Source organism: Myodes glareolus, chromosome 13 (genome assembly GCF_982192425.1).
Source record: "Myodes glareolus chromosome 13, mMyoGla1.1, whole genome shotgun sequence".
In the NCBI taxonomy this organism is placed as follows: domain Eukaryota; kingdom Metazoa; phylum Chordata; class Mammalia; order Rodentia; family Cricetidae; genus Myodes; species Myodes glareolus.
In genome coordinates, this window is record NC_142038.1 from 62,956,896 (window position 1) to 63,088,303 (window position 131,408).

At 42.2% G+C, this 131,408-nt stretch overlaps 1 protein-coding gene across 1 annotated transcript; it reads right to left on the reverse strand.

The window, feature by feature from the left end:
* Window positions 1-29,348: 29,348 nt before the first annotated feature.
* On the reverse strand, window positions 29,349-68,066 carry Galnt1 (polypeptide N-acetylgalactosaminyltransferase 1). Its single transcript, XM_087896220.1, has 12 exons — window positions 68,012-68,066; window positions 62,811-63,056; window positions 61,480-61,654; window positions 51,947-52,113; window positions 49,111-49,318; window positions 45,693-45,863; window positions 43,927-44,044; window positions 41,446-41,626; window positions 40,058-40,197; window positions 36,075-36,173; window positions 35,244-35,378; window positions 29,349-31,480 (listed from the first exon to the last, which is right to left on the reverse strand). Exons 2-12 carry the CDS (start codon window positions 62,947-62,949, stop codon window positions 31,334-31,336), a joined length of 1,680 nt encoding a protein of 559 aa, XP_087752346.1. The 5' UTR covers window positions 62,950-63,056; window positions 68,012-68,066; the 3' UTR covers window positions 29,349-31,333.
* Window positions 68,067-131,408: the final 63,342 nt, after the last annotated feature.

Below are 131,408 nucleotides of genomic sequence, written 5' to 3' on the forward strand. Positions count from 1 at the left end.
GGGGCAGGAACAGCCCAAGAGAGAAAAGCGTTTTCCAGTCAGCAAAGCTGAAAGGACAGAGCCATATAAACCCTTTGCCATTTGACAACAGACAAAGAGATACAGGATTTGGAATTTGACATGTTAGGTTTTGTTCTTGCTTTGGTTCATTTCCCCATTAAGCCCTCTTCTTCTATCTTCTGGAATGATAATGTATATTTTGTGCCATTCTATGTTGTAAGTATGTAATTTGCTTTTTTATTTTTACAGGGGATGACAGTTAAGAGATTACATTGAATCTCAAAAGAGACTCTGGACTTTGAAACAGTGTTGAGACTGTGAAGAACTATGGAGATTTTCGAAGTTGGACTTTCTTGCTTCTAATAGGGCTACAAGTCTATAGGGGCCAGGAAGTGGAATGTGGTGTTGAATGAGAATGGCCCACATGGCTCACAGACTTGAATGCGTGGTCGGTAGTTGGTGAAATGGTTTGGACAGGATCAGGAGGTGTGGTTTTGTTGGAGGAGGCGTGTCACTGGGGTGGGCTTTGAGGTTTCAAAAGTCCATGCCAACACCTGTCTCTCTCATTCTTCCTCTAACTTGACAATAAGGTGGAAGCTCTCAGCTCCTGCTCCATCACCAGACCTGCCTATTGCCATGTTCCCCATCATGTTCCATGATGATAATGGACTCACCCTCAAACTGTAAGCAGCGTCCAGTTAAATGCTTTCTTTTATCAGTGGCCTTGGTCATAGTGTTTCTTCAGAGCATCAGAAAAGGAGCTACGACAGAAGTAAATTTATAGTTGATAGTTTGAGAGGAAGGCATGCACAAATTAATTATCTGCAAGAGGGGCCATGTGAGAGGAAAATTAGTTTTCCCAAAGTCCACTGAGACCAAGAGTTACACAGTGGCTTTATGTGGGAGAATGAGGCAGGATATAGGCGACACGGGAGTAGCTTGTGCAGGGGAAGGCTCATGGCTGCAGGAAGGACGGGGTAGTAGGGTTTGTGTAGATGTGGTTCAGACTACATCCACTACGCAGTTCATCTTTCCCGAGTGATGAGATTCCCAGCAGGAGACTGGTCGCAACTGTGTTCACCTCTGGAGGCTCTACCTTCAAGCATTTGAGGAAACAATGGAGGGAGCGCCTCTCTGCACTTAAGGGAGACATGTGGAAGAGGCATGAAGGTTGGGGTGTTGTGGGAACGCCTTCAGACAACAGCCTTTAAGATACCAGCCCACTTTGGGCACGATCTCACGTACTCTAAGTGCAGGTGAAAAGCGTGTGTGGCCCCTTTTTCTGTAGGATTCGGTTCTAGTTCCCAGCGCACGCAGAGAACTGCAGATCGCTACCCTTACTGTGAGTTTATCCCCAAATAAATAAACTTTTGCTATACTCCATTCCAGGCTACTGTGAAACTCTTTGGTACTACTACAGGGGGATGTCAGGATGAGCTTGCTTCTGACATGCAGTACTCACTGTGACAAAGAGTCAGATATTGGGGCGCTGGTTTCTTAGCTCCCCAATAGCGAGAAATAGGAATAGGTTTAACTAAAGAAATACAAGACTTAAGTACTAAAATTCCAAACCTTGTTGGAAGGAATTAAATACTGAAAAAGTGTGCATAGCCTGTGATCATGGGTTGAAAGATCATAACTTTTTCAGGAAGGGGAGAACCACTTTAGACGAGTATCAGATGGCTCTGTCCAGGCCAGCAGGAAAGGTGGCAGCGTCCTCTCCCAGGCTGGCAGATCCACAGCAGAGGGTTGTCAGAGCTAGGAGCTCGACTAATGCCCTTTGGAGAGCTGTCTTAGTGACCTATTTCTGTTAGCCTGGCCCCATCTCCTGCGGGTTCCACAGCTTCCTGAAACCACCACCTGCTGGGGAATAGTGCTGACAACATGAGCCCCTGAGTAATGTTTCAGATTCAAGCCACAGCATTCCCAGACACCAAAGGCTCGTGACAGTCTCATAAAGCACAATGATTTAGTTCAGCTTCAAGGCTCCTCAGACTCTCAACAGTTCCAACGCTGCTCAAAATTCCCACACTCCTCTGAGACCAAAGGCAAAGTCTTAACCGTGAGCCCTTGTCAACTACTAAAGTAAGTTCTCCACACTTTCAACACACAGCGGCACAACAGCAGGGCAGGAGTGGACCACAGCACAACCAAAACCAGGAAGAAGAGCATCGCACTACAGCCCCAGAGCTGGCATCCAGGGTGGAGCATGGCACCATTTGAGCTCCAGGGGGCTTGGGGAGGCCCCTTTGAATGTGGTGTCTTGGACTGGCTGTGCTCCATGCCTGCCGTTTTCCTGACTCACGCTGCAACATCCTGTGGTTTCCACTGCGATGAAGGCTTCACTTTAGCTTTGCAGACAGCCCGCTCAGCTGCAGGGAGACTCCGAAGTTTGTTGTGGCTTGGCTGTCTCATGCTTTTTTCTAGGTTTCCTCCTCCTCCTCCTCCTCCTCCTCCTCCTCCTCCTCCTCCTTCTCCTCCTTCTCCTCCTCCTTCTTAGATTTACTTATTTTATTTTATATGTACAAGTGTTTTGCCTGCCTGCTTGTATGTACACCAAATGTGTACCTGTGCCTTCAGAGGTCAGAAGAGAGTGTTTTATTTCTCAGAACTGGAGTTATATAGATGGTTGTATGCCACCATGTGGGTGCTTGGAATCGAACTCAGATCCTCTGTAAGAGCAGTCAGCACTCCTAACCACGGAGCCATCTCTCCAGCGCCCTCTGGACAGGCCTCTTTCATCCTCCAACCCCAAGATGTTGTCTATGATTCTTTCCCCTTTTCCAGAATCACAGAATATTAACTCGATAATATTTTAATATTAAAGATATTACCAGACCTTTAACATATGCAGTAGCCACACAACAAAAGTTGACAATAGAAAGGGACAAAGCACATCCTTATGCACATGGCAGTACAGAGGAACACCGAAAGTCCATGCTTAGAGGAGAAAGGTTACAAACTCTACACACACTGGGATTCCATTCATGTTGTGGTGGTTTGGAAGAAAATGGCCCCTGGAGGGAGTTGCACTATTAGGAAGTATGGCTTTGTTGGAGTAGGTATGACCTTGTTGGAGGAAGTGTGTTACTGTGGAGGTGGGCTTTGAGGTCTCATATATGGTCAAGATACTGCCCAGTGTCTTAGACCACTTCTTGTTGCCTACAAGATGTAGGACACCCGGCTGCTTCTCTGGCACCATGTCTGTGTGCACTCTACCATGTTCCCCACCATGATGAAAATGGACTAAATCTCTGAAGCTGTAAGTTGCCACCTCGATTAAATGTTTTCCTTTATAAGAGTTGCTGTGGTCATGGTCTCTTCACATCAATAGAAACTGTAACATGCAAAATGCCTAAAATAGTCCAGTTCATAGATAAAGAGTGTTCCGATCATGTAGGGTGGAAATTTGAAGGGAAATGGAGAATGAGCAATATTGAATACCAAGTATCTTTCTGGGAATAAGAAAACATTCTAAAATTCATCATAGAGACAATTGTATGACTCTTAGTGGTGTGGGACAATGGTCTGTATTCTGTCAATTATATTTTAAATAAACGCTGATTGGCCAGTAGCCAGGCAGGAAGAAGAGGCAGGACAACCAGACAGGAAGCAGAGGTGGGTCAAAGAAAACAGGAGAATTCTGGGAAGTAGGAAGTCCTATTTGGCAGTCCTGACCTAGCCACAAAAGAAGCAAGATGTGACTGCCTCACTGAGCCACATGGCTAGCATAGACAAGAATAATGGGCTAATATAAGTTATAAGAGTTAATAAGAAGTCTGAGCTAATGGGCCAATCAGTTTATAACTAATGTAGATCTCTGTGTGATTTCTTTGGGACCTAATGATTGCGGGAACTGGGCAGGACAGAAAACCTCGGTCAACATCTTAGTACATGAAAAGCTATGAAGTATGTTCACTGGCAATCTGGGAAGCACAAAGCGTGTGAGCTATCCCACAATAACACTATTAGACCAAAACATGGTGATTGTATTGGGGTTTGAGGATTTTAAAATACAGTTTTAGATCACAAATCCAAAGCTTAAAATAATCATAGGACTATCTGAGTGAGCTTTTTATATTATTATTATTATTATTATTATTATTATTATTATTATTATTATTATAGGTGATCTTTGATGATGAGCAGCTTTTGAGGATTTAGTCAAATTCATTTCCATGGGTGTTTTATTACTGTTCCACCATCTGTGTGGTCTGTTGTTGTTGAATTCCTTTTTCTGTCCCGGATTTGGCAATTTATCCCTTTAAAGTGTTTATCAGTCTACCCAGAGTTACATCAGTTTTATTAATTGGTTGTTCCACTAATTTTAAACATTTTTGTTTTTAATTTCATTGAAGTAACAGCTCTGCTCCTTTTAAGAATTCCTAACTTGTATATGTTTGTATGTGTGTGCACATGTATGTGCAAGTGTGGACAGAGGCCAGAGGTCGGCCCCAGCTCTTCCACAACTTCTCTCTACCTTATTTTTTGAGACAGGGCTTTTCGCTGAACCTGAAATGATCTGTCTGTCTCCACCTCTCCAGATTGCTGGTTTCTACCAGCATGATCAACTTCTACATAGGTTCTGGGGATCAAACCCAGATCCTCATGCGGTGCCTCAGGCATTTCCCCCTCCAAGTCATCCTCCCAGTAATCCCTCTTCCTCTCTCTCTCTCTCTCTCTCTCTCTCTCTCTCTCTCTCTCTCTCTCTCTCTCTCTCTTTCGTTTTGTTTTTGTTTTGTGTGGTTTGAGACAATTTCTCACTGTGTAGCCCTGGCTGACCTGGAACTCACTATGTAGACAAACTTGTGTAGATCCAGAGATCCGCCTGCCTCAGCCTTCGAGGGCTGGTGTGCGCCTCTTTCTTATGACTTACGCTAGACATTTTCCAGAATGTATTATCGCTTTTGCCTCTAACAGCTGCCCACGAAGAAGGGCCTGTCTACCTTCGCAGGCGCTTGCTATTTGGTGGCACTCCACATTTCCACACCTCTCCAAGCTCCCTGAACAACCCCAAAGGGTCTAGTAGAGACAATATGGAGCCACGGCGAAAGAAAGTAGATTCTAAAGCCCTAATGGCTGCTGCGCATCTCAGAGGCTATTTCCTTGGGTATGTGCGCCACCTGCTGGAAAAAGTTGCCAAATACTTTAAAATGCTTAATGTTAAGGATTCTATTACCATTTTCCCCCATTTCTGAGAAAATGTTATTATTGGCCTTTTAGATAAAATGAATTTGCCAGGAAGAACAATCTCTGCACACTTCAGGGCATGGCGTCCTCTTTGCTGATCCTGAGTATGGCACCAGGGGAGCCTGTCCTGTGCTTCTTGTCTGTGGTGCCGCAACCTCACCTACCCAGGATGTCACAGAAGTCCGGGCCATACGTGCTAATTTTCAGGTCATAGTCTCATGGCCCGATCAATGTGTTCTTGATTTCAAAACCAAAATTTCCCATATTCGAGAAGTTATTTTTCCATAGCTCACACTCCCGCACCTTCAGGCCTTCCTCCCGGATTCCTTCTGCTTTGGCTCCACTGACTGTGTGGCAAACAGCAATCTGTTCATTTTCCCTGATGCCAAAGGACATGACAATGTATCTAACTTTGGAAAACACAGGTGTCTGGCTTGTGAGCTGTTCCAGCACCTTGGCTGCCTGGGTCCGTCTAGCTCTACCCTCCGCCCCCACAGATATGGGGCGGGCAGAGCATGCCATGGTCCTAATGCCCTAGTGAGCTGGACTCGCCCGATGATCCTCCTGTTATAGTTAGTGTTCATTAACTCTTGTTTTTTTTTTTTTGAGATTTTACTTTTATTTTCTATGTGTGGGTATTTTGCCTACATACATGTCTGTGCACCACACGCATGCACTGCCTGAGGAAGCCAGAAAAGAGCCTTGGATTCCCTGGAACTGGAGTTACAGACAGTTGTGAGTTGCCACGGAGGTGCTGGAAACCAAATGTGTGTCTTCTGGGAGAGCAGTCAGTGATCTTGACCCGAGCCATCTCTCCAGCCGCAGTCCTCACTAACTCTTGGCTATCACCAGGCCTGGCCATCCGCTCACTGCTCAGGAGACTCAGGTCGGAAGGCCATGGGCAGTCCCCATGAGACTGACTGATGACGCGCTCACTGCTTCGAAGAAGGCATTCGCCCTGCATCCCCATGCAAGTTTGCGGGTGCATTACGGTTTGCATTGTTCCCAAGAAGACAGCAGTTTGGTCCCCAGTTGGTAGCACTGTTCAGAGAAGTTGTGGAACTGTATCGGTCACTTTGGTATTGTTGTGATAAGACACCGTGACCAAAGCAACTTATGGGGCGTGGGACGGGGGCGTGATCTGGGCCCACGGTTCCAGAGGACTAGAATCCACAGTGGCAGGGACAGCATGGCAGGGAGCAGCAAGCAGCTGGAGCAGGAAGCGGAAAGTTAAGAGCTCACATCCTTTATGCTAACCATGAAGCAGAGAACAAACTTGAAGTAAGCAAGGCTTTACACTCCCAAGACCCTCCGCTGGTGACATCCTTTCTCCTGAACCTCTCCAAATCGCACCTCTGCCTGGGGACCAACTCTGGGGGACATTTCTCATTCAAATTACTACAGGAGCCTTTTGGAAGAGGGGCCTGGACAGTGGTCGCCATCTCCGGGTTCCTGCTTTTGAGTTCCTGCCCCGACTTCCCTCCGATGAACTCTTTCCTCTCATGTTGCCTTAGTCACAGTGGTTTACATCAGAGCAACCAAAAAGAAACCATTAGTTACTAGGGGCCGGACTTTGTTCTCAGGCAGACACCCTGGGAAGAGTTCTGCTGCAATCTTCTGCCACCAGGGCGCCAGCACCATGCACTGGAGCTCCCTGGCACAGTCAGCCCAGGTAAACCTTCCCTTACGTCATAGTGGTTGGTGGGGAGAATGGGTAAACAGCAGAAGTCTCCGAACAGATCTCAACCAGCCTACAGCTGGAGAGAGTGGTGGCGCCCTTGTTGTATACTGGGGATCAGCAAATTCTACCCTGGGACCCTTTGAGGCTACAGTGAGCCAGGCTGCCCAGCAGCACCCTTTTGGCAATCCAGACACAGCTTTGGGTTGTGGGAGGAAGCGGACTGAACTCCCCACGGAGCCCGGCCAGAACAGGATGGAACATCGCTGTTTCCAGTGCTCTTAACAGAAGCCAGGACTTAGCTGGCTCTGGCGTTTTGGGCTTGGAGGAACGTGACGACTGTACGTTCTGTGGTCTGCTAACCTCCTGCCATGCCTGGGCCTGCACTGTAGAGGGAGTCAATGGGACCCTGGCTCCCCCTAGTGGCTCCTCTTGAGAAAGGTCCCCAGTGAGGTCTTTGCCGGAGAGACCCACAGGCTGGGCAGGCGGGCATGCCTTTGTGTGTGTCTCCCAGGACCACAGTTCTTAAAGCTCAGAGCAGCCCAAACAAGTCTCAGAATCTCCCTGGGAAACCGGTCCTTGCTCTGGACCGGGGCTACTGAAGCTTTTCCACTGTGACTCCTTTCCACTCAGGAAAAAACTTAAATTCTACTGGAGCACTTTTTTTTTTTAAATTTTATTTTATCTTTTTTGGTTTTGTTGTTCTGGTTTTTTGTTTGCTTGTTTTGTTTTGTTTTGCCCTGCTGTCCTGGAGCTTGCTATGTAGACCAGCCTAGCCTTGAACTCACAGAGTTCCTCCTGCCCCTACCTCCTGAGAGCTGGGGCAGAGCACCATTTTTTAATTTTACTTATTTTTTTTTTCATTTTACATACCAACCCTAGTTCCCCCCCTTCCCCTTCTCTTGTCCTCCCCTAATCTCCCCCACTTCTTACTGCCTATTGACTCCTCAGAGGGGTAAGGCCTCCATAGGGAGTCAACAAAATTCCAGCATACCAAGTTGAGGCAGGACCAAGCTCCTCTCCCCTGTATCAAGGCTAAGCAAGATATCCACCATGGGGAATGGGCTCCAAAGAGCCAGTTCACACACCCAGGATAAGTCCTGGTCCCATTGCCAGGGTGTTCCCCCCAACCAACGTATTAAGCCTCATAACCATTGCCCACATTCAGAGGGCCTAATTCGGTCCCATGCAAGCTGTCAGTCCAGAGTCTGTGAGCTCCCACTAGTTCGGGACAGCTGTCTCTGTGGTTTTTCCCCATCATGATCTTGAAACCCCCCAGTTGCTCATATGATCCCTCCTCTCTCTATTTACCTGAACTCCAGGAGCTCAGTCCAGTGCTTGACTGTGGGTATCTGCTTCCATCAGTTACTGAATGTAGGTTCTGTAATGGTCTGTCCTGTCCCTTTAAGAGACAAGCCCCGCCCACAGGTGGATCTTCCTTCTGCTTCCAGTCAGAGTCCCTTTCCTTTCCTTTCCTCTCCTCTCCTCTCCTCTCCTTTCCTTTCCTTCTCTCTTCCAAAGAGGTAGCTGCTGCCATAGCTCCTCTTCTACCCCCTTCTCTCTCTCTCTCTCTCTCTCTCTCTCTCTCTCTCTCTCTCTCTCCATCTGCTCGTCCCCCTTTTCCCCTTACCCCCCCCCCCCCCCCGGTTCCCTTCCATAACCCACTAAATAAACATCCAACCTCACTCTGCATAGCGTACCTATCTATGTCTCTGTCTCTCACCTGCCAAGTGGCTCCTTGGCTGGGACCAGCTGCCTTCAGAGACTTGCAGCGTGGTCTTAAGTCAGGCCTATCCATCTCAGTCTCTCACCCGCCATGTGGCTCTCTGCCTGGGACTTACTCCCTGCCTGGAACTGGATGCCTTCATGGCCCGCCATGGTCTTAGGGCCCACTGTCCGCCACTCTGGACCTACAGCGTTTCTGTCACTGCGCCCCTCGGAGATCCGCAGCATTTTATTTAAACCATTACAGGTTCTAGGATGACAATTAGGGTAGTCGCTAATCTGATTACAGGAGAAGGCTAGTTCAGGCACCCTCTCTACTATTACTAGGAGTCTCAGCTGGGGTCGTCCTTGCAGAGTGCGTATTCTTAGTTTAACTTGCTTTATGTGTATGTCTGTGTACCATGTGCATGCCTTGTGCCCCCAGTCCCCTGAGACTGCAGCTACAAATGATTCTGAGCCACCATGTGCATGCATGTTGGGAACCGAACCTGGGTCCTCTGCATGAGTAGCAAGTGCTCTTAACCACTGAGTCACCCCATCCCTAATGATTTTTTTAAAATACTTATTTTATTTAGGCACGTGTGTGTGTGTGTGTGTGTGTGTGTGTGTGTGTGTGTTGTCTGTTCGTCTGTCTGTGAACCATGTGTGTGTGTGTGTGTCTGCAGAGGTCAGAAAGGGGTTTTGGATTCCCTGGGACTGGAGTTACAGATGCTTGTGAGCCATCATGTGGGTGCTGGAAACAGAACCCAGTTCCCTTGCAGAGCACAAAGTGCAATTAACCACTGAGAACTCTCTCCAGCCCCTTGAACTGACTTTAGGTCGTTGCCTATTCAGAAACCATTTAGTGTTGCCAAATTTCCTGACATCCCTGCCTCCCTCCGACACATTCAGTTACAGGATATGGAATTGCAACCCATTATAAGGAGGCTGTGGTCTAAAGGCAGCTGGGGTGCATCCATAGGTAATTCCTCCAGAGGGCGCTCTGCTCACAGAAGTCTGGCTCCCTCAGCTTGCATTGTTGCTCCCAATTTCCCAACTTCGTGTTCTCCTTTTATAACTATTTATTATCTATTTTTAACTCACTAAGACCAGTTAGTGCAGCTGATGTATACATGATTCTAAGGTCATTCACTGTGGCATTTTGAACCAAATTTCCACTCTGGTCCAGGTTGGCCTGGAACTTTCTGTAGCCCAGGCTGATCTGAAAGTCATAGCGATCCTTCTTCCTCAGACTCCTGTGTGCCTAGAATACAGGCATGATGCAGAAGACATGATGCAGAAGACATGATGCAGAAGAAGCGTGTGCTTAAATAGAAACTGTAACTCAATGGAGCCTTTGGCAAACACTGGTTCACCCTCAGAGTGCAGAGTTGATATGAATGAACAAGATGTGAGCAAGGAAGAAAGGAAGATGGGTTCTCCTTGCAGCACCTGAGGACCTTGGAGATAATTTGTTGTGGGAATTCATTCAGCCAATTAGCTTTTAGAATACTGGCCCTTTGGGCGTGGTCTGAGGGACTACATACGCAAGGTAAGATGTAAGAAGAAAGGTACTTGCTGTCTTGCTCAGCGTGAGAGAAGACCCAGGAGAGACAGCGTGGGATCCGCGGGTTCAGCGGAGGCTTCAGCCCTTTCTCTGTACTTGTGAGTTTGCCCCTTTCCATTGCAACCTTTTAATAAATTGGTTATTATTTACCTTTGTGTAATTACTCAATAATAATCCTCCAGACATCTCCGAGAACAGGAAAAGCCTGGTTGTCTCCCCCCTTTTAAAATCGGGGAAACACTCACACAGGCAAACATCAGCATCCCACGCGAAAGTGGGCACACTTCTGAACATGCTCAGCTTAGCAATGTCTATTACTTGTCTGGGAATACAACAGGGTGGGGAATTTAGTACCATCATTTAGATGACAGCTGACAGCTCCGTGCTGTCACCTTCGGCAGCCTGAGGCTGTTCCCTTAATCTTTTAGGGACCGCAACTCAAATGATGTATTCATAGCCTAGTCCTTTGGAAACAGAGTTGGAAATTTTATTAAAGACGGTCTAATATAGAGAAAGAGTGGTGCTCAGAAAGAAAGTAAAACACACCCGAGCTTCAATCATTGATAGTATTATACACCTTCAGAGAAAAATCAACCCAACGAGTAGGTTTCCCTCTACAACTTTAAGGTGTGACTTTTTAATTAGTATTTTGAGTATAGAGGTGGATCCACCCCACCTGGACCAAAGGTCGGAGACTTCAACTCTATTCCTTATATCATGTTAATCAAGTCTGTTGGCTCCCCGCCCCTCTTTTGGAGTGAAGTATATAAGTGTGTGGAAAATAACCGCAGCGGCTCAGTATTCACTGAATGTCCTTCCCGGTGCTGCTCTGTGTTTCTGTCTTATTTCTCTCACATCTCTGTTCCTTTTGCTGAACAATTCTAATCCTCATGCTCCTACCCTGGACTGTGCAAATTTCGCTGAGGCTGGACCCTGGCACATCCAATTCCCCTTTCCGCTGACCTGACGCATCTTTTGGACTCGTCTTCAATGAAATGCACAAGAAATGTTGAGCTTGTTCCCTTCCCATCCTCACATGTCACAGTAGAACTTCTTCTGACACCCCAACTCTGGGGCGGGGCCCTGAGAGTGAGGTATCTAGGAAGCCTGTGGTTCACACTCTGAGAAGTCGGAACAGCCTGAGTCTCTCTGAGCGCTCAGGGCTCTGTCGTGCGGGAAAATTCTCCTGAACTAATGGAAGGTCACATCCCCAGGACCCACAGGGCACCTCCCAGACACCATCTCCCAGATTCCCACAGATTCTATTCTTAGCAACTCCAAGAGGCCCAGCTGGGGAAGCAGACTAGCAGGGCTGTTGAGGCTGGGCGCACACACAGCCTCAAAATACAACCCTAGGAGGCCAGAATGTGCCACCTCAATATAGTGCTGTGGTGTATTCTGAGTGGGTTATTCTGAGAACTGCAGAGACACAGTCGCTCTGAAAAGCTGTTCTTTCCTCAAAAGGCTTTTCTGTGTGTGGAGGGCAGCTAGTTCAGGAAAGCAGGTGTGTCAGAAGAGGGCCAAAACCTGTCTACACAATGAACCAACCCTTCTTCCCCAACCCCCTCCACTTTCTCCCTTTTCCCACAATTCAGCTGGTGCCCTCTGCAGGATCCCATATCCAGTCCTGTTCTCAGGAAACCTCGATCACCTGGACCCTCTTTGACTCTGCTTTTTGGGGACTTCCTCTGCTTAAGTATGTAATAACACACCAGGAATTTTTGTTTGTATGTTTTATGCCAGTTTAATTTGTAGCAGACAAAGAACCCGAAGGTAGAGTTGAAGTCACTTCCCCACCACCAAGACAACACTCCTTCCTCAACACCCACAACGTGCAAGCTGACCTGGGCTGTGTGCTTTCAACTCAAACAACTACCGCTTGAAACCTTAAAACTGGCACTTCCCCTTGGTGATTGAACGTTTAACAATGTAAAAACCTCAGGTGGGCTGAGGAACTCTGGTCAGGAGAGTGGCCTTCACTAACAACACCTGTGGGCTCTTAGGATCCAGGAGCTTCATAATAAGCATGAACGAGCCTCCCTAGGTGTACACGTTGAGATTTCCGTCGAGGAGATCTGCAGATGGGATCTTCCGTACCAAAAGTTCCATCCTGCAGCATCCTGCAGCCGTCTCCGCTCCCTGCAATCGCTCTGATTAAAGACTAGCTTTGCTTCTGAAAGAGGCCAGTTCTTCATAACATGTTGCCTGGATCAATTCTGATCTCACAGTGGTAACCAACACTTGTCTAGTTGAACTAAAGACAGATGTGGTGGTGCACGCCTTTAATCTCAGCACTAGGGAGACAGAATCAGGCAGATCTCTGTGAGGTAGAAGTCAGTCTGGTCTACAGAGTTCCAAGACAGCCAGAGTTACACAGTGAGACCCTGCTTCAAAAAACAAAACAAATAACAAACACCCACTCAACCAGAAAAAAAACTCATGCCTGGCACTGGAAACCTAGCTCACTACCCAGGGTTAGTAAAGTCATCGGACTTGAAGGAGAACCTAAAAACAGCACTAAACCAGCATAGCATCCCTAGTTACATTGAAATATTTGTTCTCACACCCACAGATAAGTGTAGCTTCACCCCCATCCCCGGAAACTTCTCTTTGCAACAGAGACTGCTACAGGAAACCACAAATGATCAAAATGCAGACTTTTGGAGCCCAGTTGCCATTGATACATCTATAACAATGACCGCACTTAAGGCTCAGGGATCATTGTGAAAGGGGGAAGCAGAAAGATCGTAAGAGCCAGAGGAGCAGAGGCTTTGCTCTGAGATTGTGTCTCCTAGAAATGTCAGAAGCGACATCCATGAAGTTCCACCAACATGGTTGCCTAAGCATGACCTGAACAAGGATGACACCAACAAACATGCTAACATGGAAAAGTCATGAGGCCTCAACCCTACACAAAGAGCTACAGGTAACTAAGGAACACAGAGTGGAAGAAATAGTCTTCCCCAGGGAAGAGCACACCAATTGGTTATCCAATACCAAATGGCCAGCCCTGAAAACACATATACAAGTAACATACAGACTGAGCAGATTATATTTAACACACACACACACACACAGTGGTGATTTAAAAGAAAATGGCCTCCATAGTGGTACTAATAGGAGGTATGGCCTTGTTGGAGGAAGTATGTCACTGGGGGATGGATGGGCTTTGAGGTCTCCTATGCTCAAGATACACCCAGTGACACAGTTCACTTCCTGTTGCCTGTGGATCAAGATGGAGAACTCTCAGCTGCTTCTCCAACATGTCTGCCTGCATGCAGCAGCCTTGTCTCATCATGATAATGGACTAAACCTTTGAAACTAGAAGCTACCCCAATTAAATGCTTTCCTTTCTATGTATTCCACGGTGATGGTGACCCTGCAGAGCAATAAAACCCTACCTGAGACACAGGGGACAAAGGGAGTCCACGGAAAGGCCTGGAAGTAGGAAAGAGAAGCGGAAATGATGTCATTTTACTATAACCCCCCAAATTTAAAATTTATCTAAAAGCACTGGGGCTTCTAAGGCAGACGCGCTTCAGGAGAATAAATTGAGGAAGTGCCTTTGCCACCTCCCCAGGATGCCCTCCTGGGAGGGGACACATCATGCCATGGACTGGTCATCAAAATTCTCCAGGACTTGGGCCTCAGGAGAGGCAGGATGTATCACGGCAGAACCCAGCTCCTCACGTTAACCTACTTGACCCTCAGCTTCCTGCCCCAGCCTGAGACTCAGAGGACAGGAAGACCCAAAGCCATCACCTTTACAGGGACTACCTTAGGCTATGAGAGGGAACTCCACAAACTGTCAAATGGCTGAGGTCTTGTTGAGTTTACCTGGCTAGGGAGCCATCTTGGGCGCCTCTCTAGGGAAATTCTTAGGTCCTTTTCGCCTGGCGAATTGTGTTTGGGCTCGAGGGTCCCCATCCTCTGGAGTTGAGACAGTGCACTTCAGGCATCCTGTTTGCCTTTATTTCTTCTGAGATCCAAGTGAACCTTAGTGGCCCTCGTGAGACAGGAAAGGGGACCGACCTCGTCCTGGGGTGTAGGGTGGCATGCTGCATTCCCAAAAGCACTCAAATGTGTTAAAATAACCATTAGTGTTAATGGTAGGCTATTTTAAGGTCACCTTTCAATGTATATTTTCTTGTAAATAAGCAAAAAGGGCAATTTGACTTTCTAAATGACAGCTGTTGCTCTCTGCTGCGGTTCTGCTGCCTTAAGAGAAAGAGTCGCTGCTAAAAGAGCCACTGGGAGCCTTCAGTCAGCTCGAGGGCCTTTCTGAACACTCTACAGACACCGTGGGGAATCTCCACAAGGACAAGAGTGTGTACTCTGGCTCCAGTTGGGCCGATCTTAAGCGTCTGTGATGGATGGACTTCCCTGCGGTCATTTCCACCCAGACCAGAAAAAGGAGCACTTCACCTGGTGGCCCAGCAAAAGGACTGTTGTGACTTGTGGGTACAAAAGAGACAATGTCACGCTTGGTGAAAGCACAGTCCTTCATCTGCATGAAGGTCTACTGGGATTGCCGCAAGACCTCGCTGCCTAAGCAGGCTGCTTACAGCTCTTGGTGACTCAGCTGGGCGACACTTTGGGGGGGGGTGTGCTGCCGCTGCTGCTGCTGCTGCTGCTGCTGCTGCTGCTGCTGCTGTGTGTGCGTGCACCCAAGTAGAACCCAGAAGCCTGTCTACCTCCATCCCTCTTCACCTTACTCTTTGAGACTTGGTCTGTCATTGGACCTGGGCTTTACCATTTTGCCTGGGTTGGCTGGCCATTGAGATCCAGGAGTCCGCCCTCCTCCTGTGCTGGGGTTATACACTTGTGCTACAGCACCTGGCTTTTATGTTAATGCTGGAGGTCTGAACTCAGCTAGCAATCTCTCTAGACATGAAAACAGTGGTTCTCGACCTGGGGGCTGAATGAGATCATCAAAAACCGCAGGTGTTTACATTGCAATTCACAACAGTAGCAAAATTATAGTTATAAAGTAGCTATGAAAATAATTTTATGGTTGGGGGTCACCACAACATGAGGAACTGTATTAAAAGGTCGCAGCACTAAGGAAGGTTGAGAACCATGGCCTTAAAGGCATCTTTTTTCTTTCTTTCTTTTTATTAAATATTTTTTCATTTATTTTATATACCAACCACAGTTTCCCCTCCCTCTTCTCTTCCTGTTCTCTCCCCACACCTCCCATTCTCTCCTCCTCTGTTCAGACAGGGGCAGGCCTCCCATGGGAGTCAACAAAGCATGTCATACCACGTTGATGCAGGACCAAGCTCCTCCCTCTGCATCAAGGCTGGGCGAGGCATCCCTGCATGGGGAATAGGTTCCCAAAAGCCAGATCATGCACCACGGACAAGCCCTGATCCCACTGCTAGGGACCCCACAGAAAGGCATCTTGAGTGCTGCTTTCTTGCCTGGCTTTGGCATTAGTCCAGCAGGCTGAGCTGGTGACAGCAGAGCCACTGCTGGCCCAGTCACGGAAGAGGTAGATCCAAGATGTACAGCTGTACAACCTGCTAGGCTCCGGAGCTGGGCACATCCTCCTTCTCGAGGGCTGATGTGTGATCTGAAAGCTAAGGAGCCACACACAAGATGCAAATGTGAGATGTGGGATCTCCATCCCCTCTTTATCCAAGGAGCCCATTCTAACCACCAGATGGGACCTCAAGGTGGACAAAGGAGGTTGAGGAGGAGGAAAACAGGTCAGATGATGAAACGTGAGCCCGTGATACCAGCCACTGCTAGCTCTGCGCCAGAGGAACAGACAACGGTACAGGCAACCGCTAGACGGAGGAAACGCCCAGGGATGATGCCCCGCCCCCCAGAACCCTGAGTGGCTAACACTGTACTCTCAGTCCGTGCCAGACTTCTGGCCCACAGAACTGTGTATAATATGTTTGTGCTGGGTTAACCTGGTTCATTGGCCACAGACAAAGAAGAGATAACAAGGTGAAAGCCCTAAGCACAAAGATATGATGCCAGGGTTCATGAAGGAGGCTCTTCAGAACATCTAACAGCCATTCTTGGATGGGTTCCAACCTCGGGAACATTAACCACATTTACAAACATTCAATGCCAGGGAGATAGGGCTTCAGGCAAGATGGAACAGGTACACCCCTCCCCTACCTGTCCTGCTAACCCTCAGACCTTCTAATAAAACAAGAGGGAAGGCATCAAAAGGTGGTGAGGGACTGGAAAGGTAAGGAACAATGCGGTGGTAAATCCTCTGGGCTTTTCTGTCCTGCTGCTTCTGCTTTGTGTATGTGCACTGGGTGCTTAAGAAGTCTGCAAGCCTGAGACACCAATGAGGATAACAGCATCTCCAAGATGAGTTTAGTGAAGGGACCGAGGAACAGGCAGCCCAGCAAGCTAGGCAACAGAGAACGATAAACAAACACAAGGCAGCTGAACACCACAGTATGGGGTGGGATCCATGACCCCATTTTACCCGTTGGTAAAGGTCAGAAGGGGGGCCTAGACTTTTCTCCCTCACCTGAGTATGATGGGCCACACTCCCATCCTCACCCAGGAAGGTGAGAGATAGCCACAGAGCGTCTCAATTTTGATTTGGACCCAGTAGAAATACAGTTCTCCTTGGGGTTTCAGTGGAAGCTGAACAAGGAGACTTCTATGTCCACTGGCAAGGTGAGAGACTCATGCTAGCCAGCAAGCTTACCACGATGCTGTCTCTGTGCACGCCTGTATTAGTCAGCTCTCCTGCTGCTATGATAAAGACGCCCTGGCAAGGCAACTTAAGGTCATTTTGGTTGACAGTTCAAGAATGCACTCACTCCATCATGGAGAGGAAGGCATGGCAGCAAGGGCCTGAGGAGGCTGGTGTCGCATCGCATCCACAGGGGTGACACGGGGTGGGCTCAGCAGCGCAGTGCAGAAGACAGAGGAAGATGACCAGTGAGGAGACCACGGAACAGAAAATACCCAACAAGGCAGAGGACAGCAAAGCTGATGGAGCACAGACGGAGCTTTAACTGTGATGGGAGCAACACTGTGCTCGTGGACGTGTGGGCTGGAAACTGTTAAAGAAAATGGCTGAAATACCTCAAATTTGGCAAAAGAGAACATCCTACAGAGTTTAGGAGCTGAGTGAATCTCACTCTAGATAATCTTAACGAACAAAACAAACAGAAACACCAAAAATGAAAACAACAACAACCAAAAACTAAACCAAAAAAACTTCATAAATTCACACCAAAATAAAACATTTGAAAAACACACAAAGAAAAATTTTCTTATTGGCAAAAGAATAATGACATCTTGTCTACAAAGGAAAATAATTCAAAGGACAACAAATTTCCCATCTGAAGCCAGAGGTCAGAGGAAATGTCCGACATTTTTCAAGTGCTAAAAGAAAGAACTGTCAACTCAGAATTGTGTGTCCAGTGAAGATATATATGCCTCAGGAATGCAGGGTGGGTAAAAGTTCGCTCAGGCTGAAGGTAAACAAACTAAGGGAAGTTGTTGCTCATAACTACCTAAAAGAATGGCTGTAAGAAGTTACTGGCACACAATGGAGACAAAGAAAGAAGGAACCTTGACACTCCCTCTACTCCCACACACCTGACTTCACACAGGGCACCTGCCTGTGGTCCCAGCTGGAGGCAGGGGTGAGTGGAGGCTGCTTGAGCCCAGGAGTTTAAAGCCAACCAAGGTGACATAGTAAAATTTCATTATAAAAGGCAAACTATAAATGGTCAAAGATCTGAACTTACAAATCAAATCCACAAAACCCTCCCAAGAAAGTGCAGGATTAAATCACTGTGATTTTGGTTTTGTCAATCGTTTCTGAACTATGACCAAACAACAACCAAAACAACCCCTACTATGTTAAAAGTTAAGACTCATGGTTATCATGACATCATGAAAACAAGGTGGCTCAGCAGTTGAGGAGACCAGCTGCTCTTCCAGAGAGCCCAGGCTTAAGTCCCAGCGCACACATGGTGGCTCACAACTGTATGTAACTCCAGTTCTAGGGGTGCAAGGCACTCTTCTGGCCTTTGTGGGGCATTCAAATGATGCGCAGAAACACACCCATACACATAAAATTGTGTGTGTGTATGTGTTTGTATGTGTGTGTGTATGTGTTTGTGTGTGTGTGTGTATGTGTTTGTGTGTGTGTGTGCATTTTTAAGAAGCCCATCATAGGAAGTGGTACCTGCAACACCACATTGAAATGAACTATCCAGAGCAGGCAACCCTACGGAGGGAGAAATAAGATTAATGGTTTCTTAGGACAGAAGAAGAAAGTGCAGATTAGGGTGAGCTAAAGGAATGGAATTTCTTTTTTGCAGTAATGTCATAAAATTGAAAGAACAATTCATCGTATATGAGTATGTGAATATACGAAGAATGAAGCTGAAAACATTGTAAGAAAATGAAAACTCCAGGGCTGGAGAGACTGTTCAGTGGGTAAGAACATGTGTTGCTCCTGCAGAGGACCCAAATCCAGGTACCAGCACCCACACCGGGTGGCTCACAACCATCTGTAATTCCCACTTCAGGAATCTGATGTCCTCTTCTGGTCTTTGTGTACACTTACACTCACATGTACCTATGCGTACGTGTGCACATGCATGCACAGGAACATGCGCATACTCACGCGTGCGCGCGCACACACACACACAAATAAATCTTTTTAAAAAGAAAGATGAACATCCAATGTTATTACAAATGGAAGTCAAGAACTAGAAGATAAGAGAGAGCAAAGGAAACCACAAAAGAAAACTACAATGTCAGGTTTAAACCTGATTAATCAAATTCATTGTAAGTGACCTAAATACAACAATAAAAAGAAAGACTGGCTTGTTGAATTTCAAATTATCCTAACTATATGATAGAAGAAATTCGATTCTCTATATGCTGAAGGTTGAGAGTAAAAGGATGAGAAATGATAAACCACGCAGACATTAACTGAACCAAACGTAGGACTGTATTAACAATCAGACTTCGGGAACAGCTGTGTGTGGCTAGGGAGCTAAGTATGTTGACACATGACTGTAAACCCAGTACTTTGGAGCCTGACACAGTAGGATTTTCCCAAGTTCAAGGTCAGTTGGAACTGCACAATGAATTCCCAACCGGCCTGGGCTACACACTGTGAGAATCTGTGTAAATACAAAGACTCCAGCGCAAAGAAAATTCCCACAGACATACTGGACCATGAAGAAAGGAAAGAGTCACTGGAGCCGATGTGGTACACAAAGCACATGTTCACAGAACAGCATATGTTCACAGATGGCTGCATTATATATTAATGCACCAAACAACAGAACTGCAGAATTTATGAAGCAAAATGGACAGACCTGGACATAGAAACAGACACTCACATGTATGCCCAGAGACTTGACATCCTTCCTGTGGCAAGTCAAAGAACAACAAGCCTGAAAATGAACAAAGATTGAAGCATCATCCAACAGATTCTACTGGCATCTCTGTAATACAGCACAATGCATATTCTTTCCGAATGCCTGTGGAACAGTAGCCAATATAGATCACACAAACCTCAACAAATTTAAAGGAATTAAAACCATACAGATTTGCTCTGTAACCATATGGGTTCAAAATAGAAATCAATATGGGAGAAAAGTGGGAAAATATTCAACTGCTTGAAACTATGTGACACATTTCTAAATAATTCATGGACCAGAGAAAATATCAAGAGCAACTGAAGAGCAAGAGTAAGACAATGAACAGAGTGGCAATGAAAACAACACAGTAAAACAAGAGAGAAAAGCAAGGCCCAGAAGGGAATCCACAGCAACAAGAGCTTTGCAAGAATGAAGCTCCCACCTTGGGGAACCAGAGCACAGTAAGCCCAGCAGAAATCAAACAAATGAAATAATAACAACAATAGAAAATAGAAACCAATAGAACTGAAAAGTAGAAGAAAATTTGTACAACTAAAACAGATTCAATGAAGAGATCAATAATACTGACACACTTCTAGCAAGCTAACAAAGCCAGCAATATCAGGAGTGAAGCAGAAACCATTACATGCTCTGCAGAAATGAAAATGATTGCAAGGGGCTTCTATCCAACCCCAGAGACAACACTTCAGCAACTTAGGTGAAGTGGACCGATTCTTCAGAAAGTACAACTATCAAACACATTGAGCGTGAAATAGAAAATTTTAATTTCCCTGTAATTATGTAGGGAAACTGAATCTGTTGTTTAAAAATACCATAGAGAAAGTTCCAGAGGAAGACCCTGTGGAGGCAGAGAGAGGCAGAGAGACAGAGAGCTCCAGGTTCAGAATTCTATTAAATGTCTGAAGACTTCTAAATTATTTCTGTTCAATCTGAAAATAGAAAAGGAGGAAACAGTTCTTATTTTATGAAGTCAACATTAACCACAAAATCATAAAACAATAAACCACAGACCAAGATCCCGTGTGAGCCCCAGAAAAAAATGTCAAGGGAAATCTAAAATAGAAATACTGATTTGAGTGACAATAAAATCAAACCACAAGCATATCAGAGAAAACCAAGGCGGTCTGAGATACTTAACAAAATGTTGGTAATCCCAGTCCACATCCATAGACTCCTACACCAGGTTTTCACAGGGCTATTCCAGGGACACAGGCTGATTCAGAACCTGAAAGCCAGGCAGTGCAGCCCCTAACTGTATTAGCTTCACATTGCTGCTCTAACAAAACAGCAGCTTGAAGAAGAGAGAGCTGGCTCAGCAGTTGAGAGCCCTTCCTGCTCTTTTGTTCCCAGCACTCGTAACAGGTGGTTCCAGGGGACCCAATGGTGTCTTCCGCCTGTCCATAAGAACCTGAATGCATGCTGCACACACAAACACACACAAATAAGTAAATAAGAAAATAATTTTTTAAAAGACAAGTTGATTAGTGGGAAGTACACTTGAATGCATTGGCACAGGGAACCACTTCATAAATACAACTCCGGCAGCACAGACACTGAGAGAAACAATTAATAAATGGGACCTCCTGAAACTGAGAAGCTTCTGTAAAGCAAAGGACAAGACAAAATGACAGCCTACAGAGTGGGAAAAGAGCTTCACTAACACCACATCAGACAGAGGTCTGATCTCCAAAATATACAAAAAACTCAAGAAATTGGACACAAAAAGATCACATAATCCAATTTAAAAAAATGGAGTACAGACCTAAACAGAGAACTCTCAGCAGAGGAATCTAAAATGGATGAAAGACATTTAAGGAAATGTTCAACATCCTTAGTCATCAGAGAAATGCAAATCAAAACCACTCTGAGATTCCATCTTACACCTGTAAGAATGGCCAAGATCAAAACCACTGATGACAACTTATGCTGGAGAGGTTGTAGGGAAAAGGGAACACTTCTGCATTGCTGGTGGGAATGCAAGCTGGTACAACCCATTTGGATGTCAGTGTGGTGATTTCTCAGAAAATTAGGAAACAACCTTCCTCAAGACCCAATAATACCACTTTTGGGTATATATCCAAAGGATGCTCGAGGACATGTGTTCAATTAAGTTCATAGCAGATTTGTTTGTCATAGCCAGAACCTGGAAACAACCTAAATACCCCTCGACATTTAGAATGGATAAGGAAAATGTGGTCCATTTACTGAATGGAGTACTATACAGCAGAAAAAATAACGACATCTTGAATTTTGCAGGAAAATGGATGGAGCTAGAAAACATTATTTTGAGTGAGGTAACCCAGACACAGAAAAACAATTATCTCACTCATGTGTGGTTTTTAAACATAAAGCAAAGAAAGCCAGCCCACAAAACACAACCCCAGAGAACTTAGACAACAATGAGGACACTAAGAGAGACTTAAATAGATCTAATCTACATGGGAAGTAGAAAGTAGAAAAAGACAAGATCTCCTGAGTAAATTGGGAGCTTGGGGACCTTGGGGGATGATTGAAGGGGTGAGGGGAGAGGCAGGGAGGGGAGCAGACAAAAATGTAGAGCTCAATAAATATCAATAAAAAAGAGACAAGTTGATTGTCTTCCAGTTGTGGAGATCATTAATCTACAAAGACCTTCACTGAGACGAATCAAGGGATCCACAGGGCTGTGTTCCCTCCTAGAGGTTTTAGAGCACAATCTGTCTTCTCACCTTCTCCTGGCTCCTAGGGCTGCTTGTGTTCTTTGGCTGCTGGCCTCCTTCCATCTTCAAGGCCACTTGAATCATGTCTGTCTGACAGATGATACTGCCTCCTTCTTCCACAGTGAAGGCCATGATTATACCGGAGCTACCCAATCTGAGATAACGTCTCCATCCTAAAGTGGTGTACTAGACTCAGCTCCACTCCACTGGCTCCAGGGACTAGAGCACAGCCATAGGAATGTCATTATTCCACCTGTCATGCCACACCCTAGGACTGACTCTCTGTAACTCTCTCATGCAAGGTCCCTGGTCCAAGATCCCCCTTAAGTCTCAGATCACCTGGCCCCAAGCCCCAGATCCAATCTGCATCTTGTCAGCTCGAAATCCTCAAATGTCATTGCTCAAATCAAATGTGGGTGGTGCTTCATGTCTAAAATATTCTGGGGCAAGATTACCTATGCACTGATTATTATTTTGGGTTTCTCTTGAGCTCGAGGCTGAAACACAGGTGAAGTCATTTTATGTTTTAAGCACAGCCCTCTTGTACCCATCAGTCCAGGACTCTAGTTATCTGAAGTCATTGGTACCCATCCCCGAGGTCAAAAGCTATAGCACTGTCCTGGGCTTATCTGTTTCTCACATCTGCATTCAACGGGAACTAAGTGCGGTGCCTGTGTGCTCTACCATGAAGCAACATTCTTAGTCTCACAAATGCCGGTTTATCTTCAAAATCTACAACTCCACGTTCCCCTGCTGTCCCAAGCCCTCTCATTCACGGGTATGGAATGAGTCCCCTTGACTCAAGCTGCCACTGCCCATCCTAATAGGAGGTCCTCCACACAGCGGCCAGAACAGCAGCACTGCGGTGTCAGTTCACCTACTTCCTACCCCACAAGCCAACTTCCCAGTATACTCAGATGAAAGTCAGAATTCTCACCACTGCTGCTAAACATGCAGTCTGGCTCCTGACTGACTCTCAGACCTCAGATCTCCCTGACTCCTTACCATGCTCGCCCAAACAACCTTGCTGGGTTTCCAGCATGCTCACAGCATCTGAGAGCCAGGGCCTTCCCCCAACTGCTCACCCATAGATTGTCCTTTGGGCTTTGACCAAATCTCCCCCTTCAGGTAGGTTATTCCCTGCTCAAGAGCAGCCGCTCTGCTTGCTTAGTATCTTTATAGCTCAGTCTGTTGCTAACTTAGACAATTTAAAATGTTTTTCTTTTATTTATATGTATAGGGGTTTTACCTGGATGCAAGTCTGAATACCACATGCATGCTGTGCCCACAGAGGCCAGAAGAGGGCACTGGATCCTTAGAACTGGAGTTAACATTTGTGAGCCCTTATGTAGGTGCTGGGAACTCTTCTGGAAGAGCATCAAGTCTCCAGCTCTGTTTCTTACCTGGTCTTTTTCCATCTCAACCTCCAGCAGCTCTATGGGGACAAGGAGTTCAGCATTCTAGGAGACAGTATGCATTCAGTTAATAAACGACAGCCACCTGCAAACAGCAGGAACAAATAGTTGGTTTGGTATTTTTGCCTCTCCTTTCTGTTTCGTGTCCTGCAGGGTGCACTTCCTGAACAGTCATGCCATAATGGAGATCACAGGCATCCTTGCTTTGTTCTTGATTCAAACAGTGAGGTCTCTAGCGGCTGTGGTTAAATATAATGCTGGCTGTGATCTCAAGGAAAATTAAGATGGAATAGTTCTGAAAAGGCATGTTAAGACACATACTTTACCCATGTCTTGTTGGGGGATGTTTTATCAAATAGCCACTGCACCCATAGCTACTTGACTTCAAGTCCTGTGCTGTCTCTGCAAGTTACACTGACTTCTCTCACATGGCAGTTCCAGTATCAGTTATGAAGCGACTGTTCCTTTCCGTCCCTGCAACCCCCCAGAAAACACAGTACAATGCTGAGACTCAAGGCTGAGGACAGAATGGTAAACTTCACTCCCCCCTCCCCACCAATTTTTCATGTGGAGGCCATAGGGCCACCTAAGTTCTCATCCTTTAGGTCCCATCACCTTGATTTTTGATACGGTCTCTCTAGTCGGCCCGGTGCTCACTAGCTATCGGCCATGAGCTCAAGGGGTATGTCTCCAGCTCCTGAGCCCTGGGGTTACAAATGCATGTCACCACATTGGTGTTTTCTGGGGACCAAATTCAGGCCCCTATGTTTGCATGGCAAGCACTTTCTCCGTCAAGCTGACTTCTCAGCTCAAAAGTGACAGGCTCATTGATGCCAGTGAGGCAAAGGTCACCTCCACTTAAAGCTGATCCCAGCATCGGAACAGGGTGGGGGTGGGGAAGGGCCCTCTGTTCGCAGTCAGCCTTTCCCTTTACCTCCTTGACATCAAGGATAGTGGAACTTGTCACCTGCTGGAGAGGAAGGCTACTGTGCAACCTAGCTGTGGCCTTACTGAGGCTTTAATACACCCTTGTTAATAAAGGTTTGAAAGTTTCATTTTTTTTAAGTTAAGCCAATTTCAGAGGACCTTTTCTGCCACACCACTTTGTATATAAACTATTTATGACTACTGATATAAATGGAAGCAGCTAGCTAATAAACCACGTTAAAATGTGAGCATTTGAGAAATGGCTCAGTGGTTAACGAACCTAACTTTGGATCCCAGTACCCACACCAGGCAGCTCACAGCCATCTGTAACCCCAGCTCCACGTGATTTGACGCCTTAGTCCTCTGTATTCACGTGCACATACCCACTTGCAGACATGCATCTCCACATATAATTAAAGATAAATCTTGAGAATGCCGGCTCTTTAAAGAAATCACTGTGTAAACCGACTGGTTTCGAACTCACAGGAACCTGAGTCTGCCTCTAGACTGCTGGCATCAGTGCCTGTGCCAACAGGTCACCTCCCACTCTTTCCATGCAGGTTTACAGCTGAAGAAACCTCTTGTATCTAGCTTGCTATCCACATTGTTGCTGTCCTGTCCTATAAATCATCACCAATTCCCAAGTCTACCATCGTGTTCCCTATGCATTCCTGAAGGCCGTTTACAATTTTACATCTTATATTTAGAACTTTTACGTACGCATATGTTCTAGGATAAAGATTCTTGAAGACACCATCCTTTCCCCCTCCTAGTGTATGGCGAATCTTAAAATGAGGTAGCGCTCCCATACTTTATTAATGTCTTGGTTGCATGTATGTCTATGCATCATATGCATACCTGGTGCCTACAGTGGCTACAAAAGGGTGTCAAGATTCCCTGGAACTGGAGTTTCAGACATTTGTAAGATACCATGTGAGTGAGTGCTGGGAATTGAACCCGGGTCCCCTTGAAGAGCAGCGAGTGATTGTAACAGCTGAGCCAACTCTCTAGCTTCCACCCCATTTTATTAAAAACGAAAAACAAACAAAATTCTTAGCTATTCTTTCTTTTCCTTTCCACATAAACTGCAGAATATTTGTGTAAAAAATAGTTTTAAAAGATCTTTTACGTCTATGTGTGGAGATGTCCCATCCGTGCAGGTGCCCAGAAAGGTCAGAAGAGGGGATCAGATCCCTTGGAACTGGAGTTTCTGTAGTTGTGAGCTGCCTGACACGGGTGCTGGGAACTAAAGCTGGGTCCTCTGGATGCACAGCAGGTCTTTGGCTAAGCCAGTCCCTGCATCTATAGGAACTTTTTGAGGCCTAACTTTTTTAGATTTTACTGTTGTATTTTCCAGTTTGTGCACACTTCTCCATTTATTAACATCTTTTCCACTAGCAGTGTGGATTATGTAGTAAAACTCCTGCGTCTGTAGTTGGGATAGCATGCAATACTCACAGAGGCCAGAAGAGGGCATTGGACCCAGAATGACAGTTGTGTGCTGTCCTGCAGTCCTCTCAAAGAGTAGCAGGTGCTCTTAGACACTGACCCATCTCTCCAGCTACTTTTTTAAACCTATGATACCGTATTTTTAATATTGGCTACTAAAGATGCAAAGTATCTTTAAAAGTATTTTTTAAAAGTTATTTATGTTAGTTATTTATGTTTGTCCACATGTATGTATGTCTGTGTACCATGTGTGCATGTGGTGTTCAGGGAGGCCAGAAAAGGGCATCGAATTCCCTGGAACTGGAGTTATGTACAACTGGTGGTTATAAGTCACTATGTGGGTGCTGGGAATCAAACCTGTGTCCTCTGAGAGTATCTAGTGTTCTCACCAGCCTAGAGTATCTTTTTATATATCACATCATATCTTCTTTGGGGAAAGCATATTTAAATTTCTTACCCACCCCCCAAAAATGGCATTATCTCCTTACATTATAGATTATACTTCAGACACAAGCTTACCAGATACACATTAACCCAAGTTTTGTCCCATTCTGCGGAATACGGTGTCCTTCGCCCCCTCCCCCTGTGGTGCTAGGCATTGACTCCAGGGTCTCACCTATACTAGGACTCTACCCCCAGCTACATAGACTTCTGATGGTGTCCTCAGAAGAACTTTTAAGTTTTTAGAGTTCAGTTTATCTTTTCATAAACACGAGACCGAAAACCCCACTACTTTTGCTGGAGCTTCAGTTTTTTTGTTTTTGGAGACAGGGTTTCTCTGTAGCTTTGGAGCTTGTGTGCTGCCCTGAAGTTAGGCCTCAAAAAGTCCCTATAGATGCAGGCTTAGCAAAGGACCTGCTGTTCATCCAGAGGACCCAGCTTTAGTTCCCAGCACCTGTGTCAGGCAGCTCACAACTACAGAAACTCCAGTTCCAAGGGATCTTGGAACTTGCTCTATAGACCAGGCTGGCCTTGAACTCACAGAGATCCGCCTGTTTCTGCCTCCCGAGTGCTGGGATTAAGGGCGTGCACCACCACCACCTGGCTCATGTTTTTTTTAATCATTCTAATTTTTTTTCTGTGAGAAGCATTTTATTATTATTGAAAAATTTCCGCCTCCTCCCTACCTCCCATCCCCCCCTACTCCAATCCAAAGAGCAGTCAGGGTTCCCCGCCCTATGGGAAGTTCAAGGTCCTCCCACTTCCATTCAGGTCCAGGAAGGTGCACAACCAGACAAACTAGGCTCCCAAAAAGCCAGTACATGCAGTAGGATCAAAACCCAGTGCCATTGCCCTTGGCTTCTCAGTCAGCCCTCATTGTCCACCACGGTTTTGTTGTTTTTAATGGTATAAGATTACTTCTTGCTTAGTTGTCTACAAACCAGAAATCATAGGAACAGAATTCCATTAAATTATCTTGGTACTCTTGAAAATCAACTGATTACACTATAGGTTTTCAGGACTGTCTATTCTGTTCAGTTAATCTTTTAGTACTCTAGTTCTGATGATTTTACCTAACAATTTTAGGATTCACTTGTCTTTTTCTAAAACATATTTTAAAAAATGCCACTTGGGATACATTAATAGGGTCTGCACTAAATCTGTAGGTCAGTTTGGAATTTCTGTGGTTAAGACTTCTGATTTGATCTTATAGTCTGCTAACAGTGGCCAAAAGTCCAGTCACTAAATCACTGCTGAGAATCCTGAACAGTGGAAAGTCAGATTCAGGTGTGTGTCAAGCAAGACACAATGAAAAAACGAACATTTCTCAACAAAGAAACTAACTACAGATCCCAGGGAGTTTAGAGGCAACAAGAGAGTCAGCTAGAAGGAACAAGGGACTGAAGAGGTCAGAGCCCGTGAGATCACGCCCTCATTAAGGACAGAGCACTACCATTCCCTCAGGGAATGAATTAACTGCATCTTTTGCTAAAAAAAAAAAAAAAAAAAAAAAAAAATCCATCCAATCATGTGGGATCTGCCACTATCATTTGTTTATCCTATTCTACTACTACACTTACTGACAAAAACTTCAGTGCAATTGGGATGAGTAACGGTAAGCCTCCAACTCTATATTTTTCCTTTTGAACATTATCTTTGTTATTCTGTATTTACTGTATTTACACACACACACACATACACACTCCTACAAAAAGCCTTACGAACTTTTATTCTATGACTCTACAGACCAGTTGTGGGAAACTGATGTCTTAGCATACGAAACCCTTAAACGAGTATAGTCTTCACTGGGCTGCTGCTCTCTGGTTCTCTCCCCATGTTGCTGTAGTTTTCAGAGTAGAGGTATAGAACTTTCTTAGACATCTGACTTCATGTATAATTTTATTTTTATTTTATGTGCATCGGTGCTTTGTCTGCATGCCTATCTGTGAGGGTGTCAGATCTGGAGTTACAGACAATTGTGAGCTGCCATGTGGGTTCTGGGGAATTGAACATGGGTCCTCCGGGAGAGCAGTCAGTGCTCTTAACGGCTGAGTCATCTCTCCAGCCTTCGGCATCTGACCTCTTTAATGGTACTGAAAGTATATATCTGAAACTCAGAACTACCTTAATGTATACACATACACAAAGCCTTGAATATCAGCCTCACACTCTGAATGAACAATTCTTAGAAATTTACTAAGCAAAATGCTCTTTAATACTAAAGAAAAAAAAAACAAACCAAAAAACAGAGGACGGGAGCCTTGCAAACGGATTTAATGTCCAAAAGGAGTAGAGCACTCTCTACACACCTGCTCTAGCCAGCACTCCAGAAAACCTGCCTAGACGCCTTTCTTGTCGGTCCTGGAATTCAACTCCCTTTGGTGTGCTTCTTGGAGGATGAGGGGAGCACCAAGTCCTCCCAGAAAACAAAGACAGAGAAGACATGACCTACATGACCGGCCGGACAGTAAGTAAAACAGCACTTACCAAGGTACCAGTTAGAACTAAGACACGTTCAAACAGACTGTGACCGATGTGGGCTGGAAAGATTTGTGAGATTCAAATTATCCTGGCCAGGTTTGGTGGTTCATGCTTTTAATCCCAGTACCCAGATAGAGGCTGAGGCAGGAGAACTGCTTGTGAGTTTAAGACTAGTCTGGGCTATAGGGTGTGGCCTTGTCTTAAAGAAACAAAAGAGATCTTTATTTGTCACACTTCTAAATATGTCACTGGCCAAAATAAGCCCATCCCCATCCTTTAATTTCTTTTTCATTCCTTTTCTTCTCAGTTTGATTCCACAGAGATGAACATCTGCCTAATCCACAAACAGCCGTGATGAAAGAGTCCATTTTACCTTCAAGTAAAATCAACGGAAGGCACAACTACTCAGAAATACTTTATATTTTCAAAGTATTTAGGAATATTTTAATTAGAAAAATAAAGGCAATGAGATTATCTATCAGGTTCTAAAAGTACCCATGAATTAAGTCACTCACACCCCCACTTAAAAAGTAAGACAAAATTTAAAATCACAATGCTGTTAAACTTTTACAATAAGGAGTAAGGCCATGCTATGCTAGGGTACAAAAATCTGTAATTCTGAGCATGAAAATAATTTATTAGACATCTGACTTTTCAAACATTGGGCCCACTGGAAATAGAATCAACATAGCTCACAGAGGAGAAAAACTATTCCAGCCAACACTTGCTTCATTTCAGATTTCCTGGGGAGTCTCTGCATCCTGGCGGACAGCTTTACCCCAAGCATCTGTATGTTCGATGCTGATCAAATGAATGATGAGAAACTGGGCAAATGTCACTGGTAATGTGACTTCCAGGACCATTCTTAAGCATAAGAAACCGTACTTCCTGCAGTGAGTCTTTGATAATCAAAGCACAGAACCCCATTAACTATACCCTGACAAATAGGAAGTAGAGTGTATGCATATTCTGGCCAGTGGGATGCCATAGAAAAATGTCACAAGGAGATTTCTGTGAGACCAAATGTAAACTTTAATTAACATCAACTTTTAATAGGTGATTCTGTCACTAAAAACCAGAGGAAAGAAAATCAGTTAATGAAATGGAGTTAGGGAGAAATGCAGGACTGTAATATGGACTCAGCTGCACTTCCTTGGCTAACTCATTAAAAAATGCCAATTAAATATTTTCAGTCAATTTTTATTTTTTTTTTAAAGCAGCAAATCAACATCACAACTCAAGCCTAATCTAAATGTGCACCTGACAGGGAAGCACACGTTTGTGTGGAGTGAAAAAGGTTTTCAAAAAAGCCCATCAGATCCACGATCTCCACACACCCAAACAAACAGCCACTCTTTGTAAGTTGTGCGAAGTGACTCACAGGAACTGAGGAGGTGCTGCTGTGGAGACAAATCTGGAGTCAGTAGCAGGAGTCTTGGGGTCAAGTTAAAAAGTGGAAAATGTGGTAAGAAACTGTGTGGAGGTTGGGGGACAGGGTAAGAGAGAGTCTGTAAGCCAGTTGACTCTAAGAGCAACTGATATCTCTAACTTTTCAATCGAGACCAGGCATGTTAAATCTCCAATTTTTTTTTTTAAAGAAGGCAATTAAAACTTACAATTCCAACAGCCCACAAAACAAATAAAAATATTGTAAAAAGGAATCAAAACTGTATTCAGAGCTCCACCCCCATCTCATTTTCAGCACCCCAAGGAAAATAAAAGCATCCATATGACTATCACAGATGAAAACAAAATAAATGTCACTGGAATCAATTTTTCCCCACTGAGGTATAAAATCTATATAGAAATCTGATACTATAACAAATTGTACTTCTCATAATTCTGTTTTAATTTCCTTTAAACCCTGTTTGATATAATTTTTATTGTTGTAAAAATGTTTTCATGATTCTGAACCTGGTTCCAGTTCTTTTCCACTTACTTTTCTATCAATATTTAATATTTCAGCTACTGGTTCTAATCAGGAGATCTCTTCTTCAGGAGGCACATTCAGCAGACACGGCTGACGCGCACGACAGCTGTGGAAGGTGCATCTATCCAGAGAGCACATTCTGCGCCTGTCTGGGATCGGAAGGCCACTCGCCACTGTTCTTGATGAAGACTCTTCCAGTCTTGTAAACATCAGTGTGCGCAGTCTCACTACTTTGCAGTCTCGTGTCCTGGGACAGGAAGGCTGGTTCACAGCAAGTGAAAAGCTAGAGGAGTCTGAGTTTTAATGGCTGATAAACCTTACATCCCACAGAAGAGGAAAACACTTCTCCTTTTTTGCTACTTAAGAATGTGGCAGAAACGTGTGCTGAGGTAGCCCAGTCAATCCTTATTTTTTTTCTTTCATTTTTCTTTTTGTTGTTGTTGCTGTAAATTTGGTCTCAGAATATTTCTGGAAGGGTGACGTTTCGAAGAAGCCACTGCTGGGACCGGCTTCCAGTGCAGTCTCTAATGCTGGGCACCTGGCTGTCCTCTTCCGTGGCTTTATCCAGGCACTGGTTACTGTTCACATGCTGCAGGGTTAATTTCTGAAAGCAGCAGGGGAAACACACATCTTAACTAGAAAGTGGAGGAAAAAAATAACACTCCAGTCCCCTTTGGAGACCTGCACCATATCAACCAGGCTGGCCTAGAACTCCAAGAGATCCACCTGCCTCTGCCTCCCAAGTGCTGAGATTAAAGTTGTGCACCACTGCCGCTGCCATACACACTGACAGACAGACAGATAGATACACACACACACACACACACACACACACACACACATTTAGCTTCCTTAAAGCAAAAAGAAAAATCCAGGCCAAGTTAAGTGACTACTAACATTCCCTTGAACATATTTCCAAACAACTACTTCAATTTTTCCTTTATTTCTCTGTGATAAGACTGCAGTGATTCTAAACTCTAAGATTTTAGAAACTTGGGTCCTTCTAAAGATTCAAAATATAAGAATGCTAGTGTGGCTGAGATACACTACAATTAATCATAAGCCTAGAAATCAACTTCAGAAATCATCCTTGTGATAGAGAAAGGTGTTGTGGCATACAAGAGCATAGAAACCTAGAGAAGACTGGTTCATAGTCTAGACAACCTGGGTTTTCTCACTTGAAGATAAATATCACAATACAATATACATTTTGAGAAGATTCTGGAAGGCAGTAACAACAGGTAACAATGTAGAGCCTCACATGCAAAGGACAGCCAGAGAGGGACACGGCTATCCACCTCGGTTGCTTATGTTTTAGGTCTGATACTTTCATGCTGATTTTTAGGGTCATTTCTAAAAGGCAAGACAAATAAGAGTAAATTCATTGTCAAAACGGTCCACAATGAATGTGTTCCAGAACAATGAATCACTGGTGTGGGGTGCAGGCTGAGTGATACCCTAGTGAGTCAGATAGCTACAATGCTAATGAACACATAGTTATTGGATTCTTTACTCCTGTCTTGACTTTAACGTGAATCTTTTCTCTGCAAGACCTCACTTAAAATTTTTATATTTTGCCAGGTGGTGGTGGCGTACACCTTTAATCCCAGCACTTGGGAGGCAAAGACTGATCTCTGCGAGTACGAGGCCAGTCTGGTCTACAGTGTTAGTTCCAGGACAGCATGGGCTACACAGAGAAACCCTGTCTCAAAAAACAAAACAAATTTTTAATTTTACTTTATGTGTATGAGTGTTTTTTGCCTGTGTGCATGTCTGTATACCATGTGTGTGCCTGATGCTTTCAGAGGTCAGAAGAGGGAGTCAGATCCCCTAGAAATGGACAGTTGTGAACCAGTATGTGGGTGTTGGGAATTGAACCTGGGTCTTCTGTTAGAGCAGCCAGTGCTCTTAACCACTGAGCCAACATTCCAGCATCTGAAACATCTCATTTTCATGATGCCTCTTTTAATACTTCTGTTAATTTGAAATATAACAGAAACTAATAACTGCATCCATCTACTCTTCTAGTTCTCTATTACTCTGTGCTGTGTCCAACTGAGAACTGGTAAATAGCTGTATACTGTAGATGTTACCGTCACACTGACCGAGGTTCAGTATTATCTACTTAATTCTCACAGATGCACGAGAACTGAGCCTCGAGGAAAGTGTGCAGCTGCGGGCTGTGATGGCACGAGCTGTTCTCCTGCGGGTGCTGTGTGGCTCTCTGGCTGAGGAGAAGCTTTGTAGGGTGGCACAGTCCAGCAGCCAGCGCTCAGGCTCTACATGCATGCCACTTCATTTCAGCCTGCAGCTCCAGTTGAGACAAAACCAGTGCAGAATTAAGGACATGTTCAACATTCCACAACTCCCTACGAAGCGTGCTCATGGTCAAGATTACTAAAAGCGGGAAAAACCAAATACAGCAAAAACTGTGACTGGGCAATTAGTTTTTCCAAGACAGGGTTTCTCTGCGTAGCCAGGGCTGTTCTGGAACTCACTCTGTAGACCAGGCCGACTGCCTTTACCTCCTTCGTGAGTGCTGGGATTAAAGGCGTGAGCCACCACCACTCAGTTCCTTCCCAATTTCTAAAACCACCTCTCTTCACCACCTTTTCTGAGACAAAGCCTTGCTATGCAGCCCAGGCTGGCCTCAAATAACTCAGTCTACCTCCATGTCCTCTGAGTGCTGTGATCCTAGGCACGCACCACCACATCCAGTTTTCTAGAGTTTGTAAATGCTCCATGCTGGGTACTCAAGTGCTCAACATCCAGACTGAACTGGTATTATCAGGAGGTAAGCCCCGCAGGAGACCTAAACACGGGGAAGAACCTTGCTCTAGACAAGGCTCAGGCTGATAGAGATGCAGAGCTCCAAGGCTCCAATACTGCACTTTGTCATCACAGAACTCAGCAGACACCTAGGTAACACTGGCAAGTCTCCAGAGAGAACATGATTCAGGCACTGGGCAGGCAAGTGACACATTTTTAACTGCAACTCTTGAAGCAGAAGATAAAAGCTTCATTACTTATTACAAAGGCTACCTACATAATAGAAAAAATATTCATCTACTTCCTGCATCCAATCTCTAAATGTAAATGGGTCTCGATCTCCATGGTATTTCAGAGGAGACAGGACAAGCAGTAAAAGGGAAGAAGCTTATTGTCAGAGTATACATTTTATAAAGTACATAATATAAACAAGATTTAAACATGCATGAACGTGCAAATTTAATCAAATATAGTAGGGTACTAAACAAAGTGTCTTGGATCAAGAATTAAGAATCCTGGGTCTGAGATCTAACTTAGACCATCTACCCACTGTGATACCAGGAACAATTAATTTTTACCCATGGAAGAGTGTCCTAGATTTTAGTTCTAGGGTTTGTTATGGGCTGCTTTCCCCCTCCAGAGCTCCCTCTGGAGTTCACTGAGGCTACTGTGCTAGCCAGGCAGCTTGCCTTTCCCTTTCCTTTTCACAGTTACTAATTCAGAAATACTCCCCAGTAAACACCTCAATAATTAGTTTTATCCTGAAATCTGAGAGAAACCAGCCTAAGACATAATTAATTTTATCTCTGGGAAACAAGCTTTGCACAGTGATGTGAAGTTTAAACTCACACGTGCAGTCGGTTGGTTCTTTGTAAATACTAGAAGCCCTCTCTATTCTCCTGCACCTCTAATCGACACTCACTTTGCAAATGTTCACTGAGGTAGGACTAGCCAACAACTATTCCCAACCTTTGGGTCTTGGTCATCTCACACTGCAAACACAAGAAAACCAAGCACTTACTTTCCCTGCCTTCCTTATGGTTCACTATAGGACAAATCTACAAGTCCCAAGAAATAAGCACAGCTTGTCAAGAGCGTTCCAGGAAAAACTTATTTTCCTGAAAAAAAGAGTAACATATCTGAGAGTAAAGCAGCCCATGGTCCTTTCTTTCAGAGCTGAGATTACAGTTAGCTTAAACATCAGAGTACGCCTAATCTACAACAACAACTATATACCTGGAGACTTGTGTTAAAAAAAAGAATCATCTACTCAATGGAGCTACTTAGTAGTTTAGTACTGCATAGGTGATATACTGTTATATTCCAACAAACTGAAAATAAGGAGCCTTTTCATTTTAAAAGCTGTTGTCACACTGGTTATGTCCCTGACACCTGCTATAAGGAAATAGATATTGTATATCCTTTAAGGCAAGAGACAGTCATACTCACAATGGCAGTAGCACACATCCAGAAACAAATAGAGAATGTTTGAAATATCTAATGGCTGTAATGACTGTACCAGTTACTATGAACCACACTAGCTATAAATCTGCCCATACGCTGTAGCTTCTATATCTATAGGCAACTGGGGAACTCACCACTGGGTCGTACTCCCAGAGCTGGTTGCCTTTTAGATGGTGGCATTTGAGCATGGTAACTGGGCCATTAAGTTTGGAAACGTCCAAACACAGGTCATCGGTTCTAATTTCTTTGTTGGCAGTATAAGAGAAAACCTAAAAAGTAAACATAAACTTACATAAGTAAGCTTTAACAGTAAAAAGAAATTAGTCCGCACTTCAGATACCCACATTTCTACGTTTGCAGTGATGAGACAATGCAGACATCGGGAATCAGTTTCAACAGAGGGATAATGAGCACATAGATACAAACCGTTAACTCCAAGGTTAAACTTTGCCTGGACTACTCTGAAAAGAATCAGCAACTACTTCAAGACACAGGATTCTTGTACATTGTCACAGTAATGGAGAATGAAAGACTGAGAAAAGCTACACCCATTTTACACAGAGGAAAGTAAAATTCCACATTGTTCTCTGGAGGCTGAGTGTATTATTAAGGGCAGTCATTTTTTTTTTCCCTAAAAAGGACAAAATAAATTTTGTGTTCAGTAATGTTAATTCAGTGGTTTAAGAGACCCTACAAAAATCTTTTATTAAAAAATCATTAGAGGTAGGTAGATTTTTGAGTTCAAGGTCATCCCAGTCTACATTGAAAGCTAACCAAGGTTACACACAGTGAGTGCTATCTAAAAAATAATATAGTATCAATCATTAGATGGAAAGCACCGTTCACCTAATACTTTCATTATTTTTTAAATATTTAAAAATGTTTCCTGAATAATGTTACAGGAGTAAAAGAACAAAGTAAACCAAAATCAAAAGCTGTTTTAAAAGTTTAGTAAGGATACTCACCTGATTGCCTCCCATACCATGACAATTGAAAATTCCAACCTTTTCATTCTCTTTTCTAGCCATGTTATCTAGACACTGATTTGTTTCCACATTTCGTATCTGTGGGACATGAAGACATCAGGAGTTAGGATGTAGGAGCCTAACTAAAGAAAGAGGTCCATACAGATAACACAGAAGCCAACCCTTTATTATTTCTTTTCATTGTTGTTGGTTTTTTGAGACAGGGTTTCTCTGTGTAATTGCCCTAGCTGTCCCGGAATTCACTCTGCAGACCAGGTGCCTCCATCTCAGAGATCTGCCTGCCTCTGCTTCCAGAGTGCTGGGATTAAAGGTGTGCACGCCTTTAGATGGTGGCATATGTCTTTAAACACAGCACTTGAGAGGTAGAAGCAGGTCTCTGTGAGACCTGCTCCTCAAGGACACAAGGTATCCCTTTTGACAATCCCCCTGATGACTCCTCAGGAAAATGAAGACAGACATTTTCTGGCCAAAAGAGCTTTGGAAGCTGGCTTGTGTGGAAGCAGCCACGCGGTGGTGCGGATTTCACTCTCCATTAAACATTAATCCACTCCACAAAAGCAGTTTAACCGTGTCATCAGAAGAGGGATAGCTGAATGTTTGTACGGCACTTAGACTTCTGCTTTACATGAAGTGGATGCCAAAGCAATGTGAGAACCATTAGAACTGCCTGAATCAGTGTCTGCTCTGCCTTAACACCAGCTATCCCAGGAAGGTCAGGGTTCGAATCTGTGGTTGCTTACAATAGTCAATGGGTTAACAACTATTAGCTATTATGACGAAACATAACATAACATTATTTTGGTTTCAAATCCTACAGTACAAGTTCAGGAAGGCAGACTTGGTTAAGACAGACATCTTAATAATCATGCCCCAGAAATGAGACTTTTCACCTGTAGGTGCCTGGTCTGTAAAGACCTGGCAAAAAGAACTATAGGCTATGTTTCTGAGGCAAGAATACCAGATGGTAAAGTCTATGCCACTTGGGAAGCCAGCAGATAAGAAAGAGGTCAACTTGCCTTGGCAACCACGTACCACGGCTTGGACATGTATCACCCTTTAATTTGTTGGAACTCAAGCCCAGCTAACAATGCTTAGGCATTGTCTAAAATTGGGTCAGTTCAAAAACAGAAAAGAAAAAGAAAGGAAGAAACAAAAAAAAAAAAAAGAAAAAAGAAAGAAACCACTTTTCATTCCTTAAAGGAGTGACTGCTTTACGTCCTTCAGAGGCATGTTACTCAACCTAGATTTTACTCACTCAAGGGGAGAATGTGCAGGAAGGGAGGGGGTGATGGGTTTACTCACTCACCAGCATCAGCTCCCTTCGGGGACCTCTGTACTCAAACACAGTCTAGGTTTCTGTTTGCCCTCTTTCCCAAGCTTCTATCACTAGCAGTCCCTGCCTTACTCTCAATCAATAATCTGTATTCACCTGAAGTCATTATTTAAGAGGACTTCTCAAGCATCCACACAAACTACCACTCTCATCTGACTTGTACTTGACTCTACCTCTCCTTTCTATTCTGTCCCAAGGGACGAACTGCTTGTGTCCCATCCTTTACTTCCCTCCGTGCTGGATCCCATCTCCTAACCATTTAAATGCACGATGCCTACCCTGGGTCTTTCTCTTTTTTATATAACATAAAATTTACCACCATAGCCAATTTCAAAGAGTCAGTTCAGAACTGCTAAGTCCATTCACACTGCTATGAAAAAGATCTCTAGAACCTTCCCAATTTACAAACCTGAACCACTTCAGCCACTAAACAACCATTTTTCCTACCTCTATCAGTCTGTGGTAACTACTGCTTTCTGTCTCCATGCACACAGCCACTACAGGTTCTTCCCAGAAGTGAAACTACATTATTTTTGCCATCATTCTATTTTACTTAAGGAAAATGTCTTCAAAGTTTATTTATGAGGTAATGCATATATGTCAGGATGTCTGTTCTTTTGAAGGACTGAATGTACATGCAACTTTCTGCTTATCATTCCATTCATCTGTCTGGGACATCTGAGCTGCCTCTGCCACTTAGGTTGGGGCAACAGTGCTGCCATGAGCATGAATCTCAGAAGAGGGAACCATATCCCTTGGGACTGGAGTTATAGATGGTTGTAAGGCATCATGGGTGCTAGGGATCAAACCTAGTCCCCCTGAAAGGGCTTAAAACCATTGAACCAAACTCTGTTCAAAACTTTACACCTTTTAGCATCACTCCTGATTTTATAAATGATTAAGGTCCTCAACCCCATTCTTACACAAATTTCCTTATAAGTGGGTATAACATGATTCCAAGGGAACCGAAACATTCTTAATAAAGCCTTGAAGAATCCTGGCATGACCATGGCCCCAGGCTGCATCAAAAACTGACTGTGAAAAACTCAGCACACACTTTATTTTCATAAAAGAAAAATAATCTCCCCGTCCCCATATTATCCTCTAGCCATCATCTACTTCTCTGCATTACTTTACAGCAAAATGCCTCGCCTTGCAAGACTGGCACACATTCAGGCTCTACACTTCTATTCTCCTGAAGTCACCAGAGTCCCTAATATTCTCCATGGGCACTCTCGAATACTGAGTACTAACAGAATCCCCCTAATCCTCCATACTCAGGTTAAGTTTTCTCCATAGTAGTCAACATAGTTAAGCACCTACATTTTGAGGCAAACCTTTCACTTAAGTCTCCAAAACATCATTCTCCTGGTTGTTCTTCTATTTTAAAGTTTTCAGACAGGGCCTCATTATGCAGCTCTGGAACTCACTACATAGACTAGACTGGCCTCAAACATTCAATCCTGCCTCTGTGCTCCCAAGTATTAGAATTAATGTCCACAATTTCCAAACTGTACCAGCTGCTTATGGCTGGGTTCTCTTCTCATTTGATCCTCTAAATGGTTTGTGTGCATGTACAATGGACAAAAGTGAAAGTTCACACCTACCACGGTGACAATCTCAGCTGTCCATTTTCACTCTGAAATGGAATCTTTCTTTCTTCCTTGCTATTTGTCACTGCATAAACCAGGCCAACTGACCCAGGATTCTCCTGTCTCTGCCTCTCATCTCACCACACTCATGCTCAGCTTTACATGGGTTCTGAGGATCTGAACTCAGTTCATGTCTGTGAGGCAAGCACTTTACTCACTAAGCCATCTTCCCAGCTTACCCTCATGGTTTTGTCCTGACCTTTTATTACCTACCTACTTGTTTTTTCTAGACAAGTGACCTCCTACTATTTCTGGAACATGCCAAGTCCATATTCGTCTTAGCAACCTTTGTACTCATTCTCCGTTGCTCTGAAACATTAGTCTAAGCAATGTTACAGCTTAGTTATTCTTTCTTTAGGATTTTGCTCACAAATTACCTTAAGGGTGCCTTCCTCAACCACCTATGTAAAACAGAACCATTTCCATGCTCACCAGGCATCCCTGATCTCACCTGTTCTTGCCACTGCTATCTGACACACTGTATATTTGTAATTTTTTTCAAATAGACTATAAGATCAACAAAAACAAAATTTTATGCCATGTTGCATTGTGGGCACTCAAATAGTTGTTGAATGAATAAAAAAGTCCAACCTCCTACAGAGCTGGTGTTATGTACCCTGAGTGTCAGGGAAGATATGGCTGTGGTCTTCATGACAAATATACTCATGTCAGCTAATGCTTACAAAAGGAAATCTGTCACAAGTCAACTTCTATTATAAAAGTTACGTTTGTAAGGTGCTCTAACTTCTGAGACTGTCTACCAGACTCCATTGGAGGAGTTTTAGCGGGACGAGGAAGATTTCACATTATGAGGCAGACTCCATTAATTAACAAGAACTTACCCATACTTGAGGTTAAATACTTTATAATATCAAAGATAATTTAAGAACCTTAGACATTAGAAGTTTTAACTTTTAAATAACTATACAGAATAAATATCTCTCTCACACACACACACACACAAAATTTGTTTTTACCTCTCCCAATGAGAAATAGTGACGTGGAATTTGAGAATCAGGGTAAATATTTTCTAGGTACCAAGAGAAAGGTTTGCATTGTAGTTTATGTCTCAGACCAAGTCTTGATGATATATCTCCATAATCTACCTTTGTAACACCTGTTGAAAGAAATAATTGACTGATTTATAGAGTTCTATTTGGTAACACATGTCTACCTCTATGCTCATTCTCACAAAGCAGTTGAATGGGAAGCAAGATTATTAGGTGATGTATGACACTACAGGCCATACGATACGGACCCACCTCCCAAAGGAGAAAACAGGACAAGGCATTAACGGTGTTTTGATTTTATTCAAAGGAAACAAATTCATGTGAAAATGTAACAAATAAAAATATTAAACAACAGTTAGTTACACAGAGATCAGGAAACTTCAATGTATATTAAGGTAAAAATAAAAAAATGCCGGACAGTGGTGTGCATGCCTTTAATCCCAGCACTCGGGAGGCAGAGGCCTCACAGTTCTCTGTGAGTTCAAGGTCAGCCTGGTCTACAAGAACTAGTTCCAGGACAGGCTCCAAAGCTACAGAGAAACCCTGTCTCAAGAAATAAAAAAAACAAACAAAAAAAACTATTTGGTACAAGTATTAAATAGAGCAACTACACCAAGTCAGCTTTCTCTCACATAATTTGCTGAACTGTGCTCATACCCACTTGAGCCTTGAAGTATTGTAACTGAACAACCAAGGCAGAGTAGTAATAATTTCAGAGAGGCATATCTCTGGGAAGAAAGACATACAAAAGCCCAACTAACAGAGCGAAATTCTTGGAGAGTCTCTTGAGGAATGCTGTAGCCTCTGCACTGGCTATGTGATGAGAGATGGCTTCATTAAAGTCTTACACAGCAGCACCAAAGGTCTGCTTATGGAGACTGCTCATAACCTGCTTCTGAGGTGGTGCTGTTTTATGGACAGGGGATGTGGCTCAGTCATGAGTACTTATCTAGCATACATAACAGTTTGGGTTTAGTTCTCCAGCATCACATAAAACATGTATGGTGATGCAGGCAGGCACACTTGCGAGATGGAGGCAGAAAGATCAGAAGTTCAAGGATATCCTCGGCTACACAGTGAGTTTGAGGCTAGCTTGGGATACATGAGCTTCTGTCTCTACACACACACATATATAAATCCATAAGTAAGTACTAGCATTTTTATGTTGGATAAAAATGCCAAATGTCCAGAGAATGCTTTGTCAGCTAGGAAATGGCTGAAATTTAATAAGATGAAATCTCAGAAAGATCAAATGCTATAGTTAGGTAAAAAGAAAATTCTTTCTCTGTCTCTCTCTCATGTATGCACACACGGGGGGGGGTACATTTTGTATATATTATGCAAAGTATACCAACCTGGAGAAATTATATAGAAGAAATTCTTGAATTCATCCATCCATACTTCTGCAAGTCGTCTATTATTTTTATTGATAATCTGCCCTGTCCCTCCTGGAAACGTGTAAGGTGTAGCTTTCCGAAACACATGACCAACATGAGAACAAGTCACAATTTCCAAAGTTCCTCCACATTGCCAAATCTGAAAACAGCAGGATGAAGCTTAGTACCTACTTACCAAAGGTTGCTGTAGCATTCATGTGGTATTTTTTTTTCAATTGAACAGGGGGGTTGACTTTTATTTATAGTCTTGAATGGAAAATCTGTAGTTACTGATAAATTCTTTCCAATATGTCTACAAACTACCAAATTTGAACAAAAGAGTAAAGTGGATTGCATTGGACATACAGTTTAAAATTCAGAACACAAGACTGGCTGTGATGACCTACACCTTTAATCCCAGAATTCAGGAGGCAGAGGCAATGGACCTCCATGAGTTAAGGCCAGCCCAATCTACATAGTGAGTTCCAGGCTAGCCAGTGCTTCATAGTGAGAAGTTTAGGACTCAGAGATTCTGCTCTAGTGTACAGCCAATACTTCCCCAGGACCAAACATTTTTCAAAATTTTGGTCAAAATCAGATAAAATACAAACTAGACAGGCTATGATGAACTACGAAAGAAGAGTGAGAGACTCAAGAACAACTCTCCAAATGCATATGACTCACAGCATCGTTAACTCACACTGCTCAATCAACCCTTGTCAACAAGGACACACCACTTCAGGAAATGTTCAGTATCACTTTGTTTGTTTTGTGTATTTAACATGTTTGATGTGGCTCATGATTTTACACTTACCACACATACCCATGATCAGGGAGTATTCAGCCAAATTTGTTTCTATTTCTGTCTCTCCAACCTTGAGCCACTACTGACACATCACATAGAACAGACACCAACCATGATTTTTCAAGACAGAGATAGCATGTTCTGATCTATTTGTTCAATCAATAAAACACACGGACCACAAGAAAAATTAAGTGTAGGTTTATATTCTTAATTCAATGCAATTGTTTCAAAATATAGTTTTGTACCATAAAGGAAAATCTCGCATTTGTAATTGAAACTCACATTTTCAAACACTCTGGCTTTGTTAAACAGTGTATCTACCTTCAGGTGTGTTAGACTTAGAGCTCAGTGAGATTTCCTGGAAGCTCAGGTCTCGTCTTTTACACTTTAGGCAAAGAGAGTCTCTAGAAGCAAAGGAGCTTCCTGCTTCCACTTGGAGCACACTGTGTGTCTCTACTGACTGCTATGTGTCAAAAGCTATCCGGCAGCTTGTGTTATCTAACATGATGATTTAGTGGACACACAATGAAAGGTCAACTAGGCTGATAAAGAGGCATTTCAGAACTGCTCTGTCTTTTTCTTCCTTTTTGTGATGTATTATGCGTGGTTGTGTGTATGGTGGCCAGAGGGTAACATCAGGTATCTATCTAAATCACTTTCCTTATTTTGAGACAGGGCCTCTCACTGAAACCAGAGCTCACTGATGTAGCTATGGATTCTACAGTCTCTCTGTCCCCAGTACTAGGATTACAGTATGCATTGTCATGTCCAGCCTTAAAAAATAAAAACATTGGCGCACACCTTTAATCCCAGCACTTGGGAGGCAGAGGCAGGCGGATCTCTGTGAATTCGAGGCCAGCCTGGTCTACAAGAACTAGCTCCAGGACAGGCTCCAAAGCTACAGAGAAACCCTCTCTCAAGGCCCCCCACCAAAACAAAACAAAACAAAACAAAACAAAACAAAAAACCCAAACAAACAAACATAAAAATTAAGCATTTAATTGATGTGGTACATATGTCAGAGGACAACTCGTAGGAGTCAGTTCTCTCCTTCTACCACGTTGGTCCTGGAGATCGACTCAGACTGAAGGAAGCGTCTTTACTCACTGAGTCATCTCAGCAGATCCATGCCTAGCTTTTTTTCCGGTAGTAGCTAGGAATCAAACTCAGACCTCCATGCATATGTGGCAAACACCTTACTGACTGAGCCATCTCCCTAACTGCTGTCACATTTTACTGAAAAACATGAAACTGATAAGGTAACCAGATTTAATAAGAGAACAATTTCAATTAGGTAAGAAGTAAATAACATAGTGTGAAATTATGTTTTACAGTTAGGTACCAAAGCAGCCCATTTAAATTACAAATTGTTTCTATTTAGTTGTTGAAGTATGAATTACTTCCTTAAAAGAACAGAAATTGAGAACTGAAGAATTACACATAGGTTTAACAGTTAGACTTGTAAAGCTAACTGGGTTATTTGTTGAAATAGGTTTTAATAAATCATCCATAGTGCCATCAAACTCTTTATAGGCTGAAGGTTCTAGAGTCAGATTAGACTCACTAAATTTTATTTCTTATATAGACAACATGAATAATGAACACATATTTGTGGTTAAGTAAAAGATTTTATATTTTTGTCAAAGGGAACTTACCCTAAAGGAAATTTCTAGGTTTTCTCCTCCCCAAATATCCATTCCAGCATCATATGTTCCAATTTCCTGAAAGTAATCTCTGTCTATTGAAAAAAGGCCTCCGGCCATTGTAGGTGTTCTGAAATTCAATCATAATACTATGCCATTAATTTTAATAATTTAAAATTGATAATCAGTGTTTGTTTTTAGAAGTACTACAGTTCTACAGCTGTTTATAACTATAGAATAATGCTTATCTCACCTTCTTCAAAATGTCTACACCTTCGGGGACTGCTGTGGCAGCCATGATCTGCACCTTGCTTAAGCTCTGTTTAATCCTAAATATGTTTCCTGTCCTTAGCACTCTTCCTGATCCTTGGTACCAACTGACTTTCTATCTCAGACTCCTTAAATTCAATGTGTTTCTCATAACCTTCTCCAGGTATTTGATTCCAAAGTCCTAGAAACTATAAAGGTAGTTGATAATTTTATTCAACTAGACTCAGGTTAGGGTTAAAATGCCAAGTTCTAAAGGGTGGCAAATACTGCAAAAATGGCAGGCTGAAAGATTAAAGACAGGATGAAAACAAAGAAAGCCTTTCTTAGGTCTAGAGAAAGCGTAAAGGAGGTGAACATCACACTTCTTCTAAAGGGATCCTAACCACCTGTGGTTGGTTTTCTGCAGAAGCCAAGTCCAGGAACACACAGGGCGGGACGGAAGAAGAAGCATGTAAAAAAGCGGAGGATTGATCGGGAGGGAGGATTGAAAGGGATGGGTAGTAGAGCTTCCAGTTAATCACTGATTTCCATAAAGGGTCAGTATGAAGGGGTAAAAAGAAAGAAAAGAAAAAAAAAACTCTCAATCCACCAAGAGAAAATAATTAAGTTCTTGGATCCAAGGATTCCATAAGGTTCCTAAGTTCAGAAGTCACTGACATGTGCTCTTCCAGGATTCTGTAAGACAGCAGCGTTGTCTGTCCAGTTGAAAGTTTTCAAATACCTAAGAGTTCTTGATTTAACACTGAACTGAACTAAGGGCCTCTTTGAATGGGTAAAGATCTCAGGCTGGCTCTGGAAATAAAAATCTCTTCAACTTCTCCAGAATTGGATTTGAATTCATGGGAAAATAGACCAGAGATGCTTAAAATAGGAGAAAATGGAGTTCAAGTTCACAGAAGTGGCAGGTGGAGGCAACTGGGATAAATACTAGGATGGTTTAGAAGCTCAAAGTCTGTTTCATGCCCTTACCAGATGATTCTTATGCCTTCCTGTCACCCGTGACCAAGTATAGTAAAAAGAAAAACAAATACACATGAATGGAAATCCCATTATACACTGCTAATTCTAGTTATTTTAAAAAATTGTGTGAAACAGGCTTTTCTAATCTTCCTGTCAGTAACTACCATCCAGATGTACATATTAGTAACAACGGTACAGTGCAAGCCACAATTTTGAGATGGCACTTTAACAAAATGGCATGATAAATGAAGAGCAGTTTGACTTAAGCAGACTGAACTTAGAAATTTGTAATGTTTTCATACAGGAAAGAAGGAACATAGGTATGACATCATTTCTCTTGTAGACTAGAGTTCACAGAATGAAAGAAAATCTAACTTTATTAACTGGAGGAGAAAATCCCCTTTAAAAATAGATATATGTAAAACACAGTTCTTGACTACATACAAGGTATACGATTGCTAGGTGTTTCTCAAAGTACATTTTAACCCAACTGATGAAATGTTACAACTCTCTGCAACCCACTATAAAGGAAACATCTGACAAATCACCTGACAGGGAGAGTCCGGTCACCTTTCCTTCTGTCCATTTCTCTTTGGGGGACAGGATACCAACGAAAATTGAGCTTCCAGTTGAATCCACCATAAGTCATGTCAGAGCCTGCCATGTACTCGAAAGTATCATCGCTGATCACATCAATGATAGGACATACCACTGTTCTCCTGATGTCATAAAAGGAGATTTAAAATCTTTCAAATGTTCCTAACTATAACGACCATACAACAAAACAATTAAAAAAATTTTTTCCTGCTACAATCCATACCAAACCAGTATCATAATCATTTGCTGGCTGAGAACGTCGTTCTTTTGCTTTTCTTCTTTTACACAAATTTTTTTTCTATTTGCCACATGGAAAATATTATATTAATGGCTATACATTTAATCATTTTTAGACAAAATTTTCCTTTATAAACAACTCCGTCATTTCTGTTCTTCAGTTTTTGCTAGTGAAAAATTGAGTATATTCACATATGTAATCTACAGCATTCAGGGAAAATGTCCAGCACGGATGTTACTTAAGTCAACACTCATTACTGTTTTCTAGTCCTGTTATATACATATTCCTCACTGTAATGCTATCAACTTTGAAGCTGATTTCTTACACTTTTATCAATTAAATTATACTAAAATAAATAATAGCTCAGGACTTTTTGAATTTACACACACACACACACACACACACACACACACACACACAAATTTTGCTTGCTTGTTTGGGTTTTGGTTTTTGAGTCAAGTCCTATCTTTGAAGTCCCGGCTGTCCAGGAACTCACTATGTAGACTAGGCTGGCCTCAAACTCCGATCCTTCTGCCTCTGCTCCCAAGTGCTAGGACTAAAAATGTATATCGCCACAACCAGATGAAATTTCAATTTTTTAGTTACTAGAAGGGAATTCTTTTCTTTTGGGTTTGTATTTCTTATATAGACTGACCACATATTCAGGTATTTTCCAGTTGGCTTAAAGGAAAAACACACATATGCACACACATGCACCCACACACACACAAAAAAAAAACCCAAAAAACTAAAAATACCCAAACGACAACAGCTCTTTTGAAGAAAGTAGTCCCAAATATGGTCGCTCACAGATATAGTTTATAGGATGTGATATATCCATTCTATTACCAGGCAGTGGTGGCGCACGCCTTTAATCCCAGCACTCGGGAGGCAGAGGCAGGCAGATCTCTGTGAGTTTGAGACCAGCCTGGTCTACAAGAGCTAGTTCCAGCACAGGCTCCAAAGCTACAGAAAAATCCTGTCTCAAAAAACCAAAAACAAAGGTTCTATGGTGATATGCAAAATATTCATCAGTGAATATTTTGAGACAAGGCCAGTTCAGGCACCCTCTCCTCTGCTGCCCAAGGAACAAGTTGGGGACATCTCCTTGGACCTGGGAACCCCTCTAGAGTCAAGTCTCTTGCCAACCCTAAAATGGCTCCCTTAATTAAGATATTTACTTCCCTGCTCCCATATCCACCCTTCCTCCATCCCACCCATCCCATTCCCCCAAGCTCTCCTGAATCCTCTCCTTCTCTCTTCTCCCTACCCATCTCCCCTTATACAACCCCCACGCCGTGCATCCAACTTTTGCCTGGCAATCTTGTCTACTTCCAATATCCAGGAGGATAACTATATGATTTTCTTTGGGTTCATCTTCTTATTTAGCTTCTCTAGGATCACGAATTATAGGCTCAATGTCCTTTATTTATGGCTAGAATCCACTTATGAGTGAGTACATACCATATTCATCTTTTTGGGTCTGGGTTATCTCACTCAGTAAAGTGGAGATAGAGACAGAGACCCACATTGGAGCACTGGACTGAGCTCCCAAGGTCCAAATGAGGAACAAAAGGAGGGAGAACATGAGCAAGGAAGTCAGGACCATGAGGGGTGTGTCCACCCACTGAGACGGTGGGACTGATCTAATGGGAGCTCACCAAGGCCAGCTGGACTGGGACTGATAGAGCATGTGATCAAACCAGACTCTCTGAATGTGGCTGTCAATGAAGGCTGACTGAGAAGCCAAGGACAATGGCACTGGGATTTGATTCTACTGCATGGACTGGCTTCGTGGGAGCCTGGTTTGTTGGGATGCTCACCTTCATAGACCTGGATGGAGGGGGGAGGACCTTGGACTTCCCACGGGGCAGGGAACCCCGACTGCTCTTAGGACTGGAGAGGGAGGGGGAGGGGGGAGGAGGGAGGAAAAAGGGAGGTGGGGAGGAGGTGGAAATTTTTAATAAATAAATTAAAAAAAAAACAAAAATAAAAAAATAATAAAATAAATTAATTTTAAAAATCTGCTTTTGTATTTATCCAGCACTTTATCTATTGGACATTACTCAAGATATATAATCCACCAGACAGCCCAAACTAAGGTATTTGGTTGTTGTTTTAGTCAATTCTCTCCTATACATCACATAAACACACATACACACACACACACACACACACTCACACACACACACACACTCACAATCTTCTCTGTATGGGTTCAGGATCGTGTTTCTAAAGTTTGTGGGTTTTTCTTTATGCAAGCAAGTATCTCCTAAACCAGTCACCTTTTACTTATAGAAAAATATTTAGAGAGATATTCTATTGTTTTGATTCTTCAGGGCAATGATCTCTTCCTTAAACTGCTGGGTGTCCTTTGGTTCAATGCTGGTTTGTTTTGTCTCTGAGAACAGATAGCTGTAGTGACACCATTTTCTAACAAAGAGAATAAGTGACCTTAACCCTTCCATTCTCCACTGGACTAGTGAAAGTCTACCGGATACGATCTAAGCCTTAAAATTGATGTTGAGAGCTTTAAGATCAAATTGTCAGAGCAAGCAGAAATTCAACTAAAAAGGTCAAACATACTAAAGTTACTTCTTTCCTGACACTTTAGAACCAAGAGAAAGTCAGACAATTCTCTGTAAAGTGTATGACATGAAAGACAAAACCATAGACACACCGCAGCAATGCTTGTTCTGTATCAATAGGATAACAAGACAATTCCAGGATACAAAATGAGAGCTGTAGTGCCCATGAAGGCGTCAACAAAGATGAGATAATCTGCCTGTCCTGTGGCAGCCTTTGAAAGCAGGGACAAGTAAACTTCCCATGAATTCATTACTGTCTGCCTATTCTGGTCCTATTTGGTCAACCTAGAGCACAGAGTAATTAATGATTCTACAATATGCTGTCTAATTCATCTCCATTAAGACAGTTTGCAAACTGGTTAACTGCCAGAGTTTAAGATTGTAGTCTGGTTTGTATTTTGTTTGGAGCACTCTTGAAGTCATTTTAAAGGCAACTTGACGGAATGGTACTTTTGTATTTATTTAAAAACAGAATTCTGCAATGTTCCACACAATTTAAGATAAAAATAACTAAGAACAAATTCACAAATTCCAAAAACTTACCTGTCATGTTTGATCCTGGCTAAGAGAGGCTCCAGCCACCCTGCCGTACACTCACAGTGTGCATCTAAGAAGGTGATCACTTGGCCTTTGGACACAGCAGCTCCTTTGAGTCTAGCTCTGATCAATCCAGAACGCTGTTCCATTCGAATTACGTGAACTGGCACTTTGAGTTTTTTCACATAACTCTCTAGAGGTCTTTTCAAAAAGTCTGAAAATATAACAAAAGAATGAAATGAAAAAGGCATCAATTGGCATCACCCAAATTTTTTTTTAAATATTTATTTATTTATTTATTATGCATACAATATTCTGTCTATGTGTATGTCTGCAGGCCAGAAGAGGGCACCAGACCTCATTACAGATGGTTGTGAGCCACCATGTGGTTGCCGGGAATTGAACTCAGGACCTTTGGAAGAGCAAGCAATGCTCTTAACCACTGAGCCATCTCTCCAGCCCCGGGATTACCCAAATTTAAAGCAATTTTGATTTTGTAGCATTCCTTCAACATACACATACTGACAGAGTCCTCCTAGTGGGGTTCCTTGCCCCATCAATGCCATTCCCTGAAGGAAGCATTCTAATTTCATGGCGGTATGACTCGCTGCCTGTATCTTGCCATAAGAACACAAAGACAGTATTTATGGCTCAAGTATCGCCTAGGGCAGGCATGCCACCATGCATCTTTATTAGGCTTCCAATTCTCTTCTTAATCATGCTCAAGAATCAGTAACAGAAGCAAAGTAGCCCGGCCAGGTGTGACAGTGCTCACTTGTAATCCTAACTCTGGAAGGCAGAAGCAGAAGGATTCTGAGTCTGAAGTCAGTGTTGGCTACACAGGAGTTTTGAGATCCTGTCTCAAAAAACAAAACAATAACACACCCAACATACACAAAACAGAAAAAACATTTTAAGAATGTTTTTCTTAAATTTAGGCCAGGGAGTTGTTGCACACGCCTTTAATTCTGGAACTAGCGAAACAGAGGTAAGCAGATGTGAGGGTCAAGACTATCCTGGTCTACAGATAGTACAAGGACTGCCAAGAGAAACCCTGTCTCAAAAAACAAAACAAACAAAAGAATATTAAATCTAGATCACAACAGAGAAGAAACAGTTTGTAACCGCTATTATAGTTTTATAAACTATGAGATTTCTTCCAAGGCAGAAGCCAAGTATCTTATTGATCACACAGTCTCTGACTACACACTTGGCAGGAATAAGAAAGTGAAAAACTCCTAAGAGATAGGAACTGAGAGATCCATGTGGGACAAGTGTGAATCTCAAACTATTGACGGTGATGGGACCGTGTCTTTCTAACCAGTAGGAGTGAAAGATGTGTATAATCTATCTAGGGAAGGGAATATTGATTTACAGAATCTTAGAATTTCTTCTCAGACTTCGGTAATTGATGGCAAAAGATTAAGGGGTTACTTAAATACTGAAAGCAAGACTCCAAGAGCCTCCTGTAAGATGGGGCGGGAGGACGAATGGGAAGAAAGTGATTCTATTTGGTAGAATCAGAATGAGGCATCATCATGTCATCAGAAACCCCAAACCCTTCAAAAGCAGGGCTATCAGATTACTAATCCCTTTTTCTGTTAACTCATTTCCTAATATTTGTGCTAAAAATAGTATTTCAAAATAGTACTATGATTTTATGAACTAAATCAAAAGGTGAGAAGAATATAACCAGATTCTGAGGAAAAAGGTTTGGACAATGCAATCAGAGAAAAACATTTTTATACTAGCAGTGAGTAGGTTTGTGAAAACTCCGCACCTTAAATGTGTTTATCTTCACAGTGGCCTGCAAGGTTGTGCTGTCACACAGATTTGAGCAATGAATATCTACACTCTCAGAATATTACATGAATTTGATCAATGTGACAGTTTGTTACCCTGTGCTAGTGCTGTGGCATAGACGGACTGTACTGAAAAACAAAGCACCTGGAAACACTGGATTTCTGATTTAACTTAGTGCCGTCTTTTCTATAGCATTCTGCAATATGAAATCTCCAAGAAGGGCTCAGAATAAACAGTGTACCTTTTCCTGAGTGCTTCATGAGACAGATGAGGATATTCTCTATCTGCGGAAAAACCCTGACATTCTCAGAAGGGTATCTGAGCAGGAGATGTGACAAAGATTTGTGAGAAAAGAGTCAGACTACATATCACACTTTAATTGTGCTTAATCACATTCTGCTCCTAACTACAGATCATTCCTAAAACTTAGAAAGGAAGGAAACAGGAAGAATTCAGAGAACTCCAGTCTGGACCTCATTTTCTGCAAAGGTTCTTCTTGCCACTGAGAACTAAATTTCTCCATTTGCGATCTGCAGTTTTCCACAGAGGAAAATTCTAACAAGGTGTGGGTTTCTTCCTATTCTACGACAACTTTACATCTTAAAGCATTATTTTTTTTTCCTAATAAGATTAAGATGCAGCACAATTTTTCTTAAAGATTTATTTATTTATTGCGTATACAACATTCCTTCCATGTATGCTTGCATGCCAGAAGAGGGCACCAGATCTCATTACAGATGGCTGTGAGCCACCATGTGGTTGCTGGGAATTGAACTCAGGACCTCTGGAAGAGCAATCAGTGCTCTTAACCTCTGAGCCATCTCTCCAGTCCCAAGATGCAGCACAATTAAATACTAAAGTAACACTCTTTAAGTTTTACAATGGAATATCTTTCACTATATGAATGAGTTTAAATGCCAAGAATTTTTAGGTAAATTGGAAGTTTACATATAACTACCAGGTTAAAATGAAAGCAAAGGTTTGCAGACTGTTAGTAATCAAAGGCCCAAATATCACTGGATTAAAATGCAAAATTTACCTCTTTCACTGGCATCGTCTACAAGAACAATCTCTTCTATCATGTGTCTTGGTGAGCGATTAATGACACTATGGACTGTTCGAAGAAGTGTGCTCCATGCCTCATTGTGGAAAACAATCACCACGCTTGTTGTAGGAAGGTTATCTGGATACACCTTGGTTTTACACCTAGAGACAAAGCAAATGCCTTTATAAAAGTGATTTTAAGACACTATAGTAAATGAATCTATACTAGGTAAGTTGACAGAACGATAAAAAGTTTGTGCTAATGGTGAGGTTCTTAGTTGGTTTCCCATTTAAGTTTTGACTAATGTTGCATGTGTAATAATACTGATATAAAGTAATAGAGTTAAAAAAATATTTTAAAGATATTGCCTATGTTCTTAAAATAAGCTCTCCCGATTAGATTTGGGAGTTGATCTACTTTATTATTGTTGTTGTTATTGCTGTTGTTGTTGTTATGAGACTGGGACTCACGACGTAGCTATGACCTGCCTGGAATTCACAAAGATCTGCCTGCCTCTGCCTCCCAAGTAAAGGGATTTAAAAGCATGCACTACACCTGGCTGGGTTAATTACTTTTAACGGAGAATGAACTATGGCTATATTAATCTCAAACTGTACTTCAAGAACCAACTGGCTTTAGTTTTATTTTATGTGTATGAGTGTTTTGCCTGTGTGTGTATTTGTGCGCCACGTGTACACCTAGTACCCACAGAGGCCACTGGATCACCTGAAACTGATGTTGCCAGTGGTTTGTGAGCAGTCATGTAGGTGCTAGGAATGAAAGCCAGGTCCTCTGGAAGAGCAGCCAGAGCTCTCAACTGCTGAGCCAGCTTTCAAGTTTATTTTATTGCTGCATACGACCTATCCTATGAACATATATTTCTAATCAATAGCAATCGACATCAGTACTTCTGAATCTGCACTATTAGGTGCAGTGGTAGGAAGCACAGAGAGGAAAGCAGTGGTGACTCTACCCAGGTTCTGGGGACCAGAGGGTCTCTGGTCAAAGAAAGGTTTTTCTCTTGTCTACTCACTGCGGCACTACTGTGTTGCTTACACAGAACTGCTGGAATGCTGTGGTAACAAAGAGGAACAGTGAAAATAAGAGAACAATCGTTCCCCTCCAGTCCTGTGTTGTTTCTTAGACAAGCAAGAAATCAAGTTTCTTCAGGTTCTTTTCTGTTCAAAGCTAAAACAATGTTAAAGTGGAATGTCAGCCTAACTCTCAGGGCACTGGTCTGCAAAGGTCCTGCTAATTAACTTTGAATTAGGATCCTGAAATTAGAGGAGTTTTACAGATGAGAAAACTATGATTAGAGAATTGAAAAAGCTTGGTCAAACTAACAGCTAGTAAATGGTATAACCACACATATCAAATCAGACATTTATGACAAAATCTTGCCCCTCATTATCCACATATGCCAAACAGTGTAGTAGTACATGAAAAAAGCCAGAAAAGAGGATTTCTGAGTTCAAAGTAAAAATATATATCACATATACTCCAACACTCTTCTCCATGTCTCTCTAAATGAAATGTACTTTTCATGCATTGTTTATAACCTACTAAATTTAGTCAATTACTAGCTTTTACCACTAACAAAGAATACACTTAAGAAGCCTGGCTATGTAGCAAGCAGTGCTTGGTACTGTTACAAGACTCTTACGTATGTACTCAGAGTAGGATCATCTGAGATTAACCTTACAAGCAGCAGCAACACAGCCATGGAGACCAGGAATCCATCAATGTTTGGTCACTTCCTAAGTATACCTGAGACAGGTCATTTAGTCAAGGTCTGATTTTGACAACTATTTAAGTATGATGTTTACACAAACTGCTACACAATTAGCAAGCACTCAACAAAGGGTGTCATTATTACTTCTTAAGCATTAAGAGTGAACTACATAGGATGGATTTGGCCTCTGACTAACCTGGGATTTCTTTTAGGGCTCCTTTCCTAATATCACATATTATAAAAATCACTGATTCTACTTCTACTTAACTATTTTTAACACTGGGCCAATGCCATCCTTTCTTCCAGTGTCTTTCCGGAAAAATGATCCTGGCAGCTCATAAGACAGTGAAATTTGCAAGTTGATACAGGATGAGCCAAACCAGTTAAGCTATACTCTAGAAACAAGGGGTCTGGATTTAAAAGTGTGGTGAACCAGTCACATGCTAGGGACACTATCTTTCCATTTAGGGAGCTGCTCAGCTCTAGTGTGAGGACGAATCAATGACAGTCTGTATTTGTGACTTGGCATTTCACTGTAAATCCTCTTTGGAAGTCTCAAGAATCCCCAGTGGACATAGAGCTCACTTTTGGATCTGAAGGGCCCTCTGGATCCTAAGTGCTGGGAAATATCACAGCACTGGATAAATCCTCACAATCACCCTTGTTAACCTCCTTGTTTTACAGATAAGGATTCTGGGATACAGAGAGTCTGGGAATCACAAGGTAGCAAATGGCAGAGCCAGACTGGGACTATGTCACTTTCAAGGTTATAAACAAGTTGGTCCAGAAGATCAAACTGGAGTTAATGGTGAAGCAGCTCTGAGAAATAAAGTAAAATATGAATGCTTAGATCAAAACTATATTACATGTATGAACAAACATTCAAATCAGTAAAAATAAATCCACACCTTGACCATTACAACTTGCCCAGAGGCTACACTGAACACATAAAAACAAAATGTACAGCTCCAACGCAATAGCTGGAAACTGATTATATCAGCTCAAAGTGTGCCCATTAGCAAAACAGGAAAGGAAGAAACAATCCAAATGTGCCTTCATTGTACATCTGTGCTTGGGTTGCTCTATGTGGCTCATAAAAACCCAACCAGGTTGGATAGTCTCATTTTAAATGACCTACAATCCTCATGTGGGCTCTCCCCACACTCTAGCAACATTACACCTTCCCAGACAACTCCTCCAAACTCTCTCACATCTCAGATTTAAAACTACTCTTGCCCTCCTCACTTACACCTTTGTTTCCAATTTCACAGAAGAAATAAAAGCTACCCGAAGTGAATTTCCATAATGGTACCAATATATACACATCATCCTGTTAAGTATCAGGGCTACAAAATCATGCTTTTCTCTCTAGAGGGCTTGAATGATCTTGTCTATCAACTTTCTCACCTACAGTTGCTCAAAGCCTTTGCTTTTAACATCCTTTCAAAAATTCCCCTTAACTGGGTCATTTCCATTAATACACAAATACTCCTCTCACCTCATCACATCGCCTTACTGTAGATTACTGTTGTAAAGTGCTGCACATCCCACTCATTCCCAAATTGATTGTATTATAAAATATAGCAAATAAGAGCATACAAAACAAATTTGTTGGGCTCAATTCCCAGAACAACAGCAACAAAAAGAAACAAAATACACCCAAAAAATGTGAGCTGAATGAGTTAGTATAGAGTAAACAACTGTGTAACTATCACTAAATGAGAACAAAACATTGCCGTATCCTTACTGCTGCTATTATCATCTCATTTGTCCCTAGAGCAAAAACTAGTGTTGTTCTGAAGGACTTTTACTTGGTCTGTTTTGATTTTCACACACACATACACACACATAATTTTTCCATTTACTATGTTGACAAGATTCATCCTTAGAATGATATGCAGTTTTCGTTTGTTTCTACTACTACAAAGTCTCCTATTTTAATTATTATTGTTGTTGTTTGAGACAAGGTCCTGACTGACCTGGAACTCACTATGTAGATGACACTGGCCTTAACTTAACAGAAATTCTCTGCCTCTGCTTTCCAAGTGCTGTGGTTAAAAGAAAGCACCACCAGGTCAGACCTTCTACTTTAATAATAGAAGTTTAGACATTTTAACGTTTGGAACCAATACAGACTTACTGCTATAAACATTTTGTCTTTGCTTCCTGCCGCATGCATATGTACATTTCTAACATACCTCGGCATGAAACTGCTGGGTCATGAAGGATGTTAATGCTGATTTCTAGCATGTACCTGTTATGGAATATTCCTTTACATTGTGTGAAGATGTGTCATTGTGACTGGTTTCATTAAAAAGCTAAACAGCCAATAGCTAGGCAGGAGGTAGGTATAGGAGGGACTTCTGGACAGAGAGAGCTCTGGGAAGAAGAAAGGCAGAGTGGCCAACCAGGATGGACATAGTGGAGATGTGACGAGCATGTAGAAGAACACAGATTAAAAAGGTATGGGTTAATTTAAGTTCTAAGAGCTACTTAGAAACAAGCCTAAGCTAAAGCTGAGCTTTCATAATTAACAGTAAGTCTTCACGTCATTTTTTATGAGCTGACAGCTCAAAAAGAAAAGTCTGTCTACAAATGAGCCAACATGGGGGCTCAAATATACAAACACAGGAAACAGGGCCTGAGAAAGCGGAAAAAAAAAAAACCTGGATAAGGAGCTGGATGGAGCTTCCTAGTCCTGGAATCTCTGAGGCAGGTCAGGGCTCTGTGGCATATGGAGGCATGGTGACCGAATGCTGCTTGTGGGCTAGAGTCTTCCACCAGTGGCAGCTGATATAACAGTTTAAGATTTGTCTCCCACAATCAGAGAAGGCTAGAGATGATTCAGATGAAAAAATACCTCTAAACAGGTTATAGTGTGCTTAAAATACGTGTGTAGGCTTAAGAGAAGAAAATGGGTATAGACAGTCATAAAAAAGTTTATAAATAATAAAATAAAGTCTGTTAATTTTGAACAGACAACAACAGCTGCTAAGAGACATTGGATTATGGAAGGGACTGCTGAATAAAACCAGTCGTTTATTTCATTTAGGATAGTCTTAACTTTAAAATGGAAATCAGAAAATATACTGCTTTGGGGAAGAGGTTATGCTTTTGTTTCCACAGAAAATGAAAAGCTGTGGATTCCTTCAAAGTTGATAGAGATCATATTTGATTGGGGGGAACCCCCTCAAAATCCAGGCTACAGACATAAAGGAATAAAACTAAAAAAAAAAAAAATACAGACAAATGATGTATGCTTTACCTGCTCAAAAATAAACAAAAAATCATCTTTAGCTGACTTGTGCACACATTCCATACTTGTGTTAATACAGATATGTATGTTACTTTCGACAGTTTATATGTTTTCAGAGCAAGGAGACCAGACTCCAATGAAAATGCGTGGCCCAGGTGATTCAGTCTCTCAGAGTGCCTCAGTTGCAGTTTCCTGAGAGTTCTACATTCAGAATAGCTTTAAGGCTGGGGACTGAGATGGTCCAGCTTTACAGACTATTCTAGTCAGTACTACAGAAAAGTCTTATATTTTCCCACTGCACAGAAACTGGCCAACAAATGTTAAGGATAGTTTTCCCAGGACTTGACCATTATCTCAATTTTCTCAAGGTACCCTAAAGATGCTGTTGCCCCCAGACAACAGGAATCAGTCTAGAGAATATGAGGCTCACATTCGCAAGAGGTGGAGTAGGTAGGTTTTTGTTGTTTGGTGGGTTATGAATGTTTTTCATCATTTGGCAGGTTGGTTGCAAGTTGTTATTGGTAATGGTCAGGAAAAAACTAAAAAAGAAGATTAGAGTCATGGATCTCATTCTGAAAAGAAAAAGAGGGGATATAAAAATGATCAGATAAAAGGGAAGCTATTGAATCTCGCATTTTTCTTTTTCATACTCTTTTATTTTCTCTTACACAGGGTTCTCTGTGTAGCCTTGGTTGTCTTGGAGCTCATAGAGATTCATTTGCCTCTGCCTCCCGAGTTTAATGTGCACCTCCTAGAGTTATATGTGTACCACCACTGCCAACCTCAAATCTCTAATTTTTCTACTGGGTTATTTTTCTTATCGATATAAAACTACATTCCTGGATTTGAGCACTTTACTAGTTATGAATGTCACAAATAATCTTTTTAGCAATAGCTTATTTTTATTCCACTCTCTTATTTAATGAATATAAAGTCTTTAAGAAAGTTGATTGTAGGTACTGAAGAGATGGCTTAGAGGTTAAGAGCACTAACCGCTCTTCCAGCAGTCCTGAGTTCAATTCCCAGCAACCACATGGTGGCTCACAACCATCTGTAATGAGATCTGGTGCCCTCTTCTGACCTCCAGCATATATTCAGGTAAAACACTGTATACATAATTAATAAATAAATCTTAAAAAAAAAAAAGAAAGTTGATTGTAGAGCACTTGACCTAGCATGAACAAGTCCTTGGCTTTGATCCCTATCTAATATATCAACTCCCCTTTCCTTTTTGGTATGCATCTTATGACCTGTTTAAGAAATCTTTCCCAAGTTTAATGATATATTCTATCTAATAATTTATGGCTCTGCCTTCGTATTTATATATGTAAAACACAGAATACAGATTGCTTTCTATGCTTTCTCTTTTGTCCTTAATTACACGAGATTCATGCAATGGCATTTGCTGCTTAAAGGATCATCCTTTCAGGGCTGCTCAGTGACCTCTTAGTCATCAGTTAAGTGCTCATGTAAGGATGAGATGTGAGATAAATTCCCTGTTTTGTTCCACTGATCTGTCCTATTTTTCTCTTTTTTAAAATTTATTTATTTATTTATTTATTATACAATATTCTGTCTGTGTGTATGCCTGCAGTCCAGAAGAGGGCGCCAGACCTCTTTACAGATGGTTGTGAACCACCATGTGGTTGCCGGGAATTGAACTCAGGACCATTGAAAGAGCAGGTAATGCTCTTAACCACTGAGCCATCTCTCCAGCCCCCCTGTCTTATTTTTTATAAGAACATAACAATATCTTGATTACTACAGCTTTTAAAGAAATTTTGATAAGTCAACAATGTCTAGTTCTTCCATCTCTTTGTATTTTCAGTGACACAATCAACCAAATTATAAACACATACACACACACAAGATTATGATTGTAACTAGAACTACACTAAATTAACAAACGAGAGAATCAAAATCTTCATAATACTGATTATGAACAGAGTATTTTCTTCATTTATTTAGGCATTTAATTTCTCTCAGTAGTACACTTGATATGTTCTAGTAATTCTAAAAAGATACTCTAGAAATATCTTCTAGCTTTAAAAGAACTAACATATGCTAAAAATCTTTTCCTTAGAAATATTGTGCTAGGCATGGTAGCACATGTGTTTAGTCCCAGCACTTGGAAGGCAGAGGCAGGCAGATCTCTGTGAGTTTGAGGCCAGCCTGGTCTACAAAGTGAGTTCCAAGACAGCCAGGGCTATACAGAGAAACCCTGTCTCACAAAACAAAACAAAACAAAACAAAACAAGACAAGACAAGACAAAACAAAAAATACTGACCTACAAACCATCAACCTTACTAAACACTTATGGATTATAATGTTCTATCTATAATCCATTGGGGATAGGAGGTTGAAAATAAGGTTGTGATAGGGCTTATATATCCCAAGATTTCCTCAACTCACAATCCTCCTGCCTCAGCCTCCAAGTTTTTACCACACCTAGCTTAAATAAAATCTTTTAGTACCTTTCAAATTCTTATTATCTTGCCTAGCCAAGAAAGACATCCAGTATAACACTGAGCAGAAGTAGTAAGAATGAGCACCATGCATGCTTCTGACCTTTCAGAATCTCTATTCAACATGGGTACTTGCATTAGGGGACTTTCGTGCTGTGCCATTTAGATAACCTACAGATCAGATTAAGGAAGTTCCTTAGGCATATCTTGACAGCAACAAATTTTATCAAATATTTTCTCTGTATTTCATAAAATAACCATATCAACATATTCTTTTTCTGTTACTATAGCAAATTTCAGCAACTTTAGCTTTCTGTATGGAATATACCAACTTGGTATAAAACTGAACATATACAATCCACATATTGCTAGATTCAATTCACTTTTCATTTGTAAGTTGATATCTATGCTATCAGTTAGATTATGTTAACACTCCTTGTTTATTACACCTTTATCTAATTTCCATCACTGATTTCATGATGCACACTGGTATGGTCCTTCTTTTCTAATAAGGACTGGCTTTGCTTTTCCTTAGATGTATATAAAGTGACAAGGCTGTGTGTGAATGGACGTTTGTTATTATTTATGTATGTCTGTGTATAAAGGCCTTAAATAATTTACTAATTTAATAATTATACTTTACAGTTTCTGCTTTTCTCTGGTATCAGTTATATTTTTGTAGGAACTAACAATGTGATTTAATTTTTTTGTGTTTTATTTTGTTTTGGGATTTTTGTACATATCCCCAGAATTCACTATGTAGACCAGACTGGCCTTGCACCCAAAGATATGCCTGCCTCTACCTCCCAAGTGCTGGGACTAAAGGTATTAAAGGTCTTGATCTAAATTTTTAAATGTGCTTATAATACCTACTTATAAGATGTACATGACATCTACATTCTTAAAGATTTTTATTTTGAGATTTTTGTAATTTTGAATTGTGTGTGTGTGTGTGTGTGTGTGTGTGTGTGTGTGTGTGCAGGAGCTCTCAAAGGCCAGAAAAAGGAATGAGATCCCCTGAAGTTGGAATTATAAGTGGTTGTGGGTGTTAAGTATTGGATCCCTGGTTGCTGGATTCCTCTACTGCTGATGCAATAAGCCAAATCAGACCAAATTAATAAATCAAGATTTAATAAACAAGGTAATGTAAAGCAGAGCACTCCCAGGTGGCCCTCAAGAAGGCAAAGAAAAGAACAGGAAGGAGGACACACACAGAAGATCTATGGGCCAGGTCTTAAATAGCCAGTAGGCATGGTCTTGAGAAGCCCTGGGGAGGGGCTGCTATTTGGCCAGCTTTCTTAGGGGGCAGGGTCTGGGGAGAGAGGGAGGGAGGGAGGGCTTCCACCTAATCATTTCAAACTCATTGGGTATATGGGTACCAGGATCTTAGGTGACGCTTCCACCAGAACAGTGAGATGCTCACTGTAGGTTCATGGAGTCAAATTTGGGTCCTCTGAAGAGCAGTACACTCTCTTAACTCCTGAGCCACATCTCTCCAGCTCCTTTTTAAAGAATTTTTATGCATGCAATTTGGTACTGCTGTCTACAGGCACAGTGTTGTGCAGCAGAGGTCTAGACTTTCTTCTCTTCAAAAATGGAGAAGATATATCTTCTATGGTAATAAGGGGTAAAACAATAGTTGTCTTTGGAGGTGGAAGAAGTAACTGGAAAGGAAAACAAAGAGAATTTTCAGGGGTTATATCTTGGTTTGGTTGATTTTACACAGCTTTGTACTTACATATGAAAATTCAGTAAGCTATACGTGTAGGATTTATGAACTTCACTGGTTCAAGTTTCATGCACCTAAAATCTTTTTATAAAAGGTTGAACATATGACTATTTTCATAAATGCTTAGACTCCCCTATTAATCTGTTGAGAGAAGTAATCATTCTCCTAGTTCCTGAGTCAGTAGAGCAGTAACATACTGAAATGTTACGTTATTAGCATTGAACTTAGAGTTCAAGTATAATTAAACAGTAACTGACAGAAAAGTAAGCGCCAAGCAAAGCATACCTTGGGAATGTAGACAAACCTTGCATTGAAATATGATCAGGACCACACTATGTACTTACCCCTCTAACCTCACATCTGGTAAAGATCGGTTGAGTGCAATCATCTCACTTGCCATTAAATTGAACTGATTGATTTTAAACATCTCTTTCATCTTTTCCTGATCCTCTTTAGGAATGACGACTGGTTTCCCCATTTCTCCGGGACCTTCATGAGGCTTCTGCACTGGCTCTAGAACTAGTAAGAAATATATTTAACTGATACCAATTTCATAACAATTACCTCATGTTTTTGTTAACAACATCCAAGTTAAAACTGTGCCCTCAACAAGCAGCCTCTTCTGGAGCCTCCCAGTCTGTTCATGCCTCCAAGGTGCTGTGCAGTTTTCCCATTTTGTGAAAACGACACAGACCACTCAGCTTTAGAATGCTAAATAGTTTTGCAGAGGGTCAACTTAAAATTTTCTTTCTTTGAAACCATCATGAACACCTCCAACTAGTCCTCACTATACCTGTCTCTCTTCTAGTCCATTCCCTTCTAGACACAACCACCTATTCATTCAAAAGTCCCAATCTTGTTAGATGACTTAACACTTGTCTGAAATCATTTGAGGGCATAGCACTGCTGCAGATGAGCCAAAATCCTCATCAAGACACAGGATCCTCTTTCAGCCTAACAAATGCCAAGACTTCAGGCAGTAGGCTCAGCCTGTGGGTCACAACCCTTTGAGGGGTGGGATCATCAAATGACCTTTTCACAGGGGTCATTTAAGATCATTGGAAAACAAAGCTATTATGATTCACAACAGCAGCAAAATTACGGTTATGAAGCAGCAACAAAAGTAGTTTTATAGTTGGGCGTCACCGCAACATGAGGAACTGTATTAAAGTGTCACAGCATTAGGAAGGTTGAGAACTACTGCCCTGGAGAATAAGACAGGCAAGCAGGAGACTTGACACCTGCTAACAAAGCATTAATGTTCCACCTTGCATCATAGCATTAGATCTTCAGTACAATTCTGATTTTGAGATTCCCTATGTTGTTTGGTAACATAATTTGTAGAAAATTAACATTTAATATTAAATGAAAAAACTAAACTGAACAACTCAATGACACTTTAACATTCAACTGTTAAAAGAACCAACCACAACATTGTTAGAAATATAATTAAAACATAGAAATTTAGGGATTACAATTCACCTTAAAATTTAAATCTACATATAAACTTATTTTTATATAAAATAAATTTTATATTTTATAAAAAAATTAAATTTTCACAGATATAAATATATAGCTACAAATTTTAAATATAAACATCAGTTATAGAACTCTATTATTCATCAGTAAAAATGAGCGCTATACTTAAGCAAACAGTTGTAAAAAGGCTACTCACCATCCCCAGCAGGAAGTCCTCTCTCCTTTTTCTGATCACACTTGTTACACTCACTGAAGTACAGCAGCAGAAACATATCCAAAAGTACCCAAACCAAGGAGGTGGCTAGAACCACCTTGCAATATGCAAATTTTCTCATGGCACTTTAAGTCAAATGTAAAATTTTAAAATATATATATATATATAAATATACAAATATCATGAAAATTATTCCAATCTGGTTTCATCAGAAATCATGGTCATACCCTATAAAGAAAAAAAAAAAGCTGTCTTAAATTCAAGGAAACAGATCATGATTAATTTAACATTTAAATATTATGAGATATAAATTAATTTCATTAACAAGAAATTCTGTTATTATATAAGTAACTCTTACAGAGCAGTATCCAATTGAAAAATGAGCAAAGGATATAAAATGCCTTTACAAAAGAGAACTCTAAATAGCTAATAACTATGTAAAAATGTGTTTATTTCCCTGTAAATTAAAAACAGTAGGCTACTATTTCAGTCTTCTCAAAACATGGGTCTTAACTCCCTTTCTGTTCAACCGCTCTACTGAATTCTAAGGCAAAAGCTAAACTATTAATTAACACCAGATCCTCAATAACCAGTGACCCTAGTCTGACTATACAGTTCTCCCTACAGTCTGTACTGCACAGTTTTTCAGTCTAATTCCTGTCCTCCTTTTTCTTTCAAATCCTATGTAGAAACTTCAGTCATACTCACCAGAAAACACTGTCAGAACAGGGAAGAGAAGGAATTCTAAGACCCAGTTTTTTAGTTCCATCTCCCACTCTTCTCCATTCCATGACACTCTTCTATCATGGAGAACGCATTCACAACTCGGAATAACCATCTGGAATCCTCTAACTAAAACTGTTCCCACCAAGTGGATGTTTACCTTGAAGAGCTCAGGAGCAGCCCGAGAAGACCGTCACTGAGTAGCTAACACAAAGGCTCAAAGGAAAGGCCCGTGTCCTGTCATTGCTGACAGGAGAGAAACACACCAAATGTGTTCCATCAAGTAAACAAAGGAAACACCTTGTACATGTGCTCCATGCTTGAAAGGGTATAAGCAGATGCCCTAAGAAGCAGGCAGATGGGCGATGTAGCAGTTTCACACAAGAGTGGCCAGCAGAGATGGATTATCTGAACAATTCAGAACAGGTGAGTTCATCTATGAACTACGTAGATAGTTCTTTACAAGGTTCTTAGACAAAAGCCAGAAAATTACCTGAGAAAGCACTAAATAATACTTGTAAGCAGAAAGAATTATTATTTATTTCTGTTCTTGCCACCAGGGACTTTGATCTCCTACATATGTTTTCATCAGAACAACATTCTCTTAGACTGCAAGGTGGGGGAGCAACAAGGGTACTACTGACTTTTTCTGCCTCAAAATCATGCTTATTCAGTGCGACACGTGATTGTGTTACATGCAGTGAGTAGTTACTAATAAGTACAGAAAACATGGAAGAATTACAGAACACAATATCACAGCACAATGGCTCTCACAAAAGCTACGCATGCTCATTTTTATTTGAGCGATTTCACAGGGAAGACTGACTATCTGGCAAAGAACCTGACTGCTAATACAGGGGATTTAAAATACAAAACAAAAACAAAAACAAAAACAAACAAACAAAAACCCCACAGGATCTCATGTAGATCAAGAGAACCTAAAACTCCTAGGTAGCCAAGGATGGCCTTAAATTTCTGTTCCTCCTACCGCTAACAGTGCTGGGATTATATGTATGCACCACAGTTAATAGGTTTATATGGAGCTAGGAATCAAACACAGGATCTCATGTATCCAAGGCAAGCCTTTTATCAAGTGAGCTACATCCTCAGACCCATTCTTTAAACTCTAATGAGCATTTCTCTAATATATATTACTGTCAGTTCATTTACATCTAAAAAGGATGTCTTTTCACATTTAGACATCTAAGGAAAAAGGAAAACATGTCTACAAAACAATCTGTGTGCCAATTTCTTTTTAGTATCTTGAAGCATCCTTTATATAAAATATTTGGGATAAGAACTGCTCCAGATTTAAGTTTTTCAGATTTTGCAATATTTGCATAGATTTAATTTGTTTAGCTCCACAATCCAAAATCTGAAATATTCCAAAATTTAAAATCTTTTAAGTGTTCATCTGCATCCAATGTTCCAGATTTGAGAACATTTTAGATTTCTAAATAAGGATGTGCATACAAGTTATACATTTATACAGTGAAACACTACTCAGAATTTAAAAATCACCACTGTGGTAACTGAAGTACTATTGTGATCACTCTGAGTTATTGTCTCAAATTTAGAGGTTAAGAGAACAAGCATAACTTAGAATACTGGCTGAAATTCTTAACAGAGCTTACTGGCTCATGTGTCTATCTGGGGCATGAAATGTTGAGTATTTTTGTTTCTAGCTCATAGCTTACTTTAGTAAAAGAATATCTTTTATTGTTCAATTTTCCTAAGTCTTAAGAAATACTTATACCTGGAAATCATTACTAATAATGAAGTTTTTATGTCAAAGATTTTACCTTTCCTATTTAAGTAAGGGGCTAATATCACTGTCTCCCAAAAGGATAAATTGTCTCCACTTACTTAAATAACAGGTCATCCTTTCCTAAAAGTATGCAATACTCACCGTATTGTAAATCAAGTTTGTGAGTCTCTATGTTTGGCTCCATTGACCAGTTTGTCTCTTCATATCTAAAAATCCTATCTAAATTATAATAATTAGCTTATTCTTGGCATATAGTAAAACAAGTCTTCTCAACTATAACTATTTTTACTGTGTGTGTGTGTGTGTGTGTGTGTGTGTGTGTGTGTGTGTGTGTGTGTGTGTATGTGGGAGGATGTATGGAGATCAAAGGACAGTCTAAGTTCAGAACATAAAGTAAGTTATCTTTGAGGACCTAGGCAAGAGGTAGGAATTAAACTCAGGCTGTCAGGCTTAGAAGCAAGTGCTTTAACCCACTAAGCCACCCTGACTGGTCACCTTTTTTACTATTCCTTTGGTTTTGGCTTGGTTTTTCAAGATAGGGTTTCTCTGTATTACAATTCTAGCTGTCCTGGAACTCGCTTTGTAGACTAGGCTGGCCTCAAACTCAGAGATTCGCCTGACTCTGCCTCCTGAGTGCTTGTCTTCCTGTTGTCTGCAGCACTATCTTTTGATGATAAATCTTAGCCAAGAGGTCATGCAAGTTTCCTAACAAATCAGTAGTAGACAAGCACCAGCACTCGGAGGCAGAGACAGGCATATTTCTGAGTGTGACGCCAGATAGGTCTACAGAGTGTGCACCAGGACAAGTCAGGGCTACACAGAAAAACCCTATCTAAAAATTAAGATTAAATTAAATTAAAAAAATGAAAACAAAAAGCAAAGCAGTAACAACTGGGACCTTCAAAACATACGACATTAAAAATTTGGTTTGCCACAGTTCCTACTTCTTCAAATGAATAAATCAATGTATAGGGATGAAGTTAATATAGCAGGCCTGAAATTGTTATCCTTAGAAAAGTGTAGCAAGGTTGGCTCTTACCTCAAATCAGGGAATTTGAATTATAAACAGTTCTCTACAGTGATATAAAACTCCCTCTAAATAATCCTCTACTGTGCCTTAACTGTACAATCTGGTTTATGTTAAACACCCCCCTTTTCCTTCTGTGACTTTGGAATTTTGGTATGTGCTAGATATAAGGTACCTTTACATGCCCAACCCAGTAAAAAATCTAGGGCATGAGCCATCTCTCCCTTCTCCCTTCTTTCTCTCCCCCCTCTCTCTGTCTCTCTCTGCCCTTCTCTCTGTTCTTCTCCTTCTTCCTCTTCCCTTCCATAACCCACTTAATAAATATCCAACCTCACTCTGCACAGCGTGCCTATCCGTCCATCTCGGGCCGCTCAGGACCTGCAGCAACCTGCAGCATTTCTGCCGTTGCAGCCACTCGGGGATCTGCAGCATATTTATTTAATCCATTACAAATATTCCATGTGTTGTCACAACTGTTGGAGAAACTAAGCACACCCTGCTGTCCCTCGGGGAAAGAATGCTTACAAGCTAACTCCTGGTTTCCTCCAGATTTTAATGTGTCCTTTTTCTGCAATGTATCTCTGCTGCTAGTACTCCTATACTGAAGCCATTTGAGCCCTCCAGGCCAATTAGAACATCTGGGAGTAGTCTTAGGAGTTCGAGTACAACTGACATATTAAAACAAAAGGAAATGATTACTAAGCCAAAAGTTTAAACTTAAATTTCAGTTCTAACACTTATTTATTATGTGGTCTTAGCAGGGTCAGTTTACTTTATCTGCGACAAACAAAACCTGTATGGCCCCTTCTTAAAAAACAAACAAACAAACAAACAAACAAACAAACCCATCTTATAGTTCCACTGCAGTAATACACACTCGGTAAATAAATGGTATTTTTAAAGGTGCTTTCTTAGAGGAAACCATCATAATTCTTTTATATATACATGGATGCAATGAAAATGACCATCTGAAATGCTGCAAAGAGAAGTTCACAGACAAACTTTACTCCAGTATCTTCACACTGGTACTGTAAATTAGTTCTCAGTCACAAGAGAAGATTATGGGTAAGTTTAGTTCTATCTAAAGACTTCTTTTCTGAACCTGGTCCTCATTTAGTCTTCAAACTGACTTGCTAATGAGAAATAACTATAAACGTACTAATAAAGCAGTGCTGGGACTATAAATTGTTATTTCTCAAATTTTATTAAAGTAAGAACTTAGTACAAAACCCTGCTATGGCTAAGCATGGTGGCACATGCCTTTAACACCAGCTAGAAGGTGAGGGAGAAAGAGATGCAAGTAGAGCTCTGTGAGTTTGAGGCTAGCCAGGGCTACAGAGGGAAATTCTGTCTAAAACAAAAACAAACAAACAAGCCAGGCGGTGGTGGCGCACACCTTTAATCCCAGCACTCAGGGAGGCAGAGGCAGGCAGATCTCTGTGAGTTTGAGGCCAGCCTGGTCTACAGAGTGGGTTCTAGGACAGCCAGGACTGTTTCAAAGAAACTGTGTCTTGAAAAACCAAGACAAGCAAACAAACAAAAATATAGCAACAACAACAAAAATCTTCCAATGCACGTATATAAGACATAAAATCCAATGCATATTTTAAAATCCATGGAGAAGTGCAACCTTGAAGTCACTGATTTCCAATTTTATCAACTTACCCCAAAGAGGTTTTTCAAATGAATTCATATCACAAATCCACATGCTTCACATCATCTGTTGAAAAATAAATTTCCTAAAATCAGTAAATTTCGAAGTAACTCTTTTCTGTTTCCTTTCATCCACTATCCTATATACCCAACTATAGGCCAGCCACCCCCTTGAATGCAAGGGTCATTAATTATTCAGCTACTTCTCTGAGTAAAGTACCTGGGGCAGAGGCACTCCAGTTAATGTCTATTATATATATATATATATATATATGTGTGTGTGTGTGTGTGTGTGTGTGTATAGTGTATGTATATACGTGTCTGTATATATATATATATATATATATATATATATATATATATATATAAAATATGTTACTGAGAACTAACAGAAAACTCAATGGGAATAGAACAAATTATTTTTTCTTCTCTTAGAAAACTATGATGGCACCAACTTTTCAAATGAGAAGGCCAAAGACAGGTAGACAGCATCTGCAGTGGATACTGTTTACTCCTTATTTCACACCCAAAATTTTCACCATATTAGACTCCAGTGTAATTCTAGTGATAATTTTCTACTAGGCCACCTATTCCTGATTGGACCATGCCAACCACAGCCATTCTATTTACCTTGCCAAAGCACAAAACTAAAGCATGACCAATGGGACCTGTAGGGAAATCTGTCAGAAAGTATTGGGGGAAAAGATGACAAAGGAGAAATATTTCTTTCTTCTACCTCTAGATGCTCTGAATCAAAACATACTTCAAGTCCTGAAGCTATCTTGAAGCCATAAGGAAAAAGACTTTATGGTGCTGAGAAAAGCAAACTGAATCTGTGGAAAGCATTTGGACCATGGTATCATGAAGCCAGACCAACCTCAAAATCTCCTTCCTTCATATGAACCTCCTTGTGAGATGATAAAACTCTCAGTGATGAGGCACTGTGCTCCTACATTAAAAATCCCCTAATAACACCTTTCAAGCTACAATCATTGATTCAGATCAGAATACATCCTGTGAAGAAAAAATGAAAGCGTAAATAAAGGATCTGTCTAGCAGCAGAATTTCAACATAAATTTAATGACTACAAACTAGAATCTGGTGTAACATTCCCATCTTAGAAACGATATTATAGTCATGTATCATTTAACAAGGGTGTGTTCTGAGAAACTTGTCATGAGGTAGTTTCATTACTGTATGAGCATAAAAGTGTTACTTATATAAACCCAGCAGCAAAGCCTACTACTAATCTAGGTTCTAAGGTGTATATATCATGGTATATTTGGTCCACCTTTGTGTGAAATCTTGTTATGTAGTGCATGGCTTCAGCCAATCAACTGAAAATCACATATTCCAGTATGTTAAACTATCAATTATATACAAGACACTGTTAACAGAAAAAAATAAAACATGAAAAAGTTCAGTCTCAGGTACAGTGTGATTGTGTTCCTCCTAAAGACTGTATGTTAGAAACAGGGATAAACAAGGCAATGGGAACGGGGACTCCCATGATGGTATTAGTGTCTTTAAAGAAAGGAGAGAGAGATTTCAACAGAAATACACATTTACTTTTTTGGTTTTGTTTTTTTTGAGATGGGGTCACACGATGTAGCCTTGGCTGGCCTGGAATTCACTATGCAGACTGGCCTAAACTCACAGAAATTCCCCTGCCTGCCTTGCATACTCATGCCCCTCCACCATGTTATAACACAGCAAGAAAGTCCACCAGATGCCGATTCCTTTGATACTGGACTTCCTAGTCTTCAAAACTAAGACAATACATTGCTTTTATTTATGATTCATTTCTTCAATAATTCTGTGGTAGGAACATGGGTTAACAGATTCTGCCCTAACAAATCTTATCTTTAGACATGGTAGGATGGTGGAGCATGTCACAATTTACAAATTGATTTTACATCTTTGCAAAATGTTTCAAAAGTATGAGAAGATGCTGGGTGGTGGCAGAGCATGCCTTTAATCCCAGCACTCTAAATTAGAGGCAGGTGGATCCCTTTGAGTTCGAGGCTAACCTGGTCTACAAAGGGAGTTCCAGGGCAGCCAGAGCTGTTACACAGAGAAACTCTGTCTTGAAAAACCAAAAAAAAAAAAAAAAAAAAAAAAAAAGAGAAGATACATAGTATATGGAAGAAAAAAAAAGGAAGAAAAAATTGGTGAGAAATATCAATTTGTTTTATGATATAGAAAAGGCAAGAGTATATGATAGGAAAAAGGTAAAAATATTTGCATAAACTGAGCTTAAAAAGAACAGGAAAATGCATAAATGTCTGTCAATAGCAAACAGAATGAGGAGCTCATATTTCAAAGATATATGGCAAACAGGAATTCTTGGCTATATTCTAAGGCATCTGAAAAGTAATACCCAGGGTAACATTTTCTATCACTTTTATCACTTCAACACAAATGCTTAAACATTAGGAAAGAGTGTATGTTAGGTTTCCCCTAGTCAAAAACCTAGACACTAAAAAACAGCATCGAATATTATCATTCTAGGGAGTAGTTTCTGGGATATAACAAATCCAACAGGAACTTCCCAGATCAGAAGCTAACACTATTTTCTAGTCATGGAATTCTCAAAATTTAGAAGGGTTTCTTCTGTATTTTTGCCAAACTACCAATCTTACTCCATAATTATGCCTTATTTTCCTCAAATTATCTAGTCTCCTCTGAGCAAGTGGTCTTTACATTCTGGTGTGGCTTCATATCAGTGAAACGGCTTCTTGAAGAAATCACTACTCTACTGGCCTACCAATAACACCAATCAATCTCTTTTTCAGCCACAGTGTACTTGATGTTTCAACTATCTTTAATTATGTTTAGAACAGTCAGGGTAAAAACTAAAAAAAAAAAAATTCTCTTGATTTCCAGTCTTTAGATTTCTTTACTACTCACCCCAACTCCTTTATCTGTGCTGAGGAGACATCCTCAGAGCACAATTAAAACAAATGTTATCAAGATTAAGATAATAAAAAGATAAAGCATGGCCATTAAAAGATAAGGTGTGACATTTAATGAAGTGGCATGTGCTTGGCATGTGGTCTTCATGAGACAAAAATCAAAAACATAAAGACCCCACAAGGTCCTTTCAGTAAAAGTATAGAAATGTATATGCACCGAAGTGCAAGCTATGCTACACTAATTTGTCCACAAACAGTTACAATCTTCAGATGAAACAAGAACAATGATCTGCAGTCAACAGAAAGAAATTGCAGAAATGACAATCTTTGAAAGAGGGAACTGTACTAGGCACAAAAAAGTAAATACTTCCTCCTATACAAAAAATACTTTTTAATTCAACCAAAGACATTATATGCTGTTAAAAGATTAGTCAAAGAATGAGAAAAATTTCACAACGCAGGACTTTCGTATTAGAATATATTAAAAACTTTTACAAATCAAAGCAAGCAACCAGAGTCGGAAACTTATCTCTGCGGGGAAGCAGTCTTCTAGGATGGGCAAGGCTCTGGGCTCAGTCCCCAGCACTAACAGCAAAAGAGGAAGAAAGAATAATGAAAATGGTGGAGGAAAATAATAATGGCAACTGAAGAAAGAAATAGCCATGATCTAGTGAAGCTAAAGAAAGCACCACATCATTTCATAATCGAACCTCCAGGTTCATACCCTGAAGAAATTTACACTTGTGTATAAGGACAGGATTGCAGTGTTGTCTGTAAAGGCCAAGGAAAGAGTGACAACCTGAAGGAACATCAAAAGGAAAATGGAGGGGTGGAGATGGCTTAGCAGTTAAGAATGCCTGTTGCTCTTCCATAAGACTTGAGTTTGGTTTTTGACTCACAACCACCTGCAACTCTAGCTCCAGTGGATCTGGACCCCCTTCTTCTGGTCTCCAAAGGTGTACACACACTTAAAACACCTATTTTGTTTAAAAAGGAATATGACTAAATGAAATATAACAAAATACTACACAGTAGATAAAATAAATAAACCAGAACTGGACGTATCAATATGAATACAATGAGTGAGAAATATAGCTTGCACCATTTAGTTAACTTTAACAAGTTAGGGCAATGCATATTGCTTATGGCCCAAAAAGTATATTATAAATATAGAATGATATACCAAATGCATATTAGTGGCTATTTCCAGGGAGGGAAAAAGGTTTCAAAAATATTGAAACATTTTTATATAAAGTATCCACTATGTGGATACTTTCCTATTCTTTCATTGGAATCAAACTGCTACATTAACTAAAATTGGCAATTTTATCCCCTGTCCTGCCTGGCAGGTACAACAAAGTCAGAAGTCATTAGCTGGGGCTATGAGAGTGTTTAGAAGAGACTGAATGCACTGGATGACAGGTCCCAGGACCCTGACCCCTGTAGTGACCTCTGCTACCTGAGAGGTGAACACAACGGATAGAACAGAGCAACAAGAACTTTCTTGAGAAGAGAGATACAAGCTGAAGAGAAAGAAAGAAGCAGGTTCCTGACAACACAATGCCATATATGGAGGAAAAGAAAAACTAAACAATGCTCTCTACTGCCCAGAGCACCTTTTTGGGGGAAGAAGGAAAGCTCTCTAAAACCTAGTACCAACTGCAACAAAACGAAGGCGTACCATCTGGGGAGATAGGTGAAATCATCTTTTGCTAACTGGATTGCTCTATAGGTTTTGGATATTTACTAAAAGCAAACACATTTATGTCTCAAATTCTGAACAGAGATTCTTAGATTTTATCACAGATCAAGCTAAATTTAGAGGTAACATACATATATAGATAGTTTCAGAACAGTCAGAGTTACACAGAGAGACTTTGTATCAAAAAAAAAAAAACCCAAAAACAGGGCTGGAGAGATGGCTCAGTGGTTAAGAGCTTTGCCTGCTCTTCCAGAGGTCCTGAGTTAAATTTCCAGCAACCACATGGTGGCTCATAACCATCTGCAGTGAGATTTGGTGCCCTCTTTTGGCCTGCAGGGATACATGCAGGCAGAATACTGTATACATAATAAATAATTTTTAAAAAAAAACTGTTCTTTTAACGACTGTACATTTGGTTCCTAAATAAGAAAGACTGGGATCAACCGAAGCTTGTGCCCTGCTTTCATATTTTCAGAAGGTGTTATGTAAGATGCCAAAGGGGGTAGCAATCAATTATCCTACACTAAGACACCTATGAACTACAATGACCAGCCCTGCAAGATACCCCTAAAGATGCCAAAAGTGGCTCTCACATCTAGGTTGTAACCAACAGCTGTCCAATAGGACTTAAGGCCTGTTCAATGGGAGAGAAATCATGCCTGGAAACATGGCTGAGGCTAGTGAGGTCTTAGAAGAGAACCTTAAACTGTTACTTTACTAAACCAACATAACTCCTAACTGCATTTTAAATACCCACCCTTATACCCACAGGTAGCTCTCACACACATCCCCAATCAAAGAAACTCCTCTTTGCAACAGACAGACCATTTCAGAAACTAGAACCTGTCAAAACAGAGAACAACTGATCATGGGTGTCCAATCCCAGCTGATACATTTACAACACAATTCCTGCACCAATGGCTTGGGGAACTTGGCAGAAGGGAGGGACAGAAATATTCTAAGAATCAGATGGTCACCATGTGAGACTCCTATAATGAAAGGGAGGCTACATTAACAATATTTCAACAACACAGCTACATAAACAGGACCTGAACAATAACAGCATCAAGAGACATATTAACACGGAAAGGGAAAATCTTATGAGGCTCCACTCCAAAGACAACACTGATTGCTAAGAGGGGAAATTAGTCACCCAGAAGGATGAGGCTGCTAATTGGTAATACAATATCAAGTGGTCAGCCCTGAAATCATACACATGCAAGCAACACTAAATAGACTCTGTAGGTTATATTTCTATATTTATGTGTGTTTGCACGTGTATATAATGCATATGTATGTATGCATATGTTGTGCGAATATATGTGCATGTATATGTATGTGTGCATATATATACACACACATGTGTACATGCGTGTATGTGTGTGTGTGTGTGTGAGTGAGTGTGTGTGTGTGTGTGTGTGTGTGTGTGTGTGAGAGAGAGAGAGAGAGAGAGAGAGAGAGAGAGAGATAACAGAAAAGCAGCTATGGGAGGCAGTAAGAGGGAAACAAGTGAGGCGTTGAAGGGAAGAAAGGGAAGAGGGATGTCCTAGTTGAATTTGGTTAATCTGACACAAGCAAGGATCATCTGAAAAAAGCCTCCAGGATCCAGACTGCCTGCAGGCAAGTCTCTGGAGGACACTGTTTTGATCAATGAGTGAAGTGGATGGCTCTTATGATGGCATCCTTAGGCAGGTGGTCCTAATGGTATAAGAACGCAGGCTGAGCAAGTCAGGAAGACCAAGCCAGAAAGCAGTGTTCTTCTATGGTTTTGCTTCCTTCAGTTCCTGCCTCTAGGTTCCTGCCCAAATTTCCCTCATAATGAAATATGGCTTGCAAGTTGTTAAACTGAAATAAGCCTTTTGCCCCCCAAAGTTGCTTTTGGTTATAGTATTTTATCACAGCAATAAAAACCCCAACTAAGACAGAAGGAGGTGATATAAATTTTAATTAAAATAAAAAACTGTTAAGAAAATTGAGGTAAAATCTCTAATATTTGAATCTGAAATCTTCAGTTTTGTCTTTCACAATAAAATCTTCAATGCAAGTAGAATTTTAATATGTACGCACACACACACACACACTGAAGACATGGTAGTGTTATTATGCCTGTGATGTAGGAGGGTCATCTGTCTATGTATTACTTTCACTGGTTAATAAAGAGACTGCCTTGGCCTTTTTGATAGGCCAGCCTTTAGGTGGGTGGAGTAGAGAGAACAGGATGCTGGGAAGAAGGCAACGACGCAGATGCCATGGCTCTCCTCTCCGAGATGGAGGTGGGTTAGAATCTTCCCGGTAAGCCACAACCTCATGGTGATATACAGATTATTAGAAATGGGTTAATTAATATGTGAGAGTTAGCTAATAAGGGGCTGAAGACAATGGGCCAGGCAGTGTTTAAAAGAATATAGTTTCCATGTAAATATTTCGGGTAGAGCTAGCTGGCCCGCCGTTCCTTTACATGCCTGTATTATCTGTCCAAGGTTGACCTAGACTAAAGAACCTGCCTCAACAAAAAAAAAAAAAAAAAAAAAAGGAAACCATTTTTTTCATGTAGATAAACAGTATAAACACTATTTAAAGATTATTTCATTTTTTCATTTTCATATATAACATATAAGACTAAATCTTTCATACATGAGGAGTTAAGTAAATTCTGTTTTATACTTTAATTTTCTTTTTTGCTTTCTGTTTACCTGTGCCAAATACTGTAGTACCCCAATTATAAAGGTTTTAAACCCTCCCCCACTTTTTTTTTTTCTGGCAATACTAGGGACCAGAACCAAACTCAGAGCTTCACATATATCAAAACAGTATTGATACTGAGCTATATATCCAGGTCTTACACTAAGTCTTAGAATCTCATACAATAAGCACTTAACTTCTAAAATATCTTGGCCAATCTTGACTTTTTGCTTCCAAACAGACTTTGAATTAACTTATTGGTTCTACAAGGATAAACAAATCATTTTCTAAAAAATTCGTTTTTCTAAAACTACAATAAATCTATACATTAATGATGGTTTAATTGGCACTTTGAAAGAAATTAGTCTTTTCCCCCCTCTATGATTATATTCCAAAAATATCTTTAGAATGACTATGTCGTCTTTTGGTTTACTTATATAACTTTTCTTAAAATTTTGCCCTGCCTGCCTGCTATCATTTGGATCTGAAATATTGTCATAATGGCCCACACTGCAAATCTTGATCACAAGAGTCAGTTTTGCTAATAGGAAGTGGTGGAACCTTTTAAGAAGGGGACTAGTTGGAGGCAGTAGGTCATAGAGGGAGGGTGCCTTTCAAGGAGTACTGGGACTAGGTCCCTTCCTATTTCTCTTTTGATTTCCCAGCTGTATCGCACATTTCCAGCTCTGCTTCCACATGCCCAATCAATAAAGACAATCAACTCTGGACTGAGAACTCTGAAATCATGAGTCAACTTAAGTCTCTGCTCTCTTAAAGCCAGCTTACCTTATTTATTACAGTATGAAAAGCTGACATAACGCAATCCAAAGACACATATTCCTTCCTAAATAATTAGGAAGATTTTTTTCACTATTCTGATATTAACTACATTTTTATTATATTTTCCTATTTAGAGTAACAAAACTGACTTTACTGTAGTAATTTTATATAAAACAAGTAACTAAACTATTACAAACCTGAAAAACTTCTGTGTAGACTCTTGAATTTTCCATGAAAGTATTCTTATTGACTCTAAAGGATGATGGCTTGGTTATTTCTTTCAGCCTGGTGACTTCTATTGCCCAGGGTCTTGAGGAGAGAAGTAATGCAAAACTGGAGATGAAGGACAGTTATGGCTGCTAGGCTGCTGACATCTAAGAGAATATGATGAATGTCTTGCTATCAAGTATGATACTTGCTGGAGGCTGTTCATAGAGGTCTGTGGTGGCTTGAGTGAAATGACTCCCATAGACTCATGTATTTAAAAATTGGTCCCCAGTCAGTGGGACTGTTTGGGAAGCATTAAGAGGTGTGGCCTTGCTGGAGGAGGTGTGTCACCAGGGGTGGGCTTTGAGGTTTCAAATGCCCATGCCCTCTGCCTCTGTCCAACTTGCAGATAAGGATGCAAATTCTCAGCTACTGCATCAGCACCATGTCTGCCAGCTGCCATGCTCCCAATAAACTTTCTTCTATAAGCTGCATTGGTCTTGGTGCTTTGTCACACAGTAGAAAAGTAACTAAGATAATTATCTTTCATCAGATCAAAAAATATCCTTTCTACTCTAAGTTGAATAGTTTTTTTTTTAACCATAAAAGTTAATAAATTAACTTTCTGTATCTTAAAGCTAAGTGGCAGAGCACTACCTAGTATAAGGTCCTGCGCTCAATCTAGGTACCAAAAGCAAGGGAAACAACATTTAAACTGCTTGTATGGATAATTACATTAGTAGTAGACTTTTAAAATGTAAAACCAAATTTGTCTACTAATTTTTTTTCCCTTACACCTTACTGAATGCAGGTAATCTAACTAATTTTGACAGCCTGGTGCTACGGAGGCATTTTCTCAACAGATGTTCCCTCATCTCTGATGACTATACCCTGCGTTAAGTTGACATAAAACTAGCCAGCACAAAGACCAAATGCTTCCTTATAACTGGGGCTCACTCCTAGTTTCAGAGGGCTAGTCTATAATCACCATGGTGGGGACAATAGCAGCAGTCAAGCAGGTATAGTGCTGGTGAAGTAGCTGAGAGACAGAAGAGCAGAGAGCTCCCCCAGTGACACACCTCCTCCAACAAGACCACACCTTTTAATCCTCCCCAACAATTCTACTAACTGGAAATCAAACACATGAGTCTATGGGGACTATTCTTATTCAAACCACCACACACATACACAGAAATACATCTTTTTAAATATATATATTTATGGACTGTGGCAACACACACTTTTAATCCCAGCACTCAATTCAGGGGCAGTATAATCTACAGAGAAACCCTGCCTTGAGAAAAAAAATACATATTTTTAAATTTTTATTTTATGTGTTATATCTGAACAGCATTATCTATAACTTTGGAGTATTTGATTATATTTTTCATTGCATCTAGCACAAGTGGGAATCTGGGACAGGTCCTGAAAGTTCTATCTGCTTCTAGTGCCAAGTACTCAGCTTTCTGGTCACTCATCATTAAAAAAAACTAAGTCACATGATCTCTCTCTATCATAGTTGCCATGCCTTCCCCACTGTAACAGACTGAATTGAGTCAAGTAATCCTCCCTCAAGTTCCTTCTGTCAGTAGTGTTGATACAGGAACAAGAAAAGTAACAAACACTCCTTTCCCCACCCTTCACTTCTAATCCCTGTGCCCTAGAACAGGTTTGCATCTCTTCCTAGTTTATTCACTGATCCTTAAAGGAATTCCAGCTATACACAAAGGCCCCTGTATCTTCTCACCTTGCTCAGTCCTTAGACTGTTCAGCCCTCCATGGGTACTCTGTAGAACATCAGTAGAGGAGCAAGGGAGACAGAAGGCTTACTTCTCTGAGGTCATGGTTTCCTCCCCAACACTCTTTGCATGTCAGCTCAACAATGAACTTTAAAAAAATATTTCAAATATCCTAAATTTTTAAAAATTTGGAGATATATATATATATATGTATATGAATATTTTTCCTGAATGTATGTCAGAACACCATCAGATTCCCTGGGATTAGAGTTACAAAAGTTGTAAGCTGCCATGTGAGTGCTGGCAATGAAGCTCAGGTCCTCTGGGAAGGCAACCAGTGCTATCAACCCCTGTGTCATATCTCTAGCCCAGCATTTTTAATGTTTTATAATATATGTCTTCATCCAAAATTTTTTTTAATTTCACATCTGCCAAAACCAAAAATATCTCAAAACTTTGAAGAGCTAGCTCACTAAGTACCCCCAAAAGAAATTATCAACACTACTTAAAGCCTAAGGAAACTGGTTCATTTAATAAGTGTGTGTCAAATACACTTCTAGGAACTTAACACACATCAGTAAACTAAAGAAATATTAATACGTTTGAAGCACTGACACTGGATAAAAGTAGAACATCACAATCAATAAGCACAGTGAAATTAGATTATACTATAGAGGTTAGTAAGAACAATAGGAAGAAATTAAAATCAAGTGGTCAAACAAGAAAAAGATCGCAAGTATTTGTGTTAAGGCTGTAGTCACAATGGTAGAAAGTCTGAATACTAAGTGTGAGCCTCTGGGTTTAATCCCTAGGAGTATGTGCATATGCATACATACATACACACACAACTGATATTGTGGGGACCTAAGATCCTAAACACAGCAGCTACTATTAAAACACTTCCCTCTAACATATTTCTAATTTTTTTTAATAAAACACAAGATTGTAAGAACTATAACTAATTTCCTCTTGGTGTGAGATGGGGGGGGTGTCTCACAGAGATGCTACTGCCTGACTCCATCCATTTCAAAGAAAACAGGGCACACCTAAATATGAATACTTGGAGATGCTGCTCAAAAAGTTAAGATGTTTCCTATTCAAAAATTTAAAGTAAATGAAATTTTAAAATAATAATAAAATATATAATAGGATCAAAGTTCTTAATATTTATTGAAATAATGGTTAAATGAACAGAGATACATTTCATACTTCTTAAACTAGTTAGATTTTAATTAGGCCACTATTAGTCAGTTGCTTTGAAGGGTAACCCTCATCTTGGAAGGCAACCTGTCCAATTTTCTCATTATATCTTTTATGAGGATGTGCTTATTAACTCTTTAAAAAGCAGGCTTCCTTTTTCTCTGTATAGCAATAAAATATAAAGCTATTAAATTAAACCTTAAAAGCAGGGAGGGGAACTCCAGGGACTTGCGAGAGCTCAGCAGTTAAGAGCACTGGCTGCTTTTCCTGAGAACTTAGGTTTGATTCCCAGTGCCCACATGGTGCTGCCATCTTCCCGTCTCCACACCATGAGAATTCCCTGTTCCAATAGTTTGGCTTCCCTTACTTCCTCACTTTTATAAACTCTCAGATGTGCACAGAGTAAGCTGCCTTCTAAGCATCTGCTAAGGGCTGGAGAGGGCTCTGAGGGTAAAGCTGGAGAGGACGGGGCTTCGGTCCCCAGCACTAACATCAGGCTGCTCACAGCTCCATGTAACTCCAGCTCCAGAGGGTCTGAGGCATCTGCTGGCCCCTCCACACATGTGTGCACATATCCCTGTCCTATAATTAAAAATAAGTCTTTTTTAAAGCTGGGCATGGTACCACACATCTTTAATTCCAGCACCCAGGAGAAAGAGGCAGGAAGATTTCTGAGTTCAAGGCCAGTATGGTCTATATAGCAAGTTCTGTATCAGCCAAGGTTACATAATTAAGACTCTATCACAAAAAAGAAAGGAAGGAAGGAAGGAAGGAAGGAAGGAAAAAGAAAAGAAAATTTTTTATATTTAATTTACAAATAATTCTATAAGCTTGTTGAAAATTACAGTAAAATTTCTTACTGATATACAAAACTGGAACATTAAACTTCAGAAACAAAATTAACATGTTTGGTAATAGGGTCAAATTTTTTTCCTGTGAAAACAAACCAATAATCACTTACTTAAAAGGAAATAACTGATAAAACATTAATACTAATATTCCAAAGTCATGGTATACTAAAAACCCATGAAATTAAACAGTGTAAATTAAAGCATGGTACAGGGGACAAAATTCCAAGAGTATGCTTAAATGTCTTCCTGACCCTCATATTCCTACCTGGAAGTTGTCAACTGTAACAAGGAGAGGCTGTTTGTTCATCCCGGCCACCTGGCTAATTTAGCCCCAAAATAACCACACAGAAACTGTACTAATTAAAACACTGTTTAGCCCATTAGCTCTAACTTCTTATTGGCTAACTCTTACATTAATTTAATCCATTTCTATTAATCTGTAATCTGTGGCAGTGGCTTACTGGAAAAGATTCATCATGTTTATCTCTGGTGGCCCCATGGTATCTCTCTCTACTCCGCCTCTCTTCCTCCCAGCATTCAGTTCTGTCTTCCCCGCCTACCTAAGTTCTGCCCTATCAACTAGGTTAATTTATTCATTAACCAATGAAAGCAACACACAAACAAAAGGAACTCCTACACCAGCCAACTACAATTTAGGCAAGGAATGAAGACAAAGGAATGACTCCTTCTCCTCCACTCCCCAGGACATTTGCAAAAATACAGGACGGACAGTTTCCTTATAGGACCAGTCTCATGAAACTGCAGTCCAAAATTGAGAAATAAAAAAAGTGACAGCTAAGAAAGAGCATTCCACAAATAATGTCCTAAGCTAGCATGTCAGCAAGTAAGTGTGTAGTTATTTCACTGTGTGTTCAGGAAAGGCTTCTCTGAAGCAGTGTACTGAGGAGATGGGGGAAAAGGAACCAAACACACGAAGGCATAGATGAAGGCCTTTGAAATTGCCCAGCTCTTGGCTCACATCTAACCACTCCTGGTACCCAAATAGCTCATACTTTCTTTTTTTTCCTCTGTCTTTGTTGTTGTGGAATATTTGTTTAACTATGCAAAGATGTGTTACATTTGTTTAATTGTGTAAAGATGTGCTGCTGTTTCATTTTGCCTGCCTAAGATACCTGTTTGGTCTATAAAAAGCTGAACTGCTAATAGCAAAGGAGGAGGTGTAGGTGGGAATTCTGAGCATGGCGAGTAAGTAGAAGAAGGAATTTAGGCTGGGGAGGGGAATACCAGGGCCCAGACAGACAGACATGGGAGGAAGCAGGAAAATAGGAAAGGAAGGAAGGAAGGAGGGAAGGAGGGAGGGAGGGAGGGAGAACAGAGAAATGCCTTGAGGCAAAGCACAGGTGAATAGAAACAAGTTAAATTAAATTAAAAGAGCTAGTGGGGCAAGCCTAAGCTAAGGCCAAGAACTCATAATTAATAGTAAGTCTCCATGTCTTTATTTGGGAGCTGGCTGACAGTCAAAAGAAAATGCCAACTACATATTTATTTATTATTTCCTCCATCTGAAAGAACCTCTGTGCCAGGCAGTGGTGACACACACCTTTAATCCTAGCACTCAGGAAGCGGAGGGCAGGCAGGAGAAACCCTGTTTTGAAGTGGAAAAAAAGTAGAAGTAGAAGAAAAAGACGACGACCACGACGACCTCCACGGACCTAATTTAGCTGTAGTACCACAGTGGCTGACATGCTGCTGGGACTCACCCTACTATCTGCCTCTCCACAGCAATTTCGTTTCATCAATGCTAACATGCAGTGGTTATTTCTATATGTCAAGTTTACCCATTTGACTGAATTCCTGGAAGGCATTTTTGAATTTGCAGTGCAGACCACAGTGCCCGGCTTAAAGCAATAAGAGTTTAATCACTATCAGACAAATGACTAAGGTAAAAGAATTAAACTTTTCTTACCTCTAATCTTTGACAGGTTAGCCAAGTCTTAGTCATCTATCATCTGTCTACCACCAGTGATCTAACCCTGAACTTACACATTACAGAGTCCATAAATGACTGTCAGATTACCTGTCATTTTCATCTGTAAAATACTGTGTACTTTTTCAAAGCCACCTAGTAAACAGAAGTATAACCAAGAATACTTCAGTACGGTGTCTATGTCAAGCAGTGGAAATAATAGGTATGCACATCAAGAGTCTGAGTTCCTCAGGTCGGTATTTAAAGGAAGGAGAATTTTACTAATGACAGCCAAAAACTAAAAGTTGTATTTAGCATTCCAGCTGGCAACAGCACACAGTAAGCACAATGGTAAAAGGAAACCATATTCCTTAACCACTGGCTCTTATTTCCAACAAAGTGTACTATCTCCGCACAGCAGTTCTGTAGACAGAAGCTGCTTTACCCCATTTTCAATCGCTAACAACAGTTTGTTTACTCATACCACTGCTACAAAGGCCATTTGCTGCTCTTCATTCTGTGAATCTCTAAACAGACAGTTCTCAAGTACGCATATAAATTCTGACCTCTCAGAACTTACAAGAAAATAAGAAACAAGCCAGCATATTTATCAGCAGGGCAGGCAGTAACTATGGAAAAACTGTTTATTTAGATGTTAGATAATGGACCCAAGTCTTTCTCTAATACTGAACTATACCCCTAACACCATGACAAAAACAAACAACAAAATTTTGTTATAGAGCTGGGAAATATCTTAGTATAAATTTCTCGAGAATTACTTATTTCATCCACTTGTCAATTTTTTACTCATACTTTTCTAGATATTTTGTTCAGTTGTTTATCCAATGTATCCACCTGAGCCTATAATGTTGAAAGACAGGGTCCAATTTGCAATACTGTCTACAAATTAGCACAACTAATAAAACAAAATTGAGTATGTCAAAGTAACTATTAAGAGGGTCACCATTCACATTTTACAGTGATAAAACTGAACCATACTTAATCATCTAGCTGCTCCAATGTATTTCTATCAGTAGCACAACTAGTGTTACCTAAGTTTAAAGTGATTTAGCAGAAGAAAAAAACTAATTACTGCTCAAATTAGCTTAACAAAAAAAAAATAGAAAAACCCTATTAACAGGAATGTATGCAGCAGGTGTTCAACAGCATACATGCTAGCTGTCTATTCTACCTACAGACAACAGGGTATGTGTCACACACACACACAGACACCGTCCTCTGATACCACGAGAGATACCATCACCACTGCTACAAGGGCCTTTTGCTGATCTTCATTCTGTGAATCTCGGTGAACTAAACAGACAGCTCTCACGTATGCATGGCCAAGAAATTCTGACCTTACAGAATTTGTAAGGAAATAAGACAGAAACCAGCACATTTATCAGCAGGGCAGGCAGTAATTATGGAAAAAATTGTTTGTTTATTTAGATGTTAGATACTGGTCCCAAAGTCTTTCTCTACTACTGAACTATATATATATACTCCTAACCCCATGACAAAAACAAACAACATCAAAAATTTGTTAGAGAACTAAGAAATATCTTAGTATAAATTTCTCTAGAATTACTTATTTCACCCACTTGTCATTTCTACGCTCACTATGGGAAACTAATAGCAATTACAGGGGACCCCAGAAAACTTGCTGGCTAGACTAGTCTTAACAGTGAGCTCTGGGTTCAACTGAGAGACTGAAGATGTAAAACTCCTTATTTTCAGGTGCACATATGAACTAACACACAGGCCAACACTCACACTCAGGTGCAAGCAAAACACACACATGCAGGTAATTATACTCTAAGGATGCCTACAGACTTAAAGGTGGCAAACCATCTAAAGGCATATTTTAATGTGTAAGTCTACTCTACAGTAATAATCATCAACATCTAGTTATGCATACTACTACACATCTCTTCTATAAAAGGAGGTTCCTGTACTAAATGAATTCTAAAATTTCCTTCTGGGACAAACTTTATAGACCCATAAAATATACAGCCACGTAGGTAGGGCTCCACCTTAGAAGAAATTTTGCATTTGGTTTAACAATCTGTTGTTATCGTCTTGAAACTTTAAACAGTTTTTTAAATAAAGGGACTCATTTTTAAAGTCATTCTAAACTGAGATTATACAGCTAGTCCTTTTCATTGACATTCAAACCCTGTGACTCCTTAAATGTATACTTACAAGGTTCTAGACACAATGGTAATTTTAAAAACCAGCAAAACAAAAAGGACCTGATTTCCATTAGTTTCAGAATAATGACTTTCAAGAATACAATTAAATCCCTTTACCTTCCTAGATCCACAAATTATTCTCCCTTTCACAATAACCAACTGACCACACCAAGTCTTTTCCTTGGAGCAACTTTCAGACTGTTAACCTAGGCAGAACTATACCTTCCCTCCCTCTCACCCCAAGATTTGAGATTAAATCATAAATATTTAAAACTTAGGGCATCACACTTGGAAAACAAAAACTGACTTCTGAGTCAAGTACAGCATTAGAAGCCTGCAATCCTGACCTTGTAGGCTGAGGCAGGAGGATCACAAATTCAAGGCCCTCCTTACTACAGAGCAACACCCTGACTCAGTTTTTTTCTTCTGGCTTCTCTAGCAAATGAAATCCTCTACTGCTTTCAGTAAGCATAGTCAAATTCACTCTTTATGCTCAGACAGTTACCAACTTTGAGCATAAGGTACATGACAATTTCCCATTTACCCTATTGTCTTTCCCAGATACAGGTCCTTCAGCCACACACATCTTCCCATTCCATAGACAGATCATGCCCTCTCCTGCTCCATGGCCTCTGCACATACTAATCCTCTTATTGAGAATCCTCTTATTACCACCCTTTACATGAAAATCTTTTGACTTCTGGGGCTCCATTGAGATGCCATTTCTCTATTACTTACTTGCTTCTAACTCTGTATGCGTCATTGGATTACATGACCAACAAAGACAGAAAGCATCTGTTTTGTTTGCTCTGCATTCATAGTACTTGGCCCACACAAGAAAATAAAAATGTGTTCAATCTTTTCATTCTTGTGGGTCCCAACTGCAGGTATTCCCTTAGATTTATGACCGAGCCCTCTCAACCTCTCCCTATTTTCATTTCTAGGTTAAAGATTCTATCTTAAAACTCCAAACTTAACCTTTCCCAACAAGGTCCAGTCCTTCAACTATGGCACCTGCAGTTAAGTCCACCTGGAGTCATTCTCTGGCACTCAGAACTGCACATGTCTTGAGATATTCCCTGAGGGATGGGGTGGTAATTCAATGACACAGTGTTTGCCTAGTAAGCACTCTGGGTTCAATTTTCAGCACTGAAGGGAAAAAAGAAAACTCAAATACATTAATTGCTCTAGTTATAACCCTCTTTGCCCCCATATTGTTAATAATGGTATCCTTTTAGAGGTCAAGAGTCAAAATGTTCTTTCATCCATTGATAATGCCTGATTACTTCTCTAAAAAATGCATCTGAATATTCCTGCAGTCACGTGGGGCCTCATTTCTTACCTATGGTCTTTTGAAATAACAATTATGTATTTATCTCCATGTATACTCAAGATGAATTCCAACCATATCATTAAATGTTTTTGTCAATCTCTTCAGCGCTCTTCACGCTTCCCAACATCCATACATTTTCTACTTGGTATTTCAAAGGCCCTCTCAAAGCCAGTGTAGCAGCACATACCTGTCATCCCAGCACTTGGGAGATAAAGACTGGAAGACCAGGAGTTCAAAGCAAGACCATGGCCAACCTGGCGGATCACATGAGTCCCTGTCTGAAACCTCTCCCTGGCCTTCAAAGTCCCTCTCAACCTTGCCGAGGCTATCTTAGCAAAGCAATTTGACAGCCAAATCCATAAACCTGGAGAAAGACTGACATGTTAAAAGATGACAAGGAGACTGGAGAGCTGCCTTAGAGGTTAAAAGCACTGGCTGTTCTTACAGAGGACCAGGACTTAATTCCCAGCACCCACATGGTAGCTCATAACCACTTGTAACTCCAGTTCTAGGGAATGAGATACCCTCTTCAGGCATTAGCAGGTACCAGGCAATGCAAATGGTACACAGACGTACACGTAGACAAAACACCCAAACACATTAAATAATTAAAAAAAAAAGGGCAAGGAAAAACAGTTCCACCACTTAACCTATCCACATCCTTTAATCTTATAAAGACCAAACAAGTTCATGTAAGTAGATTACTTAAAACAATGCTTGGCACACAGCCAATACTATATACTGTGTTTTACAGTCACATTTTCAATTATCAATAACCTGCACTCCAATCTGCTGAAACTGACTGTTGCACCCGTTCCCCTCAGCCTTTCCCTTCTGAAGTCACAGTTCACCACAGGATAAGAATCGGCTGATAAGTTTGTCAGTTTTGCAAACCTGTTCTCATTTGAAAGCACTTTGAGTCAAAAGCTTCTTTTCTTTCCATCTCATGCCCTGACATGTCCCAAAGTTTACTCCTCAAAGAATTCCTAGACCCATTCAAAGATTCTCTGCCTACAATTGGTCCACTCTTCCGTCTACTTTCTCATTCCCAACTTACAGATCAGAGAACATCTTGCCACACTATCTCTATCACCAGTGGCAATGCTGTTTTAGGGGTTTTTGTTTGTTTGTTTGGTTGGTTGGTTGGTTGGCTGGTTTTGCTTTCTTGAGACAGGGTCTCTCTGTGTAGCCCTGGCTATCCTGTAACTCATTCTGTATAGCAAGCTGGTCTTGAACACACAGAAATCAACCTGCCTCTGCTTCGCTAGTGCTGAAATTAAAGTCGTACACCAACACCACCTTGCTATTTTAGTTTTCTTATGCTTCTATTGTATTCTCTTTGCATAAAAATATTAAAAATAATTAAAAGTTCTTCCCCTCTAATACAAACAGAGTATGGACTTTAATCTCCAAAGTAGTCAGTACTATTAGAAGTGTAGTCTTTCTACCCCTCTTAGGGCATCTGCTATACACAGGAATAGGTAACACTAGTATTTGCTAATAACTCACAGATTCCTAGGAATTGTAAAATGAGAGCTTTAATACTCCCCAAAATTGGCAGGTATAGTGGCATATGTCTTTAACCAGTACCTGTGAGGCAGAGGCAGGCAGATCTCTGAGTTTTAGGTTAGCCTGATCTACATAGCAAGTTTCAAGACAGCTAAAGCTACACAGTGAGACCCTATGTCAAAAACAAACAAACAAAAAAAGAAATCAAACAAAAAAACAACTCCAAAAACTGCTTACCCACTCTTCAATTTGAACAATAAATTACCAAGTATATTATATAATTCCAAAAACAACTAGTAACTTAAGTGTGCACATGGAGCCAGCAATCAGTGCAAACCATTCCGTTCTGTAAAGGAAAGTGGGAAAAACAAGCAAACAGAAAACAGAAAACAAATGGTAACTGCTAAAGACACAAAAATCCAGCAAGAACTGGGCCTAAAGAATAGTCTTCAAATAATTTCTCAGATTTCCTGAAAGGTCTTATCTAGTGTCTGCTAGTGTTTGGACCCAAGGACAGACACAACTTAGGGAAGAAAGGTTTGTTTCAGATGTAGCTTCAGCAGGCTGCAATCTAGCACAACAGAGTTAGTATAGTAGAGGTCAAAGTAGCGGAAGCATGCGGCAGAGGCTCCCAGCAGGTTTCCCAGAAAGCAGAAAGATCAAATAGAGCTAGAAGTAGGTGTAATTTCCAAAGGCCCTCCTCTACTGATCTGCTTCTACCAGCTTTTGGAGAATGCTCCAGAGTCTTTAAAATAGGACAATCTGAGAGTCCAACATTCAGAGCATGCGCTTGTGGAGGACACTTCAGGTCAATCCTTAACACTATGCCTAGAGAGCTTTACAAACCCAAAAATAGTGTGTCCTCAACAAGTCAAAAATGACAATGATTACAAATTATTCTTATAAAAAATGCAATTATTGAGTAAATTTTAAAGGTTAGTGTATTTATTTCTTTGAGGATGAGTATGTGTGGAGGTCAGGTAACACATTATGGTAGTCAGGTCTCTTCCCACCATATGGATCTTAGGGATCAAGCTCTGGACACCTAGACAGAAGACAAGTGCCTCAACCCTGTGAGCCATCCCTCCAAGGCAATTATTTTATAATTTCTAAGAACTTAGAAGAATTTAAAAAAATCAAAGAAAAACCAGATCATCTTAAGTCAGAGCTGTCCTCTCAACACTCATTACTTTTGTTCTATATACCTTAAAAATATTACAGATGTTCCTATAAAAATACAAGGAAAACATCAGGAGGAAAGTTAAACTGGATATCTAATCACTGGCTTAATGTTTTAAAAGAAAGTGGGTCTGTAAGACAGCTCAGTAGGTAAAGGTACCTACCTCCAAGTCTGATGACCTGAGTTCAATCCACTTATCCCAAGGACCCACATGGTGGAAGAAGGTAGTAATTAATGTTCCTCCTTCCTTTCCTCTGCTGAAGTGACACCCCCTCCAAACTCCAGTGAAAACAGAAAGCTTAAAAAAGAACTATCAAAAAAAGAACTATCATATCAGAGAACATGAAAATATCGAGATTTTAATCACACACACATACCAGTCCAAGAAATAGAGAGTTCAAACTAAAAGAACACCAATAGTACTAAAATTACCAATTTTACAATAGCTTGACAGAAATGCTTCAACAATTACAATGACTCTCTAAACAAGTTAAAAAAAAAAACCTAAGCAAATAAGGAGCAGATGAAGATCCAAATGGAAATTTAAAAAGCTGAAAAATATAAACAGTAGGTGGGTGCCTTCAGGGACAGAGGAAATACACAGGAAGCCAGAGTAGCAAATGGATCCAACCAGAACAGCGGAAAGACTAAAGAGCAACTGGCACGTCACAGACACTCTTAAACAAAAGAGCTACCGCTCAGGCTGTCCGTCTGACAAGGAAGGGGAACAGAAAAATTAGGCTAAAAATGTACTCAAAAAATAATGGTGAAAACTCCAAGATAAAGATTTGGAATGATAAGTGCACCCCCAAACAGGATAAACCCAAAGAAATCCATACCAAAAGGTACCAGCATCAGAAAACATAAAAACAAAAGAAAAAGCTCTAAGAATGGAAGACAAGAAAGCCACAGAGGAAAGGTGACTTGAATGAGCAAATTTCTTACCTGGAACCACAAGGCCCAGATGGGAAAGCAAGTCCTTTTGATCGACTGGAAGAGAAAGTTAAAGGGAACTGATAATCTCACACAAAGGAAAAGAAAGGAATTTTTCACAGACCTATCTTAAAACAATGACAAAGTTCTGAGCCAAGTAAGGGTGGTGCTCACCAATAATCCCAGCACCTGTGGGAGACCAGAGGATGGTCAATGTCATCTTGGTCTTCAGAGTGAGTCCTAGGCCAGCCTGAGCTACAGAGTAAGACTGTGTCTCCTTGCTTCTTCCTATCCTATCCCACCCTACCTCTGAAAAGGGTTTAAAAATCAAAAGGAAAAAAAAAAAAAGAATTATACCCCAAAACAGTATAGAGCAAGATGAGAAAAAAGTTTAAATGTGGGCTGGAGAGATGGCTCAGCGGTTAAGAGCATTGCCTGCTCTTCCAAAGGTCCTGAGTTCAATTCCCGGCAACCACATGGTGGCTCACAACCATCTGCTATGAGGTCTGGTGCCCTCTTCTGGCCTGCAGACATACAGACAGAATATTGTATACATAATAAATAAATATTTTTTAAAAAAAAGTTTAAATGTTTCTGAAATCCACAAGTCTGAAAAAGAAAAAACAGAAAGCAAAAGTCAACTGGCAGGTGTATGCCCTAATATAGCAATAATTGTGTTACATATAAATGGCCTAAATACATAAATGAAAAGGAAGCCTAGCTAAACAGATTGTAAAACATGATATAACTATATACTGTTTATAGAAAGTCACTTCAAATATTCAAAGTGACTAAGACAAACATATTAAAAGCAATAAGGCAAGTTGGGCATGATGATATATGCCTGTAATCCAGACACTTAAGTGGTAGAGGCAGAAGGATCAGGAATCCAAGGCTATCCTTCACTATTAGAGAACAGCCTGGCTACCTGGGCTATAGTTTACAAGATGACACCAGTGGGAATAACTGGATAAAGGATACAAGGGACCTTCTTCAATTGTTCCTTAGAGCTACATGTAGACCTACAGTAATCACACAACAAAAGTCTAATTTAATTGGGGAGTGGTGGTGCATGTCTTTAATCCTAGCACTCAGGAGGAAGAGGTAGGAGGAGTTCTATGAGTTCAAGGCCAGCCTGGTCTATATATAGAGTGAGTTTCAGGACAGCCAAGGCTACAAAGAGAAAATCTTTCTTTTAAAAAGTTTAATTTAGGGGGCTGGAGAAATGGTTTTTCAATTAAGAACACTGGCTGCTCTTCCAGAGGATCTAGGTTTGATTCCTAGCACCCACATGGCATCTCACAACCATTTGTAACTCCAGACCCTGGGAATCAATACCTTCTGGCCTCTGTGAGCACCAGGCACCCAAGTAGAACAAAGACTTACATGCAGGCAAAACACCCATACACATAAAACAATAAACTAAACTTTGAAAATTCAATTAAAAAGCCACCAGTGCATTGTTCCAAAGTTTTCTAAATGTGAACACTGCAGAGCTCAGTTAGGCCTTTATCAATCACAGAATACAGACACAAATATCAAATGCTATGCCTACCCTCAAACACTCTTAACTAGAACTCACAGCATAAAACAACAGTGAAGAAGGTCTTCATAAAGGGCAGGCAATGTGATCCAATCTCTGAGGGAGCAAGCAGCACTTTCACAAGCAGGGATGGAAACAGGGTAATCATGGAAGAAAGACAATCATATAAAGGTACAAAGCCAGAACTAAGCATGATAAGCATGATGCCTTTGCAGAAAGACACATGTGGGTGTTGGCAGGTAACAAAGATGGATAAGTCAATCTGGGAAAAAGTGGGGAGGATACCCAGAAGCCAAAGACAATTTAACTGCAACCTAGCCAACCAAAAGCAGAGATTTCCCCTCCTTCTCCACATCCCTTATCCCACCCAGGCTCTCCACCATCCTCTACAGCACTAGCTAAGTCCAGACTCCACTGTATCATTTAAAGCTGCCCTATTCTCTTGTTACCTTCAACCTACTTTGGGCCTGTCATACATTAATCACCCAATACATGCTAACTGAATAAACGAGCATGCTGTAAGTGTCCACTCTTAGTGTTAGTCTATACAGCTGCTGCATTCTTCTTCTCTATTTTACCAAAGTATGAGAAGTGCATGTGGTACAGAAATGAGTATAGAAAGTGTTATTACCTCTGTTGTGTTATTTTTCATAAAATGAGAGCCTACTCCCAAGACTAGATGATTTTATCTCGTCTGTGGAAGTTATCCACAAACAAACAGCAAAAGCCTAGGTGCTCCATGCCTCTAGTCCCAGCACTCCTGGGCTGAGTCAGAGAGACAGTAACTGCCCAAGCAATAAACCTGTCTCAAGAAAACAAACACAACAAAAAAATAAAAAGCCAGCATTCCTCCAGGCCAAACTTATGAAAAACAAGACAGGTTTCAGAAAAATGTCGCATACCAAAAACTAGGCAACATGCTGCTTAAATATAATGTAGTGTCTTGGATTAGATTTTGGAGCAAAGGAGCATATTAATGGAAAATTAACGCTAAATCCAAATTTAGCTTTTTAAAAAACACCTTATGAAGGGCTAGAGAGATGGCTCAGTAGTTAGGAGAACTGGTTTCTCTTTCGAAGGACTTGAGTTCAATTTCCAGCACCAAATGGTAATTCTAGTCCCAAGGGATCTAATGCCTTTTTCTGGTCTCTACTGGCACTGCATGCACAGACATACATACAAGCAAAACACCAATACACATAAATACAAATAAATCTTTCAAATGCACATACACAATAGGTACTAACATATGATTAAAATTTGAATTTATTAATATAATTTCATGTTACTAAAGAGAGATAAACCCTGTACTTGGTAGGCTAAAGCAAGAGTATCATCAAGTTAGAAGTCAATGAGCTACACCATTTCAACAAGGGGACTGCACAGTGAGAACTTGTAGCAAAATACACACACACACACACACACACACACACACACACACGGACCCATGCGACACACACCAGGCCTGTTGTTGGCTCAAGTTTATAATCTCTTCCTTTGGAGAGGTGAGGCTGAAGACTTCTGTGAGCTGAGGCTAGCCTAGGTCACAGCGAGAGACCCTGTCTCAACACAGAAACAGAAAAGAGAGTAGGGAGGGAAGGTCAGTAAATCATGCCAGGAGCAAAACTCCATCCAGGTAGTTAGAATTCCCAGAAGAGAGCCTACAAACACCTTCATTATAACTCTGCCTCATGGTCTCACCAGGAGCCACTGACAACCAGTCTTCCCTAGTTGGGAGGCTCATTCATTTACTCAGCGCAGTTACTGGGTGTCTACAACTTATCAAGGGCTGTAAAGTCTACAGGAACACATGGTTAGGGGAGAAAGCTACAACAATCTCTGTTTCGCTAAGTTTATAAACTCCACTGAGGAAGACACTTAACGTTCGCACAAATGATGAGCGCTCCTAAAAGTTGTACAGTCTGCTGCTTAAAACAAATGGAGCCAGAGAGAGGACTTGGTGGTACAGAGCACTGTCTGCTCTTCCAGACAACGCAGGCTCCTTTTCCAGAACCCACATGGCAGTTCACAAGGATCTATCTGTAACTCCAATTCCAAGGGATCTGAATCCCTCTTCTGGACAAGGCAAAACACCCATACGTATTTTAAAAAATCGTAATGAAATAAAACAGGTACCAAACAAACCAAGAAACATTCTCTAAACCCAGTTAGCATTGACTTTTGAATAAAGGCTTCTCAGGTTTCAAACCACACACAACCAGGAATTCTGTTAAAACAGATACTAATTCGGTCGACGTGGATGAGTGTCTGAAGTATTTCTTTGAGACTCTCCAGGTAATGAAGATATTTCTAGTTCATGAACCACATTTGAAAGAATTATCAAGGCTCTGAGGTACCACGGGAAGATCTTCAAACTGTCCTGTAAAATGCAAGCTCCCGAACTCTGTCTCTCATTCACCACAGTATTCCCAAGACGTACCACTCACCAGGCGGAACTCAATAAATATTTACCAGGTAAGTAAATGGATGGACGGTCAAGACTAGCACTATTCAATTGCTGCACACTTGGCTCATGAATTCTTGAAATGTGGCTACTGAGTGAGGCGCTGAACTTTTTAAATTTAGGTAACCACATGTGGTCAATGGCTACCCCCAAAAGACGACCCTGAGCCAGGCACAGACCCAAAGGAAAGGGCACTTAAGCACAAAGTCTCCTAGGTCTGACTCTCAACTCTGCAGCTTGGCGTGTGACCTGGAAACTTTAACTTCTTGGGGCCTCATCTCCATCTATGAAAACTAGCACAAGATCTCCTACTTTCTGGAGTTCTTGGTAAGATTAGAAAGAAACGTACTACTTACTATTAAACACAAAGTGTGGTTTAGGTGACATTATCTGTCCTCCAGAAACAATTCAAGATCACGAAGACTATTCTGCCTTCTGCCCACACGTACCAGAAATGCCAAGCGAGTTTGGTTTCGGTGGCTTTGAAATAAAGCCAAGGTCATAAATTTGGTGGGGGGCCGGAGGGGGTCCTCTCGGCAAGGCTGACTAGGTGAGAGGCAGTGACGAGGCAAGTCATCCCGATTCCTGGCCGGTCTCTCACGGCACGGTGCTGCGGGTGAGTGGCCTCTCTCCTTCATTCATTCCCACTGCCCGGAGCCCGCTACTTCCCGGGCACAGACCTCGGCTCCGGCCTGCGCGCCCGCCCCCGTCGCTCCGGACCCGTTGGGGTCAGCCCGGCACCGCGGCAGCAAGTCCCACTCGGCCGAAGCCAGGAGCCATGTTTAGCCCTACCTCTGTCAATAAAACTAAACTTCCGTCTTCTGAAGAAAAACGGTTTCTAACTCAATGTCAAACTAGGACGTCAACTCGCAGCTCTGCGCGGTCGCCCGGCAGAGGGAGACGCCGCGCGCCGGGCAACCCGGGACTCCCCGCCGCCGGACCCCGCTTCCCGGCCGGCCGCGCGGCCACAAAGGGCCGAGGACGCGGGCGCGCCAGAGCCTCCGCCTCGCCCCGTTCCCGCGCCACCGACCGGCCTGCCGCGCACTCACTCACCTCGGCCCGCGCGGCAGCGGGCGCTCCTCAGGCCGGCGCGGGCGGTGGCGGCGCGCTCCCGCGGGCCGCAGCGCGGGCGCTCCTCTCGGGCCGCCGTCCGCCGCGCCGCCTCCACGGCCACTGCCGGCGGCGCCCCCGCGGGCGGGCGGGCCCGGCCCGAGCTCCGCCTCCGCCGCGCCCGCCCCCCAGCCTCGGCGCCGGGCCTCGCGGGCTCGGCGCGCTAGTTCCCGCCGAGCTTCATGCAGCGGCGGCCGGCGCTCGCCCCGGCGTCTCCGTCAGCGCGGGGCGCGCGCGCCAGGCCGCCCGGGCGCAGTCCTTGCGGGCCGCTGCGGCTGCGCGGGGGAGGCGGGGGCCGCGCTCACCGGATGCCCGACCCCTCCCCCGCGGCAGGCGCCCCTCGGCCGCCGCCGGCTGCGCCCCTGGCCCCGGCCGCGGTTGGTTCCGGCGTGTCGCCGCGGCCGTCGCTTCCTGTCCCGCCCGCCCCGAGGCGCGGAATCGGGGTGTCGCGGCCGGGGCCTCGGGCAGAGAGGTGGCCCACCTGTGTTCGGACAAAGACGGCGGCGGCAAGTAGAGCTCGGGGAGCCAACCGGTCTCGGGCGGCAGAAATCGAAGGCGCCTGTCGCTGCATTCAGGCCCGGGGCGCCGCACGAGGCCACGCCTGATGCGGAGCCACCTGTGGCGGGATGAGTGGTTCGGGCGAGCCCGGCGCCGGCGACTGAATGCACGACCAAGGGTGGGCGGTGAGGGGAGGCCACCGGCCCGCACTGCCGGAAGAGGCCGCCGGACCTCGGGGGACCAGAAAAAAAAAAACGCCCCCCCCCGCCGCCGCCGCCGCAGAATAGGGGACTGCTTGCTCATGCCTTCCACCCTTTCCACCCCTTTCCCTGGTGAAGCGGACCTCACTACTCATTCTCAGAACCAAGCTTGGCCTCCCTGCACCGTACAAGACAGAGTCCTGGGCCCAGACATCACCCCGGTGCAACCCACCAACCTCCCGCCTTTGCGTTTTTCTCAATAGCTCATTGAGAGGCTTGTATCTTACTACTTGCCAACCACGAGCCGGAACCACGCGATAAAACCTCTATAGATGTTAGTGGCCCCATTTTAATCTTTTAAATCTATATTGTCAACCGATTGGGAGTGGAACCTTGTGAGGAGCCTTGAGTTAGGGTTCCAGCTTGTCAAAAAATGACATTCAAAATTATCCCTACGGTTTTACTATCTTGTTTTACTAATCTACTTATTCCAAGTACTATATTGGAAAGCAAATCCACCTCCCAAGCTCTGGAATTACAGACTGGGCTACAATGCCTGCATGACCTAAAAGGTGCCATTTTAAAAAGTACTAATATGATATTTTGAAACCAAGTCAGTCATTGGCCTGGTAATGGTCCACACGGGATCTATAGTTTGAATAAAATGTGACCTTTAAAAGAAATGTGTGCCCAAAAGAAGAGAAAGATGCACTTAGCTTGGAAGAAAAAATTTTTGCAAGCAGTATATCTCATAGGATTTGTATTCAGATTATGTCAAAGAACTTCTCGAACTCAATAAAGAAGGCTAATAATCAATTTACAAGTGAATGAAAATATACACATTTTATTAAAGGAAATATGTAGATGATTATAAATAATGTTCAGCATCATTAGTCACTTAGGGATATGCAAATTAAAACCACAGTAGGAAAACTCTTCACACCCACTACAATGGCTGCAATTAAAAAGGTACAAACCCAGACAAGAATGGTTACTGAGGAGGTGGACAAATTACAACCTTCATTTATTATGGGACTGTAAAACAGTGTAGCCACTTCGGAAAAGTGTACCGGGTTCTTAGAAAGTTAACACAGGGGCCTGCAATCTCACAGATATTTCCCTCAGAAAATTGAAGAGGTTCTTCTAACTTGTTCACAAATATTCATGTCGCTATTTATAATAGCCAAAAGAGAGAATAGAGATGTCCAAGAATTTCAGAAACGATCAATAAAAATATATATATGCAAAGGAACAAAGTACTCGTTTTAAAAAAAATATATCCTACACTTAGGTACTTCAAAAATAGTAAGCCAAAACTGGCCATAATGGTTCATTTCTGTAATACCAGCACTGGGGTGTATAGGGCAGGAGGAGCGAGAGTTTAGACCAGCCATGTTACATAACTAGTCTGAGAGCAGCCAAAGGAGACTTGGTGTCACAATGATAGAAATAAGCTAAGTGGAAGAGACTAATGCAAAAGAGTACATACATGATTGAACTTTGATAAAATACCCAGAAAAATCACACAGATAATGAAAGGCTAGGGCTAGGAATACGGGGACTGACCACAAACTAAAACAACGTAAGATGATGACTGTAGCTGAACCAAAAATAATTGAATGTGCATTTAAGATAAGTGGATGTTGATATGTCAAATTGCCTCACTAAAACAAGCTTTAAAAATTCCGTGTGTTCCACTAAGAAGCCTAAAATAACAATACCTTTTGCATCTCTTTAGAAAATAATTTGCAGTTAAGTAAGTACCTAAAGACAAATAGAAAATGGCTTACAGTTTGTATTGTATGATGCAATAAAATGCACTTTCCTCCACAGGCTGTCTAGCCAAGTACATTTACCCCCCATCACCTCGGTTTCCACCTACTACTAGTCATTCAAATATGTGTTTTGACTTTATCCATTAAACAGGGTAGAAAAGGGGCGTGTTTGAGCTGTAAGTCCCTGAGTGGCGGCAGTGGGCCATGGGCCACAAGACCATGGCAGGCACAAAGGAAGCCTGGTCCCAGGTAGGGAGCCGCAAGGCGAGTGAGAGACAGAGACCTATTAGGCACATCATACAGAGAAAGTGGGTATTTATTTAGTGGGTTATGGAAGGGAAAGGTGGTAAGAAGAGAAGGGTGAAGAGCAGAGAAAAGAAAGAAACCGAAGGGGAGAAAGGAGAGAGGCAGAACTGCCTCTTCAGGAGAGAGATGGAAAGGAAGGAACTCAGGTTGGAAGTGGAAGGAAGATCCACTTGTCTATTAAAGGGACAGGACAGACCATTACATTCTTATCTCTTTTTTATAATAAAAAGGCAGGAGATCAGGCACAACAGGTTAAAGAAATTGGGACAGCAGATTCTCAAGACTGCTTCCTGCTTATTTGTGGGTGTCATCTCTGGGGGAGAACCTGAGAAAGCTGGGTGCTGGTCATATCCTGGTGTAGCTGGTCTTTTTTCTCCTGTCCAGTGTTTGTGGTATGGAAATGTCTGGTTTCTCTTACACCTGTTTAAGATATTGGCAGAATAGAGGACAAAGTTAAGTTTAGGAAAAAGAAATTTTAGGACCAGGGGCTTGAGAGGGGTGTATCTGACCTATTTAAAGTGGATCCTTCAATTCGGCTCCCTGGAACTCACAAGAATTTTTTGGGTTTGTGAAAGTGTAAGTTTTAACATATTTATATCAGAATAACTATGACATATTTTTGCATAATGAAAAATATCTTTAAGACTATGAAAGGCAGCCTGAGAGAGAAATTTGATAGTGTGCACTTGTCTTCACACCTTTATAACTTGCAGGTACACACCTTAATAACTTGTGTTTGTGTTTTGCTGAAATTTGGTGAGGTTGTCCTCATAGAACCTCTCAGCTGTCAAACTGCATCAGAGATCTTTAAGAACGATAAAATTTTACTTGAGTTATTGATTTAAAAACAACAAAGAACTTACTTGGTTGACACCCAGAGCTGCTCCTCATGGTCTCTGAGGGTCGTATTTTTCTTTTGCTGTTTGGTGCAAGGCCTGCCAGGCTCCAGAAGATCCTGTAGGCAAAGAAATCTGTAGGAAGACAAGCCTACCTTGACCTGAGCAGCTAGGCTGTTGATTCCAGCAATTCTGTCCACTGTCTAGAGATCTTCAGTTTAGATGAAAGGCAGTTTTTCCCAGTGGTCAGCACTTGGCAGTTGAAGCAAGTTGCAGATGGATGTTGTTCTGTGCTCATTTGTCTTCTGTCTTCTTTGGAGGAAATAGAGCACTGCTGCTAGGAGCCAACCTGTCTCTTTGTTATGAAAAGTTTTTTAATAATTAAATATTTAAATGCCATATTCCCCAGATCTCTGGGAAGTTGAGGGCTGTTTATCAGGTGTAACTACAGTATAGAATCTGCCTGGAGAGCTGGGTCTGAGCTTAACTGTACTGGCTCTCAACTTAACAGGTAAGATTTACACTCTCACTCATAAAAAGAGAGAAAGAAGAAAAAACTGCTTGCAATAGAAAGCTAATGTCAGAACAGATGATAGTAGAGAACAGCTTAATATATTTTAAACCAGGGTTGATTATATATATAGTATTTTTTTGTAAGAGACTTAAAAGTACATACCAATTTAAAATATGAGACTTAATGTTTTTATAGTCTGGAATGAGATACAATGAACAGACAATTATAACATGTAACATTAAACATAGGTGTATCATAAGTGTATTTAAGTTACATGTAATGGTCTGTCCTGTCCCTTTAAGAGACAAGCCCCGCCCACCCATCCCCCTCTGGTCCACTGAGGCTAGCAGATCTTCCTTCTGCTTCGAACCTGCAAGTCTTTTCTTTCCATATCTCTCCTGAAGAGGTAGCTGCTGCCCCGTGGCTCCTCTCCTTTCCTCTCCCCCCCTCTCTTTTCACCCCCCTTCCCCCCTTCTCCCCTTTCCCCTTCCCTTCCATAACCCACTACATCAGTATCCAACCACCCTCTGCATGGTGTGCCTATCTGTCTCTGTCTCTCACCTCTCATGTCTCATGGCCATGGTCCCTTGTGGTATGGCGCCATTTTATTTTTACCATAACTGGAAGAAATTAGGGTCAAGATTTGTCAGGAAGGAGTAGGGGAAAGAGCACAGATCAGGTTATTTGAAATAACAGATGAGGGAATCCAAAGTAAGGAGCAATCCACACATTTTCTGGCGTTTCTCTCGGTTGTTACTTGCCATTCACACTGTGCCCAGAACCCAGAGTTCCCCCTAATCACAACAGTGTGAGCCTTTGGGTTGGATGATACAAGTCAGCTTTATTTTTTGTTGTTGTTGTTGTTATTTGGTTTGGGTTTTTTTTAATGAATTTTGTGATTCCTCCCCATTGTAAATAAATCCTAGTCATTTGTTCCCAACTAGCTAGAAAGCAAGAAAATGGCGCCTGCACCACATCTGTTTGAGGGAGAGGTGTGGGAGCAGCTGATTAATCTTGACAGGATTCAAAATCACCTGGGAGACAGATACCCGTCTGGGTGTGTCTGGGAGTGTTTCCAGGGAGGACTGACTAAGAAGAGAAGATCCACCCTGACTGTAGGCAACCCTACTCCAAGTGCTGAGGTCCCAGACTGAAAAAACGGGAGTGAAGCTTTAAGTGTTCACCTCTCTACTTTCTAATTGTGGGTGCAGAGTGACCAGCTGCCTCCCCCTCCTGCAGCCATGCCTTCTTCACGGTGACAGACTGTAATATCAAACTGTAGACCAAAATAAACCCATCTTCCCTTATGGTATCTTTATCAGTGTTTTATCAGAGAAACTAGAAAAGTTACAAGGTTGCTATTTGCTGCTGAGTAAACTGCCCGAGAGTAATTAACCAGAGTGATGAGAGTAAAAGGGAGAAGGCACTGGTTATACAAAATTGAGTAGCAAGTGCGCATAGGTGGGGAGGAATGACAAAGATGATGAATGAAAGGGACCAGCAAGCTCGTCATGTTGCTGCACACCTGCAAACCCCGCTATTCCAGGCTGAAGCAGGAGGGTGGCAAAGTCAAGGCCAGCCTAGTGAGTCATCAAGACCCAGTCTGAATAGCAGAAGGCCTTAAGGTGTGTAGCTAAGGGGAAACAGCAGACTAGCCCAAAAAGCCAAATGCCATAAGGATATAAAATTGAACAAAACATTCATTCACTATCATTTCATGGTTGGTTTGTTTGTTTTTGTTTTTGTTTTAAAAGATTTATTTATTTATTATGTATACAACATTCCTTCCATGTATGTTTGCATGCCAGAAGAGGGCACCAGATCTCATTATAGATGGCTGTGAGCCACCATGTGGTTGCTGGGAATTGAACTCAGGACCTCTGGAAGAGCAGTCAGTGTTCTTAACCTCTGAGCCATCTCTCCAGCCCATGGTTTGTTTGTTTTAATTTACCGTTTTTACCCTTGCCAGTCAAAAACCTGGTAACCCTAAACTCCTGTAAGCTGAGAATTGGGGTTGTGCTCTGCTCTTGCCCATCTCCATTACATTTGCATAACTATTAGGCTGGCACAGGTCTTGTGTGTGTGTGTGTGTGTGTGTCTATGTGCGAGCATGCTCATGCGTCCTCAACTGCATACATGTTCCTGTGAGTGCTCCAGAATAAGACACAGAACTGTTCAGTCTCTACAAGAGCTAGCTTAGGCTAGCCTTTTATTCTCTCTTCCTCTACCTCCAAACCCTGGCAACCACTAATCTGTTCTCCAGCTCTATAATCTTGTCATTCCAAAAATGTACATAAATGAAAAGGGACAGCATGTAACCTTTGGACATGATCTTTCTGATGCCCTTGTAAATGGCTGGGTCATGTTTTGTGCTGTCGACTCTGTCCCTACCCGCGATATAAAATCCCGCCTCCCCAGTTCATCTTCTCTGACCCTGCCCCAGCAGGTAAAGATGTGGGTGTCTGATCTCTCAGCTGAGCCTTTGGACTGGGGCAGAAGTGAGGTCACGTTTTCTTTTGTTTTTCTTGTAGTGTTTGACTGGAATAGGCAGTTATTGTCCAAGAGAAATTTTCTGCGTATTTCCTGGCCCTCTGGCTGGAGAAAGCAGGCATTTCTTTGATTTTAAAAGAAATCTGCCTGTATATCCAAGACTGATTTAGGATATATAAAGCAAAAAGAAACAGGCAATTGGTTGTTCTTCAAGTCCCAAGATCCCTTGTCAATTGCCTTCCTCTCTATCTCTCTCTCTTTCTTTCTGAGTCTTCTGTTTATTTTACATGTAATATCCAGGGCTTTGGGCTATTCTTTTATATGTAGAAAATAATTAGATTTATTAGGATAATATAAACTGTGCACTGCTCTTGTTTTGTGCAATATTCTTACACACACACACACACACGCTATTGTTATAAGAAATATGCCCCATCCATCATTCTAGTAGGAAGGAAAGGTATTTGACTAGGGACCACAGACCCAAGAATGAAGCAATGGGAAAATTGGCACAGCTAGTGAGAATAAAAAGCCAGAGACTCTCCACCAAGGAACCAGGGCTCGTATTGATGAGGCTAACGCATGAAAAAGGTCATTGGCCAAAATGAATCCTAGAAACTGAAAGTTGGGATGAGATCGCTCAGGGCATGAAGGTGTCACCACCTAGCCTGACATCTGAGTTCAGTCCTGCAGACCCAGTGGTAGAAAGAGAAAATCAACTCCTACAAGTTGTCCTCCGACCTCCACATGCGCACATACACAAAATAAGTGCTATAAAGTCAGGCAAGTCATCAAGATGGTTCCTTTTCAAGAAAGTGATAATCAATACAAGAGGAAAACCATACCCAAAGCATCAAGGACCCTGAGCGAGTCCATCAGGCAGATTTTTCCTTTCTCCATCCTATATTGGGATTTAACCAAGGGCCTTGCACAGGATGCATTCATCCAGAGAATCCAGTCTGCTTGAAACAGCCACCGAACCCCAAATCTGGAAGAACAGCAGTGTCTTCAACACACTGAAGCGGGGAGGAGGGAGACCGAGAGAAAGGTTTACACATTGGCTTTTTAGGGAAAGACAGTTCTCTAAGTTTCACCCCGAACTGTGCGATTCTCCTGTGGTGTTTACGACTGGTTGAGCGCACATTGGGTCAAGCTCTTGTTAGAACTTTCAGGAACTTCTGTGGTGGTGTTTCCCTTTCTCCTTTCAGTGAATACACTTCCGTGTCACACCTAGTGTGCCTTGCTCCCGATATGTTTTGTAAGCTCATCATTACAGAAGATATATTGCTGGGTTTGTAGAGTTTAGCGTTTTCCTTGTAAAAAGGAATCTTGAATGGCTCTTAGAGAAGAAGGGCTTTGGATATAAACAGTCAAGGCCACATGAAGTGAATACTTTCAGTGGTCTGTATTCAAAATAAATTTAATTTTTCCCCCTCTGACTTCAACAATTCCAAAGGGAAATAATGAGCATGCCTGTGGTCAGACATTTTCAAATTAAGCTGTACTAATAAGAATGTTGACATGTGGGAAACAGAATTTTAAAATTCTAGACTTGGATGGGTATAGCTGCGTACCTTCTCACTTTGGGACTCAGGCTAAAGAGGCCCTTTCTCAGAGCAGTGTTCCTATGACAGAGAGCCACAGTCCCAGGGTGTAATGGTAAGAATAAAACAGTGCTGTTCCCCGAGTGGCTGCAGTGGGCAGCAAGTCCTAAGACCACAGCGGGGATCCAGGCAGGGAGCCCCCAATTGGCCAGTGGGCCATGAGGGCCAGCAGTTCCTAGGTAGGGAGCCACATGGTAGGTGAGAGACTAAGACAGACAGGCATGATGCCACAAGACCACACTGCAGGTCTCTGAAGACAGCTGGTCCTGGGCACAGAGCCACGTGGTAGGTGAGAGACAGAGACATGGATAGGCACACCATGCAGAGTGAGGCTGGGTATTTATTTACTGGGTTATGGAAGGGAAAGGGAAATGGGGGGAGGGGAGAAGGGCAGAGAGAAAGAGAGAGAGAAACGGAGGATGGGAAGAGGTGGGGAGAAGGGAGCAAGGCAGAAGCTGCCTGAGAGAGAGAAAGAGAGAGAAAGAGAGAGAGAGAGAGAGAGAGAGAGGTGAGGTGGGGGGAGACTCAGGCTGCAAGCAGGAAGGAAGATCTGCCTACCTCAGTGGGTGGGGGGTGGAGGGACTTGTCTCTTAAAGGGACAGGACAGACCATTACACAGGGAAGTGAACATTTTTACAAGCCTCTGTTCAGGTCTGGCCACTTCCCCTCCACATTCTATTGTTCAGCATAACACACAAGGCCAAATCTAAAGTTAGCAGAGCAAAGCCACATGATTAAAACCTTCGACCTGATAAAGATTTCAGAAAGGGAGCAATGAACTGTGACCCGCAGCATAGGAACGTCTCTCAAAGCCTACTTATCAAAGGTAAGGAACTGAACTCGCTTGTTCCACCCTCCATGTGCCACCTCAAACTGTTGGAGTTAGATGGCTTATATTTCTTATGTGGGCTTACTTGACAATCCGAAATCATTTAGCACTTCAATATTAGCATTTTATTGTTAATTATTTCATTCAGGTTTTCATTATTAAAAGTGAAGATCGCCCCAGACAGTGGTGGTTCACACTTTTAATCCCAGCACTCGGGAAGCCAAGGCAGACAGATCTCTATGAATTTGAGACCAGCCTGGTTGATAGAACTAGTCTCAGGACAACCAGGGCTCCACAGAGAAACCCCCTGTCTTGGGGGGTAGAAAGGATATGCTATGTATGTTGACACACACCTTTAATCTCAGCAGCTGGGAGGCAGAGGCAGGTGGGTCTCCATGAATTCGAGGTCAACCTGCTCTACATATAATGAGGTCCAGGCTGTCCAGGGCTACATAGAAAGACCTTATCTCATTTTTAAAAAGTGATGCTATAGGGGCTGGGGTTGTGCCTCAGTTGGTAGAATGGCTAGCATGCATAGAGGTCCTGAGTTTAATCCCCAAATATTGCACATAAGCATGTGTAGTGATTACACCTGGATATTACTGGATTATACCTGTTATCCCAGTACTAGGAGGTAGAGACAGTGTCAAGATCAAAGGAAACTCCAATTCCCCAAACTCCGAAAGGCAGTTCAAATATCCAGAAACGAGCTCAAGGTAGACGATTGGAGGATTTCTGGCAGTTACATAAAAACCAGCAATCCTCAGAAACTTGTGAAGCCTGTTCTGGCTACCAAAAGAATCTATTTCCCTTACCTCCTGCGAAAGGGACCTATGATCTCTGATTACCATACACCTGTGCACCTATCAGCCTCTAAAGATCCAAGCTAGCCTCCAGGCTCCCTTAGTCCGTACACACAATTTTAAAGACCCACACCAGTCTCCTGGCCCTTTCCTCCCCGCAACTCCTCACCCTGCTTTTCACCCTGCTATTCTTACTATGCTTTTTGCTGCCCTCACGATGCTCTCTCTCTTCTCTTTTCCCCTCTCTTGCAGATAGGCCTGGCCTTGTCCAGTCTGCTGGCCATGCTCAGGCTACTTCCTTGTCTCTCTGCTCTGGACTTTTCCAAATGCCTCTGACTATTCACCCTCTCATCTCCACAATAAAACCTTCCATCCCGTGGAGCAATCGTGTCTTGTGTTGATAAAGGTGGGGGATCAGAAATTCACACTGATGTGCATTTTTCCCTTTTCTTCTCCTAACTCCTACATCATGAAAAGGCCCCATACCAGGCCAAGGGCTGTCTCTCAAAGGGAGAAGTGTTGTTGTCTGCAGATCACAGCAGAGCCTTGTTCCAAAATCTCAACGATCTCTTCTGTGATTCACCTATGGGGACCTGCCAAAGGCTCCAAACAGCATCCCTATCTGACACTGACACCCCAAGTACCATAGCGTCTGCTGGATCATACAGTCCACGTGGTAGAGCAGCCTGCACAGCAGCCTAGACCTGTTGAAGAGCCTTCTCCTGAACCAGGCCCCACACAAAGTTAGCAGCTTTCTGGATCACTCAGTGTGTGGACCTGAGTCATGCACCAAAGTGAGAAATATGCTGTCTCCAGAATCCAAATAGGCCCACTAAACGCTGTGCTTCTTTCTTGATCATGGGAGGGGCCAGGTGCAATAACTTCTCCTTTACCTTAGAAGGAATATCTCTGCATGCCCCACCCCACACCCCTGAACTCCTACGAATTTCACTGAGGTAGGAGGTCTTTGGGTTTCGGTTAGATTTGTTTCCCATGCTCTGATGTGCATATATGTTACCAACAAGTCTAAAGTAGTTGTTCCCTCTTACTCACTTGGTCCAATCAACATCATGTCATTAATATGGTGAACCAGTGTGGTAATTTGTGTGCAAGACAGATGAGCAAGATCACTTTGAACAAATTTCAGACATGGAGCTGAAGAGTTACTATATGCTCGAGTTAAACTGTAAAGGTGTACTGCTGGCCTTGCCGACTAAAAACATTGCCTCTGTTGACCCAGGACACGTGCTAACCTGCTCAAGAAAGGACACTGCATCTGGCACAGCAGCTGTCATTGGAGTCACTACCTGATTGAGTTTTTTCGTTCTCCATGAGCCATTTCTTTTCTGCACTGGCCAGCGGGATTAAAGGGAGATGTGGTGGGAATCACCACCCCGGCATCTTTCAAGTCCTCAGTGGGGGCACTAATTTCTGCAGTTCCTCCAGGAATGCAGCACTGTTTTGATTCACTATTTCCCTTGGCAGAGGCGACCCTAAAGGCTTCCATTTATGCTGCTGGGAGACCAGCTTTCAGCAGCTCAGGGCAACAGGAAAGGAGGTGTGGCGTCGGCGGAGCTGCACACACACACAGACCTCGCTGAGGGCCAAAGCGGAATTCTTCAGTTTATTTTTCTCTCTGTTGGATGTTCTTCTGTTGTCTTACATTTTTCCCTTATCCCTTTTATACCACCTAAGACACAGATTTCTATACGAGAAAAGATTACCTCATAACTGCAAGTTACATATTTTCCAAAAACAATTAAAACCTTTACATAAAAAGAAATCATAATAAGATCACAAGTTGCATGCTTTCCTTAGAAGCCCACTATTAGTTAAAAATTTTCTTTGTATTTATTTTCTTATCATAATAGTATCTCTACTCCAAAGCAATGATTCTTTCATTACTGATTAACAAGGTTTTAAGCAAGCTAAGTATATCCCAGCCAGCTCCTTTGTACTGGCAGGCAGCTGTCTGCGGTTTCAGTGTAGCAGATTCCTGTTCTTAGTTCTACTCTGAGAAACCTTAAACGAGTGCTCAGCTAACCATCTATTTTTCTTCACACACAATAGAGTCATTTAATTTCTTTGTACAGCTTTGTTTTTTTTTTTCAAGGTACATACCAGGGCCTGTGATCATTTCTGTAAGTTGCATGACCAAGGAACTCAGGCCTATACTTGGGTGTAGGGACATAATTGTTTTCTTTGACCACCCCCTTGTTTTTCCACAGGCATAATTCTTGGGTCTATAATGCGTGAGATTTCCTTGTTCTGATTTTCCATCCCCTGCAATTCTCATATCTAACAAAGGGGGAGCTAACTTTTGCCTATATTTGCTTTAGTCTTACCTCTTATTGCAGCAATTGGCGGAATAACTTAAATCACGTCCCTAACCATCTTTACTAACGGTCCTAGCCGCCTGTATCTTTTAGGCTAACTCAGAAAGTCCAGTTAAATCATAGATCTAACTAATCATCATTGCTCTTAGGAAAATCATCTTCATCATGATCTACAAGTAAATTGCCCAGTGAGGAGTGGGATTTTCCCAAGAAACAATCACACTATGCTAGATACAGTAGGATCCTTCATATAGTAATCACATCATGCCAAATACAGCAGGAACGCGGCAGCAGCAAACAGAAAGAAGAACAGCAGAAGCCAGGGGCATTCTGGAGACAGTGCTCCCAGCCTCTGCCTCTCCAGGAGGCAGCCAGAGTAGCTTGGCCATCCTCCGAGCTGTAGTCTGTAAGCTCCATTGCTGTCTGCAGCTTCTCTGACATGGTCACCAGCACGCTTAGCCTTCCCAACCATAGTAACCCTCACTCCACAGGTCAAAGAACCGGTGTGAGAATTCTGCCGAGTTCTAGATATCGCTCCCAATTATACATTCTCAGTACCAATTTTTCTTAGCTAGGGTTACTGTCGCTGTGCTGAAACACCATTCCCTTGGGGAAGAAAGGCTTGTACTCCCACAGCACTGTTGATCAGCAAAGGAAATCGGGGCAGGAACTCAAACAGGGCAGGAACCTGGAGGCAGGAGCCAATGCAGAGACTATGGAGGATTCCAGCTTACTGACTTGCTCCCACAGAAAAGCTCACCAAACTTTGGGCATTCAATATCATTTCCCAAAGTTCCAAAGTCCTTACACAATGCTTCCTAAACAACACGGTAGGGTCATACACAGCAACACCCTACTCCAGGTACCAAAGTGATGGAGATGAGTCTTCTGTATTTCTGTTGCTTTCATTGGTTAATTAATAAAGAAACTGCTTGGCCTGATAGGTCAGAACATAGGTGGGTGGAGTAGAAAGAACAGAATGCTGGGAAGAAGGCAATGAGGCAGACGCCATGGCTCTCCTCTCCAAGATGGAGGTAGGTTAGAATCTTCCCAGTAAGCCACGACCTCGTGGTGATATACAGATTATTAGAAATGGGTTAATTAATATGTGAGAGTTAGCTAATAAGGGGCTGGAGACAATGAGCCAGGCAGTGTTTACGTGAATACAGTTTCCGTGTAATTATTTCGGGTAAAGCTAGCCAGGGCCATTCCTGTTACACCAAAGTGTGTGTTAGTCAGGATCCTCTAAAGGAAAAGAGTCCAAAGCATATATATTATAATGGCTCACAGGCTGTGGTCCAGCTAGTCCAACAATGGAATGTCCAATGGCCCAGTTTGCTTTAACAAATGCCGGAATCCTGAGGAAGTAGGCTCTAATGCCAGTAAAGGAATGGACTTGCCAGCCAGAGTCATCAGGCAAAGACAGACAGACCTTCTTCCTTCAGTGTCCTTCATCCAGGCTTCCAGAAGATGGTGTGGTCCAGATTAAAGGTGCACCTACCCACCTCAGAAGATCGAGTTAAAAGTGGGTCTTCCCACATCACCAGTGTACCCAGTCACTTGGGTTTTAGTTAATCCTGGATATGGTCAAGTTAACAACCAAGAATGGCCATCACACCCTCAATAATGGAGGAATCATGTTGGTAGTTTCTTTACTGCACCCTCACATAGTAAATGAGCCCCAGGACAGCCAGGGCTGGGACACAGAGACACCCCGTCTCGAGAGAGAGCAAACAAAACAGTAAACCATCCAAATCCAAGCTCAAATACTTAATCACTCATTCTATTCCATGTGATTCAGGACATTGGTACATTTACCTTTTTTATGTGAGCTGTGCTTTTTTACTTTTAATGGAGTTTCCTTTTTTTTTTCTTAACAGGAATAATTGTTTTCATCCTCTCATAAGTTGATAACAACTTGTTTGCTTTTTTTTCCTTTGAGACAAGGTCTCACTCTGTATTCAAGTCTAGTCTCAAATTTAGGATCATTCTGCTTCCTCAGCCTCCCAGGTGTCAGGATTACAGCTGTGTGCTGCCACGCAGGCTGTGAGTTTCTTGACTCCTGTGTGTTTGCTGACGTCGGTTGTGCGTTCTTATCACATCCACGCATCTGGAAGCCTCCTCACTCCCGGTTTAATTTGAACAAATTGCTTCCCATCTGCTGCCCAGCAATAGCCTGCCGGGCTCTTCTTGTTGCTGTTCTGAGCTGTAACAATTATTTCTTAGAGTCTCAGTCTTCATCTTTTTTACTTTTTCTTTTCTTAGAGTGTGTACTCGCATGGTTTTTCATTAAATATTGAGTCCATTCTCTCTGATTCTCAGACTGATAACTTGGCTGGACACGGAATGCTATGTCCCAAACCACTTTCCGTTAACCCCTTCAAGGTATTGTTCCGTTGTGTTTCTCCGTAAAGCTAGAAAATACGAAAGCCCCTGTGATTCTCATCCCTCTGCAAATGAGTCTGTTCCCAGGAAGCTCTTTGGTGGTTTCTCTTTAACACAGAACGATGACATTTTTTAGTGATGTTCGACACACAGCTCTTCTTTATAACAAATGGGCGTTCTCCCATCCTAGAACATGATCGGTAGTGCTTAAGATGTGGAGAACTTACAGAACACAGTTGCGTCTCAAAGTTTCAATCTGTAAGTGTGCATTAATAGTCTGCCAAAGGAATGGATGCATAGTGCTTCTTAAATAATGAATTCTTAATAAGTGTGATCGAATTTGGTCATTTGTTTTGAGTCTGGAGAGATTGTGTAGTGGAGGCTACTTACTTTTCCATCTTCTGGCAAAAATATTGCACAACTTTGTGAAAATGGAACACAGACAGCCGTTTCTTGTCTCTTTTGTATAAACGTAGAGTTACTTTACTTACTAATTCTTCATTATTCTCATTTTAAGTTATTTTTAAAAAACATTTCAAAGTGTTTCATACCAGACTATATACTTAGTAAATCAGTGCAGAGTTTGAGATTGGTTCTTTTCTTTCCTGCTTTTCATCTGCAATGAGAAATTCATTGTTGCTGGTTTGACTTTGTGAGCCTGGTCTTACATTCTGTCTTAGGACCACAGAAATTACATCTGTAGGCAGTTTTGCTTTTTCCTTGTGGCTGTCCTACATGTGGCCTCAGACCAGATTTCTGCCGTCACTGTAAATAAGAACAAACAACAGAATCTTTTAAAGTTAGTGGAAGTAGCTACCTTGTGATAGAAAACACATCCAGAGGGTTCCCAACTAAATAAGTCAGTGTGAACCACACCTCCAAATGCCGTGCGCATCACCCCCACACCCCTACCCGTCTCCAATGAAAGAAAACAACCAACCAAGGAACAGTCTACAGACATTGGTTTATCAATTTCTTGTTCAGACATTTTTATACGAGCACATAATGTGTTCTGGTCACATTTGTACTGTACTCTCTCTTGTCCCCCTGTCTGGCCACAGTCACGCTGTACTCTCTCTGTGACTGTGTCTTCCTCTTCCTCCCTCTATTTCCATGCGTTTTTTATTTTTTATTTTATTTTTTTAATGACCCAGTGTTCCATTAGGCTTGCTCACAGGAATGTGGGTGAAGGTTTGATTACAGGATCACGCACACCTCACCAGTGACTACACCTCTCAAGAAAACATTTTCCTTCTGCCATCAACCACTAACTGGTTACAAACCTCAGGGAGGGGTGTGGCCTCATTAGACCCTCTCCCTTCCTCAGTGGAATGTAAACAGGCTAGATCTTATACAGGAGAAATTATTTTTTATGTATGGAAAAAGAACACACCTTTTTTTTTTTTTAAGCTACGAGATCTCTTAACATCATCTTCTTTGGTCTGTAGCATGGCTTATAAATACTTAGAGATGTATGTTCAATACACCACTCTCCTGGCTGTGCTCTGCCGACAGGTAGAGCGGCTCCATCTCCACCCGGTCCCAAAGACCTTCCAGAAGATTCTGTGTGAATTTTTTTTAATAGATCTTGATCTCATAGTTATGAAGCTAAGTCTTTGTCTTGCAGAAGAACCAGCTTTGATAGCAGCGCTAGCCAAACAGTTGCTAGCTACCCCGCCTTTAGAAGGCTCTGCCAGGTTCAGAGGCCTCACAGGGTTTGCATTTCTTTGAGTATCTGTTAGTAACTTGGACAGCTAAGATTGCTGACTCAGTTAGATAAAGCAGAATATTAAATTTTTCCCTGAGGGATGTTTCTCAATTTATTTTCTCAGACAAATGATCTCCAACAAATCCTAAAGCAGAGCAGTTCGATTCTGAACAGTAGATGTTTGAGAGTATGTGCTGTACGCTCCACTCCCAGCACATACAGTCACGCTTACGTGCACACACACACTAGATTTCTCACTACAGAGAGAGAGTTCATAACTCCAAGGCAATGTCAGAGCCCTGCTTCTGATACCTGATTGGTCAGAAAAGCTCCCAGTCATGAGAAAATGAAATCACTGTTAGGCTATGGGGACTGTGTGGTGGCTCTGGGGGACTGTGTGTTGGCTCTGGGGGACTGTGTGGTGGCTCTGGGGGACTGTGTGGTGGCTCTGGGGGACTGTATGGTGGCTCTGGGGGGATTGTGTGGTGACTCTGGGGACTGGGGGGACTGTGTGGTGACCCTGGGGGATTGTGTGGTGACCCTGGGGACTGGGGGGACTGTGTGGTGACCCTGGGGGATTGTGTGGTGGCTCTGGGGGGATTGTGTGGTGGCTCTGGGGGGATTGTGTGGTGACCCTGGGGGGATTGTGTGGTGACCCTGGGGGGGGACGTGTGGTGACCCTGGGGACTGGGGGGACTGTGTGGTGACTCTGGGAACTGAGGGGACTGTGTGGTGACTCTGGGAACTGGGGGGACTGTGTGGTGACCCTGGGGACTGGGGGGACTGTGTGTTCCTTAAGCCGTTTTCTTTTTCTGAAGATTCATTGTCCTCACTGACACCCCAACTTTGCAATCATCCATTCAGATTCTAATTTCTCAGTAGATGAGGTCACTTGTCCCCTCCCCTTAGAGACTGCTTCCTTAATCAGTAGAATCTAGAGTCTTTAGTTTCACCAAGTATCCATTTTGTTGTTCTGTAGTATTTCTCCAGGACTTTCATTTTCAACTTTCCCCACTTTGCGGTTCAGTGTGTCCCCTGCAAGTGGCATTCGAACAGGTTTTTGCTCCTTAGCTCTACAATACACTTTTCCTTAACTGAATTTACTCTACTGAGAATTGTACTGGGGGGCTGGAGAGATGACTCAGTAGATTGTGGTACACAAGCAAGCACGGAGGCCCAAGTAGAGATGCCCACGATCCTCCGAAAAGCCAGGCAGATGTGGCAGCTGCCCATCATCCTAGCACTCAGAATTCAGAGACAGGATCCGCAGGACACGCCGGCTAGTGAGACTGGCCAGCATCGTGAGCTTCTGACACAGTGAGCAACTGTGCCTTAGACAACACACTTAGGCACAGTGGAGAAGACTCCAGAATTAGCCCCAGACCTCAAACACTTATGAGCACGCACATACATGTGCATGCACCATACACACATGAAAGAAGAATTGTACTTGGTCACATTTCCATCGCTCATTGTAGGACCATTATTTTTCTTCTTATTTATTTATTTATTTGCTAATAAATTTCTGGTTTTTGCCATCCATTATTTTCTTTGCACCCACATACTAGTTTAGAGATTATGTGTCCCTTATCTGTTTATGATGAATTTCTCCTGTTTAAAAACTTTGTTTTATTTATTGTGTGTGTTTGTGTGAGGGGATACACAGCATGTGTGGAAGTCAGAGGGCAGTTCTGGCGAGTTGCTTCTCTCCTTCTGAGCCGCAGGGCCTGGGGATTGATCTCGGATCATCAGGCTTAGCAGGAGGTGCCTTTCCCACCAAGCCAGCTCACAGATCCTCTGCTGGGGAATTCACAGTCTTTCCACGTGCTGCTTATTGATGTACTGCTTCACCACGGCTTCTTGGCTCTTGGGCGTCCTCCCTGAGAGCTCACCCTGCTCTCCTGGAGCCCTTGGTGTTAGCAGTGGAAAGGTTTTATCAGCATTGTTCTGTCACTGTGTGTCAGGAAAGCTTTCTTTCATCTTGACTCCTGGAAGAGTTCGATGAGGATTAACAGCTGCCTTGGCACATTGAAGATATTCTTCCACTATTCCCCCACTCTCATCGCTGTTAGCTAACTTCCCAATAAATTTCTATTTTCAAGCCAGAATTTGATTTTTTAAATTTCTGACTTTAAAATATTTTTTTTCCAGTTTAGGAATAATTACATACTCCAAGTAAGTTATAGGGCTGGAGAGTTGACTTGTGCAAGCAAATCCAGATGCCCAGCACTCATGTAAGAAAGCCGTGAATTACCTCTGTTCAGGTAACGCCACTGTCTAGGAGGTGGAGCCAGGTGGATCTGGGAGCTTGCTGGTGAGCCAGGCTAGACTAAATTGTGAGCTTCAGAGTCAGTGAAGAGACCCTGTCTGAAGGAAACAAGGCATGCATGGGCTTGCTCACCCTCACACACATTTATACACATACAACTTACAACGATATTATAGAGAGGCCTTTTGGAATTTTTCCCAGCTTCTCCTATTGATCATACATTATTTAGCATGTACTAGTAAAGGACACATGGCTGTTGATATGCACATGCACTTTTCTGTGTGTCACTGCTTCTTGTGTGCGGATTCCTATAAGCACCTCTGATCTCAAGACTCATATGTCTCATCGCCACAAAAATCTTCACAATGCTGGTTATAATAGCATCTAAATCCCCCACTGTCCCTCACCCCTAGCAACTACTGATTTGCCTTACAAAATGTATTTTTAAGGATGTCGTATAAAAGGAATCATGCCGTATGAACTGAATTATATCACAGAATCCATATGTTAAAACCTTAATCCTCTTATTTGACTGCAATTGAAACTAAAGCTTTATGTAGTAATTAAAGTTAAATGATGAGACGTCAGAAAGGCCCCAACCCTGTCTTCCACCCCGTGGGGAAGCAAAGTAAGAAGGTAGCTGCCTGCAAGCCAGGAAGTGCCCTAGCTAGAAATCACATCTGCCGAACCTTGACCTGGGACTTACAGCTTCCAGAACTGTAAGGACACAAATGTTTGTTATTAAGCTTCCTCAGTGCGAGACATCATTTGTGGCTTCCTTAATATGCAAATGCACTGTCCTTGACCTTTGGAGAATGGCTCCCCACTGCCACCACACTCAGCCTAAGATTCACGAAATCCACTCAAACTGTGGAGGGTGTGTTAATAATTTGGTCCTTCTTGCTGCTTGCGAGTCGTCCAACTGACTTCTTCAAAAAACTTCAGTTTAGTTTTGGTGTTCTGGAGATGGATATGGAGTGTCTAGGAAGTCTCTTTTCTTTTCCTTTAAAAATTCTTCTTGAGATTTTTTTTCTGCTTCCTGAATTCAAGAATTTATGTTCAAGAACTGACTGCTGGGAGATGGCTCAGTGGGCACGGGGCTTGATATGCAAGGGCAAGGAGCATAAGGACCTGGATTTGTACCCTTGGCGTCCTCTGGAAACTCAGGTACGGCTATGTGCAACCAGACCCCCAGTGTTTCGGAGGTGGTGTGGTGACAGGTGCATCCAAAAGGCTTGCTAGTCAGCTAATCTCTGAAAACACAAGCTCAATGACAGACCCTGTCTCAGAATCTAACCTGGAAAGCTACTGATGAGGAAGACTCCCAATGCAAATCTCTGGCCTCCACACAGGAACACATGGACTCATACCTCTACAAACACATATGTATACATAGAACATCACACACAGATACAGAGGAGGCATTTATTAAATTATTCTGAAAAACAATGATTATCTATCACCAGGTATGACCTCTCTTTTTTTTCCTTCCAAAACTCTGATTACACAGATATTTGTATATCTCATTTGCCCTCCTTGACTCTTAATTAGTATAATTCTCCCCCTTTGTATCATCTTTGTATTCTGCTCTGTAGTCTCATATTTATATTCCAGTTCATTTTATTATTTCAAATGATTTGATGCATCCACTGAAATTTTTATATCAGTGGTTCTCAACCTGTGGGTCGTGACCCTTTTGGGTCAAATATCAGGTATGTATATTATAATTCATAACAGTAGGAAAATTATAGTTATGAAGTAGAAACAAAATAGTTTTTTATGGCTGGTGGTCACGGTGACATGAGGAACTATGTTAAAGGATCACACATTAGGAATGCTGAGGACTACTGTTTTATACCAATTATTACTTTTGTAACAGTTTAATTGTGGTATAATTCACATTCCAAAAAGTTAACCCTTTTACAAGCCCACTGCTTCTTAGTAAATTCACACGTTATGTATCCATGACCACTAGCAACATCCAGGACATTATCACAAGCTCAGAAAGAAACTTGCTGCCCATTATGTCAGTTCCCAATCCTCCAGCCTCCCAACCTTGGGGACCTATTAATCCCGTCTCTCTACGTTTGTCTTTTTGGGCATTTCATGTAGCTAGACTCCTCCAGAGTTTAGCCTTTTGTATCTGGCAGGATGCACTCAAGGTTTATCCCACCGAGTCAGTATTCCACTCCGTATGATCGCAGATACCACTCCGTTGTACACACCGCAGTTCGCATGACCTTTCTGTTCACGAGCTGATAGACACGTGGGCTGCTTTTACTTTTCAACTGTTACAAATTATGCTGCTGTGAACATTCGTGTACAAATTTTTGTGTGAACATATGTTTTCAATTCCCTTGGTTATTTTATATATAGGAGTAGGATTGTTGGATAATATGGTAACTCTATGTTTAATCATTTGGGGAGCTGCCAGATAGTTTTCCAAATCTGCTGCATGATTTAGCATTCCCACTAGCAATATGCGAGGGATCCAGTTTTCCTACATCCTTGCCAGTACCTACCATTTCCATCATCTGTATTACAGTCACATCCCAGTGGGTGTAGGGCGCTTGTGTCTCCTTGTGGTTTTGATTATAAATTTCCTAGTGACTAATGGTGTTGAGTATCTATTCATGTGGTGATTGGCTATTTGTATACTTAGTTAGATAAAGCTCTAATCAAATCCTTTATCTATTTTAAAAAGTTTCACTTTATTTTTAAATTGTAGGGAAGGAGTATATGCGTGTAAGTACAGTACCCATAGAGTCCAGAAGAGGATGTTAGATTTCCTGGAGCTGGAGTTCTAGATGTTGTCAGTAGCCTGATACAGGTGCTGGGGACCAAACTTGGGTCCTCTGCAAGAGCAGAACCTACTCTTAGCTACTGAGCTGTCTCTCAAGTTCCCTTTCACTTGCTTTTAAATTAGGTTGTGTGATGGCTAATCTCTCTTGTCAACTTAGTGGATTAACAGTCATCTTGGAAACGTATACCTGGGCACATCTGTGAGACTGACTCCAGAGAGGACTAAGGAGGGAAGATCAGCCAGAATGTGGGCAAGCACCTCCTGCAGGTTGGCATCTTAGGCTGGAAAAAAGGACAAAGCCAACAGAGCATCGTTGTACACCTCTCTGTGTGTCCAGACTGCACAAGGCGAGCAGCCCTGCCACGCTCCTGTCACCACGCCTTCCTACTGCATTCCCCCTTTCTCACCTCACTGGACCGCAGCACCAAAAACAGTCTCTGGTAGTGCTGACTGCTACTGCTAAGTAACAAGATTTTCTATATGGTCTACAGACAGATCCCCTTATAAAGTTTATGTTTTGCATTAATTACCTTTTGTGTTTTTGTGACCAGGTACATAATAGAAACAACTGAAGGGAGTGAGAATTTACTTGGGCTCATGGTTTTAGGGGGGTTCCAGACACAGTGAGGGAGGGATGGTGGCGAAAGTCATGACATTGTGGCGATGGAAGTGTGGCCCTGCTTGTTCATGTGCATTCGCCGGAAGGCAGACAGCTCAGGTCAGAACCAGGAGTGAGCAGCACCTTCAGAGACTGTCTCCTTGCGAACTATTCCTGCCAGGCAGACCCCATTCCTCGGGGGTTTCTCAGCCTTCTAAACAAGCACCAGAAGCTGGGAACTGGGCATTTAGAATACCCGGTGGGGACAGCTCAGACTTGAAGCTTATTTTATTTTCATTTCTATGTATTTATATCCTTTTATGTATTTGTGTCCTGTTTGGGCATGTATTACATGTTCGCATGTGTGTAAGTACATGTGTGAACTGTATGTGTATTTTGTATATGTGTGTAAGCCAGAGATCAATTTAGGTATTGGGTGACTCTTTGAACTCAGAGCTTATCAATTCAGCTTGTCTAATTTGCTCTGGGAATCCCCTGTCTCCACCTCTTGGGCTTGTCTCTTCAATGGTAGAGATGTATACCTGTTTTCCATGAGGAAGATTTGGAATGGATGAAGTTAATAGCCTAGTAATCTGTAGGGCCAGGCCTCACCCCAATTTTCCAGATGTTTATCCCAGATTCTTTCTCTGTAGACCTTTGTCTTGGGCACTGTTTCTCAGTCAGTGGAACCCATCCTTAGGGGAGACATCATGAACTTTATAGCTTGGTGACCTCTGAGTTATTCATATGACTGAGGCCACACCAGCTCCTAGGCCCTTGAGATGTAGACCCCATCTTCATGATAGATGTCACATGTACTTTGCAAAAGAGTTTGGATGTGGCCCTGCTTAAGTTTTATTGTGCACATGGACTGCAATAATTGTTGCCAGGCAAAAACGTTTTTCCAAAAATTTACTGTACTTAAATATGTCTAAATAACTGCCCTGTGACAGACTCTGGAAGTTTGAACCAGCACTGGCTGCTGAGTTATGCTGAACCAGATTTTATCCTTGCCTCATGTGGATCTTTGCTTTACCAGCTGTGGCATTTGCAGGGACCCCCACAATGTACTTTTTCTGTTGTTGCTTCCGTGTTTCACATCATGTTTAATAAAACACGGTTAAATCTAAGGTAAGATTTGTGTATGTCCTTCTCTGAGTGCTCATGATTTAACTCTTATTTGTATTTTAGGCCCATTTCATTCTCTGCATAACAAGTCTATTCCAGAACTGTGTGTTGGAAAGACTATTCTCCTTATGATTGAATCATCCTTAGTTAACAAAAGAAGTAAGGGGTGAACTCAGCAGTAGAATGTGTGCTTAGCATGCCCAGATCACTGTATTTATTCCTCAGCCCATGCCCACCAAAACAATAAACACAAAGGGGTTACATGTGAAATCTCAGTGTTATTTCATTTCTCCCTGTTTCTGCTCTTACATTACGCTGCGTAGTTACTGTACCCTTGTAGTGAGATTTGAAGTGTGTGAATTATTCAACAATGTCTTCTTTTTCTTTGACTATTCTGCATCCCTCCATCTCTTTGTAAAGTTTTGGGTCAGCATAGCATGGTCACTATGAAAAGGTTGATGAGGGTTGTTTTGAATGTCTACACCAGTTTGACGATCTTTGTCATTTTAACAACAGCCTCCCAATCCATGGACATAGGCTGTCTTTCTGTTTATTTAGGTTTGGTTTAATTTCTTTCAAGGCTCTCTGAGAGTTTCAGTGTACAAGTTTTTCACTTCTTTTAAAACCATCTTTTTAGGGCCAGGCATGGCTGCGTACATCTTTAATCCCAGCACTTGGAGACAAAGGCAGACAAATCTTTGTGTGTCTGAGGCCAGCCAGGTCTACATGGTGAGTTCCAGGACAACCAGAGCTATGAAGATAGACCCTGGCTCAACAAACAAACAAGCATTCTCAGATTGGGAATGTAACTCAGTAGTAGAACCCTCGCCTGTCATGCAGGAGGCTCTGGGTTAAATACCATCACCACAAAAGAAAGTATAGCTCTAAGCATTTAATTCATTTTGTTCTTACAAATGTAACTTTGTCAAGTTTTTATTTTTAACTCATTACTTCTCATAGAGAATATATTTTTATGTATGATACCACACCGTGCAGCTTTGTTATACTTACTAGACCATTATTTGTCTATTAGCTTATTGTTTCCCCCTCCCGCACCGTGTGTGTGTGTGTGTGTGTGTGTGTGTGCAAGTGTGGTCTGAACCTACAATGTGGTACTAGACAAGGGGTCTGCCACTGAGTTATGTATAACCCTCCTTTTAGTTTTTATTTTTGAAACATGGTCTCACTAAGTTATCCAAGCCAGCCTTCAATTCACTCTGTAACTCAGACAAACCTTGAACCTGAGGTTGTCCTGCTCCAGCCCGTTGGTTATCCGGGAAGTCAGATCTGCATTGCCCACTGAGTTTGAGTCAGCATGGATAATCTTCTTTCTAAAACTTTGTTCGTTTTCTTTTGTTCTCCAAATTTGCTAGTGTACAACTTCCTGACGTCCTTACACAGCTCTTTTGTTTCGTAAAGGTCAGCTGTGACCCTCTCTTTCCTTGCCCTTCTTGCCCAACCTAGCCAAAGTTTCCTCAATTAGAAAAGAAAACATCTCCAGATAGATCAGTAAGAGTTTTAGTAGCAACACTTAGTCCAAAAGGGTGCCTGAATGTGTTTAGGTGATAGTTTTGGAGCAGGCTAGAGGAATATTAACGTTAAGTAGCGAGTGGTAGCCCCGTCGGGGGAGGGGATTCCTAACTGGCATCCATCAGAACCAGGGAGAGTATATGTAACTTCACTGTTATTAACAGCATTCATGGCACAGAGAAGTCTTGAACTATTTTTACATTTCAATATAAAAGCAGATCTAGTTCAGGTGTGGGATCTCTTTTGGGTCCTTTTAGAATTGTACACGATGCCCCCTCCACAGACAGTCAACAGCAGTTAAATTTGAAATTGTTTTAATGTGAAGTCGTGCTGAGCATTCTCTATAGTCAGGTCATGTTCCTTTTCATGTCTATAGAGAGAGCAAACAAACATTTCACATCTGACAAGTGCCGCAAGCGAGGTCTGTGAATGAGCCTGCGATTGCCTGGCTCTCACTCCCGGTACCTCTTTTTCTTATGTTTTCCTTAATACTTGAGTTTCCTGAGTCCTTGCTGAACTTCTCTGAGCCCTGACTTCAAGGCTTCTTCTTTCAGAAAAGATTTGGCTTGCTTCTGCGGGTGCCTGGGGCTACTTTCAATTTTCAAGCTGGGGTTTTCAAAACCTCCTGGGTAGCTTGAATTCAGGCCAAAACCCATATGTGTAATCCTGCCGAGGATTACACATGCTCAGGACTCTATTCCATGGCAGCTTTGAGTCTTTTATTGGGGTGACTTCACTAGCAGCCTATCACCCCAACAATGATGCACCCCTTGGGGTCCTCCACTTTCTCTCAGACATATACTTTTGCACTCTGAGCTTCAGCAAGGCTTTCGATTTTAGCTCCTGTTTCCCACCCTCTGCAGTGCTGTCTGTCCAGTAAAGGCTCAAGTTCAGCAAGGGTGAGCCGGTGCCTCAAAGTGAGAGTCAATCTCATGGCTGACTTTCATCTCTAGATTTCAACTTCCATTCTATTTTTGCCGTAGGAACCTTCTTTACTGCCTTGCAAGCTCTTCAGTGCATTTGCAAATGTGTGTACTTCAAATGCTGCTCAGGGCTTTGGTTGTCCTCTGGAGGAGAGGTATTTAAGATGCGTGTTCACTTGGAGTACTTAGATGATGCTATTGCTGAGGTCATTGCTTTACCTTATTCCCTTCGTGTGTGTGTGTGTGTGTGTGTGTGTGTGCGCGCGCGCGCGCGCGCGCGCACGCACGAGCATATGGGAGTGGGGTGCATGGATGCTATACTTGTGGAGGCCAAAGGACAACTTTGGGGAGTCAGTCTTGGCGGCAGGCCCCTTTACCCACTGAGTCACCTCACCAGCCACTATCATCCCTTGTTTTATTTGAATTGGTGTAGCCTTCACTGGCCTGGAACTCACTCTGTAAACCAGGCTGGCCTTTGAACTCCCAGAGATGACCTTGCCTCTGCTTCCTGAGTGCTCAGGTTAAAGGTGTACACCGCCACTCCGATCCTCTCTTATCTTTGAACTCCCAGAGATTCCCCTGCCTCTGCCTCCTGAGTGCTCAGGTTAAAGGTGTGCACCGTCACTCTGACCCTCTCTTCTTTTAAAACTGGTTGTATGCCTAGTTCTGGAAACGCTACTATATTCTTTTATTTCACAAAATGTTCTTTGGTTTTTATGTAATGAATTATATAAGAAATGATTTGACTACATATCCCAGGCTGGTCTCAAACTCATACTCTCCCTGCCTCAGCCTTCCTGGTGCTGCAAAGACAGGCATGAGCCACCACACCTGGCTAGCAACCTTTGTGATTTAGGGAAAAGATAGGGTTAACAAATGCCATTCCAACTGCCTTCTGCCTTGAGCAGGCCGGCCTTGAACTCACAGAGATTCCTCTGCCTCTGCCTCCCAAGTGCTGGGATTAAAGGTATGTGCCTTCTGTAATAGAGTTGGAAAGGACACTTCTTTAGAAGAAAGTGCTCAGGATGTCACTATACCCACTCCTCACCCTCAGCTCCTCTGGGTTTTTATGGCCTCTGGGTTTTTATGCTCAGTTACAAATCAGGAGTAGAGTATAACCAGAGCAGAAAGAAACAGAAAGAAAGCCAAAGTACCAGGCTGGTGTGGGACAATTCCGTATTCTGCCAATTATGTTTTAAATAAATGCCGATTGGCTAGTAGCCAGGCAGGAAGTATAGGTGGAACAACCAGACAGGAAGTAGAGGCGCGACAATGAGAACAGGAGAATTCTGGGAAGGAGGAAAACCATCCCCCCCCAGTCCTGTATAGACACCGAAGAAGAAAGATGTGACCTGCTCCACTGAATAAGGTACTGAACCACATGGATAACATATATTAGAATAATGGGCTAATAATGGGCTATATAAGTTATAAGAGTTAATAAGAAGCCTAAGCTAATGGGCCAATCAGTTTATAACTTTGTAGACCTCTGTGTGATTTCTTCGGGGCTTACTGGCTGTGGGAACTGGGCAGGACAGAAACCCCAACAAGCAGGCCCTCATGTTATACCAGGCTAAGAAACCAAAATGGGGTGTGGAGCAAAAGACCAGGAGCAAGCACATAGATAAAAGAGAAAGACGAAGGGTGAGAGCCAACAGAGGCATTTTCCTGGCTGTGGAGCCAGAGCACTCCAGTGTAAGCCAACCAGAGCAGCAGCTTCATGCCTCCCTAAGCCCTGTGTGGTGATGTGAATAGGAATGGCCCCATAGACTCATGTATGTGAATACTTGGTCCCTAGGGAGTGGCACTACTGGAGGTGTGGCCTTATTTGAGTAGATGTGGCCTTGTTAGAGGAAGTGTGTCACTGGCAGGGTGGGGAGGGGCAGGTTTTGAGGTCTCATGTGCTCAAGCTGCACCCAGTGGTGCACACAGTGTACTTCCACTGCCTGCGGATCAGGATGTAGCTCTCAGTTACCTCTCCAGCACCATGTCTGTCTGCCTGCTGCCAAGCTTCCCACCATGATGATAATGGATTAAACCTCTGAACTACCAGCCAGCCACAGTTAAATGCTTTCGTTTATAGAGTTGCCGTCATGGTGTCTCTTCATAGCAATAGAAACCCTAACTAAGACACGTTGCCAGAGTTGTGGCATGCTAGCTTTCATGCTATGGCGTAGACTGTGGATGAGCCATGCTTCAGCTTCTTAGAGCGGATACTGTCACTCCAATGTGGTAGCCTGAACGCTTTAGCTTGTCACATTGTCTCATCTTCAGGTGACACCTAAAATACCCAATTTTTGTTTGTTTTGTTTTGTTTTTTTGAGACAGGGTTTCTCTGTGTAAATCAAGTGGTCCTGGAACCCACTCTGCAGACCAGGCTGGCCTTGAACTCACAGAGATTCACCTGCCTCTGCCTCCCAAGTGCTGAAATTAAAGTCATGCACCACCACCACCAGGTCCAATTATTTTCTTAATACTAATTCATTCCTGATTCTTCTTTAGATTCATTTATTTTATTTTGTGTGTGTTAGGTCTCAAGACCGGGACAAATGGTAAACTAAGGAGTCTATTTAACATATCAAAGTGAACCTGGCCAGTAGGTTCTCTCAGCCCCTACTTGTTATAGGGTGAGGCTGGCTTACTAGCCCTGTACCCTAATCTTCTCCAGTCCAGGGACTGAACTGCCTATAGAATCCAGACATTTTGCTTACCTGGCATTTTTATCTACACTTTGTTCTCCTGGCTCTCTCCTCTCTCTCCTCTTCTCACATGGCCTGGTTCAGGGTTGTGTTCACTCTGGCCTCTCCCAGATGTCCCTGCCTCTCTCTGGCTGTGCTCTCCCTTTTATTGACAATAACCCTTCTCATCCTCCATACCTAGGATCTGTCATCTTCTTCCTTTTTTATTGCTATTTTTCATTCATCTGGTGCCAAAACAATGGGATTGGCATATCTGAGCTCTCTTCTGAAAAACTTGGCCGCTCTGAATCAAGCTGCCGATTTGATTCTCCGAAAGTGTGTACGGATCATTTGTTTCTGATGGCTCCTGCCATCTATCAAATCCCAGAATCCACCTGCTCTGCTACTTCTCTCCTCCTATGTGTTCTAACCATGCCTCGCCTTCTCTACGCCACAGGAGTCTCTGACTCCAAGAACCTTCTGCACTCTCCCAATGCACCCACCTGGGCCCTTGTGTCTCTTGGCTTTGGCCTGCTACACCCATCTGGGTCTCTCTGTTAAAGGCACCGTGTCCCTCCCCCCCTCCCCCCCCCCCCCCCCCCCCCGCTCCCTCATCTCTCTCTACTGAATTAGTTTCACCCTGAGCTGCCTGATTTGTCCACTATAACTACAAAAGCCACACTGATATGCCAGGAAACTCCTCTTGACCCAACTTGGGCCCTGGTCACATGGGAAGGAACACCTTTCCTCTGTGATTTAGAACATTTTTCTCCTTGACTAGCTTCCCATTCCACTTGGGGACGCCCCTGATGGAAATTCTTGTGACAACGAGACCCTTCGTCACCTCAGCTCAGCTAGTTTTTCCTCGCCTCCCCCAGGAGCTGCAGTCTCCCAGCTCTCGCCCTCAGCTCCCGCCCACAGCTCCCGCCCTCAGCTCCCGCCCACAGCTCCCTCCCGCAGCTCCTGCCCGCGGCTCCTGCCCTCAGCTCCCCATTGGTGGTACAGAAATTCCCTGCCGCAGAGAGTTTCATTTTTCCACCCCTCTCTCCCCTCTGAACTACAAACAGCTTGGCCTCAGTACAGCTCAATGGCCAAAAGTTGGCACCCTTAGTTTCCAAGTTCTTGCAAACCGTAACAACTGCCACTGCACAAGTAAATGGCCCGAGATCTCCTCTATCTAAACCTTCTCTGCGCTATGCTTCTCTACTTTCCGCTGTTACAGTCTTTTATCTTTGCAATATTTTGTGCTCTGCTCTCAAAAAAGTCCCTTAAGACTGTGCTGTCAATTCTATCTCAGGATTTCTAAGTTCATTGGGAATGGTTTAAAAAAAAAAATCTACAAAATCTGTAACAAAATTTGGCTTTAAACTTATGACTGAAAGCTTCTAATTAAAAATCTATACATGGATCATCTTAATTTGCTATGGCATATTGTATGTGATTTAAGTCTTATTTAAGGGATGTGTGTATATGTATGTGCAACTTGGATTCAACTTTTATTCAAAAAATAGAACTACTAGGAAAACGAATGTTTTAAATAGCAGCAATGCCTCCATCATGGTTGATGACCTCATCAGGATAGAAGCAACCGTGTGCTTGGCAGCCATCTTTACTAAGGTTAAAGAATATGTGCCATGTAGCTTCACCACTACCTTAAGAGGACCACATGATGCAAATCAACTGATAAAACTTCTCAGTCCGGCTGCACCCTCTGCTTACTATTTCAGACTAAGGAGACAACAGCAGACCTCCAAAATATTTTGGACTGGTAGGGATGATTTTTGTACGATAATAAATTTTAAGGTTATGAAGGTCTACTTAGATTAACAGAAGCTGACTTAGAGATGTGTGCCTAAGTACTTAGGTCTTTGCTAACTGCTCAGCACTAGGCTTTTAAAAAACTTAGATGAGTAACAATGCGTGTTTGATAAATAAGGTATATTTGGTAAATAAGATTTATAAACTCCTAGGGCCTACTACAGTTCACAGTAATATTTGTCTAGCTTCTTTGCTTTTTCTTACTTTGTTAAGCTTTAGCTGTTTGGATAAGCTAAATCATACAAAAAATGTGATATTCAAAAAAAGAAGAAAAAAAATGTGATATTCTATATCACTATAAAAGGATCAGGAAAGTTGTCGGTCTCCCTGCGGACTGTATTTATGGTTTCTATGTATGTATGTGCACCACAAGCTTGCCTGGTGCCTGCAGAGGTCATAGAGGGTCCAGACTCTCTGGGACTGGAGGCACAGGGGCACTACTGCGAAGGCTGAAAGCTGAACCAGGGTCCTCTGCAAGATCAACAAGTGTTCTCAGCTGCTGCTCCATCTCTCCAGCCCCCCCTCTGGGTTCTTAACTAATTGGATGGGTTTGTTTTTAAAGAAGAGAGTGTAACACACATTCATGAATTGAGTCAAAAACTTTTGGTTCTGATTTTGTCTTCTTCAGTGTTCACTGCTCTTAAGGTTAGGGTAGAAAATGCCCCGCACGGCCTCATGTGCTTTAACACCTGTCTGCAGTTGGCAACACTCTTTGGGAAGCTGTGGAACCTTTGGGAGGTGGGGCCTACCTAGAGGAAGTGAGTTGTGGAGAGAGGTGGCCTTGTGGTTTAGAGCCTGGCCACAGCTTCCGATCCAGTTTCTGCTTCCTGTTCTGGGAGTGTGTGAGGTGAGAGGTCATAGTGGCAGGTCCCCCACCAGTACCACAGACAGAGCTGGCGATTCTATGCCTTCCCCACCATGGAGTGCCAATCCTCAAGTTGTGAGCAAAAGAAGACTTTCTTGCCTTACTTTCTTCCTGTCAGGTATCTGTTAGCAGCGAAGAGAAAAAGAACTATCTGCCTTGGTCCTATGCCATCTGTCAACTCCATGGTTACTGTACTATCTGTCAGTGATTAAAAAAAATGTTTCTTTTTAAGATGCATTTATTATGTGTATGTGTGTGTGTGTGTGTATTGCGGGGAGCAGATTACGTGAGTATGAGTATACCCTGACATACATATACACAATTTTAAAAATGCAATGAATCTTAAGAAAGAAAGAAACCAGTAGTAGAATGTCCAGCATTCATAATGTTTAACACACATTTCTCTTCTTCCTCTTTCCAGCCTTCCTGGCTATGCTCTAACATGCTACCTCAAGCAGGCAGCTGAAAAGAAGACCCAAAACACAGGAGATCATACAACCTGGAGCACACAAAACTAGGCAGTCCATCCCATAATGATTAAGACCCGGCATCTTTCTTGAGGCTGCAGATCTTCCTAGGTCAACACCGACCCAAGCTAACCACGCTCCCACTTTTGTTCCCAGCACTGAGCTCCCAGGCGTGTGCTGTTTGCTCACCTTGCCTTGTGGTCCCTAACAGTCTGCTTCCTACCCACCATCTAAGACGCTCTGCCCCTACTTCTTTTTACCTCTTTTTCTGAACCAGTTGGGAGATGGGAAGGGAGAGAATGGGGGACTTGCTTCAGTGTGAACAACTCTGGAGATTCATACATCATTTTTGCTTTAATTTTGCTGGTCAGAGAGCTGAATCGTGGGACTGCATCTATCTGACAAAGACACTTGGAAAGAGTCATATTCATTTGGGGAAACGAAGGGCCTATCCTGGACCAGCTCGTTCTGATTTCCTGGGGACTTTCTTGTCTTTGACACTGGAAGTCCTGCACCTTGGGAATTCTCTAGGTCTGGAGTGAACAAAGAGAGTCGCCCCCATGAACTTGTAAGTTCAAAAGAAAAAGGAAAGAGATGGGGGTCTGAATCAGTATTCTTTTGCTGTGAAGAGACACCCTGGACCCAACAACTCACAAAAGAAAGCATTTATTCGGGGCTTCCTTACAGCTTCAGAGCTTCAGTCCATTGTCATCATGTCAGGAGAGCATGCAGCACCCAGCCAGACTTGGGGCTGGAGGAGCAGCTGAGAGTTGTACATCTGGATTTACAGGTAGCAGGAAGAGAGTGACGCTGGGGCTGGCCTGGGCCCTTGAAACCTCAAAGCCCACCCCCAGTGACACACTTCCTCCAATCAGGCCACACCTCCTAATCCTTACAAATAGTGTCACTTCCTGGCGGCTGAGCCAACCCACTGGCCTGTAGGGGACATTCTTATCGAGCCACCACAGATGGCTACTGATGTGCCTAGCTCTCCTCCTCTCTGCCCTGGATGCCCTGTGCAGCTGCTGGTTTTGCTACTGATGGGCTGCTCTTCCTCACAGGAACCGCCCTTGAAAGGGAGAACTTGGGCAGCGAGTGTTGGAGAGCCCGCCTTGCCCTTCTTACCGGGAGACGCCATATCTGTTGCTCCCATTGCTTTGGGTCCTGAAGATTTTTTTTTTAATTTAAAACAATGTTTATCACGTGCATTTATTTTGTATGTGGGTGTGTTTGTCTCTGTGTGGATACACATGTGCCATGAGGCACCTGTGAAGGTCAGAAAACAGCCTTGTACAGTGGATTCTCTCCACCATGTGGGTTCTGGGACTCAAACTCATGTTGCCAGGACTGGAAACAAGTACCTTTACTGGCTGAACTGTCTCACTAGCCCTAAGCTTTTTACTACATTTTATTCATTAGTCATGTGTATAGGCACACACATGTAGCATACCACACAGGTAGAAGTCAAAAGACAACTTATGGGTGTCTATTTTTTTCCTTCTATCATGTGGGTCCCTAAGATAAAACACAAGCCATCAGTAAGTGCCTTTATCCTTGGACCTATCTTGCCAACCTGGCTGTGAACACTTATTTAAGTTCTTTTTAATGAGCATGGCATTTAAAAGAAAAGACCTCTGAACTTCACCAAAGAGAGTCTAAACTTGTTAATAAATTTGTACAGATGCTTACCATCACTAGTCAGCAGTAAAATGCAAATAAAACCCACGAGGAGATCCGATTATACACTCATTAGAATGACTCAAATTTGAAAGACTGATAATATCAAATATTGGCAAGGATGTGGCCAAACTGGCGGCCTTGCAGACTGCTGCCGAGTTTACAAAATGGCAGAGAGCGTTCCAAGACAGTCTGGCGTCTTAAAAACTTAAACACAACTCTATCCGATGATTTGGTCATGGAATTTGCCCAAGGAAAAAGGAAAACTTGTGTTGAAAGACTTCTCTACACATTCTGTTCGTAGCGACTTTATTTATACTAGCCGTAAGCCACAAACAGTTAAATATTGTCGACAGCAGCATGGGAAACAAATGGTGGCCCCATCTCATACAAGGAGATCACACAGCAACATCAAAGCCTGAGGCCCGGAACAGAAACATGGACAGATCTCAAAATCCTGATGGTAGGTGAAAGAATTTGGACCAAATAAACAAGAAAAAAAAAAAAAAGGAGTTGTTTGGCTGGTTTGGGGATTTCAAAATTATCTCATGCATTCCAGGTTGGCCTCAAACTGTGTAGCTGAGGCTGACCATGGACTTCTGATCCTCCTGCTCCACCTCCTGAGTACTGGGGTTGCAGGTGTGTTCTACCACATTTAATTCACACGGTTGTGAGGGTTGGACTCAGGGCTTCTCAGGGCTTCTCGCACTGAAGTTGAGCACATTCTACCTTTGGAGCTGTGTGCCTTGTCTCTCCTGCCCTTCAGGAAGAAGGTATGTAATGTGTGATCCCAGCCGTATGAAATCCTAGAAACCAAAACTCATAGAGATCAGAAAATGTATGTTGACAAGATAGAATGAGGGATGGATCACGAAAGAACACGAAGAAACTCCACAAGAGATGATGGGAATGTTCATTATCTACATTTTATCATATCTAATGTTATGATTTAAATGCCTGGAGCCTACACCTTAATGAAGACATTTTGTATGGGTGAACTGCTTTGGACAAAATGAAGGGATATAGCTGGAAGTCAAGTCAGCCATTAGCAGGGGTGAGGTGAGAGGTGGCTAGGGGCTCCCTCACTGGACAGAGTCATAGGATGCCCTGGGGATGGCGGCAAGGCTTGGTGTTCTGGTCTGGATGCCAGTTACATGGAAATGAACTGAACCGACCATTATGTTGCTGTGATTTGAGGCATATAACTGTAATTCAGTAAAGATGGCGACGTAGACAATAGGAAGTTCCTCCCCATCTTCCTCACCTGCTTAAGTTAACGAGGTCATCCTCAGTCCTTCTCCTCCTAGACACCTTCTACAAGGCTGTGTTGCTTTGTTTTTAAACTGGTGGTAAGCAGTCATGGTAGCTCACACTATAAATGCAGTACTTAGGAGGCCAAGGCAGGAGCGATGCTACCAGCTTGAGACTGAATTCCATGCTAACCTGAACCACACTGTCAAATTATATCTCAAAGAAACAAAAACAAAATTATCCCTCCCTTCATTCCTGCCAAGCCAAACCAACAAAGAAACGCCACTGGCAGAGCGCTCAAAGATTACATTTTCTTGCAATTGTGCTTATATTTTCTTAGAAAAATAACATAACATTTCCCCATAACTTTCTTTTTGATTCTTTGTGAATTTCATCCCACTCATTTCTCAATTCTTCCATATCTACCCTCCACCCTTGTCAACTCCCCCCAAAAGAAAATAGAAAAAAAGAGTCTTGCTGTGGAAGCTGCAGTGTGTCACGGTGTAGCAGTGTGTTGTCACGGTGTAGCAGTGTGTCGTCACGGTGTAGCAGTGTGTCGTCACGGTGTAGCAGTGTGTCGTCATGGTGTAGCAGTGTGTGATGGTGTAGCAGTGTGTGATGGTGTAGCAGTGTGTGATGGTGTAGCAGTGTGTGATGGTGTAGCAGTGTGTGATGGTGTAGCAGTGTGTGATGGTGTAGCAGTGTGTGATGGTGTAGCAGTGTGTGATGGTGTAGCAGTGTGTCATCACGGTGTAGCAGTGTGTCATCACGGTGTAGCAGTGTGTCATCACGGTGTAGCAGTGTGTCGTCACGGTGTAGCAGTGTGTCGTCATGGTGTAGCAGTGTGTGATGGTGTAGCAGTGTGTGATGGTGTAGCAGTGTGTGATGGTGTAGCAGTGTGTGATGGTGTAGCAGTGTGTGATGGTGTAGCAGTGTGTGATGGTGTAGCAGTGTGTGATGGTGTAGCAGTGTGTGATGGTGTAGCAGTGTGTGATGGTGTAGCAGTGTGTCATCACGGTGTAACAGTGTGTCATCACGGTGTAGCAGTGTGTCATCACGGTGTAGCAGTGTGTCATCACGGTGTAGCAGTGTGTCATCACGGTGTAGCAGTGTGTCATCACGGTGTAGCAGTGTGTCATCACGGTGTAGCAGTGTGTCATCACGGTGTAGCAGTGTGTCGCCATGGTGTAGCAGTGTGTCATCATGGTGTAGCAGTGTGTCACAGTGTACCTCACAATACTCCTTTTGTCCAACCAGCTTTATTTGTAAATGTTCACTGTGCATACTTTTTCTTTTCTTTCCCTCTCTTTGAAATTTTTTTACCCAACATTTTAGGTAGTTTCAATTTTTTTTCACATAGTTTATTTATTATTTAACATTGAGATTTACTTTGCAAGGTGGACATTTGGACTGTTTTGATTGCTTTGTTTTCATCTTCCTGTATATCTTTTTTTTTTCTTTTCTGGTTTTTTGAGACAGAGTTTCTTTGTGTAGCCCTGACTGTCCTGGAACTCACTTTGTAGACAAGTCTGTCCTTGAACTCAGAGAGATTCGCCTGTCTCTGCCTCTGCCAACTACTGGAATCAAAGACCTTAACTGTCTGGCCTTAGGTATACTTTTATCCTTCATACAGTGTTTAAAAAAATCTTCCTAGGACCAGTGAGATGGCTCCACAGGTAAAAGAACTTGCTGTGTGAGCCTCATGGCATGAGTTCAGTCTGTGGAAAGAGAGCTCTGGCTCCTTACCAGTTGCTGTCTGACCTCTGTAGGCATGCTATGGCACACAGACCCACATGCACACACATACACACCCACCAATAATAATAATAATAATAATAATATGTTACACACAGACCCACATGCACACACATACACACCCACCAATAATAATAATAATATGCTTAAAGTAAAGCTTTATAATCTCTCCTGATAGATACCTAGTCTCCAAACAAAACATTCTTCTGTGACTATGGGTCTGTAGAGACCAAAGGCCAGAAAACACGCCAGATTCTCACACTCTAACAGTCCGGCCACAACTGTTTAGAGACTGATCCATGCTTTCTGCCTTCGTTGAATTTCTGTTGCTGTGATTAGAAAAAAAATCCTGACAAAAATGACATGAGGGAGAAAGGGTTTATTTGACAGACTCCAGGTTTGTCATTGTGGGGAACTCAAGGGGACAAGAACCTGAAGTGGCAGGTCACACCCACAGCCAAGAGCAGAGAGAATGAACACACGCATGCTCACCAGTACCCAGCTCAAGAAATGGTGCTGTTCACACTCAAGGTAGGTTTTCCCCTCCATTAACCAAGCTAAGAGAAGTCCTCACAGACAGGCCCACAAGCCTCCTGATCTAGACTGTCATTGAGACTCTCTTGCCAGTGGTTCTCGATTGCATCAGACTAACAATTAAACCTAAGCATCATGGAGCTGGAGATGTGGCTCAGTGGTTAAGAACACTGATTGTTCTTCCAGAGGACTCAGGTTCAATTCCCAGCACCCACATGGTAGCTCACAACTGTTTGTAACTATGGTTCTAGGGGACCCTACACCCTTACACAGACAGAATACCAATGCACATAAAAATAAATAAGCATTTTTTTTAACAACAACTAAGCATCATGTGTCTTACGCAGACATCTGGCACCTAGCTCCTGATGACTCAGTATGGCTTACACACATGGCCAGTGTCAGCAAAAGAACTTAACACTGTGAAAATCACTACTTAACAAGATGAGGAGAGGTGCACCGGTCCCCTCAGATGCTATCCCACGTGACTTCCCCTTGACTACTCTACAACAGCCACCACACCCTCTCATTGGTGCAGTACCCTTTCTGGGAACCCAGCCAT

Excerpts from the sequence above, each read along its gene's own strand:
- Galnt1 (XM_087896220.1), bottom strand. The coding sequence starts at position 62,949 with ATGAGAAAATTTGCATATTGCAAGGTGGTTCTAGCCACCTCCTTGGTT. Across the intron at positions 61,655-62,810 it reads AGGACTTCCTGCTGGGGATG|TTCTAGAGCCAGTGCAGAAG; the intron begins GTGAGTAGCCTT and ends ATTTCTTACTAG. Across the intron at positions 31,481-35,243 it reads TCTGGGAGTACGACCCAGTG|AAATTAACCCTGCAGCATGT; the intron begins GTGAGTTCCCCA and ends TGCTGCTTTCAG.